The sequence below is a fragment of the Vipera ursinii genome (genome assembly GCF_947247035.1).
Source record: "Vipera ursinii genome assembly, chromosome: 11".
NCBI classification, from domain to species: domain Eukaryota; kingdom Metazoa; phylum Chordata; class Lepidosauria; order Squamata; family Viperidae; genus Vipera; species Vipera ursinii.
In genome coordinates, this window is record NC_139524.1 from 1,969,455 (window position 1) to 2,091,350 (window position 121,896).

General features: G+C 42.0%; 2 protein-coding genes across 7 annotated transcripts; one reads left to right on the top strand and one right to left on the bottom strand.

Annotated features, from left to right (window-relative positions):
• Nucleotides 1–21,731: 21,731 nt before the first annotated feature.
• On the top strand, nt 21,732–110,200 carry PIAS1 (protein inhibitor of activated STAT 1; the record flags this gene model as incomplete). 5 transcript variants are annotated; one of them, XM_083371530.1, is made up of 15 exons in its annotated part: nt 21,824–21,854; nt 44,507–44,534; nt 65,030–65,474; nt 76,909–76,993; nt 83,129–83,176; nt 85,545–85,635; nt 86,505–86,639; nt 100,868–100,973; nt 101,772–101,845; nt 102,600–102,760; nt 102,931–103,061; nt 103,192–103,366; nt 104,368–104,510; nt 105,511–105,548; nt 106,143–110,200. In XM_083371530.1, 13 exons carry the CDS (start codon nt 65,033–65,035, stop codon nt 106,437–106,439), a joined length of 1,926 nt encoding a protein of 641 aa, XP_083227656.1. In that variant the 3' UTR covers nt 106,440–110,200. The 5 variants fall into 5 exon arrangements, with proteins under 5 accessions (XP_083227654.1, XP_083227656.1, XP_083227655.1 ...); XM_083371528.1 differs by lacking the exon at nt 44,507–44,534 and having other exon boundaries at nt 21,732–21,854; XM_083371529.1 differs by lacking the exons at nt 21,824–21,854; nt 44,507–44,534 and adding an exon at nt 30,550–30,654.
• Nucleotides 110,201–110,561: 361 nt separating this feature from the next.
• Nucleotides 110,562–121,139, bottom strand: CALML4 (calmodulin like 4; the record flags this gene model as incomplete). 2 transcript variants are annotated; one of them, XM_083371534.1, is made up of 3 exons in its annotated part: nt 110,562–110,953; nt 113,223–113,411; nt 121,073–121,139. In XM_083371534.1, the coding sequence occupies 3 exons, from the start codon at nt 121,137–121,139 to the stop codon at nt 110,856–110,858; spliced, it is 354 nt and encodes a 117-aa protein (XP_083227660.1). In that variant the 3' UTR covers nt 110,562–110,855. The 2 variants fall into 2 exon arrangements, with proteins under 2 accessions (XP_083227660.1, XP_083227661.1); XM_083371535.1 differs by lacking the exon at nt 121,073–121,139 and adding an exon at nt 118,213–118,307.
• Between the last annotated feature and the right edge of the window lie 757 nt (nt 121,140–121,896).

Here is a 121,896-nt window from a genome sequence, read left to right on the forward strand (position 1 = left end):
TAGCAGCTGCTCCCGCCGCGACCCTGCGCAAGCCCCGCGTCTACTTGACGGCCGGTCCGGCCCTGCCTGACTCTCCGGACTCCCCCCTGCGCCGGCTGGTTCCGCGCGGGGCCCCCGAAACGCGCCCGGGGGGTGGGGGTGGCTCAGGGGCGTCCCCGTCGCGGGGGGCGCTCGCCCGCCTGCCGCCCCGGCTTCCAGCTGGGCCGCCTCCCCCGGGCAGCCCTTCCCATGGCCATCTCGGGGCTCCCGTCGAACGCCGCTCTGGAGGGGGGCGGGGGCCTCGGCTGTGGCCGCCCGAGAGGAGGGCCCGTCGCCGGCCGCTGCGGTTGCCCGCCGGTTTCCCCCAGTTGGGGAGCAGAAGCCTCTGGCGCGCTGCAGAGTGGCCGGCCCGGTCTGGGCTCATCAGCCCGTCCGCTCCTGTCATCGCTGCAGCCGGGGTGCCCGTCGGGTCCTGGGTCGCTCACTTCTCCTGCCCTGAACCTCTGCCTCGGTTGCTCCACCGACTGACTGCCGCCCCGGGGCAAACGTTGCCCTACTTGCCCCGATCCCTCGGCGGCCCTCAGCTCCCGCCACGCCAGCCCTCCTTGCCGTTCGGGTGGAGGGCGACGCGGCCGGAAGTCAGCTTCCTCCTCCCTCCGTTTCTCCATCTCAGGCCGGTTGAACGCGGTCAGTCCCCCCGTCCATTCCGAGGTCGACTCCTTCCGTCCGACCCGTCCCTCGGGTCGAGCTGCGGGACGAGGAGTCGCGGTCCTCCCCGTCGCTCCGGCAGCCCCCCCCCCCGGCAGCATTGCCACAGACCGACTCCCCCCCCCAGCGGATCCCTCTTTCCCTGGGGTTCCGCTGGCTGATCCCGAACGTGATCCAGAAATGTTCTCCCGCGCCTTTACCCCCTCTCCAGTAATTGTCGGAGAAGGGCAGGGCTCGGGACCCCTTTTTACGTTGTTAGTTTAAAGAGGTTCAAATCCAGACGTTTAAGAGCTTATCGCTCAAAGATCTCAGACTGGATATTAGAATTGAACCGGTTGAAGTTGAAAACGTGGTCTCTATCCATGTCATTTATCAAGCATTCATCAAGCATTTGTGCCATTGTGAAATTTCCGGTGTCAATCGACATCTAGTATGTATCTTAATCTCATTCCAAGAAACAATTATAGACCATTTCATTTTAACTTTAGACCTCCAGTGGGTGTTTCAGCAGCCCGCTGTGCTGATTCCTCTCAATTCTTTTCAAGTTGGGCATTCTATTGATTTCTTAAGGGTGCCTATCTGAACGCCAAGACTTAATGGAATTATATGAAACATAGATGCACTGACTGCAGAACATCCCTCCCACACCAGGCTTCTCTTGTGGGTGATCATGGCTCTGTAGGACACTGATGTGGGCGTTTGCATCAGAACTGAACTAATTTACTGTTGCCTTCAGTGCCTAGCAGGTTGGTGACATTATGGGATGGTCTTGAGTTAGGGGGTTAAAATGCAACAACTATTTGATACCCAACGTTCTACTGAAGGCATTTATTAATCTTTTAGCATTACAGATGCTCCTTTTCCATGGATTTTACTCAGAATAATAATTCTATTTTAATTATTTGTGCTTACTACCTGGATGCTTTGTGTGCCTGAATACATTTCTATCGAGAATTCAACCCCAATTAACCTGCTTGACTGGTTTTGGTGGTTCATATTTTTTTTAAAAAAAATTAAGCAAAAGTGAAAGATTTATAAAATCTGAAGGGAATCCAAAGTCCTGAGAATGGGAAAAGTTAAAACTGCTACTTGTGTTACATTGTTTTATTTCATCCTTTGCCTTTCCTATCATAGATACATGGGTGTGCTATCCACTCTTTAGTTATTCCTCTTTTCTTCAGGAGCTCTATATACAGCCTGTGAAGTTATCTTGGCTATTCCATGTAATCCCATTTGAGTTTTTAATTCCAAATTGCAATCCCTGGCCAGGTAAGGCCAAACCTTGGTGAACAATTCAGACCCTGACTAGAATCTTCACTTATCACTAAAGCAGGGACATCCATGAGAAGGGTGTTTTTTTAAAAAAATCAAGATGGTGGCCTTGGCCATACAATTAGAGCCCCAACACATTTTTATGTGATTTGTAATGCATGTAGAAAAGGGAAGTAGGTTTAATCTCAAATTTTGGCCATCTTGAATTTTCGGACCCATCCTGCTGATGCTCTTACAACATAGTGTGAAACTGCTTCTCTCTGCTCCTTGATAAGGCAGCTTCTAAATCTACTATTCACTGTTTGCTACTTTGTCTTGCATTTACTTAAACAAACATCCACATGGACTCACCTCTTCTCAGAGTCCTGTGGCTGTTCCAATCTATCATGTAAAAGGTAGAGTTTCCATTTAAACAGCAGAAGCTGATTAGAGCAAAACTGATTAGACAAGCAAAATGCCACTGTAAACATCTATTTTAAGCCTTCGTTATTTTAGTTACTAATATCACAGAGTATCTGGGTATAAGCCAGACATTCTCCTCTTAGTCACAGAACACACATTCACCATATAATGACCCAGAGACTTTGTGCTGCCACCACGTGGCTGTTTTGGGGAAATTACAATGTGGGCAGCCAGACCCCTCCTACCCTATGATGCATTTCATCTTCCCTCCCCTTTTCTGGGATGGACTTCCTCCTTCTTGGTTCCTGGAGGCTCTCTTCCTCCATAACTGGGAGACACACATGTGCTTCTTCATAACTGGCAGACACACGTGCAGACGCTGTGAGTAATTACTGTCCTCTGACCTTGGAATACTATACAATATCTCCTAACTCACCTTACCTGCTGTATTCTACTCTGCATGCAAATAAAGGTATTTCTGGATGATCAAGGTATTTCATGAGTTCTGCTATCTGAAAAGTACTGTTAATAGTGATGGCATCTGATTATACAGACCACAGGGGTCTTAACAAGGGGATCAATCACAATACAACAGTTTGATTCAGAATAGTCAGAAGACGTAATTTGAATTCCTTCTGTCTGCAATTCGTATATCTGCATGTTATCAGTAAGCAAGCAGTCAAAGGCGTTTCGAAATAGTGCATGCCTGCAATAAATAGATGATTAATTCACCATTCTCCAGCTGATTCTGCAAGAGGCAGAGCCGTGCCTTTAGGATTGTGTTTCTGTGAATTGTTCTCTTCCTGTCTTCCTGTGGAGAACAGCCAAAAAGGCCTGTTAAAATCTTACTGTTTCTTTGCCAGCGTCTTAAAGTGACTTGCAGAGACTTTGAAATGCAAATGAATTCTGCTAAGATGTACTTTGAATGCTACAATATTCCTAATTGCAAAGAGAGACTGTTTGTTTGTAATCTTTGAGTCTGTGAAATCAATACAGGATCAAAGTTCCCTGTCTGTCTTCTCCAAAGCTGCCTTTTGCAGGCCCAATTTGTGTTCAGAGCTGAATTTTTGCTCAAACGGAAAAATTTGCCAGTTTGCTGGGCTCCCTTTGTTCAGCAGACTGCTGAAAGCAGCCATAAAAGAGACATAAAACAATTAACTGCCTTGGTAACCAAGCCCCTGGTTTACTGATGAGCGAAAGAGGCCCCTACCCTTGGAATGCAAGGCTAATACAGCAGCTTGCAAGCTTGGATATATATATATATATATATAAAACAAGTGATTTAGCTAACAATCCTAAAATATGTTTTGAATCTCCAGAAAAGAGATTATTCAGCAAGCCTAGTTACCAAGCAACTGAAGGCAATCCTGCCCAGTCCTGCTATCTCTAACAAAGGAACAAGGAGCAAATTAAGCTTCGTTAACGGCACAGTTTACAGCCTACGGTTGACACTCTTAATATGGACAAGCAGTTCCTTAAGAGTTCCAGACCGGCTTACAAATTTGTGGTCCTAAGAAGAAACAATTTGGCTGACCTTGTGTCCAAGTGAAGGCTAGGGACAATAACAGGCTTATATTTGCTCATGCAGAACAGCACACTCCCCAGTGGCTGATCTGCAAATAACAGGCTTGCTTCCAAACAGTGACCCCTAGGGGTCAAGGCATAAACTTCGTTGAAGTACAGCACCCCGGTGTCTCCAAGCACATGTACAGTGCCCCCTAGTGGTCAAAGGGTGAACTTCCATCAAGTCTCTAACCATGCAGAAGGTGCCCCCTAGTGGTCAAAGAGTGAACTTCCCTGAAGTCTCTAACCATGCAGAAGGTGCCTCCTAGTGGACAAAGGGTGAATTTCCCTCAAGACTCTAACCACGCAGAAGGTGCCCCCTAGTGGTCAAAGAGTGAACTTCCCTGAAGTCTCTAACCACGCAGAAGGTGCCTCCTAGTGGACCAAAGGGTGAATTTCCCTCAAGACTCTAACCACGCAGAAGGTGCCCCCTAGTGGTCAAAGAGTGAACTTCCCTCAAGTCTCTAACCATGCAGAAGGCGCCCCCTAGTGGTCAAAGGGTGAACTTCCCTGAAGTCTCTAACCATGCAGAAGACGTCCCCTGGTGGCCAAAGAGCAAAGTTCACCGAATTAGTTAAAAATACCTAGGAAGTTTTCTGTACCTATCCTAGCCATGGCGGAGTGTCCCACTGATTCAGAAGAGCTGGTTCGACCAGACAACCCTGATTTGTACAAAGATCCTGCTGTAAAACCTAAACATACAATAAAACCAACCCAGAAACTCAGAGAAAATTATGAGGCAACTAGAGATGAATTTTCCAGTAATCTGTCAGAACTATGGAACAGAACTGAATACTGCATGTCAGTTTTGCTGAGCTTTAAGGATAATTCTGTTGAATTAAGAGGCTCAATAGGTCATCTATCTGCAGCATATGAAAGTTACCAGCAGCTGTCTGCAAAATACGTAGGCTTTTTGAATGACTCTAATGTAGATGATTCCTCAGCAGAACTAACCAAGATTGAAGAACTGAACCAACAAAGAGATCTCCTAGTGCAAGATGCAAAGAATAAGGCAGAAATCTGTATTGCTGAACTGCAGGAGACCAGATCACATAGATCCACATCAACTAGTCACAGTACGATCTGCTAGATCCTCTCGCTCCAGGGCTTCAACCATACATGACAAGCTAGTAGAGGCCTGTGTGCTTGCAGAAGAAAAGGACGTGCTTGTTTCCTTTGCCAGAAGGGAAGCTGAAATAGAAGCCCAGAGCAAAGCCCGCCAAGCAGAGGAGGAAGCCCAGAGCAAAGCCCGCCAAGCAGAGGAGGAAGCCCAGAGCAAAGCCCGCCAAGCAGAGGAGGAAGCCCAGAGCAAAGCTCGCCAAGCAGAGGTGGTAGCTCAAATGAAAATTCTGCAAATAGAAAACGAACGAGCAGCTGCCCAAGCAAAGCTGAAGGTCTATGAACAGGCGATGCAGGAAGGCACCGATCCAGATTGTTCCTTCCCAACAGAAGTGGAAGATCCGATGGAACACACCAGTCAATATGTGTTAAGGCATAATGTTTGCAACAATGCAGAGCCATCTTCTGCACTTCCTACGAACAACACTGTCCTGACTCACCACACAGTGACCCCAGAACTGCAAAAGTCTGCACCTCCTCCACTCTACAATGCAGGTGCGTCAACTGTGCTTCCTATGAACAGCACAGAAGCCCCACGCCTGCAATGGCCTACCCCTCCTCCACGCCACAACGCAGGTATGTCAACTGTGGTTCCTACGAACAGCACAAAGACCCCAAGCCTGCAAAGGTCTACACCTCTGCAACGCCACAATACAGGTGCGCCAACGCTTCAAACTGCATCACCTCTTACCAATGACAACGTAACTTCCAGCAATAATCAACAGTTGACTCAACAGCCAGCACAAGCTTTAGGGACTACACCACAGCTGAATGCTCTTGCAACATCATTCTATCCTAGTACACCTCACCCTTATTCACCAGAGAACCTTCACACCCAAGGGGTCCCACAAGTTTCTTTGCCATCAAGGAGTGAGGGGTCAGACCGTTCTGACCATGCCAATTACATGATTCGCCGAGAGCTTCTCAACTCTAGCCTCTCAAAGTTTAATGACCATCCAGAGACCTACAGATCCTGGAAAGCAACCTTCAAAGCTGTTATTGCTGATCTCAACTTCAACACCAGAGAGGAACTTGATCTACTCATAAAGTGGCTGGGCCCTGAATCCGAAGATCGTGTTCAAGGACTGAGAACAGTACATGTTCACTCCCCAGACGCAGGTCTTGCTGCTGCGTGGGCAAGACTTGAACAAACCTAAGGAAGCCCAGAAGCATTAGAGAATGCCTTATTCGAAAGACTACAAAACTTTCCGAAGATAGGCAACAAAGACAATTACAAGCTTCAAAGACTAAGTGATCTCCTCATGGAAATAGAATTGGCAAAAACAGACCCACATCTAACTGGTCTGACCTTCCTGGATTCCTCCTACGGTGTCAATCCAGTGATGTCCAAACTGCCATACGGCCTGGACACGGCACAGCTCAGATTACAAACTATGCCATAATGTTTCCTTTCCCCCATTCTCATATTTTTGCAGGTTCATCAGCCACCACGCCTGGACGAGAAATGACCCCAGCTTCAACTACCCTGAATCCAGTGTGTCTGCTCCATCATCATCATCAAGGTTCATCGGCAGACAAACCTGGACAAGACATGATCCCACCTTCAACCACCCTCAATCCAGTGTGCCTGCTTCATCATCATCATCAAGGTATGATAACACCACAGTTAAACACAGAAACTTACGTGGAGCTGTGTTTACAAAAAGATGGACATCTCACCTCCTGTACCATCCCCTACTCAACGGAGTGGTTCAGCTGGTGGAGATGAACATCCTAATCGCTAATGTCCTATTCACAAAAAACCTCACCCTCTTAGAAAATGTCGTGAGCTTAGAGCTAAGACTATACAAGAGTGGAAAGAGGTTCTCCAAAAACTTAGAATATGCTACAGGTGCTGTGCTTCACATGACCATCGTGCTAAAGATTGTAAAGCCTCTGTCAAGTGCACAGAATGCAATAGCGACAAGCACGTTACAGCTATGCATCCTGCTCCACTTCCATGCAAGCCACAACAACCACCTGCATCTAACCCTGCCTCAAACCATGGCGGGGAGCAACAAAGTCATGCTTCAGTTACAAATGTGTCATCTTTATGCACCGAAGTGTGTGGGAAAGATTTCACTCACAAATGTTGTGCCAAGATATGTCTAGTCAAGATATATCCAGAGGGTCAGCCTGAAAAAGCTGCCAGGATGTACGCCATAATAGATGAGCAGAGCAACAGATCCCTGGTCAAACCCAAATTCTTTGATATCTTTGGCACAGAAGGACATGCAACACCATATACGCTCAACACCTGTTTTGGTCGTGTGGAGACCTCTGGCAGAACCTCCCCAAACCTTGAGAATGGTCAAATATACACATTCTTATGTTTCTGCAAGGCATAATGCCATATGAAACTCCAGTGCAGTAAAAACTGAAATAGAAAAAGGCAGCACTAATTATATGGCAGTAATTAGCTGAAAATTATATTTTGCAATTGTGGATGCTACTAATTTTGAACTTTGTTTGGATTCCCTCCCTGAATCAGTTGCCATTGATCACTGTTCACCATCTCAGCTGATAGAAGTCTGTCATTATGTTTGTACTCATCTCATCTGCTCCACACCCCATCCATTCTCTCACAAAATAAACAACAGGAACTAGTTATGAATTCACACTTGATTCTGACTAATTTTTATGTTATGGAAAAAGAAAGCTTAGCCATACTGAAAGGAAGCCTTAATTATATGGTTCAATTAATTGCTTTCACCAACCCCCCTTCAGCAGTTTTCTGATCTTGTGATGTTTTGCTGTTCTGTTGGCATTTCAAAGGAAGCATGAACCAAGAATATTTGGGTTTAATAAGTTCATGTTCGTAATCATTTCCTGACACAATAATTGTGAAATTCTCCTTCCAGAATGGCAAAACATACCTCCATCCAGACTGAGTGGGTGGGAAACATACGAAAATGCAGTTATCTTTAAACTTATCGAGTGACAGAAAGTTAATTGCCAAATGATTATTCTTAATTATTCTGATGTTTGAAGGTTTGGATGCAGTGAACAGTCAATCAAGCCCAACTTCAGGATGGATGCAGTTATGTTAGAAGAGCACTGCCACATTCTTCTGACCTCAGCATCCTGTCTCCCACAATGGCTAATCAAATTGAACATATAGAGGAGAAACATAATAGGTCTCTATGACCGTTGCCTCTTGCTGGCTTGCCTTTCCATTCTCCCTGGTCCAGCTGGCTCCCTTCTTCTTGGTCACATTCAAACAGAATGATGTACATAAAAAGGTGCAGGGCTTTGCACATCTGGTTGCATCTGCTATCTTAACTTTTTTGACTCCCTCCCTTGCGAACAACCTGCCATTGTGGCCTCTTCACAGACATTCAGACACTTGCATTATGGCTCATGCAACAACAAACCACCTGCAGTGGCTATCTCCTTCCCCAGCATGCTTAAACTAATATGAGATGCATGACATTCTTGCATCCTTGGAGCACCATTATAATTTACATAGAGGGAGGAGCCCTTACCCTTCTCTCCAGCAGTATGTAATAGTCCAGATGGAGACATTTTCTTTCATGAAAAGGTCATTAAGGTCAAAGGAAGCTATCCTTCTGGATGGAATAACAACTTCAGGAGGGAAGAGGGATTTACTTTCAAGTATATATAGGATGAAAACTGTACTTACTTCTAATGTTATTACTGGAGAAATATAAATTGTCAACCAATCAGGTTAAATTCCTGTTTTACAGCTAATACATTGAATTGTTTTGAAGAAAATGTGTAAATATTTTTCCCCATTTCTTAAGGGATAGAGGTTCATATTATCTTAATAACTTTGCTAAACAGGGATGACGAAGAGAGGCTACAAATGTTAGCATATGTTGATTGATTAGTGTATTGTAACCTAATAAAACAAAGAAGTTTATGGTCAGTGACTAGTTGTTGAATTTGTTAATAAACCTTTGGAGATGTTTTGCTTGCATGGATTGCAATTGAAAAGTGACTAGCTTGTTCTTTAGAATTCAGACTGCTAACCTGAATTCGTTTCTTAAGCTGCCTTGCATTTTTTTTTGCTATTAAATCTCAGTGCTTTTCTTTTGTTTTTAGGCAGATGAACCTTCTTGCTAGCTTACATTTCTAGTCTTTGGAGGGAAGGTTTCAGTTAAATTGTTCCTTTTTTCACTTGTCATCTCCTAGCTTAAGCTGTCAAGATGAAAAGCTACACAAGAAGATTTAACACATATAATACCAGTGACAATTAAATGCATCACAGTAATTAGTATTTACTATACAAATGACATTCATATTCCAAGCTTTAATTAACAAAGAAAAAAACTGTAAGAAAACATATTTACTCATCACTATTATTTCCCAACACTTATTGGCCACAACACTTATTAAGAGGTGAAAGCAACTGCTGATCTATCCCCTAAGATTGTGCCAGTCACAGGACAGCTACTTTGAACTGAAAATTGCAAGACTACAATACAATCCTACATATTGCAAAAAGTGGTAAACATGTTTTCTTAAACACCTCAGCTAATTCAATGGGTTCCAGTCCTGGTAAGTAGGTAATTTGAGGTCTTAGGCTTTTAAAGAACCAGATCCTGAGATTATGAAGTATATAAATATTAGAGTGGCTAATAACTGCAGATAGGGTTAGAATTATTTCTGATAAGAATGACAGACATTTTAAAAACAAACTTTAAAAGTAGAATTATTTTTTAATACCAATATCTATTACAAATATTTACAGTCTGCCTTTTACTGTATATACATTACCTACATTATATATTTTATATGCAGACCAAGACCAACACAATTCCTCTTCACTCAGTTATTCCAGGCAAGCCAAAAAGCTGGACACACCTGATGTAGACTAAACAATTCTTTTGAAAACATATCTGATACTTTTATTTACAAACTTCCTTCAAGCAAGGTGGTGGTGGTGGTGCTAATGGACTTATGGTGTAAGTTTTTCCTTCTCTGTTCATGGACCCTTTTCTATTAGGCGCTTAGTGATGGCTACCAATACTGTATATTCTCTAATAACCCTCTCTAGAGACATACAGGTAATAATAATAATGAAGTTGGAAGGGACCTTGGAGGTCATTTAGTCCAACCCCCTGCTCAGGCAGGAAACCCTATGCCATTTCAGACAAATGTCTGTCCAGTCTCTTCTTAAAAATTTACAGTGTTGGAGCATTTACAGCTTCTGGAGGCAGGTTGTTCCACTGATTGTTGCTTCTCTTTGGTTAGTTTCTATCTGTTGCTTCTTGTCCTGCCTTCAGGCGCTTTGGAGAATAGCTTGACTCCCTCTTCTTTGTGGCAACCTCTGAGATATTGGAACACTGCTATCATGTCACCCCTAGTCCTTCTCTTCATTAAACTAGACATTCCCACTTCCAGCAACTGTTCCTTATGTTTTAGCCTCCAGTCCCCTAATCATCTTTGTTGCTCTTCTCTGCACTCTTTCAACATCTTTTTTACATCATGGTGACCAAAACTGGATGCAGTATTCCAAGTGTGGCCTTACCAAGGCATTGTAAAGTGGTAATACTTCACGTGATCTTGATTCTATTCCTCTGTTAATGCAGCCTAGCACTGTGTTGGCTTTTTTGGCAGTTGCAGCATACTGCTGGCTCATATTTAAATGATTGTCCACTAGGAGTCCAAGATCCCTCTCACAGTCACTACTATTGAGCAAGGTACCATCTATACTATACCTGTGCATTTGGTTTTTCTTGCCTAAATGTAGAACCTTACTTTTTTCACCATTGAATTTCATTTTGTTGGATAGCGTCCAGTGTTCAAGTCTGTCCAGATCCTCCTGTATCTTAAGACTGTCTTCTGGGAGTTAATAGAAGCAGATAAACAAGGAAGATATGTTATAATAGATTTGCTGATAGAAGGCAAAAAAACGCTTTTGGTTGGACTATACGCTCCTAATCAACAACAAGCAGATTTTTATAGTTTATTACACAGCAAGATCACTCAGTTGGATTATAAATCTTTTATTTTTATGGGAGACTGGAATGGTGTCTTGGATGTACAAATGGACAAGAGTAGCTCTTTTAGGAGTACTCCAAGTCATGCTAGATTGCCTAAATCTTTTTTTGAGATGAAGGATGATTTGGAGTTGCGAGACATCTGGAGGGAAAGAAATTTACAAGAAAAGGATTATACCTTTTTTTCTGATAGACATCAATCTTTTTCCAGGATTGACTTTATATTAATTACTAACGACTTCTTTTCTAGAATTAAGAAGACAAAGATTTGTCCAAGAACTATGTCTGACCATAGTCCAGTTTGGTTAGAGATCGATAAGGATAACAGAGATAGGCGCTCTTGGCGTCTAAATGAGAACCTGTTTAGAAATCTGGAAAATGTGGAAGAATGCAAAAAGCAGATGAAGAGTTTTTTTGAAACTAATATGAATAAGGGTACTTCTATGGATATGGTTTGGGATGCTAGTAAGGCTTATATGAGAGGGGTGTTAATATATATGAACAATAAATACAGACGTAATTTGGAACTTAGGAGGAAAGAATTAGAGAATGAAATTAAGGAAAAAGAAAAGGCCCTAACTTTGAATCCATCGGATGCGAAGATCAAAGAGGTTATTAATCTATTAAAGGGACAGTTTGATAAGTTGATGGCTGATCAGGTGGCAACTAACTTACAGTTTGCTAGACATAATACTTTTTGTAATGCCAATAAGCCAGGTAGATGGTTAGCTTATATGTTAAGGAAGAAGCAGAGGGCTTCTAATATAGATAAAATAGAACATAAGGGTAAGGTTGTGTATCAACAGAACCTTATTAAGGAAGTTTTTGTTGATTTTTATTCTAAATTATATGCTAGAGATAAGATTAATGAAGTAAATATTGATGCATATTTGAGGGATGCTAATATTCCGGTTCTTACACAAGAGCAAAAGGAAGAGATGAATCAACTGATAACTGAGGAAGAAATTCTTTTGGCAATTAAACAATTGAAAGTGGGCAAAGCGCCAGGCACGGATGGATTGACTGCGGTGTATTATAAAAATTTACAGTCGGAGATGATAAAGCCTCTAAGGGAATTGTTTCAGATAATTCAAAAGGGAGGAGGGGTGCCTCCGTCTTGGAAAACTGCTTTTATTTTTTTGATCCCGAAGGAAGATCAGGATGTCACTCAAGCAAGAAATTATAGGCCAATATCACTTTTGAATACGGACTACAAGATATTTGCTAAGGTCTTAGCTAATAGACTAATGAGGGTACTGCAACAGATATTCATGGTGACCAAACTGGGTTTATTAGTGGTAGACAAATGAAAAATAACGTGAGGCATATAGTTGATTTGTTGGAATTTTTGGAAAGGAACAACCAGATCCCTGCAGCGCTGATCTTTCTGGCCGCTGAAAAAGCCTTTGACCAACTGGATTGGCAATTCTTGATGAAAGTATTAGATAAAATGAACTTTGGAGATAAATTTTTACAGCCAATTAGGGCATTATATCAAAAGCAAACAGCCCGTATAATTGTAAATAATAGTTTGACTGAAGTATGTAATATTGAAAAGGGCACAAGGCAAGGGTGTCCGTTATCACCTCTATTATTTGTTTTAACATTGGAGATATTACTGATTAAAATACGGAATTCGGAAAAAATTAAGGGAATTCAAATAAGAGATCAGGATTATAGATTGAGGGCGTTTGCAGATGATCTGGTTGTTATGGTGACCCAGCCAGAAAACTCTGTTGTGGATCTGATGGAGATAATAATGCAATATGGGAAAGTTTCTGGATTTAAGGTTAATGTACAAAAAACTAAAATATTGGCTAAAAACATGACAGTATTACAAAAGGCTGTCTTAGAAGGGTTAACTGGATTTGAAATTGTTAAAAGGGTTAAATATTTGGGGGTTTATTTGTCACCCTCAAATGCAAAGTTATATAAAAATAATTATGAAAAGTTATGGGGTAAAGTTCAAAAAGAATTGGACAGTTGGAAAAAGTTACAATTGTCATTACTGGGAAGAATCGCAGCAGTGAAAATGAATGTTTTGCCGAAATTTCTGTTTTTATTTCAAATGTACCCATTCTTAAAAAGGATTCAAACTTGGAGGAATGGCAAAAGGGTGTCAATAAATTTGTATGGGCAGGGAAAAGGCCACGAGTTAAATTTAAGATTATGCAGGATACGTGTGAAAGAGGTGGTCTTAAAATGCCCAACTTTAAATTATATTATGAAGCTGCTGCGTTGTCAGCGATAAGTGATTGGATTAATTTAACACAAGGGAGATTATTAAATCTTGAAGGCCACGACTTGTTATTTGGTTGGCATGCATATTTGTTGTATGATAAGAAGGTAGATAATGTTTTAAAGGTGCATATTTTAAGACATGCTTTGTTGCGAGTTTGGAAAAAGTATAGACATAAGTTAAAATACAAGATACCTTTATGGGCAATACCGAAACACGCAATAGAAAACATAAATGTTGGGTTTAAACATGATGTGACTACATATAAGGAAATCTTAAGCTTAGAGAGGAATGTATGGTGTTTAAAGCCGTATAACTTTTTAAGAGAAGAGAAGATTGTCCAAACCTGGTTTCAATATGGGCAACTACAGGCCAGGTGGAAAGAAGATCAGAAAATTGGTTTTTCAATAACTGATGAAAATCTGGTAAAGCAAATTAGAAATCAGGGTCCAGCACATATCAAATGGATATATCTTGCATTGATAGAAACTGACTCAGAAACAGAACTTGTTAAAGATTGTATGATAAAATGGGCTCAGAATATTCAAGAAGTTATTACAATGGATACTTGGGAAAAGATCTGGGTGAGAAACGTAAAATTTACGCAAGCTCAAAATTTAAGAGAGAACTTTTATAAAATGTTTTATAGGTGGCATTTAGATCCTAAAAACCTTGCAAGTATGTATCCAAATTACCAGCCTAAATGTTGGAGGTGTGGTGGCGAAGATGCAACGTACTTTCACATATGGTGACCAGTAAAAAGGTTAAAGCATTTTGGATTAAAATCTGGTGGAATATGCAGAAGATATTTAAGAAAAGGATAAAGTTTTGTCCGCAATTGTTTTTACTGGGTATAATTACTGATACTACTGATACTACTGTTGTGGACACTAAGTTGATGTTGAACTTAATTACGGCAGCAAGACTTTTAGTAGGTCAATATTGGAAGAAGGAGGAATTGCCGACTATAGAAGAATGGACTTTAAAAGATCTCGGCGTATTTGAAAGACCACTCGCAACAACGTTATATTATGGAGTGGAAAAAATGGATTGATTATATCCAGAATAAATATGGGACTAAAACGTTTCACTTAGCATTTGAATAAGTATTGATGTGATATTTGTATTGCTTGTAGTCACTTTATAAGAGCTAAAGTGCGATAGACTTAATAGTTCATTGATGTTAGCATATGGTTGTTTATTATTGTTTTTACTTTTATACCTTGTATTCAGCTCTGGGAAGTTGGGGAAGGGGAGGGGGAAGGGGAGGAGGGGAGGGTTGGGTGGGGCTGGGAAGGGGGTGGGTGGGGAGGGGTTGCTAAAGATAAAATGTATTGAAAAACTTTTCAATAACAAAAAAAAGACTGTCTTCTGGAGTGTTGGCTATTCCTGCCAGCTTGGTGTCATCTGCAAATTTTATGAGTTAATTTAATTTAATTTAATATTTGCATTTGTATACCGCCCTTTCCCTGAGGACTCAGGGCGGTTTACAGGGAATTAAAATCGAAACATACAAAAGTTAAAACCAATTAAAAAAGCATTAAATTCACCCTGTAGATTAAAACCCCAGTTAAAATTTTCTCCTCAGCCTGGGCCCGAGAGCTCAAAGAGCCAGGTCTTCAGGCCCCGGCGGAATGATCGGAGGTCAGGAGCAGTCCTCAGCTCTACCGGCAGCTGGTTCCAGAGGGCAGGCGCTCCCACCGAGAAGGCCCTATCCCTGGGTGTCACCCGCCGGCAATCTCTCACCGGCGGAACCCTGAGCAGACCCTCCCTGTGGGAGCGCACTGGGCGAAGGGCATTTGATGCCGGCAGCAGGTGTTCCCTCAAATAACCCGGACCCAGGCCATGTAGGGCTTTATAGGTGATAACCAGCACCTTGAATTTCACCCGGAGGGCAACCGGAAGCCAATGCAGCTCGCGGAGTAGAGGTGTTACATGGGAGTATCGGGAAACCCCCATTACAACTCGCGCGGCCGCATTCTGCACCAGTTGAAGCCTCCGAGTGGTCTTCAAGGGCAGCCCCATGTAGAGAGCGTTGCAGTAGTCCAGACGGGAGGTCACAAGCGCATGAGTGACTGTGCGTAGGGCGTCTCGGTCCAGATAGGGGCGCAACTGGCGCACCAGGCGAACCTGTGCAAAAGCCCCCCTGGTCACGGCTCCTATGTGATCTTCAAAATTGAGCCGTGAATCCAGGAGGACGCCCAAGTTGCGAGCCCTATCAACGGGGGGTAACACCTCACCCCCCATCGTTAGAGGTGGAATAACTTGGTTAACCCGAGACGCCGATATGCACAGCCACTCAGTCTTGGCGGGATTGAGACGAAGCCTGTTTCTCCCCATCCAGACCTGAACCGCCTCCAGGCACCGGGACATCACGGAGAGGGCATCACTGGGTTGGTTCGGGGTGGAAAGAAAAAGTTGGGTATCATCAGCGTACTGGTGATACCCCACCCCAAAACCACGAATGATCTCGCCCAGCGGCTTCATGTAGATGTTGAACAGGAGGGGCGAGAGAACCGACCCCTGAGGGACTCCACAAATGAGAGACCTCGGGGCGGATCTCTGCCCTCCTGTCAACACCGACTGCGAGCGGCCCCGGAGGTAGGAGGAGAACCACCGTAAAACGGTGCCTCCCACTCCCAGCCCCCTGAGACGCCGCAGCAGGATACCATGGTCGATGGTATCGAAAGCCGCTGAGAGATCTAATAGGACCAGGACAGAGGAGCAACCCCTGTCCCTAGCCCTCCAGAGATCATTCACCAGCGCGACCAATGCCGTCTCCGTGCTGTGTCCAGGCCTGAAGCCCGATTGGTACGGGTCCAGATAATCAGTTTCCTCCAGGAACAGAGGGAGCTGATGCGCCACCACACTCTCAACAACCTTCGCCAGGAAGCGAAGGTTGGAGACTGGACGATAGTTGTTTAAAACAGCCGGGTCCAAAGCAGGCTTCTTGAGGAGGGGTCTCACCACCGCCTCCTTCAAGGCGGCAGGGAAGACACCCTCCTTCAAAGAAGCAGTTATTACTGCATGGAACCAGCCTCGTGTTCCCTCCCGAGCCGCATAAGCTAGCCAGGAGGGGCACGGATCCAACAAACAGGTGGTGGAGCTCAGTCTCCCCATGATCCTGTCCACATCATCAGGGGAAACAGGGTCGAACTCAGTCCAGATAACGTGCTCAAGACCGCCTGATTCCTCCACATCAGACTCTGCCCAGTCAGAGTCCAAGCCGGTCCGGATCCGAGCGATTTTGTCCGTCAGATGATGACTAAACTCCTCGGCTCGTCCCTGCAAGGGATCCTCCCTCACCTCCTGGTTAAGGAGGGAGCGAGTCACCCTAAACAGGGCGGCCGGGCGATTATCTGCGGACGCGATAAGGGCGGCAAAGTAGTTAGACTTCGCCGTCCTTATCGCCGCAAGATAAGACCTTATGAAGGTTCTTAACTGCAATCGGTCGGGTTCGGATCGGCTGGATCTCCAACCGCTCTCTAGACCTCGTCTCCGACGCTTCATCTCCCGGAGCTCCACAGAGAACCATGGAGCCCAACGGGATCTGCGCCGAGTCAGAGGTCGCATGGGTACAACACAGTCGAGTGCCCTGGTGGCAGCCGTTTCCCAGGCCTCCACCAGAGCATCGACTGGGCTGTGGGTAAGGGTGATAGGTATCGGCCCAAGCGCCCTCTGGAACCGGTCCGGGTCCATTAGGCGCCTGGGGCGGAACCACCTGGTCGGTTCCGCCGCCCAGCGGCGGGGGATGGCATGACGGAAAACCAGCCTCAGGAGGTAATGATCTGACCATGACAGAGGGGTGATGGACGGAGAACCCCCTCCCAGATCATCCAACCATTGTCCAGACAGGAACACCAGGTCGAGAGTATGATCCCCCTCGTGAGTAGGGCCCTCAATAACCTGGGTCAGGCCCATGGCTGTCATGGAAGCCATGAACTCCCGAGCTAACTCCGACGACCCCCCCAGTGATGGCAGGTTGAAGTCACCCAGGACTATAAGCCTGGGGAACTCCACCGCCAACCCTGAGAGGGTGTCGAGCAGCTCAGGCAGGGCTGTTGCCACACAGCTGGGCGCCAGGTATGTGAGCAACAAGCCCAGCTGAACCCGAGGACCACATCTCAAGAGGAGGGATTCACTCCCGGCCATCTGGACAATGGTGGCCTCCCGAGGACACAAAGTCTCCCGAATAACCACTGCCACCCCACCACCCCTGCCCTGAGCCCGTGGCTGGTGCAGCACCCGGAAACCTGGCGGGCATAACTCGGTGAGAGGCACCCCTCCCTCCGAACCCAACCAAGTTTCCGTGATGCACGCTAGATCCGCACATTCCTCCTCGATCAGGTCACGGATGAGGGGAGCTTTGTTAACTACGGATCTAGCGTTAAAATAGACCAACCTGAGCTCAGGGGCCTGATCACCCTCATCCCCGGGTAGGAGGGTGCTAACCGGAGGGTCGGAGCGCGCCACCGCTCGGAGATAGCGGGGGCGCGATCCCAGATGTTGATATGGCCCTCCGCGCAAACACCTGCTGCCATACCCTATCGCCGTGGGGATTCGATGCCCCACCCCCACATTCCCAGCGCCAGCAGCCACCTCCCCCGACCCCGTCCCGTCGGGACCTCTAACAGGTCCAGACTGAGTGCCGGTTATAGATTCCTTCCCCACCCTCCCCCTCCCTAACCTCTTAAAATAACCGGCTAAGAATCTTATCAGGGGCCTCTTAGCGCGTCTTAACTCGAGGCCCCTGTCCAAGCCCAACCACCATCTATCCCCCCATCTATCCCCTCATCCAAATCGTTGATGAAGATGCTGAAGAGCACTGGGCCCAGAACAGAGCCCCGGGGCACCCCACTACACTTCCCTCTATGTAGATGCAGTTCCATTGAGGACCACATGCTGAGTATGGTCAGTTCTTGACTTATCACAAAATTTCCATTATTATTTTTTTTATTGAAAAGTTTTAAAAATGCATTTTTGAATACAAAAAAGAAAAAAAACCCTCCTCCCCCCCTCTCCCCAACCCCACCCTCCCCTCCCCTCCCCCTCCTCGACTTCCCAGAGCTGAATACAGGGTATAAGAATACAAACAAACATAATCTAAAATATGCTAACAACAATAAAACATTAAAGTCTATCGCACTTTAACTCTCCGTCAGAATAATAATAAAATAACTACTAACTAGTTATACATCATATAGCTCCACTACTTATTCAAATGCTAAATGAAACTTTTTAGTCCCATATTTATTCTGGATATAATCAATCCATCTCCTCCATTCCACAATATATCTCTGTTGCGATTGTTCTTTCAAATACGCTGAGATCTTCGCAATTTCTGCCAAGTTAGAAACTTTTAAAGTCCACTCTTCTATAGTCGGCAGTTCCTCCTTCTTCCAATATTGCGCTACTAAAAGTCTCGCTGCCGACAACATTTCCATTATTAAGTAAGACAACTGTTAAGTGCGTTTTGCCCCACTTTATGACCTTTTTTGCCACAGTTGTCAAATGTCTCACAGTTAAGTTGACCTTGCTTGTCAGGTCTCAAAAGATGACCACATGATCCTGGGACACTACACTCATCATGCTAGTTGCTAAGCTCTGAATTTTGATCACATGATTATAGGAATGCTACAATGGTCATAAGTGTGAAAAACAGCCATCAAGTCACTTTTTTCAGTGCCATTGTAAATTTGGTCACTAAACAAATGGTTGTTAAGTCGACGATAACTCATAGAGGTTTTCTAGATATATCCAGCAAATTAAATTTCCTGAAACTATAGGACAGTAACATTGTCAATCATAGTTTAACAACAAAAATATATTGTAACTGAATTTATGCAATTCTTTTTGATAGATTTATAAATTATTTTTTGTATAATCTATCAATGCTTGGAGCAGTATTCCCCAAACAATTATGTATTTTACACAAAAACTGTAGAAAATTGATAACCCAAATGACCTCTGCCCACAGCAGACATTAGAATCATCTACTCTCGGCATTCTTCTTGCCTTATCTTTTGTGTTGATTTAAATAATTCTGTCTGTTGAATTGCAACTAAAAATCAGCAACTCTCATTAGAACCCAACTTGATTTGAAATTAATGAAACTAAAACTAAACTAAAAATTCTTAGGTAGTTATATAACATGAATGTTACAGGACAATATTATACAGCTCCTGGTCTATCGTGGCTGGGATCACATTACAAATCATATTTTGCTGTTAAAATATGTTAAAAAAGCTCACTTGGCTTCATACAGTGTGCTAGGCCAAAACCAAGCCATATTATGATTTTGAGCAATGTGTTAATTTGGCCATCTAATCATGTAAAAGTAGCTGTTACATGACTTTTAGGTCATTGAAAAGCATGAAGCCAGGGTGTCACACTGCCAGCTGGTATTCAGTTGGAGAGTGAATAAATGAGATACCATCAAATTGGGTCTGACTCGATGACAAATGTTCAAAACCGGACATGAATTTAGTAATAACATGTAAATTTTGTAGGAACATTCTAATAATCCCTTTGATCCCACCATCCACCTTACCTGTTGTTATTTTCTATCAATTTGTTCAATATGCAAAGGACAATAATCTTTTCTAGTTGAGGATAAAAAAACCCACAGGGGCAAAATAAAGTTAAGATGGCAGCCTGGCAAATCATGCTTGTAAAAAAGAGGTGGGACTTTGGTTATCTGGGCACAGCTGCCTTGACATTTTTGCTCCTATCCATCAACACCTGTTTCAATACATCATCTGGTTGCAATGTATATTCAAATTATTCAAATTTATTTTCTGGCAGACTAGTTTTTCTTGCAGATTACAAATCCTTTTCTTGCTGTGGTCCTCATTTATATTTTACCACAGTGCAATTGGGCTCTAACAATATCATTCCCTTTTTGGCACCCTGATGTTCCTGTCATCTCATTCCCAGCCAAGTAATGAAACAGCCTGAAATTATCAGGTGAAGCTGCCCCACGTGCCCCGCGCCCACTTACCTTACTGGTAGGACCACCACAACCAGGCCTCCCACACCCCGACACCCGTCGTGCTGCTGCTTGACTTCTGCAGCCACTTGCGGCCGGACGTCATGTGGCGCATTGTGACATTGCTGCTGCTCGTGGCAGGACACCACATGGTGCTGCTAGCTTCTGCTGCTAGCGGTAAGAGGCCGCACAGTGCTTCAGGCCGCTTCTGCTGCTCGTGCAGTACTTTGGGCCGTTTTTGCTGCTCCTGCTGCGAGCAGCGGACACGGCCCAGAGCCATATGGCCTCCTGCTGTGAGCAGCGGCAACGGCACAATGCGCCACATGGCATCCTGCTGTCTCTTTTGGAGGCAAAAAAAATAAAAAATAAGACTGGGTCTTCTTTTTGGGGAAACACGTAGTAGCTCTTGGCCAACCCTGTTTGAGGGTCAGAGATTAGGTAGAATTGTGAAAGATCCCTAGGGAATCTTGAGGCTGTCTCAAACCCCCTCTCTCAAAAGCACCCTAGTTCCACTTTCCTGATGTCATCTAGCTGTTTAATACTTAGGGCTTCAAGAGGTTATCTTCCAGGAAGTGGCCTTCCTCCTGATTTATGACAAAAGTAGGGCCTCCTTATGCTTCTTAAAAGGGTAAAAATTATTTGTTTAAATGTGATTTCTTGGTCCCGCAGTGTATAAGGGCGTGATCAGAAGTTTCATCCCCTTTCCCCACAGTTGGAGAAAGATCACTTTAGCAAGAGATTTTTTTAAAAATCAAACTTTATTTTTTTAAAAAAGTCAAGGAATAAGAAGCACGATTTGCAATGTTCTTGGCAGCCGGTAGCAGTTCGGTTGGTGAACAAGGAGAGGGTCTCCACATCCATTTCAGATTTCGGGTCACAAGAAGTTAATTAAGACTCACAGCTGCAATTACACAGAAATCCTATTTGTGTGGAGAAATGACAACACTAAACGATAAGACTGAATTCAAATTTGGCACAGCTTTGGACTAAAATAACTACCTGAGGGATGCCGAAGGAAAATCCTCTGCTCCTTTACCTCTTGGCAACAGGGCCGTCGGGGAGAGGTTTTCCCAGCCCAGCCCGACCTTTTTCTTGCTCCTGCCGACTCTTTCTCCCGTAGGAGGGGAGGCCTGGCGCTTGCCACTCTCGGGCGGGGGTGGGTGGGACGGTCCTCCGGGTACCCCTGCAGGTATTCAGACGATGCCCTGGACCCAAGCGAGGCTGCCCAGGTTCTCCAGACTGCTCGCGGCATCCCTCTGCGGCCATTGGCTGAGCTGCCGTGACGTCACGGAACGCGATACAACCTGCCATCCTCTCAAGAGAACGGCCCCGCGGGAAGCACCGCGCCGCGAAAGACCATCGTCCCCGAAAAAGGCAGGTGAGCCTCGCCCCGCCAGGCTGTGGACCCCCCCCCAGCAGCCGCGCCTCCCGCCGCGCCCCCGAGGAGGAAGCTCCCCGCCCGCCAGCGGCGTCCCGCCCTGAAGGGACGGACAAAATGGCTGCCGCGCGCGCGCCGCGGATTCAAACGCCGGGCGCGGGGCGGGGAGGGCGATCTCCCGGCGGGGTTCACTGCGCTTGCGCCCCGCGATTCAAGATGGCGGACAGTGCGGAACTAAAGGTAAAGGCGCAGTTGGGAGCCCCCCGCCTCCCTCCGCGGCCGCTCTCCGCCCCCGCCCCGGGCCGTTTCGGGGAGCAGCGGGGCCCGCGGCGGCGGGGCGGCGGGGTCGGCCCTAGCGCGGAGGAAGGACTGAGGAGGGCGCCCTCCCCGCGGCTGCCATCGCCGTGCCTCCCCCGGTCGCCTTCGTCCCGCGGCGGGGCTCCCCTTTCCTTCCCCGCGGAGGGCCGGGCTGGTCTCCTCCGGGCAGGACGGGACCGTCGCCCCGCGGAGAGCGCAGCGAGCCCGGGACCTCTCTCCCACCCGGGCTCCCCCTGCTCTTGGGGCCCCGGAGCCCCGCTTGGCGGGCCCAGCTTCTGCCGCAGGTGCGGGGGTCTCCCGCCCCCCCCCCCCGACGAAGGCGCCCCAGCCGCTCGGCCCGGGAAAGCGGCCCCTGCAGGGAAAGTCTCTCCGGCTCTCTCGGGCCCGGGACGGCTTGGCGGAAGGAGCGGAGGGGCAGAGCCCCCCCGCCTTAGTCGCGCCTTCTGTCAGGCGGCTTTCCGTTCCTTTGGTGAGACGGCCGGGGGGGAAAGGTTTTCTATTCCTTCTCCCTCGGAAGATGCGTGTGCGCGAGAGCCCAGCCAGGGTCGTGTGAAGGGGCGCCATCGGTCGCAAAGCGGAAGGGCAGGCCGTGCGCGGGAGTTGGGGCCGGGGCCGCGGCTCGGAGTTGCAGAAAGTAAGCGCGGAGACTGCGGGGCTTCCTCGGCTTCTCCCCCTCCCAACTCGCGCGCCTCTCCGCTCGTTTGCAGAGCTGACGCGCTTCCCCGCCCCGAACGTGCGAGCTCTCTGAGCTCCCTGGAAGGAAACTCGGCTTCCTCCTCCTCCTCCTCCTCCAAGTGGCGAGTCCCCTTGGCTCTTTGCTGCTGCTGCTGCTGCTTCAGGGCCCAAGGGATGCACAGCTGGAGGAGGGAGGGGGAACTCGGGAGAGAAATATCTCTGAGCGCTTAGCAGCATCCCAAAAAGTTTTTTTTAAAAAACAGTAATATCCCTTTTGTCAAAAGATTGTTTTGATGTAGCATAAGATTCTTAGCGTTTCAATTTCCTTTCCGGATTGCTTTGAAGGAATTTGTTGTAATATTAATTTCCTTAATTGTATGTTTGGTATGATAAAGGTGCCTAATACTTTCATTTATTTCAAGGCGAGTTTCCATGAAATATAGCAAATGCCTGAAGTGCAGGGTAAATGCTTAATTTAAAAAGTCTTTAGTGCAGATGAAAGGCTTTTCTTGTACAGAGTTTCAGTGTTTACAAACCACAAGAGAAGTCAAATTTGTACATCGGCATAATGTGTTAAAAACCTATTGTGCTTGTTGAGACTTTTTGAGATTTTTTTTGATGTAACGGCCAGAGAGCCTGTAGGTATCTAGGTCTTTTTTCATTTGGACTCTTCAACTGTGCTTTGATCCTTAAGGAGTTTGTATAGATAGAAAGTGATGGATGTTCTCTTTGAATTGATCCTTTTCATCACCTCCCCATTCCTTTTGTGCTTGAAGAGAGGAGTGGAATTTTGCTGGTCTGGAAATAAGATTTTAAAGAAACCTGCAAGTGTTGTTGCAGGCAGTTGTAAAGCATAAAAACATTTATCTGTTTTCATTCACGCTTTGAGCTGCTTCGTTAATTTTGGTGCAGCAGATACAGGAAAGTGTTGGTAAATGGCTCTGATTGGGTGAGATGATGGGCTTACTGGGGAGTAGTTTTAAAACCTGACTGTTTTAGATGGCAAAACATTCCTCCTTTTCTCTCTCCAAGGCCCTGTGGAGAAAGCACGTTTATATGTGAGGGATGTACATTTTTTTCCTTCTGTAAGCATGAGGAAATTACTCAAAATAATAACATAAAAACACTTTTTAAGACATGAAATTTTCCCTGCTGCCCCTGTATCTTTCTTTTCCCTGGCTCATTTGCCAACTTTAGATATTCTGTTCTCTCTCTAGCATCTGTCTCTGATGTTGATTTTTATTGCTTTCTTTAGTATTAACATAAATTTTAATAAATTTATGAGATTGTTTTTTTAAATGTAATGCAAACTCTCAAGGCAGTTTAAAGAATATTAAATATTAAAATATTGTATACATTTAAAACTGAAGAATACAAGTAAACAAAAACAATTGAAAAGATTTAGAATCTGACCCACCTCATAGAGATGTTGTAAGGAAAATAAAGCCGCCTGTGTGTGTGTGTGGGGAATATGTTCATTGTCTTGAATTATTTGTAAAAATAATAAAGGAGGGATACAAATAAAAAAATATCTAGCAAATGTAGAACAGAAGACATATTTTTACTGTTTGAGTGGAACTAAGCAACTACAGGGAGTCCTTGACTTACAGAAACAATTGAGCCCAAAATTTCCATTGCGAAAAAGATGAATTTTGCCTCATTTTTCAACCTTTCTTGCTATAATTATTAAGTAAATTACTGCAGTTATTAAGTTAGTAACATGGTTGTTAAGTGAATTTGGCTTCCCCGTTGACTTGTCAGGAGGTTGCAAAAGATGATCACATGACCCCGGGACACTGCAACTGTCGTGGTGGTGGTGGTGTTATCCATTCAAATCTTGGTGATTCTGTGGGTTGTAATACATGCCTTCATGCATAGTGTCATAATGCCAGCGCCAAGCGGCTGAACTTTGATCACATGACCATGAGGATGTTGGAACAGTTGTAAGCATGAAAAAGTAACTTTTTTCAGTGCCGTTGTAACTTCGGTCAGTAAACAAATGGTTGTAAATTGAGTACTGTCTATACTTCCCTCCATTTTGCTGTCTCCAAATAAAGCAATTGTATCCAATATTGTGAAAATGGTGAGTGATGTAAAAGTAAATTTGGAATTTCCTTTCACTTTCTAAATAGATTTGGAAGATCTGTGGGTGATGTAAACAAAGGAAAAAGTCTAGTCTGATGGTGACCTTCTGTGGGTAAAAAGTTCCAGAGCCTAATCCTCTGTTCCTATCAGACTTGACTTTCTTTGGGGTAGGAAAAGAAGCTAGTTGTCTTACAAAGATCATAAAATATTTTATTACAAATCTTTTATATGCACATGTTTATGCTTATGTTAGATTTACATTTATACAAACAATAAAGAATATAACATATTTTTTTTACAATTGAGAACCACTTTGGTGTAATATTCAAAATACTGGTCTAGAAACCAGAAGACGGGAGATTTAGGCCTTCTTTAGGCATGAAAACTGTGCAACTTTGGGCCTGTCATACTTTCTCAACCCAACCACCCTCACTAGATTGTTGTGGGGAAAATAGGCAGGGATATTAGGTATGTCACTGCCTTGAATTGACCAAAACATATTTTAAAAAGGTAGGATAAAAATCTAATAATAATAATCTTGTATGGGAAGGTTATTCAGATATTCTAGATCCAAGTTTTCTAAGTAAATAAGAGTTTTCTAAGTAAATAAGTAAGAGTTTTAAAGGAAACTCTTCCAAGGCTTGTTACTGGAGCATCAAAGAACAAGTTGGTAGCCATTATTGTACTGTAGGCATTCCTGTGAAATTGCACACTGTTTTCAGTTTTAACTTTCTGCTGGAGGGATAAAACTGATCAGGCTTAACAGGATGAACAAATGGAAAAAAATTCCCTTCCCCTTTTTTAATTTGAAAAGGTAATTTAAATTCAAGATGAGCTACCTTTGTTTATATTTGGGATTGTTTTTAAATGGACAATCAAGCATGTTTCCAATTGGCAGGGAAAATATCTGTTGCATGGTTAAAAGTTTTTAAAAACTTCCTATACATCCTTGCATATTGTGTACAGTTTGAATTAATATTACAGTTCAGAGATAGCACTTCTTAAATGCTAAAATTACAGATAGGGTCTGAGAAATCCTTTTTGAAAGGGTAAAGGGTAAACATTGTCTTAAGGAATGGCAAGGCCTGCAAATAGTTGCATGTACCAATGGGCAAAATCAAATCTAGATTGCATCAAATATTAGTATAGTTTCCATATAAAACAATAGCTGCATTCTGTTCTAGTCTGCACTGGACAAATGCTATCTCAAGTAATGTACAGTGTATGCTGTAAGTGTGGATGCTCAGAGAATTGGATTCTTACAGTGAGGGAAAAAATATTTGATCCCCTGCTGATTTTGTGCATTTGCCCACCGACAAAGAAATGAGCAGTCTATAATTTTAATGGTAGGTTTATTTTAACAGTGAGAAAGAAAATAACAAAAAAATCCAGAAAAATGCATTTCAAAAAAGTTATAAATTGATTTGCATTTTAATGAGTGAAATAAGTATTTGATCCCCTATCAATCAGCAATATTTCTGGCTCCCTCTTTTATACAGGTAATGAGCTGAGATTAGGAGCACCCTCTTAAAGGGAATGCTCCTAATCTCAGCTTGTTACCTGTATAAAGGACACCTGTCCGCAGAAGCAATCAGATCCCAAACTCATCAGCATGGCGAAGACCAAAGAGCTGTCCAAGGACGTCAGGGACAGGATTGTAGACCTACACAAGATTGGAATGTGCTACAAGACTATCCCCAAGCAGCTTGGTAAGGTGACAACGGTGGGATTATTCACAAATGGAAGAAACACAAAATAACTGTTGATCTCCTTGGGTCTGGGGCTCCATGCAAGATCTCACCTTGTGGAGTTTCAGTGATCATAGGAACGGCGAGGAATCAACCCAGAACTACAAGGGAGGATCTTGTCAATGATCTCAAGGCAGCTGGGACCATAGTCACCAAGAAAACAATTGTTAACACACTACGCCGTGAAGGACTGAAATCCTGCAGTGCCCGCAAGGTCCCCCTGCTCAAGAAAGCACATGTAGGGACTTCCGGTGGCGACGCGACGTCGAAAGACAGCCGTTTTCGGGCTGCCTGCTCCGCAGCTGTGTTTTTCCATCGTAAACAGCGTCTATCAGCTGTTTAGATGGATTTGAAGCCACCTCCTCGGGAGAAGAGGAGGGGGTGAGGCCCCAGGTAGGGGTTGAGCTCTCTGGGGCCGCCTGAGCTGAGAGCTAGGGCGGCTGAAAGATGAGCCCCCCCCGAAGCCTGGGTTGCTCCGAGCTGCGCAGCGCCTCTGCTCTGGGATTCTTGGAGCAGAGCCAGGCGTTAGCAAGCACCCCTGCCAAAAGGAAATACTTTTGATTATCAAGATGCAGGCAGAGCGGTACAGGAGGTCAAGGTGAAGTGGACTCTTTATCTTTACTCTCTAGCTCAATGGATTTTATAGCTTTAAAGTGAAAGTGCGTAATAAGTGAAAGTGGGGGAAAATGGCGGCTAAAACTTCTAAAGCTCTTCGGAATGCGGGGTCTTCCCTGGTGCAAGAGACCTCACTGCAAGCTTTGCTTCCTCCTGCATCTCCTCCGGTATTGACGCTTAAGGATTTACAAGACGCTCTTGGAAAGCACGCACAACTGATGTCTGATATGATGGATGAAAAGTTGAAAAAGCTGGAGGAGAAATTGGAGGAGAAAATGGAGGAGAAAATGGAGAAATTGGAGAAGAAGATGGAAGAGAAGCTGAGAGCAATGAGGGTGGACATCTTGTCTAAGGTTGTATCCGTAGCTGAATGTGTGCTACAGCTGGATATAAAAGTGGAGGATCTCAGTCAAAAGAACTCTATATTAGAAGCAAAGGTATTAGAAAATGAAAATATAAGGGATAAAATGGATGAAGAATTGAGCCTTGTTCAGTATAATCAGATGCAGAATGCTATTAGAATTAGGGGTTTAAAGGAGAATGGTAAAGAAGATTTAAAGCAGCTGATTTCTGAGGCTCTGGAAGGGGTACTGGGCCAGTCAGCATCTGAAATTGAGGGAAATATGGACAAAGTTTTTCGTGTAAATTCATGGATTGCAAGACAGAGGAAGTTACCCAGAGATGTGGTGGTCTATTTTACAAAGAGAGTAATTAGAGATGAAGTCATTCAAGCTGCTTATGATACTAATTTGGTAGTGGCTGAGCAAGAAGTTTTGGTTTTAAAAGAGATTCCTCCGAAGATCCTAAGGAGAAGGAAAGATTTTGCATTTCTAGTACAGGAACTTAAGAAACGTGATATTAAGTTCAGATGGGAGATTCCAGTTGGGTTGGTGACAACGTACGAAGGTAAAAGACATCGTTTGGTTACTGTGGCTCAGGCACGTGATTTTTATAGTAATGTGTTAAAAGCAACCCCCCTATCATTTTTGGAAGTTGCAAAAGGACACGGTGTGGGAAAGTTTCAAGATGTTGTAGACAGACAGACAGAGGACAATGGTGGTGGAGGGGATCAAGCTACAGTCTCATCGGTTGCTGCAGGAGGCCAGAAGATGACACGTGCCGCCCTAAGAAGAGCGAGACGAGAGCAAGAGCAAGACCAGCGGAAAGTTATGGAATCTTCAAAGTGTGCTTACAATGAAGATGTAGGAGGAGAGCGGTCTAAAGAAGTTTTGGGGGTCATGACAGAGGTGCTCCAAAAGTTTTGGGGCGTTAAGATTGTTGATTAAATTTTTAGATTAGAATGTCAATGGAGTAAAATTATTATAGAGGAGAAAGAAAGTTTTTTTTTCTTTTTTTTAAAATATTTTATACAATTTAAGATTGATGTTATTTGCTTGCTAGAAAAGTATATTAGGGTTACGGACTTAAAGTATGTGTTGAACTAAGAGTGGGTATGTAAGCACCTAATTAATAACAAGTTGTTTTAGAGATTGCTTAAAATTTTTTTTTTTTATATATACTCTTTTTATTTGAACTTTTATTTGAACTTAAGGATGATTTGGAACTGTGAGACATTTGGCGTGATACACGCAAGAACTATTTTAGATTATAGTTTAGTTTGGTTGGAGATTATTAAGATTAACAGAGATAAGCGCTTTTGGTGCGTAACTGAGAATTTGTTTGGAAATTAGAGAAAGGTGGGAGAAAGCAAATAGCAGGTGAAAGTTTTTTTTTCTTTTCCCTTTTTTTTGAAATTAATATGAATAAGGACTGGGATTAAGAAAATTTATTTTGAGTAAAGATCTTTTTTTGTTTTCCTCTTTTTCTTCTCTACTTTATTTGTAATATTAATATTGTTTGTATTCATTTTATATGAGCTAGAGAGAGATAGAATTTATAGTTTATTGTTGATAATATAGGGGTGTTTATGTTTGTTTTTTGATTTTATGCCCTGTATTTAGCTCTGGGAAGTCGGGGGGGGGGGGGGGGGAGGAGGGAGTGGGGGAGAGGGATAGGGGTGGGGGAGGGGGGGATTAAAGTCAAAATGTATTGTAAAACTTTTTAAATTAAAAAAAAAAAAGAAAGCACATGTACAGTCCCGTCTGAAGTTTGCCAGTGAACATTTGAATGATTCAGAGAACTGGGTGAAAGTGTTGCGGTCAGCTGAGACCAAAATTGAGCTCTTTGGCATCAACTCAAATGGAGGAAGAGGAGGAATGCTGTCTATGACCCCAACACCACCATCCCCACCGTCAAACATGGATGTTGAAACATTGTGCTTTGGGGGGTGTTTTTCTGCTAAGGGGACAGGACAACTTCACCGCATCAAAGGGACAATCGATGGGGCCATGTACCATCAAATCTTGGGTGAGAACCTCCTTCCCTCAGTCAGGGCATTGAAAATGGGTCATGGATGGGTATTCCAGCATGGCAATGACCCAAAACACACAGCCAAGGCAAAAAAGGAGAGGCTGAAGAAGAAGCACATTAAGGTCCTGGAGTGGCCTAGCCAGTCTCCAGACCTTAATCCCATAGAAAATCTGTGGAGGGAGCTGAAGGTTCGAGCTGCCAAACGTCAGCCTTGAAACCTTAATGACTTGGAGAGGATCTGCAAAGAGGAGTGGGACAAAATCCCTCCTGAGACCTGTGCAAACCTGGTGGCCAACTCTAAGAAACGTCTGACCTCTGATTGGCAACAAGGGTTTTGCCCCCAAGTACTAAGCCATGTTTTGCAAAGGGGTCAAATACTTATTTCACTCATTAAAATGCAAATTTATAACTTTTTTGAAATGCATTTTTCTGGATTTTTATTTGTTATTCTGTCTCTCACTGTTAAACCTACCATTAAAATTATCGACTGATCACTTCTTTGTCACTGGGCAAACGTACAAAATCAGCAGGGGATCAAATATTTTTTCCCCTCACTGTACAAGAAGAGCTTGTGGAAATTGGATATATTTAGTTTTGTGATAAAAAATCCTAATGCAATCATAATCACCCTCTTCAAATATTTTAAGGGTTGTCACACAAAGAAAGCAAAGACCTATTCTCTGTAATTTGGGACAAGATATACTGTATTAGATTTAAATTACCAGAAGGAAGTTTTTAGTTGAGGGTAAGAAAAACGTCCTGTTATAAGAGCAGATTGAGAAAGAGGTTTAGGAAGGTGTGGTGCTGCTCTTTCCTGGATAGAACATAGAATAACAGAATTGAAAGGGACCTTGGAGGTCTTCTAGTCCAGCCCCCCTGCTCAAGCAGGAGACCCTATAGTACCATTCTAGACAAGGGGCTGCCCCTTGTCTAGAATGGTCTAGATGGAGCACCAAAGATGGAGCACCCACAACTTCTGGAGGGAAGCCATTCCGTTGATTGATTGCCATTAGGAAATTTTTGGATGCACATTTGTTAGGCTGTAATTTGCGTTTCTGCACTAAGCAGGCATTTGGACTCAATGGCTCCTTCTGATTCTGACCCCATAATGTTACTGTGATTGCAGCTGCATGCAGTTCCCAAAGGAAGTAAACTGGAATGAACAGTTGCATTTTTTCATTTCCTGCGACTTTCCATGACTGATGGAAACTAGCCTTGCTGTCTGTAAGGTACACAATATCCCACTTTAGGCTTTGCAAGGAGTATAAATTACAGCTCTTTATCCTTTTCACATAAATTCAACACAAGCATTAAAATAAAACAACTGACTTTTTAGAGCAGGGTGTCAAACTGCCGGCCCGTGGGCTGGAGGCGTCATCCGGAAGCTGTGCCCACCCCATTGCCAGCAATGGCAAAACCGTCCTGAGACTTTGTGCGACGTCACATGATGTTGCAACTTTGACATGTCTGTTTTAGAGTGCTTTCCGTGCTTCCCCATTTGGTACCCAAGTATCAGATTTATTTTGGGAAGTATCCAGTCAAAGGTGCAATGAATTCCCACTTAAATCAATAAGACTTGGGTCATGACTAAGTTCTCCAGATAATGTGATCTAGATTCAACCTGCTATATTTCATGCGCACTCTAAATGCCACTAATTATAGGAATATTTCTGTTTTGCTATATGTTGTCTTAGTGAATAACAGCTTTCAGTTACTATGCTTTCTCCAGATTGTTTTTAAATTTTGTAAAGATTGGCACTGTGGTTTAGATGGAAAAGAAAAATAACCTATTTGTATCTTTTGTTGTTTTTATAAACTGAGGAAACTGCTTTATTTGCTCAGTTTGAGTTTTTAAAAAATATGGGAATTCTGTACTCTTTGATGTGCTTTTTTAAAAGTTCTCTTATTTTGCTAAAGTATTAAAGCAGTTATTAGATGGTATGTGTAAGTAGCTCTGGTACTTTGTGTTTTTGTTGTTAATGATTATTTTATAGCTGGAAAACAAATCCAAATCTTTGTGATATCAGATTTCCAGTACTGGAGTTTATAAAGATGTTACCAGACCCCATAAAGATTTTTATAGAGAAAAAGAATAATACCAATTTTAATTGGTTTGCAAACCTCATAATATATTTGGGATGGGTGTCACTTGGCATCAGTGATGATTGTATGGTGGTGATCCTTATTATTTTTAATCGCAGGTATTTATATATATATTTGGTTATCTTTGGTGTGTTGCCACTTAGATTCACTTTTATGGAAAAGGCATATAACTACTTGAAAATAAATAGCTGAAGTAGCACTTTGAACTGATATATAATATGACCTGCTATATAGGAGAAACAAAAATAAAACTTTATAAAGATTTGGCATATAAATCAAATAAATTCCAGCCATTGGTCAGCTGTTATGGCAACTCAGTTTCCAAACATACAATGGGCATCAGGATGCTTATCCTTTAAAGAAACAACTTTCCACTCCTCCAAAGAAAACCAAGTAGCTGATTATATGAAGAAGAGAAACTGCAAAGAAGATGAAAGAAAAACAATTTGAGAGATAATTTGAGGTAGAGCACTTTAGAATATCAGATAACTGAGAGTTTAATTTAAGGGAGTGTTTTTACATTAATGGTAAATATTTATAACAACAGAAAAGTATTTAAATATATTAAATTCACACTAATTTAATTTTGGCATTATCTTTTTAATGTCCAAACCTGATATGTCAAGTTTGAGGCCATTACAGATTTAATTATGAAAAAAGGCCATTCTAGAAGCAGGTGGCAAGAAGTGAGAAGTTGAAAGTTACAAGCCACATGAAACTTGTCAATGCAGTGTGGAAGGGAATTCACATTATTAGGCTATTCCAAAATGTTATAAGAGTACATGTTAATTTTCCATTTCAAGCCATTAATTCTGAAATTTAAAATAAAATGACACAGAGATGGCTAGAAATGAAAAATAAGGGAGACAACTTGGTGGCAAAACTGCAGTTATTGGAACTGACTTTTTCCTAGAGATACTGATTTTCAGTAAAAATAAATCATTTGTTCCACCAGTAAACCTAGATGAACAGAATGGAGGAGCAGAACTGCAGTTTGAGATTAATAGAAACCTGGTAGGGGTGAACAAGTTTAAATTCTCAAGGGCCAAATTAGTAGAATCTTAAGGTTCTGAAGATTCCAACCATCAACTGTTATGTACAGGTAGTCCTTGACTTACAGGTGAAACTCAAAAAATTAGAATATCGTGCAAAAGTTCATTTATTTCAGTAATGCAACTTAAAAAAGGAAACTAATATATGAGATAGACTCATTACATGCAAAGCAAGATAGTTCAAGCCGTGATTTGTCATAATTGTGATGATTATGGCGTACAGCTCATGAAAACCCCAAATCCACAATCTCAGAATATTAGAATATTACATGCAATCAATAAAACAAGGAGTGTACATAGAACAATATCGGACCTCTGAAAAGTATAAGCATGTACTCAGTACTTGGTTTGGGCCTCTTTTGCAGCAATTACTGCCTCAATACGGCGTGGCATGGAAGCTACCAGCCTGTGGCACTGCTGAGGTGTTATGGAAGACCAGGATGCTTCAATAGTGGCCTTCAGCTCTTCTGCATTGTTCGGTCTCATGTGTCTCATCTTTCTCTTGGCAATGCCCCATAGATTCTCTATGGAGTTCAGGTCAGGTGAGTTTGCTGGCCAATCAAGCACAGTAATCCCACGGTCATTGAACCAGGTTTTGGTGCTTTTGGCAGTGTGGGCAGGTGCCAAGTCCTGCTGGAAAATGAAGTCAGCATCCCCATAAAGCTCGTCTGGGGAAGGAAGCATGAAGTGCTCCAAAATCTCCTGGTAGACGGCTGCGTTGAACCTGGACTTAATGAAGGTCAGTGGACCAACACCAGCAGATGACATGGCTCCCCAAATCAACACAGACTGGAAACTTCACACTGGACTTCAAGCATCTTGTAGTGTGTGCCTCTCCATTCTTCCTCCAGACTCTGGGTCCTTGGTTTCCAAATGAGATGCAAAAGTTGCTCTCATCAGAAAAGAGGACTTTGGACCACTGAGCAACAGACCAGGTCTGTTTTTCTTTAGCCCAGGTAAGACGCTTCTGACGTTGTTTGTTGTTCAGGAGCGGCTTGACAAGAGGAATACGACATTTGAAGCCCATGTCTGTGTGTGGTGGCTCTTGATGCACTGACTCCAGCCTCAGTCCACTCCTTGTGAAAGTCTCCAACACTTGAATGGCCTTTTCCTGACAATCCTCTCCAGGCTGCGGTCATCCCTGCTGCTTGTGCACCTTTTTCTTCCACACTTTTCCCTTCCACATAACTTTCTATTAATGTGCTTTGATACAGCACTTTGGGAACATCCAACTTCTTTTGCAATTACCTTTTGAGGCTTTCCCTCCTTACGGAGGGTGTCAATGATGGTTTTCTGCACAACTGTCAGGTCAGCAGTCTTCCCCATGATTGTGATTCCTACTGAACCAGACAGAGATAATTTAAAGGATCAGGAACCCTTTGCAGGTGTTATGGCTTAATTAGCTGATTAGAGTGGGACACTTTGTGCCTAGAATATTGCACCTTTTCACAATATTCTAATTTTCTGAGATTGTGGATTTGGGGTTTTCATAAGCTGTACGCCATAATCATCACAATTATGACAAATCACGGCTTGAACTATCTTGCTTTGCATGTAATGAGTCTATCTCATATATTAGTTTCCCCTTTTAAGCTGCATTACTGAAATAAATGAACTTGTGCACGATATTCTAATTTTTCGAGTTTCACCTGTAGTTCTTTTAGTGACCATTCAAAGTTACAGTGGCAACGAAAAAGTGACTTACAATCTTTTTTCAGACTTGCAACCATTGCAGCATCCCCTGTGGTCACGTGAACAAAATTCAAATACTTGTCAAGTGGTTCATATTTATGATGGCTGCAGCGCCCTGGGGGGGGAGTTCATGTGAACCCCTTTTGCAATCTTCTGACAAAGTCAGTGGGGGAGCCACTTAATAGCCATGCTACTAACTTAACAACTGCAGTGATTCACTTAAGAACTGTGGCAAGAAAGTTTGTAAAATGGGACAAAACTCATCAAATGTCTCACTTAGCAATAGAAATTTGGGGCTCAGTTGTGGTCGTAAGTTGAGGACTGCCTGTATTATTCTGGAGAAATCCAGGAAGACTGAGAAGTGACAAATTATTGAAGGAGAGCAAACATCCTTACAGTATCTTCAGAAAGATAACAATCTCAGTTAGTCTGATATTGATACCCTGGCAAGATTCTAGGATAGGTTTGTGGAAACTATTCAGTAGTTACCAGCGTTCAGTTCTGATTTGTCAAGAACAAATTTTATTTATTTATTTATTTATTAATGGGATTTATATCCCGCCCTATCTCCCAAGGGACTCAGGGCGGCTAACAACATCAAAACTTAAAGGTCTCTGTACAGTAAATTAAAAAATAAAATTTGAAATAAATTAAAATAAATTAAAGAATAAAGTTAGAATTGTAAATATAATTAAAATCCCTGTCAGTCTAGGTCAGCCAGGTGGAAAAGGAGTGTTTTGAGGCCGCGGCGAAAGGACTGGAGATCTTGGGCCATCCGAAGCTCAAATACTACCTGAGTAATCTTTCTCTTGAATTATTTACTGAATTGATGGTGGAAGTGCTGCAAAAATAATGTACCCTGACTTCCGCAAAGGATCAGAGAAGTCCCCCATGACCTGCTGATTAGCACGCTTGCTGAGGGCAGAAAAACAGCATGATAATCAAATGGGTGTATAGCTGGCTCAAAGTCGCCAATTCCTCATCAGACGGGAAAAAGACATCCAGTGGGGAGCCACAAGGTTGGTGCCGGGGCCCTTGCTCTTCCACATTTCCATTAATGACGTCTGCTTAGCACAAATGTAGACGATAACACAATTGGCTGGGTACTAGTCCCCCAAGACAGGGCTGGCAAACTTTCTTCTCTAGGGCCAGATCCTGCCCTTCCTCTAGCTCTGTCAGCACAGCGGGCAGGTCTGCCGGCCAAGGCGTGTGGTGCTGAGCCCCCAGCAAGGAGGCTCTTGTTCAGCCGCCCCTGCTCAGGATAGTCTGGCCTCAGTCGAGGCCTGGTCTGGCATTCTGCCGCCTGCCCCTCTGCTCGTGGTCCATGAACAGACAGGCAGCGGGCCAGAAATAAGGTTCAACAATGATCTTGGTAGTTTAGACAAATGAGCTGAATTTTTTTTAAAAAGGTTCTTTACAGTTCTCTATTTAGGAAACAGAAATCAGTTGGTCAGGAATTATAATATATTCACTCCACATTTAGTAGTACTTCAGTTTATTTTATTTATTAAATTTATTTGCTGCCCATCTCACCATGGGGCTGCTGAGGGTGGCCATTTAGTGACCATTCACAAATAAGAAAATAATAAGCAGCAATAACGATCATTTTCCGACACACATATATACAACCCAATTTCATGTGCCTGACAATAACACATAGTGAGTGCAGTGAGAGTAATGCTAGTGTGGCTGTACAAGATATCTAAAAGAAGCAGCAGCAACCAGCGATCTTTACGGTGTCTCTTTTTCTCTCTCTGTCATGTGTTCATTTAGTGACCATTTCACTGAACAGCCTGATTGTTGGAATGGAACTTGGTCACTGAACAAGAAGTGGATGTAATAGATTTCAAGCAGAACATGAGCTGGCAGTGTGGTGTTAGGTGGCATCCAGAGAAGTGTAATTTTCAAACCGGGAGAGGCAGTTGTGACACTCTTTGGATCTTGGGTCAGATCCCTCCTCCATGTTGCTCAGAGAAGAGCAGTGAGGAGGAGCAGGGACTGAGAGCCCTGTGGGAATCGCCTGCCGATGACAACGGCCCGCCACAACGGCTCTCGTCAGTCAGCACGGTCACATCACGTTGCTCGCTTACAGCTGCATTGCTTAGTCCCAGAGCTGGTCTCAGTTACTGATTACAGTACTTAAAAATCCTAAAATAAAACTGAAGGAGGATGGGTGCTGTATAGTGAAGTTGGAAAGTAATCTTGATGAGGCCCTTGCCCTGAAATATCTTTTGTGTCTTGAAGTGAATATTGTACACGGTTGCGAGGTTGGAAGGATTAGGTACCATGCAAAATTAAATAGAGGTAAAGGTTGGGCAGCAAAATGAGAGGGTGGGTGTATTAAAATGGCTGTAATTCCTCAATGGTTAATGACACCCTTTTGTCAACCCCCCTGAATTAAAGCTGAAAGACTTCATTTTGCTCGTGTCTTGAGCGTTCCATTTCAAATTCAGTGGCAGTTGTACAGAGGCCAAATGCCAAAAATCATTGCCCCAAAATATACAGACCTGAGACTGTATAAGAGGTTAAGACAGATAAGCGAAACTGCTGATTTCAATAGGGAGTTAAAGATAGAATGCTGGGCAGAGAGAGTTGGACTTACAAGCAGCAGGGACATTACACTAAGCTTGGTTTCTGCAAGAGGGCTGGTTCTCCTTGAAAGCCTTGCGGCCTTCAGTCTGTCAACCTGTAAAAGCTGATAAAAGAGCAACTTCCTTATCAGAAAAGCTTTTGCATACACTTCTCTAGTTTAGAAAAAACTCTCCCAAATCAGTAGCGATGGCAAGGTTTCTCTTTCTGTATTGTCTCATATTGATTTTTGTCACTGAGAACATATATCCTGATAAATTATGGTGCCTTTCATTTATATTCTCTGGGATAATATCTAACAGTATTTATGGTTTTGATTCAAATTTTATTCCCACAATTTTCTGAATTCTGTCATATTTCTAGGGTCTCTACTGTAAAATTGCTTTTTATTTTTACAATCATTTTACAATAATTTTACAATTGTTTGCAAGCACAAGGTAGTCCTTGACTTAAGACCATAATTGAGCTCAAAATTTCTGTTGCTAAGCAAGACAGTCAATGGCACTTTTTTTAGTAACTGAACGGTCATTAAATGAATGGTTGAAGTCTACCTGTAGTCATGGTACAATTCTTCCTTCACTAAGCAATTCTTGTTTTGTTTTTGTCCGTTTCTTTAATCCAGATGTATCATATTGGCATATATAATCAGACCTTTTTTAAGCAGACCCTGGCATAGCGCTAGGAAGCACTAGGAAGAAGAATCAGATCTTTCTTACAGTAATTGTCTTTGAATAAAAAGTATTTCACAGTGATGCTAGTGGCGAAATGTGGGATTTATCCTTGCTTTTAAGGGATTTAAGATGGCCAGTTTGGTCTAGTGGTTAAGGCACCAGGCTAGAAAGCAAGAGACTGCGATTTCAAGTCCTGCCTTAGCCAGGAAAGCCAGGTGGGTGACCTTGGGCCAGTCACTCTTTCAGTCCATACACCCCCCCTCCCCCGATTGTTGCTTAGCAAATTCCTTGTTTAATAATATAATGGACAGTATATTAATAAAATTAGCTTTGTTATTGATCTTAATTTTTAATCCTATGGAGACAGTGTTGATGTAAGGACAGAAACCAAAGGCAGCCTTGGGAAAGGGGCTGTAAAAAGTGGCTTCCCTGTCTCTGACATGGCAACTTATTTAAGTTTAACAAAATATTTCTGCAATAAGGCTTGGAACTCTAGGACAACAGAAAGAAGCGGCTGTATAGTATTCAGAGTCTCATTGGACAGTGATCCTTCCTCAGAAACATTTGCAAGCAGCATAAAATGTAATATGTATAGCAGAATACCCTGAATATTTCAAATTACAAAATTATGAAAAATATATTGAAAGCTATAGAAAAATCAAGCAGTACTGTAAATGTGCAGACTTGGAGAACCTCACAAAGGGTATAAAAAGGACATTTCACAAATTGTCAAGAACTGTCAAAAGCAAAAGCTTGAAAATATGTCAAAATATGGAAAATTATGCAACATTTTAAAGGTCAGGGTAAAAAGATCACAGAGATCTTTACTTAGGAATGCAAAATAAACCCTATAAAATCATGTGAAAAAGTACACCCTGCTGAAATTTTTGTCTTTTTCACTATTTCAGCATACAGGAGAGACATTTAATAATAATAATAATAATAATATTATTATTATTATTATTATTAATAATAATAATAATAATAATAATAATAATAATAATAATAATAATAATAGTTTAATTTCTATACCGCCCTTCTTCCGAAGGACTCAGGGCGGTGTACAGGGCAATAAATGCAATAAAAAATACAATGTACAAAAGTTAAGATAGAATTAAATATTAAGCCCAATTACAATAAAATTAATTAAAATTAATATTAAAATTCCCAAACCCATCAGACCAGGCCAGCTGATTCAAATAAATAAGTTTTTAGATCACGGCGGAAGGAGCGAAGGTCAAGAGCCGTCCGGAGCTCAACCGGTAAACGGTTCCAAAGGTCTGGCGCGCCCACAGAGAACGCCCTCCCCCTGGGGGTCGTCAGTCGACACTCTCTGACCGACGGCACCCTGAGGAGGCCCTCTCTGTGGGAGCGCACTAACAACACTAACATAATAAATATCATATCCCTTTACTTTTTGTACTCCATTGCATAATTTAAAGAAATACCAATTTTGCACGTAGAAAAACTAAGTTCATCCCTACATTTATCACTTCCACAAATACCTAACATTTGAATCAGGTGTATTGTGCCAGAGCAGGTGCAGATGATTAGAACATTATTACAGATGATCTTGGAGAAACCTGTTTTACTGAAACCTTGAACATTTCATTTCATTTGCTTTTTCTTGTTGAAGTGCGCGATATCACCATGCCTAGCTGAAAAGGGCTCTCTGAGATCTTCAGAAAGAACATTGTAGATGTCTGTGAATCTAGAACGGGCTAGGGATTTTAAAAAATTGCCAAATCATTGGTCATCAGTCATTCCACTGTTCTGAAGATCTACAAGTGAAGAAGATTTCAAACAATTGCCAACTTGCCCAGCCAGGCCATCTGAGTAAGTTCACCCTGAGAGCAGAATGCAAGATGCCGAAAGAATTCTCCAAGAATCCCAGAATTTCATCCCATAACTCTCACCACCATTAATGTCAATCTGATTACCATTTGAAATAAGCTGCCCAAATTAGATCTACATGGGAGGTGTGCCAGGAGGAAACCTTTGCTTTCCAGAAAGAACATGAGACCAAGAGTAAAGTTTGCTGATAAACACCTACACGAGGATCAGGATGTTTGGAACAATCTGCTCTGGACAGACGAGGTGAAGGTAGTTATTTTGCCATAGTACCAGGAGGGCTGCTAGGCAAAAGCCAAAGGCAGCAGTTCACAGCAGAAGAACCTCATAGCAGCTGCAAAGTATGTTACGTAGAAGAACGTAGAACGTTACGGTGTGGGACTGCTTTGCTACATCAGGGTCTGCACAGCTCATTGTTCAGAAATCCACTATAAATTCTCCATCCAGGGGGGCTTGAGGATAAAGGGACAGCATCAATCAAGCAAGAATAGCTGGAAAAAAGGAGGATTCTGGAATAGCCCACTCAAAGCCCAGCTCTAACTCCCATTGAGATGCTGCAGAGTGATTTGAAATGGGCTGTGCTGCAAGAAGAAACACCATAAACCTCACAGAGAGGGAAAAATTCTGCATGAATTTGATGTCACTGTTAGACTATTATAAAAAATGGCTATTTGAGATTGCTTCTGCCAAAGAGGGCAATGCCAAGCAGTAAAGCCAAGCATGTACTTACTTTTTCCACAGAAGGAAATGGCATACGGTATCTGTTAATTTTTTGTTGAATAAATGATTGCAAAGTCATTTTTGTTCAATTACATTATCTTTATATATTTTCTGAATAAAATATGTTTCTACATATACCATCTGGATATGTTTTGTGAAAGGAGCAGCATATAATATAACAAAGAACTTGCAAGGGATGTACTAACTTTTTAATATGACTACATAGAAACCAAATGGCGATAGTTTTTTATTTGGCAATTATATAATTATATATTGGTGAGAATACAAGGCAATACATGATATGTACTTTTTAAAAAATAAATACCTGGTCATTACATCTGCTTTTAATTCAGAAGCTTTCAGATTAATGTAGCACCAGAAGTTATCCATTTGATATTATAATTGATTTTCCAGGCAACTTGGTAAAATATATTAATAAAGCTTGGGATTTAAATGGAAGATATTTTGCTGAATAAAAATTAGCAGGTCTATTTTTAAAAATAACATCAGTGATATGTAGATAAATGATATTGTTTATTTGGACTTGAGCAACATCCCTCCCCCAAAAGTCTCTGTGTAAACTGACTGGTGGAAGAATAGAGGCAGGTGTACACATAGTTCTTGCTGTGGATGGAAGGAATTGAAGAGTGGGGTTGTGAAAGAGTTCGTATTGTATCCTATGACCTCCAGGGAGGAAGCGGAGAGGTTAATAGATTCATAGAAAATCAGATATGAGTTATGAAAACTAAGTAGGTTATGAAGAGCTGTAAAAAGGGTTTCTGAATAGATTTAATGGCAGAAAAATAGCAGACAAGAAATTTTGTATGCTAGAACAAAGAATCCTGCCATAGCGTAAATGTGTGTGTGGCTGCTATGGACAATATAAATTTTCTGTTGAACATCATTAGAATAAAAATGCAAGCAAAATTGCTAGTTTATTAAGTATTAATAGAAAAGTATGGCACTGTAAGCCTCCTTTTCCCAGATTGCTGAGCACCTTTCAGTGTCGGACAGCTTGCGAGACGTGTAGACACAGCGTTGCAACTCCCCTTTGGCATTCCTTTGAAATAGGACTGCTACTACTGCTGCATCACTGGCATCAGCCTGTATCACAAACGGTTTCTCTGGGCCAGGGTGCTTCAAGACCAGCTCCACAGCGAACAGGGACTTCAACTTTTCAAACATGGCTGTGGGTGGCTTTTGGTTTCATTCCCCCCCACCCATTTTTAGCAGATTGGTGATCGGTAGGGCTATCTGCGCAAAAGTGGGGATGAACTGGTAGTAAAAGTTTGCAAAACCCAGGAAATACTGCAGTTGCCTCCTGGTTCGAGGGGGCTCCCACTCCAGTATTGCCTTCACCTTGCTAGGCTCCATGTCCACTCCCTCATTGGAGATCCGGTATCCCAGCGAGTCTTGTGAAATTCACACTCAGAAAGCTTCATGTAAAGTTGGGCCTCCTGCAGTTTTCTGAGTAAGGCTCAGACGTTTGTCTGGGGTCTCGGTGTATATTAATATATCATCCAAGTGCACCAAGATTCTCTTGTACAGATGCTCATGCAGGACCTCATCTATCAGTTGCATGACCAGAGCAAGGGCCCCTTGCAGCCTGAAGGACATTACTCAGAACTGATAGCAGCCTAGGGGGGGCATTAAAGGCCATTTTTCACTCGTCCCCCTCCTTAATCCTCACTTGGTAGTACGCCTCCTGCAGATCCAGCTTCGTGAAAATTTTTCCCTTTGCTAAATAGCCTAGCATGTCCATCATAAGGGGGAGAGGGTATATGTTCTCCACACATATGTCGTTCAGGACTCTCTAATTGATGCATAGTCTAAGGCAGGGGTCTTCAAACTTGGCCCTTTTATGACTTGTGGACTTCAACTCCCAGAATTCCTCAGCCAGTGTGCCTGGCTGAGGAATTTTGAGAGTTGAAGTCCACAAGTCATGAAAGAGCCAAGTTTGAAGACCCCAGATCTAAGGGATCCATCCTTCTTTTCTTTGAATAGCACCGGGGCTGCCATCCTCAATTATGCTGGCTGGATGAACCCTCTCACTAGGTTCTTATCTGTAAATGCTCGGAGTGGGTCCATCTCTGTGGGGGTGGGGGTGGTCAAAGAGTTCAATTTTGGCTTGGGCAGTTGGGCTCCTGGTATGCTCTCTTATCGTACAGTCGCTGGGTCAGTGAGGTGGGAGCACATCTGATTCCTTTTCGCTAAAGACCTCAGCTGGGTCACAATACTCTGCTGGAATCAGTGGCTCTAATCCACTGTGTCCTCTTAGTGAATTTGCGATTTCTGCTTTCACTTTTCTAGCCACAGGCCCAGAGGTGGTCTTTTGAACTTTCCCTGGCTCTTGCCTACTAATGGCTCTCCTCTGCATCTGCCACCTTTCTCTATCCCAGCTCACAGAGGGTTTCCACTTTTTCTACCATGCTAGTCCTAGGACCATGGGCTCAGTCATCCTGGGGACTACGATAAATCTAGCAGTCTGTACAGGAGTCCCTGCTTAGAGCCAAACTGGCAAGTCAGGAAGGCGGCTGGCTAGGCCACCTGGACGTACTCCACCACTGGCCATTTCCCCTGCTTAAGGGTTCAAAAGCGGGACTCGGCTTGCTGGGCCACCATCTAGATACAACAGAAGCAGTTCTAGGATTTTTTTCCCCCGCGAAAGCCCCAAAGGTAAAACCCCTTTTCCCCTGCCAGGCCACCCGCAGTTCACCAATTGGGTTCACTTCTTTTGTTTTGGGGAAAGACTGTGCTGCACAAACATTTCATAACTTGACCTTGGTATCTACCATCTGGCCAGCAACAGAAGACACCCTTGCATTCCGGAACTTCCCTCCCTCCTTAGGAATTTGCCCACCCCTTGCTGTTTGGCAAAATGTGAGCGAGAGCAGGTGCAACTATGGAGTTGAGTCAGGTTTGACACATGCACTCCCAGAATAACATCTTTTTATCTCTTAAATACTTAAAAAAAATCCAATTTTTCTTCTTAGGAAATGGAAGCTAATGAATAGGTCCATTTTTTTAGTACCCAACAACTGTGGACAGTAGAGAACTGACTTGAAATTGCTAAACACATCCTTTGGGCTTGTATATGTTTGGATACAAAGAAAATGCTATTCATAAGCTCCATCACTTGTGGCAGTGGTTCTCAACCTGTGGTCATTGGATCCCTGGGGGGAACTACAATGTTGTCACAGAAATGTTATGATTTAAATCTTGAGTTAAGTCTTGTGGGTCCGTGCCCATGATCCGGGCTACAAAAATATTTAAAGGGGGTCTATGGTGAATAAAAGGTTGAGAAACACTGACCTATGGTAATTATTAAAGGCTGGAGCAACAGTGCTGAAACTACAGTTTCCAGAGTCCATTGAAATTGGGTGTCCAATATAGTTTAATGAATAAATAATAAATAATTGACAGACCAATAGATGCAATGATTTGCTTCCTAACTAATGGCACTATTCCCTCTGTCAATGACTGGGGAGACAGAACTTGAATATTTAAGTAACAAAAACAAAACTAATCTGAATATCCTTTTTCTTTTGGTGTTTTGTCTTGATTCCTGTGCATTATTTTAATTCTCTGCAAAGGCACTCCACAGTGTATTTGTCAGGCCTTTGTCTAACACTAATGTATTTTTCTGCAATTTCTCGTCCTTAAACTAGACTAACAAATAGAGTTAAACAGCTCCCATCTGCCTGGCTAAATTTGATCGGGATAGTAAAGATTGAAAATGCTAGCAGAATTGACTAGCACTAAACTGAAGACTGTTATATTCCACAACCTTGTTTAATATCAAAGATAACCATAAAATTCAGACAGTAAATAAATCTTCACTTGCAAATCAATATAGGCATTCATCATTACATTTCAGGGGCACAGGGAGAGTATTCTTGACATAGCCCCACTGAAATGAAAAGCAGTAGTGCTGGAATTCATCTATTCCATTAATTTTAAATGAAGCTTAAAACCAACTTGAATTGTTGCAAAAAGACTGGTTTGCTCCCGAGGCAAGCGGAAAAATTTATCTTGGATAGTGAATTTGGTAACACCAAATATGCATAATATAATAGCCTATTAACCCCAGCATCCCTCAAGGATGGCACCAGCCTAGACACTGGCACCACAGAACCTTGGCTGATATAAATTAAGGCATTGCTCTGTTTGTTTTTGATCTAATATGATGTGAGAATGCATTTCCTACACATTAGCAATATGCCTAAACCAAGCCCAGTCGCTTCTTCAGTAACTTGCCTGGATGTCTCGCCTTGCCGTTCATTGTATGAAAGGAGAGGAGGGACTAATAAGCACCGGGTACTCTTAATATAGCTTCCCCCCCTCTCTTTCCGACCCCTGAATTTTGAATTACATCATCGAGGAAAGTTGTCTTTGTTTTTCAGGTGAAAGAGAAAGAAGCTGCTAGAAGAGGTAGGATGGAACAATTTGATTTATTTTTAGCTTAGCACCCTCAACAGCTGTTTTGAAACAAACGTTTTGTAGGTATTGTAGGCTTGATTTTGATATCTGAAACCTGTCTAGGTTGCCTTGTTACAAGAATGGGCTATGTTGTTAGGAAAGCTCAGGAAGGTTTTATTTGCTATGGACAGTATTTGTAAATCATCATATCCTGCATAGAATTTCAGGGTCCTAAGAGTTCATTTGTTCTTCCCATTTGGTGAATGGAATGTGTCACTTCTTAATCTTCAGTGTTAGAACTCTGCATGTTGGTATTTTGCATCTTGTGTTCTTAAAATGTTGTTTTCGGAATCCATCCAGCATCTTCTGTATACAAGCTAGAGGGAAAATAACTACATCCTTCTATGATACAACCAACCAAAGCACTCATTAGACTGATCCATTTTGTTCTAGTTTTATAATTTGGAGTACATCTCAAAACTTAATTGGATGTGGGAAGATAGTAGGCTTTGTAGCACTGAAGAAATAATTTGGAAAGACTGCTTTGGAACACATGGGGGTACAAGTATCATCACTCTTTTCCTTGTGATTTCTAGGAAAAGATCCAAAACTTTAAATAGTAGTGAACAGGTGCCCTGAATGCTCTGAAGCATCTTCCTGGAATTAATTTTCTATAGAAAATCCTGCAGAAGATACTTTTGGAAGAACAACATATTCCTTACCTGGGCCTTTTATATTTTTGCTTGTCTGAAAGGAACAGTCTTATTTTTTCTTCAGCTAACTGTCCCTAAAGAAAATTGATTTTCTTTACCATCCCCATACCAACTTTCAGATTCTTGGCATTTCAAAATCATAAGGCAAAGAAAGATTAACATTTGCCTGGCATGAATTCAGATGTCCATGAATGCTTTGCTTTACAACTTTTCAAGATTTTATAGTCTGTTTGTAATAACATTTACTTACTAATTGATTGATTTAAGGCTGCCCAACTCCAGAGTGATTCTGGGTGCATTACACCACAAAAGAAACAAGAATAGACAAAACAAATCATGATTATCAACACTAACCAAACTCTACATATTGTTCAAAATATATCACCAGTGACTAATTCACAGCTAGGAGAAGGCCACATTTTTAAGCACTTGTGGAACACTATTAAGATAGGAGCTAAACAGATTTCTGAGCCTTGGTGGAGCAGTGGGCTAATGCCTCCTTAAGTAACACCAGCTGCCTGCAATTAGTGCAGGTTCGCATCCCACCAGGCTCAAGGTTGACTCAGCCTTCCATCCTTCCGAGGTAGGTAAAATGAGGACCCAGATTGTTGGGGGCAATTAAGCTGACTTTGTAATAATGCCGCTTGGGGTGTGTGTGTGTGTGAAAGCCCTAATAAGCAGGCATATACATAGAATGAAGGCTACTGCTAAGCTTGTAAGCCGCCCTGAGTCTTCGGAGAAGGGCGGGATATAAATGGAATTAAAAAATTAAAAAAATATTGTGACAGAGAAGGTACATTTCCTGGGTCCCAATAGATGGCATTGTTTAATAGATGGGACCTGCAATTCATCACCTTTGTCTAATCTTACAGATAAACAGAATCCAGGAAGCTAATTTGTCAAATAATTAGGCCCTGTGCCATAGATTATAATGAGCACTTTCAATTGCATCTGGAAGCTCACCAGGTACCAGCCCAGCTCATAGAGCAGTGGTGACAGATGGGCATTCGGAGGCATGTCCATTACTCCACATTCTGCTGTAGCTTCCAAAAGGTCTTTAAACAGCAGTCCCATATAGAACCATTGCATTGACCCAACTGGGCAGTGAATAAGTCATGAGGGACCAACTGAAGGGATAAGTTGTTTTTTCCAATTCTTGTGATTTTCCCCCCACTAGGATTAAATAATGTTTCCTTGTTTTGTTAAGTTCCATCTTTAAGTCTCTATTCTCAATTCTATATCCATTTATCTGTTTTATCTGCTGCTCCTCTATTGTTATTTTCTGGGAAATTTTTTGTTGTAGAGTTAACTTAGAAATAGATTGATTTATATTTTCAAAGTTATTTTGGATTTCTTTGTGGTTTAAAGTCATTGTTGTTTGAATTAGTTGCAGTATACTATATATATCTCCTCCTGTGAAGTATTTATGTTTTCTTAATATGTCCTTTCTACATGTGTCTGATCCATGATGGCCAAGAATTTGAGTTTTTCTCTTTCTTTCTTTTCTCTGAAAATAGCTTTAGAGTCCCAATTAAATAGATATTTGTAACCCAAATATCTGTTCAAAAAAGTTTTTTTCCTGAAATTTATAATTCTCTCTTCGTCTACAGCCCAGATTATTATCTTTTTTTTTGTCACAGCCGTTCTTTGTTGTTAAAAATTTGAAGGTCACAAATACAGATTAGCTTTTTTAATGGTTCATACCATAATGCTTTACTTATTCTTGCTCTCTTACCTCCATTACAATACACCTCCAGGAATCTCTGTATTTCCTTTAATTCTTGATCCGAAAACTTAATTGGGATCATCCAAAACAAAAAATTAATTTTTGGTAAAACTTTCATTTTTATTGCTGCAATTCTTCCAAACCATAATAATTTTACTTTTCCATATTTATCCATTTTATCTTTTATATCTTTCTTTAACTCCTCAAAATTTATCTTCTTTAATTCTTGAATATTTTTTGGGATGCCAATACCTAAGTATTTGATACTATCTACTATTTTTTAACATATTTTACTTTCAATACATCCATTTCTTCTTTACTATGGTTATATAACATCATTTCTGATTTTTCCCAGTTTATTTGCAATCCACTATTGTTCCCAAATTCATTCACTGAGAATATACCCTCTCTATAGTAGCTATGGGATTTTGAAATGTTAGTAATGTATCATCTGCAAAAGAATTTATTTTAGTTTTCTTATGTACACCAATTCCTTCAATCAATGAATCTTTCCTGATTGCATTTGCCAAAACCTCTATCAATAATGCAAATAGATCTGGGGATAAGGGGCAACCCTGTCTCATTCCCCGGCTTAAGGTTATTGTCTTTGTAACACAGAGGTGTCAAACTCAATTTCATTGAGGGCCGCATCAGCATTGCGGTTGCCCTCCAGGGGCCGGGTGGGCATGGCCTACTGGGTGGGCGTGGCTAGAGTGTGTATGGCCTACTGGGTGGGCGTGGCCAGCTCTACCTCGTTTGCATCAAGGGTGCCTATGGGGGCCTGGGCAGGAGTGGGACAGATCTGAGGGTCTCTGGCAGAAGGAGGGTCTCTGGGCCAGGGCCAAGGCAGTGGGGGCCGTTCCCTCACTGTTTCCAGGATGGCTTCGTGGGCCACATGAAACCACTTTACGGGTCGGATCCGGCCCCCGGGCCTTGTGTTTGACATGTCTGCTGTAACACCATCATTTATGACTATTCTTGCCTTAGTCTCTGAGTATAGTTGATTTATCACCTTTTTAATTTTTTCCCCAAAGCCTAACTTCTCTATTAATATCTTCAATGTAGGCCATTCCACACAATCAAAGGCCTTAAAAATGTCTAATGCTAATAAAAGAGCCTTTAATTTTTGATTCTATATGTAATAGCCTAAATTTAATACCCTTCTTACTACATCTGACATTTGTTGGCCTCTTATAAATCCACACTGATCATTTTTAATATAATTCTCTATAAATGTATTCAATCTATTTGTCAGTATTGCTGTAAAAATCTTAGCATCCTGATTAATAAGGGATATTGGTCTATATGATCCAGGGTTTGTAAGATCTTTATTAGGTTTCACTATCAATACTATCATAGATTGCTTCCAGGAACTTGGAATAATTTCCCCTTCCATTATTTTATTAAACATTAACCTCATCTTCGGCACCAATAATCCTTTAAAATTTTTATAATATCCTGCACCTAGTCCATCTAATAACCCTGGTGCTTTACCTATTTTCAATTTATTTCCTTTCCCTTATATAACTTTTCAAAAAACTTCTGAAATATCAACAATTTTTCTCTGATCGTGTTACATCTTTCTCCCTTTTCATTCTTTATTACTCCAATCAGACTTTTTGCCTTTTTAACTTTTGTGGCTGTAACCAACATTCTAGAATTTTTATTACTACCGGTATTTTCATAAAATTCCCTATTTAAATAAATTAGATTTCTTTCAACCTGTTCTAACTCAATATTTTGCGACTCTTCTTTTAGCTGATAATTCTAACATAATCCTATTCACTCTACTTTATATATTTACTCTCTAGTTCTTTAATTTCCTCCTCCAACCTTTTTATGTGTTTCTCTTTTTGTTTTTTATATTATAAGAATATTTTGTCCCTGAACCTCTTACCACTGCTTTCATTGCATCCCATATTACACCTATATTACTACCTCCTTCATAAAAGATATATATTCATATATCTTTTAATTCTCTTTCCATTTTCTCTAAAATCTCTTTATTTTTAAAAATCTTTGAATCCATTCTCCATCTACTTGCCTGTTTATAATCACAATCTATTTCCATAGTTACCATTACATGATCTGATATTTTGATTATTTTTATCTATGCTTTCATTATTTTAGATAATATTTCCGATGTTACAAATATATAATCTATTCCTGTAAATTTTTTATGTCTACTAGAAAAATATGTATTACTCTTTTGATTGCTATGTAATTCTCTCCAAAGATCTTTTAATCTATTTCTATTAATAAATTTTCTTAAATCTGTATTATTATACTTTATTTCTGTTTTTGATGGATTAGATTTATCAATTCCTGTATCCATAACCATATTATAATCACCTGCCATTATCACATAACCTTTTTTCTTCTATTTCTTTATATACCCTATTATAAAACTCTCTTTGTTTTGTATTAGGTGCACACAAATTTGCTAAAGTGACCTCTTGTCCATAAATCAAGCCTTGAATTATAAAAACTCTTCCCATATCATCCCTTTTATGGCTTTTATTTTAAATTCACATTTTTTAGCTACCATGACTGCTACCCCTCTTACTTTTGATGTACCAAATGTCTTTTCATATATATCAGCCCAATACAACCTAAGTTCATTCACCCCTTCTTTCTTTTGATGTGTTTCTTGTAAAGATGCAATATCTTATTTTCTCTTTGTTAATTGATTTTTCAATTCTTGCTCATTTATATTTCCCCCCCAAGCCATATACATTCCATGTAGCTACCTTCAACGATTTCCCCATCTATTCCTTATATTACATATTCCCTTTGGTCTTCATATGTGCTCTAACATAAATCTTACAAAACTAAAACTACAAAGTAAGCATATTGTCCCAAAATATAAATAACCTCTTACCCACCCATATACATATATATTGTCCCCCTTCCCTTCTTCAGGAGATCTTCCACCTCTCTACCACTTCGGGCCTCCAGGGGGGGAAGAGGAGCCATCCGTGCATGGACTTTGGTTGCCCACTCCACCTCCCTTAATTTCTACACCCAAACATATATTATAAAATTACAAATACTTATATTCTATCTCTACAACAAACTTGTAACTCTTGTTGCTTCATCCAGCTTCCCTTTCTCCTGTAGATCTTCTTTATTGATGATTTCATACTCCCTTAATTTCTCCATCGCTGCCTCCTTTGTTTCAACTCTGTAAAATCTTCCACCGTAAGAAAATCTAAAAAACCCGGATATCCCCAGCTGTAGTTAATGTTATTTTTCTTCAATATTTGACAAACTTGATGTATCTCTCTCCTCCATTGTAAAGTCTCATTACATAAATCTGGAAAAACCTGTATCTGATGCCCCCCAAACATTATAGATGATGTTTTGCAATTTGCACATCAATTGCTCTTTTTTTGCGTATGACCAGAGTCGCACCACAATATCTCTTGGCAATTTTCTTCCCAACCTTTTTGGGCCGACTTTTATGTATTGCATCAATATCATATCTTGTAAAGGGGATATCTGGGAGGATCGAGGTAGCCCAATCCAGTACTGCTTGAATAAATTTTGCTTCATTTTTTTCACTTTTCTCCGGATATCCACATATACGTAAATTTGATTGGCACTGGCGATCACATATCTCAATCAAATTCTTTTTCACCTGATGCATCATAGTTGTCTGACTTTTTAACACCTTATCATGTTCTCCCATCTGAGTCTTCACTTCTGTAATATTTCGTGTCATATCCTGATTTTGTTTCGCCAGATCTGTTATTCTTACATCCATATTATCGATTTTATCTTTTATTTGCTTCAAATCCTCCTTTATATTTGTCTTCATTTCTTTTACATTTATCTTCATTTCTGTTAACTCTTGTAAGAGAATACCAAATTTATCTGGTTGAGTCAGTGACTTCTCAGGTGATTTTTTTCCTCACATCCACTCAAATCAGACGTGAATCTAAAGGTCTAAGCCTGCTTTGGGTCTTTGCCAAACACTTTCTGCACTTTGGCTGCGTTTTGACATCCAACCACCAAAAAGAGCTCTTAACCTTCTAAGAATTTTTACACAGTCTACAGTCCATACACTTCATTTCCTCCCTTATCTTGTCCTTATCAACTTATCTCCATGAAAGCAACATGATGGAAATAAAAAAATCCAAAGGCAGCAACTATTTTTATTACACATGCCTTATCAAGGCTCTGTCTTAAAAGTGTTTAATATTTTCACTTTCTCCAGATCAAAACACTTCGACTGAAAGGAGGGAGTGAAAGGAGGGAGTAACGGGCTTTCACACTGTACACTTATAAATCAGCTGTTATCTTTTCAGCTGTACTCCTTTAAACTCTCTCCAAATTCTTTCTCCTATCAGCCTTCAATGATAGGGCTCCTCCTCTCCCCATCACCCTTCAAAAGCCTCTCAAGTCTCTTAGTCAAACATCCAAATTCAAAGCTTCTCTGGGAAAAAGTCCAAAACTGAATTAAATACAATCCAAGCTTAAGGAGGAAAGCAAGGGAAGTAACTCACTTTTCATAATCTCTTAAATTTTCATAGTCCTTAATTGGGTGTTATATTTCTTAATCAATTCTCTGCGATGGTCCAGAGGCAGAAATTCAGTGTCTGTCGTCTATCCAAGTTAGCTCCTCCCCCCAGTGTTTATACAAATAATAATAACAGTATATAACATCTTTTCTAACCGGCTTATATTTCAGTTGTATTTGCAGTTAAGGTCTTCTTATTGAATCAATGTAGATCCTGTTTTTCAAGCTCTTATTTAAATTTAGTTTCCCATCAGTATTCAAAATATTCTTGTCAGTTATGATTTTCTCAAAATTAGTTGCATTTAAGTGTCCAGAGAGTTTACTGACATAAGCCATCCCAATATTTTTACATTTCCCATATCATAAAAAGTGCTATTCTAATTATAAATCATATCCCTCTTAGTATAAAATCTATTTATATCCAAAAGTTATCTATTCTTTTAACCGTATTCAAACAAATGTTTGGTCATGTAATACCCCATCTGATAGGTCAAATCATCTGTTCTCTAGCCGCCTTACTTTGCCAAGCCACTTTCCAAGTCTCTGTATTCAAATCACCAAGGAATTCTTTCTGTATTTTTATGTATGTTGTTTGGAATGGGGGAAACAATTTAGATGGAGTATTTTTGAGGGGGAATTTCGCCCATTTGTATTCATTAAACCACTCCCACTTTCCTTCTCCCCCAGCTTCTCTTTTCATTTTTTTGTCTTCCAAATTCTAGTGATTCTCCTAACAATTTTATAATCCATTTTATCAGATCTTCTTTCCTGTCCTCGGGTGTATTTTGAAGTCCTGAAAGATAAGGTGCATTTTCTATTTCCGGTATTATAACAAAATCTTGTAGATTTTTCTTTGCCTATGCCAGACTGTAATTCTCTTCATTTATAGCCTCCAACTTTTGGTCATTTTCCTCTGGTTTATGTTCTGTTTTCTGACTTGTTTGTTCATTCTTTGTCCTCATTTACTGAGAGTTTTTTAATTGTAAGCTTAGATTAAGGATTTGCTCATTTATGTTGTTTAGATTGTTTTTATTCTCATCATGTTTTGTTCTTGTGTCTTCTTTATGTGAAAGAATTGTCTTTTGAATTGATTGCAGCATAGCATGCATTTCCTCCTGGAAGGTGTTTGCCTTGTCTTGTCACTCCTGTAGATCCCTGATATACTGGGCTGGGGGCTTCAGATGAGAATATTGGATGTGGTTTTCTACCACTTTTGGTTAGATATGCAGTATCCATTTTATCTCCCTCCTCCAGATATTCTATCAAAAATACCATAATCCCTGAGGATTAGCCTTAACTAATACAACTAGTCTTATGGTCCATACAGCAAAGTCTTATATAGTTCTTATAGTCTTTATGTATAGCCTTTATAATCCAATGTGTTCCCAGTTGTTAATCCACCACTAAAAGCAATGTTTTATAACAATTCTTCTACTCGGGGGTACAACAATTATCAGTCAGCCAAAGTTTGCAGTTCAAAATGTTCAACCACCTAAAAGCAGTCCAAGAGCCTCCCCACTACAAAAGTAGCCAAAAGTCAAGGTTTTTCTTTCTCTGCAAATAGTTCTTAAGCTTAAAAATCAAAGCTCAATAGATGTTAATAATCCAATAATTGTAGTTCTCACTCTGTGGTAGATAGCCCAATGTATTTTCCTCTGTTCCCAGCTATTCTCTATTAAACTAAGAGTGACGGGTTCAAAGGAACAAGTTGTTATCTGTTTCTGAGGATCTTGCCAGTTTCTCAGTCAAGACAGTTGTAATGCTATACTCTGATCTACCACTACATATCATAAGATATTCATTTTCCGATTTTTAAAACAAAAAAATATTTTCTTGTAGTTTTATCCCAATACTCTTTCAAAGAGAAAATCTTAACAATTTCCTCAGTTTTGTTTGTGCAAACTATAGCTTTATATTAGTTCTACTTCAATATATTTCTGTCCCCATAAAAATTAAAATGCCACTTCCATCTATGGAAGGGTGGGGCTGTAATCCCCTTCTCACTTTTGGAGATTTTTTGCTTCTTGGGGGCCTTTTCCAGGCAATCCAGTTGTAAAATAGAAGAGAAAAGATTGATATTCTCTCCCAGTTCCAAAAACATTGTTCACTATCAGTTCTAGTTGGTGCTTTTTTGCTTCAATTGTCTGTAGCTTGGGCTAGTTGCGGAAGTGCAGCTAGCCTTTCTCCTGCCGGTTTGAAGGGCTTTCCCCAGATTGATGGGGGTCCCCTCCTTCATTGCCTCTCTGGGGCGACTTTATACCCATTTAGGGTCTCCTGGCAGGGCGAAACCAGCTGTGGGGTGCGGAGTCCCGCAATCCCTCAGCTGCGTCACTACGATGCAAACTGGAAGTCTGTATACCTTTGTTCTTAAGGCTTGGTCTTGTGCAACCAGGATTAGCGCTTCTGTCTATTTCTTCAATTTTCCTGCTCTTAGCCTTTGCCAAGTCTTGTTATTATCTGCTTTGCCTGCTATTCTTTTTTTAATGTACTAGACATATAAATACTTTGCATTGCCAGTCTACTTTTTATTCTTCATTTGGTCTTTCTTATACTCTATGCCAGTTTGGTTTCTCCAAGACTCAGTAAGCCTTCCTGGCATTCTAGCTTCAGTGTATTTTCTTAAGTGTCCTTCAGATATTCTTCCAGAGGACTTTTTTTTCTTCCAACTGGTATACTTGCAACATTCCAAACCCACCTATTTTTCTTGGTAAATAGAGTCTGTCAGCATCGCTGTGTGGATGAAGGGCATAATTGTCATTGGCACCGTTTTACGGTGGTTCTCCTCCTACCTCCAGGGCCGCTCGCAGTCGGTGTTGACGGGAGGGCAGAGATCCGCCCCGAGGTCTCTCATTTGTGGAGTCCCTCAGGGGTCGGTTCTCTCGCCCCTCCTGTTCAACATCTACATGAAGCCGCTGGGCGAGATCATTCGTGGTTTTGGGGTGGGGTATCACCAGTACGCTGATGATACCCAACTTTTTCTTTCCACCCCGAACCAACCCAGTGATGCCCTCTCCGTGATGTCCCGGTGCCTGGAGGCGGTTCAGGTCTGGATGGGGAGAAACAGGCTTCGTCTCAATCCCGCCAAGACTGAGTGGCTGTGCATATCGGCGTCTCGGGTTAACCAAGTTATCCCACCTCTAACGATGGGGGGTGAGGTGTTACCCCCCGTTGATAGGGCTCGCAACTTGGGCGTCCTCCTGGATTCACGGCTCAATTTTGAAGATCACATAGGAGCCGTGACCAGGGGGGCTTTTGCACAGGTTCGCCTGGTGCGCCAGTTGCGTCCCTATCTGGACCGAGACGCCCTACGCACAGTCACTCATGCGCTTGTGACCTCCCGTTTGGACTACTGCAACGCTCTCTACATGGGGCTGCCCTTGAAGACCACTCGGAGGCTTCAACTGGTGCAGAATGCGGCCGCGCGAGTTGTAATGGGGGTTTCCCGATACTCCCATGTAACACCTCTACTCCGCGAGCTGCATTGGCTTCCGGTTGCCCTCCGGGTGAAATTCAAGGTGCTGGTTATCACCTATAAAGCCCTACATGGCCTGGGTCCGGGTTATTTGAGGGAACACCTGCTGCCGGCATCAAACGCCCTTCGCCCAGTGCGCTCCCACAGGGAGGGTCTGCTCAGGGTTCCGCCGGTGAGAGATTGCCGGCGGGTGACACCCAGGGATAGGGCCTTCTCGGTGGGAGCGCCTGCCCTCTGGAACCAGCTGCCGGTAGAGCTGAGGACTGCTCCCGACCTCCGATCATTCCGCCGGGGCCTGAAGACCTGGCTCTTTGAGCTCTCGGGCCCAGGCTGAGGAGAAAATTTTAACTGGGGTTTTAATCTACAGGGTGAATTTAATGCTTTTTTAATTGGTTTTAACTTTTGTATGTTTCGATTTTAATTCCCTGTAAACCGCCCTGAGTCCTCAGGGAAAGGGCGGTATACAAATGCAAATATTAAATTAAATTAAATTAAATTTTCCTTTCTTCCTATCCATCCTTTTTAGTTTTGCTTGAGTCCAGTCCACTATTCCAGCTATGTACCTAATAACTAGAATTGTCCAGATGTTAATTGCCTTGATGGTATTTCTTCCACTGGAATGTAAGATCTTTTTTATTCCAAGATCATTTACTAATGATATATTCACTTCTACCCTTTTTCGACTTCCGGGTGCCAGATGTTGTCAGCTTGAAAGATGCCCAGCTATTTGTAGTGATTGTCTTCATCCAGACTCTTGATGTTATTTCCATAGGATAGCTTGATTCCTTCAGTTTTCACTATTTTTCGCCTATTGATGGTGAGGGTAGAATTTGTCCAGCCCAAATTCCATTGCAATATCTTGGCTGTATACATGGTCATGTTGAGCAGTGATTCTATTTCAGATGGTTTTTCTCGATATAACAGAATAACAGAGTTGGAAGGGACTTGGAGATCTTTTAATCCAATCCCTTACGTGGGACCCTATATAGCTATGCCCAGAACTGCACTTTTTCTTTCTTTTTTTGTCAGGTGTTGGCTGGTTTGTTGCAATCTTTTCCATTCATAGTTTGGTAGAAACATTTCTGATTTGACTGAAATTGGAGATTCTGCCTAAGTGCAATTTGAGCTGATATCTGCTGATCTTGGCTACAGCTGTTATTCACTGCCTTATTTCCAGCATCCTTCTACTCAGACTGAATTAGCCCAATTGTTTCCCAGAAGAGGATAACAATTTAAACACAGAAAATACTATTATATAGTTCGGCATGTGATTAATCATGAAGTTAGTTGAAGCAAAACACCTACAGGAAAAATTCTACCCAAAAGCACAGCACTGTAATCAATCACAAACTGGAGGCCAGAACAAATAAACATGCGTTTTCCCAAAATGATGGAGTCGCGGAAGAACTTCCAGGGAGCAAACACAGGGAAGCCCTGGCCTCCACTACCTGCCATCTCAGCAGTCTCGCAGAATTTGTAGGCAAAATCTCAAATGCTCTCTTAAAAGCTGTAGTGGACTTTCCACCATCTCAAAGATTAGGCTGCTTATATAGTAACCTAGTCTGCAAAATAAATGACTTTTGAGGCTGCTGCAGGAAATAAAGAGAGCTAAAGACAAGCAAAGAAGAGGCTGATTTTTCTAGCAGAAGCTTAGCTTAGCTTCTGCCTTCAGTTCAAATGGATTGAGATGCCCATCTCTCCTTTAGCAGCTTTTTCACGCTTATGTGTGGAATCCCAGAGTGACCATAAAAACTTTCATGTAAAAATATTTTTAAAAGAATGCCATTGGCACAGTTGACCATGGAATATGGCTCAGGTAGCAACTGGACTCTTCAGTGGGGAAGCCAGGTTCACTTGACAATCGTGTTACTAATTTACCAAATACAGGGATTCCCTTAACAAATGGGGCAAGAAAAGTTGTGAAGTGGGGCAAAACTCACTTAACAAATTTCTCACTTAGCAACATACATTTGGGGCTCAGTTGTGGTCGTAAGTTGAGGACTATCTATACATACACTTACCACGCTTTTAATGGGAAACTTGTGCCTGTTTCACTAATCTCTGCACTGTTCTATCCCCTCCTGTCCCTCTGCTTGTCTCAAAGAAGCCTCTCCTCTTCTCGGTCCCCTTCTCGTTCCCTGTTGTCTTTTTTTCCTTTCCCTTTACCTCCAAAACCTCCTTTTATATCCTCTCCTCTCCCCCCCCCCACTTTTCGGTGCAGCTCCAGCTGATTCCTCTCCCCCAGGCTGTGCTTTGCTGACGGAAGCACCGATCGGCTGGAGCCCTGCACCGATCTTGGGTGCTCAGCGGGGCCCTGGGAACACCACAGTGCCAGCTGACTCTCCCACAGGCCTGTGCGGTGCTGCTACCGCTTCAGCTCATCTCCCTGCTACACTTTTACACTCTTTTTTTACAGTGCTTTTCAGCCTGTTGCACGCGTAGCACCTGCCAGGTGCCAAAGTACCCCTAGTGGTATGCGGAGCACAGGTTGAAAAGCACTGCTGCACAGTAACAGAAGCAATGGGATTGGTTCTACTTTTTCTTTGTTGCACAGGCAGGGATTATGAGCCATAGGGAGATACAATCTCTGCACTGCAAAATGCGGACAGGAGGGCATCACAGTGAGCATTACTAAAGGTCAGTTGGTAATTTGAATGAGTCAGTGAATAAAGGTAGGGAGCTATGCCTCTCTAATTAATTGTTTATGCAAAAGCTGGATGGACACTGCTCAAATTAGATTGCAACCCATTTTCAAGTAATTGTTGAGCAATCAACAATTTTCCTGAGTCCAATTTTGATGTGGTCTGGGAAATGCCTCATGAGAGTAGCTTTTGCTTAAGGGAGGTTTTCCAAGCAGACTGACAAGTATCACTTAAAACAGTGTAGCAACCCAGTTGGGTGATTGATGAGTTTAAGTCAATAATTAAAAATTAGTAGCCAAGCTTTTGTTTTCCTTATAATCAACCCTAAGAGCCACATTTGAGATGCATTTGGAAGTACGAAACAAAGAACTAGGAAGTGATTCCCAAAAACTAAAGAATTTATTCCCCTGGACTAAAACTAGGGTATATAGATCAAGACAGGTGGCTGCCAGAAATAGTTGTAGAAAGAGTAGGTGTAGTCCAAGATGTAGTTCAAGACTTTGCTTGGAAAAGTTTAATGTTATGAGTAGATACCTATTACTTTGAGTAATGATACTGTAGAATTGCTGTGGTAATTCTTTAAGCTTCCTAATCAGCATGACTGCCCCTTCCAGCATTGGCTTGGAAAATAATTCCAAAATACTTGAAACATTGGTTTTATTTTTTTCCTGAGTTTCCACATCTCTAAAAAGGATAGGTTTTTCTTCTTAGAGTGGCATTAGAATTAGCTTTGTATAGCCCTTAGCTATTAAGGAAGTAAGCATTATGTACATTTTAAATAAATAAATGAGAGGCCTAAATGAAGCAGATTGAACCAGTTTGGCTTAGTGGTTAAGGGCACCAGGCAAAAAATTGAGAGACTGAGTTCTAGTTCTGCTTTAGGCACACAGGCAGCTGAGTGGCCTTGGGCCAGTCATTTTCAGCCTGAGGAAGGAGGCTGTGGCATGTCTGAAAACTTGCCAAGAAAACTGCAGGAATTAATCCAGGCAGTCACCAGGAGTTAACACAGAGTTGAAGGCAGAAAAATAAAAATAAAAAATGAAGCAGATGGAAGTCATCAGATACTTTGCCATCCATCTCCAGATATCAGAAATGCTGGTGAATAACTTGGCTTTATCTGCCAAGAGGGTGAAAATTGTCTGGAGCAGACAAAGACAGCAGAAGAAGTGAGGTGATTCTGCAGCTGAATAAGGCAATTAGTCCCACACAGAATTGCCTATTGCAGCTAAACAGGACGTGCTTACTGGATAATGTTTACATTAGAAGGTGTCAACTGCGTGCAACAAGTAATATTGGAACTAGCTGAAAGGGTTAATATAATCGACAGTTTGAATAGTCTGCCTCCTTTCTTGCTTCCCTCCAATTTGTTTGCCTCAGTATACAAAACATTTCTTTATGACTCATTGAATAAAATGAGGCTCCTCAAAAATAACAGCTCTGCTGACGGTGGAAATTCCTATTCATAACCACTGATATCATGATAGGCGGGACATGATTGCAAAAATGCCTAGAGTTAAATCTCAGATAGGACTGAAAATGCTGGAGCCTAGAATTGTTCAGTGCTTCAAATTCAATGACGAAAAAGTACTTTGGAGCATATAATTGTAAACATGTCTGGCTACTTAAAGCAGGCATTTCTTTTTCTGAATTCTCATGAGAAAAAGACATCTTTGGTTTCAGGAAAACATTTGTATTCTTATATTGTACAACCATCCTGGATTTATTATCCAAGTTCATTTGCATATCTTTTTGAAAAACTGAATTATGTCTGCCTTGAATTCCAGGCTAATGTACATCAGTTCTTAGGTAGGAAAAATTAGACATACGGGTACAAGGTAAGTGATGCCTCGCTCAGCAGGAGTACTTGTAAGAAGGACTTGGGTATCTAGGGGAACCTATACCAAGATTAAGGGACGCGGTGGCTCAGTGGGTTAGGACGCTGAACTTGTCGATCGGAAAGTCGGCAGTTTGGCGGGTCGAATCCCGAGTGCCGCGTAGCAGAGTGAGCGCCTGTTACTTGTCCCAGCTTCTGCCCACCTAGCAGTTCGAAAGCATGTAAAAATGCAAGTAGAAAAATAGGGACCACTACGGTGGGAAGGTAACAGCGTTCCGTGCGCCTTTGGCGTCTAGTCATGCCGGCCACATGACCACGGAGATGTCCTCGGACAAGCGCTGGCTCTTCGGCTATGAAACGGAGATGAGCACCGGCCCCTAGAGTCGGAAACGACTAGCACGCATGTGCGGGGGAACCTTTACCTTTACCTTTACTATACCAAGATTAAGCCAGCAGTTGCAGTTGTCAAATCATGGGCTGTATCAACAGAGGTTTAATGTTGAGCTTACAAAAAAGGATAGTTTTGCTCTGTGCTGCACCGGTCAGATTTCATGTGGAATATGGTATCCAGTTTTGATTGGCACAATACAAGAAGGATGCTGATGAACAAGAAGGAGTCGGAGAAGAGCAGCAAAGAGGGTGAAGTCTTGGAAGCTACATCCTATGGAGAATAGAGCAGGCTAAGAACCCTGGTGGGGAGCTTTACAGAGAGATCAGAGCTCAAAATAAAGAGGAATTTTTGAATGAGAGAACTAGTCAGCAAGGTTTTAACCTGCCTTCTAGATCCATGGGGGCTGCATCTGGATGGTTGCAAGGAAAGCAACATGTCTGGAGTGATCTAAGGATTCCTGCCCTGGGCAGGGGTTTGGCCAGATTGATCTTCATAGCCACTGCCAGCCCTTATGATTTTATTATTCATACACTGTTTTCACTATAAATAATGAGGGAAATAGAAGAAGCTATAAATCATATGAATCTGTTATTCTGTATTTTATCTATGTGAAAAATATTAAGAATTTCCAGTGGTGATATTTAAGGATAGAAACTTGATAGAATTTGCAATTTTTGTCTTGGGTGGTTAATACTAAGGTTTTTTTTCCCCTTTCAGTTTGCAGTGTACGTTATCTTCAGTGCCTTTAAAAAGTCCATAGAGGCTTTTTCATTTCCTAAGGTGAATGTTGCATTTTTGAACAATAATTATCTTTAAAGTAATTCATAGTAATTCACTGCTAGGGATTGGAATTTGTGCTTTTGGGATTGTGTTTGAATTGTGGGTAGTTCTTTCAGCAGACTGCATTGGACACTGCATAGCTGGCATTAGGTTTGTCTGGCTCCAGCTCTCTGTTGACAATTTGTTGTAGAAGAGTTTGAGTTTTATTTTCTCCAGATTATGAATAGTCATATTGGTGTCCCCTCTTCCATTTTATTATATGTATGCACTGCCAGTTTAAACTGATCCACAGAACTTATTTATATAAACAGTCAACCTTTTAAAAGCATTGTCTTCCTTTTTTATGACCTGTAACCCCTTATTTCAGGGTAGAGTCGGGGAGGGGAACTAGATAGAGCTGAGCATTTACTGTCTGGATGCCCTCCCTGATGCTGCCTGGAGTTTGCAGCAGATATTCTTTCTTTGCACCCTATGAGAGAAATATCCGCCGTTACCTAGGATTGAACTCTCGAGTGGGAAGCGAGCGTCTTCACCCTTAGGCCACTATGGCTGCTCTTTGAAAAGCATTTCCTGAGGTGTCCAGTAAAAGTGAAAGAAAATGTCTCTCTTTCATATGGCTAATACGTGGTTCTTCCATTATTGTGTTCTACAGTTCTTTTAAATAGCTAAGATTTGCTTAAGCAGTGCATTTTACTTGTTTCTTAAAACGGTGGTATGGACTATATCCACAAACATTTCACTACTGACAATACAAGTAGTTCTCAATTTAAAATCACAGTTGAGTCCAAAGTCTCAGCCACTGAGCGAAGCAGTCGTTAGGTGAGATACGACATGATGCCCATGGGACAGCTTTGCCAATCTTGGCACTCCCAGTTGCAGTCCTTGAACACTCCTGTGGGTCAAAAGGCACACGGAGCCCCAGGTAAAGAGCGCAGGCTACCAGGGCGGAGAGGGAGACCTGGGGGGCTCCACTCAGGAGGTGGTCTGCGCCAGGCTTCCCCCTCCCCTCCCCTCCCCCCCACCCCAGCTCCTAACACTTTTTACCTTACCACACCTCTCTCTCCTCTTGGGTTTAGACTCCTTCTCTAAGGGCTTATAGAGAAGCTGCCCGATGGAGGCTCTCGGCTGCCCTCCATTTGCAGACGGGGGTCCCTTGGGCCGGGTGCAGGATGTCAGCACTCCTTTGTGTGTACGAGGGGCTTCCTTTGGCAGGTGCAGAAACAGAGCTCAAATAATCAGGATCTGAGCTCTGTTTTTCCACCCCAACAAAGGAGTTCAGCCCCCCTCCCCCCCCCCAAAAAAGCAGGCAGCTATTTCATCCAGCTTTCCAGGACGAGAGGCTTGCCATTTGCAGCTTTCCTGCTGGCTTTCTGATTTACTTTTGGGGGGAGCTGCTGGAGAAGATTGCAAATGGCAATCCCATAATAACAGGGCGCTTAGCAAGAAGTTGCAAGTTGGAACAGGTTGCCAGGCATCCAGATTGTGAACATGTGACAGGGAGGGCAGGACATTTTATGACAGCCAGAATGCTTTATGGCAAGGGAGTCAAACTGCTGGCCTGCATGCATCATGCCGAAACCGCGCCCACCCCATTGCCGGCAATGGAGAAAAAGTTGCAATACGTCACGACACATCATGTGACGTGAGTTTGACACCCCTGCTTTATGGGCTATTAAGCACCCTTTTGGAGGCCATTGTAATGGTCGTTAAATGGCAGGTCATAAGTTGAAGATTGTCTGCAATGCAAGTTTTAAAGATCATAAAGCATCTAGGCCAAATTGTGAAAACAACAGATACTTTAATGGAATATACTGCCATATCTCCATTTTAACATTAAGTAATAACGTTTAAAACCATGATTGTCAACAGATGAGTTTAAGTATAATAACCCCACTTATCAGCGATTCCCCCTTCCCCAAAGTTTACCTGCTATTTTCAGTCAGAGATTGTCCCAAGGTGTCAGTTTGTCAAGGGCTGAACTCATTTATTTATTTATTTATTTTTATTTTAATCCCATTTATATCCCGCCCTTCTCTGAAGACTCAGGGTGGCTTACAATCTAAGAAGCACAAATCAATGTGCTTAGCATGGTTTTAAACGAACTCATGTATGCTTTGCAGCCTTCTGTGCAGATACTACAGCAGAACTTAAGAGTATCTGCGGGAGACCTCAATTGTGACATCCGGGGAGTTGCATAATAATTTTCTAATTACTGTCCGTGGTGGTTTTTTTTTCCTTTACCATTTGTATTCTGCAGAGAAGTTGAAGTCAGAAGTGATTTCACTTAGTGATAAAGCTGAAAATCAGAAAAGTTAAACTCTTTCATAACATGCTAACTGTAATTGGAGGAAGGAAATCTAGAGATATGCCTTCCCAGAGGAAATTTCGTAATATTTTACTAATCTGCCTAAAATAATTTAAAAACTTTTTAAAGTAATGACACTTTGAAGTAAATCAAGGTGTCATTACCTCAATAGCTGTTACTATTTTTTTTGAAAACTTAAAAACATGAAATAAAATAGTAAGAAAAAAGTAAAAAGAAACTTTCATAAATTAGCCCTATGAAAAATGGCTGCATCTGTGAGGCCAAGCAGATGAAATGCTCCTAACTCTTTTGATTTCTGAGCCGTGGCAGTGACTCTTCAGGCAAGAGCGCACCAGCATCGCTCAGCACTCACCTCTGCTGTGGCTGACTCTGCTTCCGATGGGATGCATAGGTAGGATGCAGCATGCCATCTTAAGAGAAAATTAAAGTGACATTGTAAATTATTTAATGACATTTGTTGTTGTTAGTTGTGAAGTCGTTTCCGACCCATCGCGACCCCATGGACAATGTTCCTCCAGGCCTTCCTGTCCTCTACCATCTTCTGGAGTCCATTTAGGCTCACGCCTCCTGCTTCCGTGACTCCATCCAGCCACCTCATTCTCTGTCGTCCCCTTCTTCTCTTGCCCTCAATCTTTCCCAGCAATAGGCTCTCCTCCAGTGAGTTCTTCCTTCTCATTAGGTGGCCAAATGACATATGATATGGTAAACAATAAAATTGCAGTAGATAATTTCCTTTCCTTTCCTGGGTTTCCCCTTTTTGTGTGTGTGACTTTCAAGTGAATTGGCCCTCTGCACTGGTCCCTGTAGTTTTCCTGGCAAGGTTTTTCAGAAGTGGCTTGCCATTGCGTGCTTCCTAGGGCTGAGATAGAGGGACTGGCCCAAGGTCACTCAGCTGGCTTCCTGCCTAAGGCAGGATTAAAACTCACAGTTTCTCAGTTTCAAGCCTGATGCCTTAAATGTTATACCAATCACTTTCACATTTCTATCTTACTGCTAAGACTATCTTTTTACCTTCTAGTATCATTTAACAACAGGTAATCCTCAATTTATGACTGTAATTGAGCCCAGAATTTTGGTCTTAAGTTGTGACGGGGTTACCATATGACTGCACCCAATTTTACAACTTTTTTGTGGCAGTTGTAAAACAAATGCCACGGGGGGGGGCTAAGCGAACTCATCATTCACTTTGGGGCAATGTTTGGTGGAAGCCGGAAGTAAACACCGGTTTCCAGCAGAAACATCATAAATTGTGGTTACATGACTATAGGGCTCTGCAAAGAGCCATACATTCAGCATAGTTGCTGAGGACCCAGAGTGTGGTCATGTGAGTAAAGAGCGGCAGGGTAGACATCAGAACTTCAAATTCGGCTCGTAAGTCTCTTTTTCAGGTTTGTTGTAATTTCAGGCGCTTCCTAAGCAACCAGTTATAAGACCTGCTGGAAAAGACAAGAAAGCAATTAAGACAGTCAGATACAGGTAATATGATTGTCTTAATTGGTTTCTTCTCTTTTCCAGTAGGTCTTCTATTGACTTTCACAGAGGATATCCTAAGAGGATATTAAATGTTTTCTTATTCTGCTGTATGTACTTTGGAAATGATGTGATTTGGGATGTATTGCCAGATTGTTAGACTCTTACTTCATATATTTTTGTTCCAGACTGAATAACACAACTGCTTGTTTGTGTAAGAGAAGTATCAGGGTTTTGCTTAATTTTATTCTATATTTTCCCCCTCACATGCAGTATTATAATCAGTGGTTGACAGTTTTTGGCAGAGTTACAGCCATGCCACTCACTTGATGTTGAAAGGATCCCGCTCTGTCAAACGCTGCCCATAATAACGTGTACTATTTCCGGAATGTATTGTGAAATCAAGAGAAAACATGCTCCTTAATCAAGTTACGAACTCACGACTGGGAAGGATTTTTCCCCCAGTGCAGTATAATAAGATGGTAATGATGGTGACGAGGAGGAGGAGGAACGTATGTTCCGTGAAGCAAAGTTATGCTTTGCTTGATTCTCTCTCTGTGCTTAACTCTCTCATGTTCACGGACAGCTCTGATTGAATAACCGTTGTCTTGCCTTTTTGTTTGTCTTCAAGCAAATGGTGATGAGCCTCCGAGTCTCTGAGCTGCAGGTGCTTTTGGGTTACGCAGGAAGAAACAAGCACGGCCGCAAACACGAACTCCTTACTAAAGCACTTCATCTGCTCAAGGCTGGCTGTAGCCCTGCGGTCCAAATGAAAATCAAAGAACTTTACAGGAGGCGGTTCCCGCAAAAAATAATATCCTCTGCAGACTTGTCCATCCCAAGTGTCCACTCAACGTCCATGTCATCCCCTTTGCCATCCTCTACCATTCCACAACTTGCTTTTGATGGCCACCCGGCAACCTCACCATTACTTCCCGTTTCTCTTCTGGGACCTAAACATGAACTGGACCTGCCCCATCTGACCTCAGCACTCCACCCAGTCCATCCGGACATAAAGCTTCAGAAGTTGCCATTTTATGACTTGTTGGATGAACTGATAAAACCAACGAGTCTAGGTAAGGGAATAATATTGTCACTTTTATAAACGCAATCATTATATGTATGAGGATGTAAGTAATACATTTAAGGATCTCATATCTTTGACAACTACCCAACTTACAGATTGAAAACCTGTTACCTCCAATTTGGATGGAATAATTTCTTGACTTTTAAAGATGGACTGGGCTGTGGGTGTGATATTTCACAGTTATTCAAAGAAATTTAGGTAGAGCAAACATGGTATAAATACAAACGAATATTGCCAGAATATGTAATTGTAAGTTTCAAATTATTCTTCAGTAGAAAACAATTTGACTAGAGATTATTTTATTAAATAAGTTATTGGACCATCATTGTAGAATGCTTCTTAGTAATGTTCTCACTAATGAAAAAAAGTTTTAACCTACAAATTTTAAAATTTAGTTTGATATTCCAGACATTTTTAGTCATATGTTAACAATGTGGCACTTTTGCTTTGCTAACTCAAACAATCAAAATGACAAAATTTTGAAAGACTTTGAATGTTTGAAATCTAATTTATTTTGCACTTGGTGTAAACTATGGGAATTACCAGTTCATCAGAATGCTTTATTAACCATTTTGTTACACACACAAAATTTGGGCTAACTTACAGTTTCCATAAATCTTTTGAGTTCGAAAAGGAAGGAATGCCTGCTTATGGACTTCTAATTTTTAAGACCATTTTCCTTAACGTGTTTTCTCTTAATTTTGAACTAATATGTAAAGATGCTGAAATAAAAGATACATTTCTATTACTTTTCCCTAAACGCATTAGACTAATATTTGCTGGAAACTATAGGAATTGTAGTCCAGTGTGTCCAGAACCATAAAACTGAGAAAGGCTGATGAATACTTTATTTGTCGATTATGGTAGTCAGTGAGTAGGCCAGTGATGGCAAACCTTTTAGAGACTGAGTGCCCAAACTGCAACCCAAAATCCATTTATGTATCATTGGGTGCCGGGTGGGTGTGGCCCGTTGGGTGGGCGTGGCTGGTAACGGCAGTTCAAAAAATCAATTCTAACTTTGCAAGAATTTTTTTCCCCCGTGAGAAGTTGAAATTGATTGATTGAACCTTTTTTTTTTTTTTTGCACATGGTGTCAGAGGCCTAAAGCAAAAAGATTTTATAAAACTCAGCTGAAGGCCTAGGACTGGGGCGATGGTGTGCGTGCCCACAGACAGGGCTCTGCGTGCCACCTGTGGTTCGCCACCACGGGAGTAGGCATATGATATACATCACAAAAACACTAGGTAGACAATGCAAGAAATAAAATAGACCACAAATAATCAAACTAGAGAATGTGAGGAATGCAGAAGCTGACTAAAATATATTACTGGCCAGAGCCTAAAATCAAATAAAATTATTGATGGTATAGCCATAAAATAAAATGAAATGTCACTTACAGTTGAGAGAACTTTTAAGTATATGTATTTAGCTATAAACATAAAAAGAGATGTTTGATCATTAAAAAGGTTGCAAAATGAGACAATTGGCAATCTAGAAGATGCTAAATGTTTTATAGATGATCCAGTGTGCCAAATTGGAGCCAAGGGCAGAATCTCTTAGCTGCAGAACCAAATGTAGCTATCGAGTAACATTTCAGGAGTCTAACAGAAGAAATAAGGTATATAGTATAAACTTTGGGAGAGGTGAGATTAGGGTGGGACATTTTTATTGTTGTTGTTATTTATGTTCCATGTTTTTAAATGTCTGATATGAAGGGGTCCAACTAACTTATCCGTCATCCTGTGCCTTTCTGGGTATCTCAGGAGGATGACATGGATGTGGAGCTTTTCAAATCCTGAAGCAATCTGTTCCTCCTTTCAATCCATTATCTAGCTACGGAAACTCCAAACAATGTCTCAAATCATTAACTGATTTCATTTATATGTCTGTAATATTTGGCTCTCTGACTATTTCCTTTTCAATTAGGAAGAGGAGATAAATTGAGCTTTTCAATCCCTAATGAATTCTGGTCAGAAGCACAGAGTAAGGTAATAATATAATATTGCGAACTCCAAATAATTCCTGCCCAAGAGAACTTTCCAAAGTCCTAACGCAGCCTTTAATGGCTTTCTTGAACAAGATTATTTACCAGCACTACTTCAGATAAACAGCGCAGCTCTGCAGCACAAATTCACACTTGAAATGATGTTCCTTAAATGTTTTTCAAAATTAACATTCCTTGGGGTAGGTTAAAATGCAGTGGTGCCATATATAATTGTTCAAGGTAATTGTTAAATCTTGTTAATGTACTAGGTTGGCTCAGAAGCATCTGTTGAAGTCTCTTTTGTGTTTGGAGTATGCTCACGTTTTTTTAAATGTATGTTCAGACTCTAAAGGGCTGATGCAGATTCCTGTTGTGATTCTTTCTGTTTGGATTACAGCCAGCCCTGCTGAGTCTCTGGCTTTTTTCTTTTCTCTCCCAGGGCCTTAATAAGACATTTGGGTTTTCACCCTTACATCTTGCTCTCGTTTTGAGGGCTTATTGAAGAGAACCAGAAGTGGCTGTCCGTCCCTTGAGAAATAGATGTCCTCTTGCTGTTGCTCTTAAGATACAGATGTTCTTTTGTCGATGGAAATAAATTCATGCGCAGGAATTCTTCTCTGAAACTATACAGTAGCATTTATTAATGATTTGAGGATTTTATTTTAAATGTGTTCTTAAGATCAGCAAAATAATTTTGTCTGTCTTTTAAGATCACAAGGAAAACATGTTTCTGGCTATAATTTTGAATAAATTGTTAGCTTTAGAGATGAAACGTTCAGTGGGAACACACTTTTTTAAATTTTAAATATCGAGCTGATTCTTCTTTTGATGCCTTTCAATATTAAAACAAGAGAATGCCTTATTAATTAAAAAATGGACCATTTCATCCTTTAGTATTGTAAGATGACATGGGATTAATTCCCTGCTAATCCTGGATTAGGATTTTATCTATAATAATTTCCAGCATCAAATTGTTCTCTGGTGCCCCCTTGAGCCAGCCTGTGTGAGTGCTAATACTGTAAAAGGCTGTACATCTGTTAACATAATAGAAGGCTTTGTATTTTGTCCAGGGAGCAACGAAGAGATTTGGGCCTCCTGATTTGGCGTCCTGAGATATAAGGGCTGGGTGAGTTTCTTTCACTTTAGTGGAAGTATAACTGATTGAAACTTCCAGCATCCCTGTTTAACACATGCTTGCACTTCTTCTACTCCTAGAATTCAAATGGAGGTTGTCCGGTTTAAATCATATAGCAAAATATATATATATTATTTTGCAGCAATCCTGTTATCATTCCAATAATTCCTAGGTTGATCTGTCCTATTGCTGCCTGCTTCTGTGAAATCCTGTTCAGTACCTGTATAGAAAATAATTCCTTTTTCCAGCCAAAACAATCTAAAGTACATTCCTCTTTTTCTAACAGATGTTATCAAAGAAGCTATCGTGACACTCGTTTAAATTGGCCAAACATTAGAGTACTGTCTTGGTTTAATCCTGCAAGGATCCAGAAAGTTACAGAAGCCAAGTGTTGACCTTGATGCACATTTGCAGGCAAAATGCCGCACCAAGTCCAAGCTTAGTTTGTTTTCTTACACATGCTTTAGTCTGCCATAGTTTGCAGAGGCCCGGTTGGATTGTTTGTTTCCAACAGATAGTGTGCAGCCCCTTTATTAGGGTTCCAGTTTCCAGGTAATCCATACTTGCCACATCTAGATGTAATATCTTTAACTACTGAACAGTGCTGCTTAAGTCATATAGTCCTCAGAAAAAATGGGAGTGAAATCATAGAATAACATGGGAAGGGAGTGTAGTCCAATCCCCTCCTTTACAATTAAAGATCAGTTAATCTCAGTTTAGAAATACAGAATGAAGCAAAATATTTTAACATTGGACTCATTAAAGTTTATTTTTGAACAATAGACCCAGACGTTAATTTTAATCTATGGTGCTTAACAGAAGTTGTGGAAGAGACTTGAAAGTGGGTTTAAAAATGATAGGCTACAAGAATGACATGAAAAAGGTGTCACACTGGACATGCAAAAGAAACTAGCTAATATCTTAACAATTAAAAAGGATATGTCAATAACAAATCTGGATAATTTTCCTATATTGGATTTACAAAAGAGGCTTGTTAAAGCTCTGAAGAATTTTGTGAAAAGGGACAAAGAAAAAATGAAAAGAAACCAAGCTCTAAGGTATTATTTGAAGGGAGTAATGATCAAAACGAAGTAATATAAAGTTGGTGTCAGAACCCATATCCTAACGGACCCTTCCTTTGTTACCAACCCAAACCTGATTCTCTTCTCTTCCTGGGTCCTGCCATACTCCTGGAGGGGAGGGGGGGAAATGCTTGCAGGTGATTGCCTTGACTTCCTCTATCGCTACAATGTAACACTTTGCTGTTTCTGCATATTTCTTCTGTGAACTATCTCTCCCCTTGTTGTCAGCTAGTAAGGGGGGGTGGGGGGAGAAGAAAGGAATGTACCTCCGGCAACTGGTTTATCTCCGCGTTTGCAAGGGAAGGTGCGAAAAGCCATCAAAACATCTCTGCAGCACTGAGACGGCCTGATGTTATCTCCTCTTTCCCACAACGGACTTAACAGCTGGGGATTGGCCCATTTGAACTGACCAGATGAACTATGGGGTGGGCTTTCCTTGGGACACTTTTAACCCTCAGACCCTGTCTATTATGCCTGCTATCAACTTCTCATAATAAATGCTTCTTTTGGAAGAAACTGCTTCCACGAGTTTTGCTTTCTTAGGATGAGTTATTGAAGTGGGCCCTGACATTAGAGAGGATCTGCAGTAATAGTCAGCCCAGAAGGAAGGCTCTTACTAGGGGACTTCGCAACAAAGCAGGGAAGGAAAAGAGTCCACCACGAAGGGGGATCCCTCCTGCTGGCCGGACCCCTGCAAGCTATCCAGTTCTGAGTTCTCCAGCTCATCGGAAGAAGAGGTAGTGGAAGTGCATTGCCACAAACCTTGGTGGTCGATGGGTGTCGGGAAAAAGGACGACTGGGAGAAGAATGTGAGAAAGGTGAGATGAGGTAGCCACCAGCCAGATTGGAAGGAAGAGATGGAAAGGTCCCTCCATCTCAGGGAGGATGAGAAAGATTGTTCGGGGTATTCGAGCTGGTTGCTGGAACCAGCGATCGGCATGATGAAAATAGCCCTGGATTCCCTGAAGGAGGAAAAACCCGAACCCCCTATGCAGGCACCATCCGCATGGGTTGCAGGAAGAAAGACACCGAAGGGGAGTCCAAAGCTGAGGCCCCAGGTCCATCCAGCAGAACCACTGAACCTGCTGCAGTCGCCGCTGCTGTTGCCACCCCTCGCCGCATGGAAGCCTCAGACCAAGAAGGCAGACGGCACAAGTGAAAGAAAAGGCAACGCTTCATCTAAAAGTTCCATCCGTTAGACGTAAAATTCATGGGGGAGCCATGATGCCTGTGATTCTTCCTAACCCAGGTACTGAATTACATGGAGGAGTACAGCCAAGACATCCCCACTGACCAGGCCAAAATCCGCATTGTGCAAGCCGCCCTGGATGGCATTGCAGTGGACTAGGTCATGGACCTTTACGACGCTGACGCACCAGAGCTACTGAATTTCAACCAGTTCTTCTCCCTCAGATAGTAGTTCGAGGACACATTAGCTGACCAGAAAGCCCACAAACAAAGACTGTGAAGCAAGGCAGACGACCGGTGGCAGACTACACTCAAGAGTTCCGAACCCTGGCTAGTAAGTTGAACTGGCCAGAGGATATCCTACTTAGCCACTTCAAAGATGGGTTAAACTATGACCTGTACAATGCCTGCCTTCCCTGAGGAGATCCACTTCGGCAGATGCATTATCCAGAATGCCTCAGTACAATAGCACCCGACCCAGTGTAAACTGCTAAAAAAGTTCCACATTGAATATTCGAACAAGCCTGACTAACGTATATGCATTTGTCTCTATCTTTCCACAAGATCTCTCTTTTTTTAAGGGAGGCAGGATGTCAGAACCCATATTCTAACAGACCCTTTCTTTGTTACTAACCCAAACCTTATTCTCTTCTCTTCCTGGGTTCTGCCAAACTCCTGGAGGGGAGGGGGAGAATGTTTGCGGGTTATTGACTTGATTTCCTCTATCGCTACAATGTAACACTTTGCTTTTCTGCATATTTCTTCTGTAAACTATCTCTCCCCTTGTTGTCAGCTAGTAAGCAGGGGGGGGGGAGAAGAAAGGAATGTATCTCCGGCAACTGGCTTATGTCTGCGTTCGTAAGGGAGGGTGCAAAAAGCCATCAAAACATGTCTGCAGCACTGAGACAGCCTGATGTTATCTCCTCTTTCCCACAATGGACTTAACACCTGGGGATTGGCCCATTTGAACTGACTGGATGAATTATGGGGTGGGGTTTGCTTGGGACACTTGTAACCTATTGATCTGAGCGGGAAACCCTCAGATCCTGTCTATTATGCCTGCTATCAACTTCTCCTAATAAAAGCTCCTTTTGGAAGAAACTGCTTCCACGAGTTCTACTTTCTTAGGATGAGGTATTGAAGTGGGCCCTACTTCAATAAAGTTGGTTTATTTTGTGACTGCGAAATGGGCAGCATAATATATAAATATTTTATCAAGGTTAAAAAAGATGTTGTCTCTGGAATCCCTTAATAAACTTTTGCTGGCATCGGGACTGAAATGAAGAGGCCTTAAATATTTGTTTAAAGATAAAAGTGGAAATGGGAAGAAGACATCATTTGTAGTATTTTAAGAGAAGATGTTAAGTTACTAAAATAGTTTACACTTGTAATTAGGGGAAAGTCATTTCTTTATATATTTCTTTACTACTGTATGTTCTTTCTTTTCTATTTTTTTAATGTACCTTTTATGATTCTGTGAAACTTTATGCACCAAGTGCAAATTTTTGCATTTGAGAAACCAAAGTAACTATACAAATGTTATTCATACATGTGCGTATACACACACGCGCGCGCGCACACACACACACACATGCACACACACGTACACAGACATGCACACAGTCTTCAAGTCTATGTGACACCAAAAACCAGGTCGGCTGGATTAATGAATGCTCAAATAATTTTGTGAAGCTTAAAAGGCGATGTTAGATTAGAAAAATAAATAGACACATGCTCTTGAGTCAAGTTTGGTTACCCCATCTCAACTCTTGTCTCCAAGATTGAAAACACTTTGCGTCCTGTTTTTGTAGTTGAATATGTTTTGGAATGAAAAATCTAGATTCAAATCAGAAAAAACAACATTGCACACATAGAAGTTATAAGAAAACTTACCAGTGACGGTCTGAAATACAATTGTAGGACGGAAATGGATTGTTGATGCTGCACTTATATAAGCCTCCTAGTTAGGGGGGGGGCAGGGGGAAGCTTATCTATATTTCATTCTACAACCTCCCCCACTCCCCAGTTCTCCCCCCCCCCCCCCGTTTTTCCTCACCCAGCCAGCTGCTGGGAATGAGATCCCCTTTCTCAGAAGTCTGAATTACTGCAGGTTCTGGAGAACTGGTGGAAATACCTTAAGAGGACCTCAGCTCTGAATGCTGCTGGGATGTGCCTTAGGGTAAATGGAAGGGAATGCTTCTGACAGGATTCAGTCCTGCTCTGAGTAAACATACTGTTTTTCTAAGAAAGCCAATTCATGCTTTGAGATCCACTAAAATCCGTGACCTCTTCTTTGAAATGCAAGGAGTGTTTAATTTTAATAACTATAAACATTTTAATTTTAATCCCATTTATATCCCGCCCTTCTCCGAAGACTCAGGGCGGCTTACAATCTAAAGCACAAATCAATGTGCTTAGCAATAGCCTTCATTCTGTGTATATGCCTGCTTATTAGGGCTTTCGGGGGGCCCCAAGCAGCATTATTACAAAGTCAGCTTATTGCCCCCAACAATCTGGCAAACATCTGCTTTAATTTAATGTATTAGCAGGCAAATTGTAGCTTTCCTTAACCTATGTAGCAATTTATTAGGAACATTAAGAAATAAACATTTCCAAAGGTTCTGTGGTGGGATTTCCAGAAATGTAAAAATTTAGTTGAAAGGACTTGCTGCTTGCTCCCCTATTGAATATGGAGCTCCAGAGTAACAGTAGGTGACTTATTTGCATGAGGTCTCTTTACTGCTCAATTTTAGTTCTAAAATTCAAATTAGACTTAAGCTTGTAGTTTACACTCTCGCAGAGGGTTTTCACTTTCTTTTGTTTTGAGATTACTTATTTTATGGAATTGCATAGGGTTTTTTTCTATCTTTCCCCCATTTTTTCTGCTACTTCTCACCTGGCTCACTCTAAGGGGAACCAGCCAGAAAGGAACTTAAAATAGAGAGATTTACTTGGCCATACAAATTATTTTTGAAATTGTCTTTAATGCTGTGAGATTTTGCTGATTAACCATGTGTTTTCCAAGTATTCCTAAATTCTGCATCCATTTTGCAGAAGCAAGTCCTGTGTCCTTGGGTGAGAAGGACATTGAGTGGCAAAAAAGCTTGTGAAACTACTGTAGTTTGGGGAAATTAAGAAACTTCCATATGTCTGCCCTTTTCCATGACTGTGCCCAACTATTGTGGCAGGAAAACTGCATTACAATCAGACTAAAATCTAAATAGAAAATCATTGCCTTCCTAGACCAGGGGTAGGGAATCTTGGCTCTTTTATGACTTGTGGACTTCAATACCCAGAATTCCTGAACCAGCCATGCTGACTCAGGAATTCTGGGAGTTGAAGTCCACAAGTCATAAAAGTCAAAGTTCCCTACCTCTGTCCTAGACTATCATGTAGGTATGAGGACAAATAGAAATTAACAGATTTGATTTATGTTTGTAGAAGTAAAAGTTAACAGAGTGCTCTCCTTGTTAGGTATTATAAATCTGATAAAGCTAGCAAGTGTTATTGACTATTAGTGATCATAATTTATCAGTGCTGGTGGTATGCCACAAACTGTATATTTAGTTAATAGAGTGCAGCAAAGATGGAGATCAAGCACTGAAAATTATGATAAGATATAGTAGGGCTTTCTTGAATTAATATACCTCTTATGTTAATAAGTGTCCCATAATGTAACTGTATAAAGTAAAAATGCTTCCTCATTTTATTGTACCGTGAAATATTCCAGCAAATAGCAACTTTGCAATACAATTTGTCCTGAGTTATTGCAATAAGCTCTTAATTATTTAGCAATGGCCAATTTGCAAGGAAAGATTGAAAGTGCTCTCGGTGAATAAATAGAATTGAGGGCCACTGGAATTGAGTTGGAGAGCTTGCTTGGGATAGAACATTGCATGTTCATCTAGGACTATGTGAAAACATTTCTGAATGGTTAACTGGATTTTTTTTTCCAATTCAGAAAGTATGGTAATATGTTACCGGAGGAGCATTTCAGTGATATATTTAGCCTCTGGCTTTTTTTTGGGGGGGGGAGGAGATGACGGGTCATTAAATGCTTGTTTTAACTGAAGATAATGGAACTGTTAATATAATATCTGTAAATTACTGTAAGAGGATTCTTGGATTGTTTCCTCTCAAAGTTTATATTATATTCAGATTTCAAACATTGCTCTGTGTAGTTTTAATTGCATCTCTTAATCATAAACTGCTCTAATCGTAACTATGTTTTATAAAAAATATCCACAAGCCTCTCATAAATACATCTCTAATATTTAGGGCATTATATTTGTGTTTATCGGAAGAGTCTGTTTTAAGGCCTCTAAAAGCAGAGCCCACAGCAGGCATGTTCAATCCGCGGGCCTGGAAGCTAGTAGTGCGGCCCCATAAGATCCCCCCAAATAAAGGAAGTTAATCATATACATTAACTGTATTATATGTTTTATTGTGGTCCAAGACAGTTCCTCTTCCTTCAGTGTGGTCCAGGCATGCCAAAAGGTTGGACACACCTGGCCTCTGGGGATCATGTTGGGCCACCAACACGAGAGCAGTTAGATTTTTCAGACTGGTCCTCAGACAGAGGTGCAGGTTTTCAGTCATATGTACCTTACAGCAGGGGTGTCAAACTCAATTTCACTGAGGGCCGCATCAGCATTGCGGTTGCCCTCAGGGGGCCAGGTGGGTGTGGCCAGGGTGGGCGTGGCCTACTGGGTGGGCATGGCTAGAGCGCGTATGGCCTACTGGGTGGGCGTGGCCAGCTCTACATCGTTCGCATCAAGAATGCCTATGGGGGCCTGGGCAGGAGTGGGACAGATCTGAGGGTCTCTGGCAGAAGGAGGGTCTCTGGGCCAGGGCCAAGGCAGTGGGGGCCGTTCCCTCACTGTTTCCAGGATGGCTTCGCGGGCCACATGAAACCACTTCATGGGCCGCATCCGGCCCCCGGGCCTTGTGTTTGACATGTCTGCCTTACAGGATAATTATGGGCAGACATTCTTTCTCTCTATATGTTATATATTTTACTTGTCTCCCAACAATTCAGCATGCTTATAAAGGTAGAAGCCTCCCAAATAATCTGCAGTATTAAACAATATGTCCCCCGCCCCAAAGGATTTCTCATGCATTTTTCAAACAGGAATGGTTTTGGTACAGTGTCAGAGTCCTGGCTAGCTTCATTTTTTGATCTATAATAATTTTTAGTGATACATTTGTCTTACTTTCCTTTTCCTTTTCCTGTTTTTGTTTTTGATTCTTTCGAATAATGCAGCTTGTTAACCTAGCTTGGCTGAAATTCTGCCGTCTCACAAGCTGAATGGTGGGCTTAGATGATGAGTTTTGCAAATCTTAGAAGAAACCTCTTTCTATCCATCTCCTTCATTGAAGCTAGCAGAGCAAAAGAAAGTAAATGCTGAGCTCCTCTTTATTGCATTTCAATTAAAATATCCTCTTATTGGTTAGTAGAACATAATCCCCTTTGGCTCTGCCAATTCTTCCTTGTTTTGTTCTACAAGCGTTTGTTTTATGTTATGAGACGAGATAATTTGTATTTAATGACTCACACTTAATCAAATGACTTGAGACTTCAGGATGTAAATCAGATCTTTGTGAATGAGTTTCTGCACTCTTAGTCATGCAGGGAATGTATATAGTGCACTGTAATAACAAGCCACACAAGTTGAAGCTTAATGCTTAAAATATGGATTCTCCCTCACGATTCCTCCAAGCTGTTTTGTCAATCAGAACATTACTGTCTTTTTTAATGGCTCAGTGTGTCAGGTTATATTTTCTTTTTTAAAGTAATTTTTGAAATCAATGCCAGTTCTTTTCCAAGGTAAGTATATATCGTGTGAGAAGTATCAACCCCTAGAACAGGGTTTCCCAGCCCAGTCTTAAAGCTGTCAAGGTTGGAAACACTGCCCTAGGAGATAAGCCAAGGTTGGGTTGATGCTAAATTTCCTAAAATGATGGCAGAATTGTCTATATAAAGAAAAATAACCTTTTTTCATGTTCACTTAATCTCCTCTTGACTTCTCTTTAGCATCAGATAATAGCCAGCGATTTCGGGAAACCTGCTTTGCATTTGCCCTGACTCCACAGCAAGTGCAGCAGATCAGCAGTTCCATGTAAGTGTCATCACACCCTTTGAGTGCAATGCTTCTGATTTCCAAAGTGTGATAAACTTTTTAAGAGGGGTGTTTATAATGGTGGAGCAGGACTTTTTTCTAGGTTTTAGCATTCCTAATGAGGATGAGGGGTCTTGGGGTACGATAGAATTGCCGTGTAAAGCTTTAATATTCAAGGAGTGGTTTTTGGAATGAGCAAAGGAATAGAGATTTGGAGATTGAGTTAGATGGGAGGAATTTTAAATAGAATATGCATAGGCATCATTCTGATATGACAGAATGAAAATTAATTAATTTGAAGAGTCTAGTTCTGAATTGTTGGAAATTTGAAGTTAATAGGAGGCTTTTCTGAGGATGTGTTCCTGAACATAAGCTGAAGAATACTGAGAAATTATTGTAGAATATCCCATTTGAAAAGGAAGCCATTCATAGTAGAGTTATTTTGGGCGCAGAGAATGGGCTTAGCGCAACTGCTTATAAATGGGAATAGACTAGGCATTAAGGTCCATTGAAAGTAAAAAGAAATACATGTCAGAATAAGAGTTGGAAGAGACCTTAGAGGTCTTCAAGTCCAACCCCCTGCTCAAGCAGGAAACTCCATACCATTTCAGGCAAATGGCTGTCCAGTCTCCTCTTAAAAACTTCCAGTGTTGAACCATTCACCACCTCTGGAGGCAGATTGTTCCACTGGTTAATTGTTCTAACTGTCAGGAAATTTCTCCTTAGTTCCAGGTTGCTTCTCTCTTTGGTTAGTTTCCATCTGTTGCTTCTTGTCCTGCTTTCAGGTGCTTTGGAGAAGAGCTTGACCCCCCCTCTTCTCTGACAGCCCCTCAAATATTGGGACACTGCTATCACGTCACCCTGGTCCTTTTATTTATTTATTTTTAAAATATGTTTTATTGATTTTTAACATACACCTTAATATTTGGTAAACACCGTGTTGTCTGGGTTAGTGTTTAAAAAACAATAACAATTTCTATAATTCTATAATCCATATAATAGCTTTACTTGATTTCCTCTTCCGATAATTGCCAACCTTAAATTAAATAAATGACAAATATAGACATTTTTCTCATGTTTCTGCAAATAATAAGCACATTAATACAATGTTTCTTTATATTGATCATCTTGATTGCCCGTCATAAATCCTGTTTGCAAAATTCTTATTTAAATTTGTTTTCCCCACAATATTCAAAGCATTCTTACTGGTTAAGATTTTGTCAAAATTAGTTACATTTAATTATTTAAGTCTTTTTTCTCATACAAGCCATTTTTGCATTTCTCATATCTTAAAGAAAAATAAGAAAAAAAAGACAAAACAGAGAAAACATTTCTTATTTATATAAACCATCCCAACATTTTTATATTTCTCACGTCAAAAAAACCAAACACAAAAGAAAAAAAGGCATATTACGTTACTTGAGGGGTTCATCCCTCTTAAGCTAATCTTCATTTATATTCAAAATCTCTATTTCTTTAACCATATTCCAACAGATTTTTAATTCTCAAATATTCCCTTGGTAATTCCCATCATCTAATTTTTTAATTCTCACTTTAGCATTTTTTTTGCCCAACATCTTTCCTGTTCAATATGCTTCACTGAATCAAAGAATCTTCCCATAATCTTATAAATATTGTTGCAGATACAAAATACAAAACAGGTAAGATGTTTTTATAGGAAGGTTTTGCCCCTTTGTATTCACTGAAAATCTCTCTCTCTCTCTTTCTTTCTTTCTTTCTTTCTTTCTTTCTTTCTTTCTTTCTTTCTTTCTTTCTTTCTTTCTTTCTTCTCTCAAATTCTCGAAATTCTCCTGGCAAAATCCATTTTGCCAAATCTTTTTTCTTGTCCTCGAACTCATTTTGTAATCTTAAAATGTATTCTTAAAATCTTAACATTTTCCATGTCCAATATCCATGTCTGTAAATTTTTTTCCATCTGGGTTAAGTCATTCTTCCTTGTGTTGTTAAATTCCATCTTAAAACCTCTCTCCTCAGTCTCATTCAGTTGTCTGCTCACTATTTTCTGAGAAATGTTATGTTGTAAGATTAAATTTGAAATGTCTTTATGTTTTCAAAGTTATTTCTAATTTCCTTGTGGTTTGAGATTATTGTTGTTTGGAGTAGTTGCATCATAGCATAGATCTCCTTCTGGAAAGTATTTGTTTTTTCTTGGTATATTCTTTCTGCAGATCTCTGTTCCATGATAGCCAAAAATCAGGGTTTCCCTTTCTCTGCAGATAGCTTTAGAGTCACAGTTGTGATTTGTAATCCAGAGAGGTCAATTCTTTTTTTTTTAGAGTTTATAATTCTCACTTTGTAGATAGCCCAAAATGTTTTCTTTTTCTTTTCTTTTTTCTTTTTTTGTCACAACTGTTCTCTGTTATTAAGACATTGAAAGGCACCCAAATCAAATTTATCTTTTCCTCGGCTTTGCCAGTCCCTGTAATAGAGCAATTGCTATTGTATATTTTCATCCACCACTAGATGTCAGCACCAGTTCTTTTCAGTAATTATTTACTTCTATTTTCATGATATGAAAGGAAAATCTTAACAGATTCCACCGATTTCAAACTTGTATTCCTTTCATTTCAGTATATTTCTGTTCCCCCTGAAAACTTTAATTCGCCGCTTCCATCTGCAGGAGGGTGGGGCAAAGGTCCCCCTCCTTCTCACTTTCAGAGGCTTTTTGCTTCTTGGTTTTTTTTTCCCTTCAGGAAATCAATTTTCAAATAGAAGAGAGAAAATCACAGTTCTTACCCAGTTCCAAACATGTTGTTTACAGTTAGCTTAAAGTAGTACTTTTTGACTTTGGTTGCTTGTAGCTTGGGCTAGACTCAGAAGTTAAGCTAGCCTTTTAGAGTAAGATTGTATGATGTAATACCCTGTATTTGGCTCTGGGAAGTTGGGGGGGGGGTTGTTGGGATGGGAGGGATGGGGTAGATGGGGTATATGTTTTAAAAATGTATTTTAAAACTTTTCAATAAAAAAAGAAGTTAAGTTAGCCTTTCTCCTGCTGGTTTCTGGAGGGCTTTTCCCAAATCAATCAGATTGACTGCTGTCTCCGCAATTGGTGGGACTTCTCCCCCCACTTCTGTGTTGCCTTTACGGGGCAACTTCAGGCAGAAATTGGCCATAGGGTGTGGAGCCTCGCGATCCCTTGTCTGCTGTGCTACTGCGCAAAACCGGAAGTCTCTTGTCCTTTTAATTAAACTAGACATGCCCAGTTTCAGCAACTGTTCTTTATAGGTTTTAGCCTCCAGCCTCCTGATCATCTTTGTTGCTCTTCTCTGCACTCTTTCCAAAGTCTCAACATCTAGCATTGTATATAATGTCATTTCTATCTAAACTATACCTTGAAGAGAGAAAAGCAAAAAAAAAAGGTCACTGCATTAACCAACGTTGGCTCTGTAGCACACTGCTACACACCAAATAGCTCTTTACTCTTGCATATCCCACCTATCAGATGAATGTTCTTTACTCTTAAATTAATCCTTTCTTGTTGTGAAAATCAAATGTAGGGTTTTTGTTTTTAAAGATTGCTACAGGAATGGCTTCATTACCTTCAAAGTCTCGTAGCAACTTATACATTCACCTGGTGTCAGCCCTTCAGTTAGACTTGGCTTCGTGGCTGGCCTCCCTAACTAAAAATATATTCAATCTCAGTAGAGAATAGTGATTTTATAGCTTTCTTTCTGCTGGACTAACTGATTGGTCTACCATAATAGAGGAACAAGTTCTAGTGTGTAGATTTGCAAGTTCTGTCTTTGATCCTGTTTGGGTCCACTTAGTTCAGAGTTGCTGCATGTCAAAAGTTTAAACTTCGAAACAGCACCAAGTAGTTCCATGAGGGACATTACTCTTACCTTGCAGCTTCTTTTCATTTCTCAGCATCATGAGCTGGCGGCTTTGGGTCATCTCCCCTCACCTCTGACCTTTAGTCCCCTTCTGTTTGGTAAGTGACTGGGTACCTTAACTGCGGATCATGCTCACCAGCCACCTGTGACTTCTGTAGCCTCAGCCTTAACATTGTCTATAAGGCTGGTTTGAAACTGGAGAAGATTATTGTGGAAACTGGTGGTTCCTGGGTTCAGATCCTGATTCTCTACTCCAGCTGACTTTACTGTCTTTACTATCATCAGAGGAAACTCTAGTTTCATCTTTCCCCTGGGTGTGGGGTCCAGGCTTCGTCCTTTGTGCTTGTCGTATGCCCTGATCTCTTCTACAGTCCAGCTTCTTACATTTTGCTTTGAGAATGTACCGTAAGCTTTAGGATCAGCCTTGGTCACCTGAAGATTTATGGATGTCCACTCTCAGAATTGCCCAGCCAGCATATTGGATCTGTTTTAGGTCAAAGCATATCAGTGCGTTTTATACTGTGTTTTCTGTTGAACCACAGTTTATAAGGAGCGACTTTTTAAAAAAAGTGTGGTTAGTCTGTTTTGAATGTCATTAGCTGTTGAAATAGATTCTCTCCACCACTTTGATTGGGCTTGAATCAATTAGCATAGTTCAAGCACACGCCCAACAATTGACAATTCTTTCTTATTTATAATCCATTTTTTATAAAGGGGATATATTTCTTATCAGTAATCCCATTGTTCTTTAAATAATCATAAATCTGGTCTTTATAAATTTCAGTCCATTGACTTTTTTTCAGATTTATTTCTTGAGATAAGCAACAAAATATCAGAATTGGTTGATCTCTTCCCCTAGTGCCTTATCAGATAGAAATCAGATAGAAAAAATGCTACAGCATCCTTTGACCAAGACATCACAGATCTCAGGTTTTCTCCACTTGACTCAGTGATCACTGTAGATTTTCTTAGCCGCTTATGCTGTGCTTCATTTTCTATGCTGTTTACATTTTGTGCATGCCATTTTTCAGGATATTTCATTATAAACACATAGAGCAGCCCTGATTGGCCAACTGGCCACTGCAGTTTTGAATTGTCTGGTTAGTTTTTTGCTTTGTTTCTGTCTGGTTTGTTTGTATTTCAGTGGTTTAGTTTCTGTGCCAGAATTCAATGCAGTTTCTCCATTTACATTGTTTTATGAACTTAAAAAAAAAAGCTCAGCTGGTTTTTCAGAAAATTTTCAGGTCTTTGGGGATGCACTCTGAAAAGTCTAGGTTCGAACTTTGATCCTTCAACAATGAATCTCCAATCTTGCCTGTTACTGAACAACCTCCATCCACAAATCCTACTCCGTATCCCTTTGGAGCTGTGTAAGTAACACTTAGTAAATTGGAATCCAAATTTGGAGGGTACAGTACATTCTTAACAAGCAGAGCCGTTGCTTCTTTTATGATCGCCTTTGCAAACTTCCCTGCCTCCGCAATCTGCCCTCTGCAGCTTCTGTCAAGACAACAAAGAAATCTTTATTTTTAAACTTTGGAACAGTTGCTTCTCTATCCAAGTAAACTGAATTCTGCTTGCCAGCATCCTTGATGGCTCTATCCGTAAGATTTCTCTGGAACATCCCCTTCTTCTTCTGAGCATGGAATCATTTCCCACTCTCTGGGCTCCACCACCATTTTCTCAAGCCTTTTCCTGTACTGCCCATTTCTCATTCCAGAGAGGGAGGGAGAATTCTTGGTTGGTTCTGTCACCATTTGCATCTCCAAGCCACTGTAGAGTTTTTGATTCTTGTTAGATAAAACAACAACCAGACAAAAAAGTCTTTGCTGTCTGAGTGGCATTTTTACACTTTGTTTGCCGTTCCAGTAGTTCACAAGTCTAGGCCACTTACGCCACAAGTGCAATCAAAGCCTAACTCATCCCAAGTGTGGTCATGCTCTTCTATGTAGGCTGTTTGCAAGGCAATGTACTGTTGCCCACACACAGCTACTAACTGGGAGGCACATGAGTACCCTGAGGCATGTTCAGAGTATGTGCATTTTCATAATTTAAAATGATGCCAGAACCTTATAAATGCTATTTGTCAGTGTATTCTGTTCAGAAAGGGGGAAGGGCTTGAAAGAGGAGGATGGAACCTGGATCTGGTGAATGTGCCTTTTGCAGTGCATCTCAACATACTTTGGTATTAGCATATTCTGTTTCAAGCTTTACGTGTTTAAATTATGTAATGCATTATTTTAACGAACTGTATTTAATCAGTGTTTAATGTCTTCGTTAGGGATATTTCTGGAACCAAATGTGATTTTACTGTGCAGGTCCAGTTAAGGTAATTGTTTTTCCTATAATCCAATTGCAATGTGCTGTTTCCCTTCTCCTTCACATTCTGTGCCAAACATTGGGTCTGTTGGCTTAAATTATGCCAACTGATAGTGACTGTGCATAAAAATGTTCCCTTACTTAATGTTATTCTGTTTCCCTTATCTTTTTCTCTTCTGCCCTCTAGTATAAGCCAATCATCCCACATCTTAGCCTATCCAGTGGTTCAGGATTGTCTAATCATCTTCTGTCTATATATCGTGCCTAATCTAGCTGGGGATATATAGTCCAGTCGGTCTAATGGACACCAAAGTTCCTTCACCGGTTGCTTTCACTTAGCTCTAGCAGAGAAACTGGGTTTTTCTCTGGCTTGTTCCTCCATAGGCCGTCTCTCCCTTCAAGAAGAGAATGTAGGAGCAATTGACAGCGCTTGATGCAGTTCAATGGCTATTTTTAAAGTAGCACTTAGTTCTAGTGAGGGTTTTTTATTTCATACTTAATACTTTGCCTAGCAATTTTGATGTTTAAATCCAAGCTGAAGTTTCAAGCTCAGCACGAAAGAAAATTGCTAAGTGAAGATCTAAGCATAACCCACCTTTTTTGCCTTGAGTTGATATAAGTTCGCTTATTTGTTGGGTTATAATTAAGTACAGTATTCTGTGTTTGATCGACTCATTTAGTGACTGTTCACAGTTACAGCAATGATGAAAACCTTTGCCGGTCTGTAAAGCAAAGGAAAGTTCAAATAAGGTCATAATGGTTACGGTTTTACTTAACGACCACTTCATTTAACAACCAAATTGCCAGTCTGAAGTGTGGTTGCTAAATGAGAAAGCGATACTTGTTACCCCATCGCTATTTCGTAACCACTTGTTCTCCTAAGCAGTATTTGTGAGAAGCTAGAAGTTGGCTGCTCCATGAATTCTGCAGGCAGAATTATGTCCCTTGAGACCTGGCTCTTGTTTTGCCAACATCTTGGGTCGGCACCATCTCAGACCCTCGAGGAGATCTAGCTCAGGCTGTGTTGCAGATTAAGCATTGACAAGGAACACCTGATTTGTAAGTAGGTTGGAGCTATACTCTAAGCTGGAGAATCTTACTTAAGGATGAACCAATGTAGCAGCAAAAATCCCCAAAGAGTGGGAAATATACTTGGTGGTTCCCTTTTCTATAAAATTTGGCAGGCTTGTTCTGGAGAAAATATAAGTAGTAAAAGTATTAAGATCTACATATTCTACACATTCTGTACTTTCCTTTTCAAAAGTATTGTTTTTTATACTTCTGCCTTACCTTTTATTTAAGAAATCCAAGATGGCAGCCATCAACAACCTAATAAGATACCTAAGCCAAGATTCTCCTGCCTTTTGGTCACTAGGTGTATTTGGAATTGTGAAAGCATGTTGTATATGTCAGTGTTTCTCAACCTTGTCAAGCAGAAGTTGTCTAGACTTCAACTCCCAGAATTCCCCAACCAGCATATGCTGGCTGGGGAATTCTGGGAGTTGAAGTCCAGACATCTGGTATGTGTTATAGCTACCTTGGCAGTGTTGGTCATATCCTCAATCGCTTTCCTGTTTTTATGTGCAGTCACAAAGCAAAAGGTAAAATGGAGCATGGAACCTAGAGATGTTTAAAACTATCTTGTGGACTTGAGTTCTAATTAAAAGGAGGTAATTGGCTTAAGGTTGCCACTCTAATGTTATATCTGCAAGAGGATATAATATGCCACCCTCCAGTCTTGGTATGATAGTATAATACAGGTAGTCCTTGATTTACAACAGTTCATTTAGTGACTATTCCAAGCTACAACGGCACTGAAAAAAGAGAGTTATGACCATTTTTCACACCTACGACCGTTCACATGGTCACATGAGCAAAATTCAGATGCTTGGCAACTAACTCATATTTATGACGGTCCTGGGGTCACGCGATCCCGCATTTATGACTTTCTGACAAGCAAAGTTAATGGGGAAACCAGATTCACTTAACAACCATGTTACTAACATAACAACTGCAGTGATTCACTTAACAAAGGTCATAAAAATGGGGCAAAACTCACAAATGTTTCACTTAACAACAGAAAGTTCAGGCTCAGTTGTCATAAATTGAGAACTACCTGTACAGTGACTCACAGGAGATTAGATTCCACGTTAAAGATAGGTCTCTTAAATACTGAAAACCTTCCACACAATATTAGTTAATGACATTCATTATATGTATACCTATACCTCTATGTATATCTATAATTACAGGATTGTTGTTGTGGGGGGGAATAGGGGGAGGAAAGAGTATTAGGTATATTCACCACCTTTAGTTATTTTTATGGGATAAAAATAAAATATACGATAACATATAACTGAACTTCGTCATATCTTTAGGTTTTGCTTATCTGAAACCAGTTGCCCACAAGAAGATCACTTCCCACCAAATCTTTGTGTGAAAATTAATGGAAAACCTTGTAGCCTTCCGGTAAGTGTCTCCCCAAATCTGACTACTATAGTCTTCTTTTTCATAAAATAATCCATGTGGGAGCTATCTAGATGGTTTGTGGTATAATAGATGGAAAGTCCTTATAGTCTTGATCTTTGCATTCAGTGGTGCATTTGTTGACATGCAGAAGTTACTTGAGTTATTCTGTCTCTTCTACTTACAGTTCTTTTGAGGCAAAGTCTCCCGAGAGTCAATTCAATTTCTGGTGATATTGCAAACATGACTAGTTAGCTTTTTTGTTAACAATATGGAAGTGGTTATTATTCCCTTATATGATTCTTTATTTTTACTTCCCAGTTTAGCCTACTGCCCTGGGGTGTCCTATTAATCTCTCATCCCATACACATTGGTCTCCTAGGAGTTGGTGCTCACCTCCTGGTGACTTCGTGGACATGTTCATTGAATCTTTTTTTGCAACTAAGTACCAATGAAACCTGATCTTGCTTAGCTTTTGAACTAGGCAAAATTGGTCAGGTCATCTGTTTCAAGCCCTCTGTGTATATTAAGTGGAATTTTAAAAAAAATTAAAAACATAAAAACTTGATTTTTCTCATATAACATATTCCATTCAGTAGTGCCCAAGAATTGACTTTCTTCTTCCGTATTGTCTTGGCTTTTTTGTAGTATGAAAAGAATTGCTGGTCTTTGACTAGTTATAGTTATCTGTGAATCAATGTATCTCTTAAGGGAAGTTAGGGGTGTATGGACCTCATCTTAATTCCCTACCAACAAAAGGGACATAATGAACTACTTCAAATATTGATGTGGGCTCAAGCAAGGTCACAAAAAGTGAGACGTTGCTTCCCATAGTCATTTTCCTAATGGTAACTTGAATTATGGTGTTTCAGGGCTATCTTCCTCCAACTAAAAACGGGGTTGAACCAAAGCGACCAAGCAGACCAATCAACATTACTTCACTGGTGCGACTATCCACAACCGTTCCAAACACAATTGTTGTCTCTTGGACTGCAGAAATAGGAAGAGTAAGTAATGTTTTTGATACAGAGCAAAATGATTGGGAAAAGGGATTGTTACATATAGCCAGTGAATCAAAGTAACTTTGTCTGAACTTAATGATTTCAAGAAGTATTTCTGGGGCCTTCTGTAGATTGGCCATGTCTTAGTATATCTAGTCAGGTTGAAAATAGCAGGACCAAGTCAACCTGCTGAGGCTTCTGGTGCAGATCTGGTCATTTTAAGAATACCTTTTTTCAGACTTTTTAGTGCAAGTGGAACCGATTACAAAGGGAGGAGGTGAGGTGCTATTTACTCTGTGTAGTCAAACAGAGGCTGGCCATGTCTTTGTTGGAGATGCTTAAGTCTGGATTTCAGCCCCTGGGGCAGGTAGATGGTTCTTTCCAACCCTGTGATTCAATGACATCCACGTTTGCTCCTCACAGCCAACCTAGCAATGTTTCTGGAATGTGTCAGATTCCTTTGTAAAGGTGAATCGGGCAGGGCTTGGATTTCCAGACATTGGCTTTTCAACCCGAGCAAAGGGATAAGCTTGGTGTTCTGCTTCCTCTGTTGTTTATCAGATTTCTGTAAAGCCACTTGAGGCAAATTGCTTCTTTAGAGTTATGCTGGCAGTATGCAATTTGATAATTTTATCTCTTGACCAAATTGGACTATTAAAGGGATGTGTGATACAGCTCTGTGTAAGCTAGATATTTTACAAATTGTGGCAGCTTAATAAACAATGTTCAATTTAGAAAAAAAAGGGGAAATGGAATGTATATCTGTATATACATGCATTTGTATATATGAATGTTTGTATGCAGACACAGACACCTAGTATTGGTACCCCTCTACTTTGCCCCCAGAGAATCACAGCTTGCTGTGAAATACGTTGAGCTGGAAATAAGTACCTGTTCCATCATTCTTTATTCCATAGTTAATAGAGTTGATACTTTGCTTTTGATATATGACTTGACATATAGTTGTAAATAATAAAATAGACAAAGATGGCACAGAGGTAATTATTGATACCTCTAACCCACTATTTCCCTTCTGAGTCCCTTCTGAGAAAATCAGGACTTTATATAGTTTTGAATAAGAGTTCTGTACCTCTCAACTGGCAATTTGTCTTGAACAAACTGCTCCAGGTATCTGAGTCTCAGCTCTTTCCACAGATGTTTTATGGGATTCAGATCATAGCTCATGGCTGGCAACTTCAGAACTATCCAGTGTTTGTTTTTCAGCCGTTCTTGGGTTTTCTGAGATATATGTTTTAGGTCATTATCCTGTTGCAGCACCTATGACTGAGTAGCTTTTAAGACTGGGCATTATATTTTTGTCCAGAATGCTTGATAATCTTCTGATTACATTGTGCCCTCTTCCCAAAGAGTTCTAATTCTGTTTCATCTGTCCAAAGAACATTTTTCTACAAGGATTACGGCTTGGCAACATGCAGGATTTTTTATTTTCTTTCAGAAGTGGGGTCTTCCTTGGTCTTATACCATTTTTATCTATCTTATCTATCTTATCTTATCTATCTGTCTGTCTATATCCGTCCATCCATCATCCATCTACCTACCTACCTACCTACCTACCTACCTACCTACCTACCATATTTGTATACAGTGGAGGCCACTTTTAGTCAGGCAGTGATAGATGGGGAAACTTTATATTGCTGAACAGGTACTCAAATTATCATAATAGAACAACTGGTATGATCACTTAGTGAACCTGTATTTGCTATGAGCCAGTTTTACTGAAAACTGGAAGTAAATGCTGGTGGGGTTTGTTTGTTTGTTTTGGTAAAACTACGAAGAACGGCTGAAGGACTTGGGTTTGGCTAGTCTAAAGAAAATAAGAAATAGGGGAGATATAATAGCAGTCTTCCAGTATCTGAGGGGCTGCCACAAAGAAGAAGAGGGGGTCAAATTATTCTCCAAAGCACCAGAGGGCAAGACAATAAACAATGGTTGGAAGCTGATCAAAGAGAGAAGCAACCTGGAATTAAGGAGAAACTTCCTGACAGTGAGGACAATTAACCAGTGGAACAGCTTTTGCCTCCCAACGTTGTGGGTGCTTCATCACTGGTAGTTTTTAAGGAGAGACTAGACAGTCACTTGTCTGAAATGGTATAGGTCCTCCTGCTTGAGTGTGGGGCTGGACTAGAAGACCTCCATGGTCTCTTCCAGCTTCTATCCTATCCTATCCTATCCTATCCTATCCTATCCTATCCTATCCTATCCTATCCTATCCTATCCTATCCTATCCAGTGGTCACATGACGGCAGGAGTCTGCAAACCTCCGTGAACACAGGCTGGTTGCTAAGCACCCAAAGGGCGCTCACATGTCTGCTGGGAGGCAATCATCAGAAATTTGAATTCAGGTCATAAGTGCCTGCCAAGTAGGTCCGTTGGAACTTCAAACGGTCCATAAGTGATTAGTCATAAATCAAAAACTACCTTATGGAGTTTAGCCAGGATATTTTTGAAGCCTTCCTTGGTTTTTTCTCCACTATTTAAATTACCCTTCTGTACAGTCTGGGCCAATTTTTCTATTGTAGCCAAGTGCAGGCAAGAAGGGCTACAGTCCCAGGGACCTTCATTTCCTTGATCATCTGAACAACCACAGTCACAGGAATGGCTCTTTCGGTTTGCAGCCTCTTTACCCTCCCCATCTTGGCTCTTGTTTTTCATCCTCCTTGGGCAACTCTGCTTTCCTTTCCCTTGTCCTCCTTCGCTGTGCTGTACATAATGATACAAAGAACGCCAAATCAGTACTTTTCTCCATTTAGAGAGTCCTAATGATTGATGTGGGATTGAAGACTCGTACACTACCAATTAAAATAATTACTCTTCTGGAATGATCACTAAAATCTAGTGATATTGTTTTAATTTCTAAGGAGTACCAGTACTTATGTCCATACTTATTTCATTTATTATCAAGAATACTTTAAGTCACCATCAAAAGCTAAGAGTCTGCTCCATGCGCTATGGATTAAGAATGGATGATGCCATTTCCTTGTGTCAGTTTCATCTTTTTTCACATCAAATTGGGAATCTTTGGGGAGAAGTGGAGGGATACCAATACTTGTGGCTGGCTATATATATAAGTTACTGGTGTTTACTGTAGAATAATGAAACTGGACTGAAATAGCATCAGAATCCAATCCAGGCATTTTTGAACAAAATTTTATCTTGAGATATTTGGCCTTAGGAAAACAAGGATTTTAGACTTCAGACTTTTTTTAAATGTAATCAAGTGAAACCAATTTTATGTACTTATTGTACATTAAAACCACAACTACATCCACATACCAAACAACAGAAAATACAAGAAATCTTCAAAAAATAGTTATATATATAAAAGTTTTTTATAATCACAAGTGCTTGATATTTTGTCTTGACTTCAGTACCTAGCTTGCTAATATATATTAAGTTCCTTTCTCTCTACCTCGATTTTATAGCCAATGATAAAAGCCATGTTCTAAAATAAACTGAGTCTTCTTTCTCTTTCATTTTCAATGTCAATCTATCCATTTTTGCACATTCTAAAATTTTTTTAATTAACACTTCCTCCGTTGGTAGATCTTCATTTTTCCAATATTGAGCAAATACAATTCTTGCTGCATTTAAATGTAAAATTAAATATATACACTCTTTCTCATAATTTCCTACAATTATGCCTAACAAAAATAATTCTGGCTTTTTTTGTCATTTTCTCTAACCATGTATGTATTCTTAACAACAATCTTCTGGCCTTAGAACATGTCCACCAAAAATGGTAATAAGTGCCTGGTTTTTGTTTACATTTCCAACAATTGCTTGATATATTTTTAAACATTTTTGGTAACCTCGCGGATGTTAGATGCCATCTATAGAACATTTTGTATAAATTTTCTTTGTACACTACCGCTTTTGTTATTTTAGAATTTCTTTCCCAAAGGCTTTGCCATTTTTCTACTTAGGATGCTGAGCTTGTTGATCAGAAGGTCGGCAGTTTGGCGGGTCGAATCCCGAGTGCCGCATAACAGAGTGAGCACCTGTTACTTGTCCCAGCTTCTGCCAACCTAGCAGTTCGAAAGCACGTAAAAATGCAAGTAGAAAAATAGGGACCACTGTGGTGGGAAGGTAACAGCGTTCCGTGAGCCTTTGGCGTCTAGTCATGCCGGCCACATGACCACGGAGAAGTCCTCGGACAAGCGCTGGCTCTTCGGCTTTGAAACGGAGATGAGCACCGGCCCCTAGAGTCGGAAACGACTAGCACGCATGTGCGGGGGAACCTTTACCTTTATATTATGTCCAAAATTCTTTGCCCATATTATCATTGTTTCTTTAACTTGTTCCTCTTCCATCTTTAAACTGAGCATATATTTATAAGGTTTCTTAATCAATTTTTCAGCTGATGTCAGTAATATTCAGCTGATGTCAGTAATTCTATCTGTTCTTTATAAAATCCAGATATTTTAACATCTTTTCCATATCTCATTTGGATTTGCAGATATGGCCACCATGATAGGTCAGAATCCATTTATATCACATTTCATAATTGTATAGGTAGAACAACGTGCTATTTCTGGGGATTCTGCCATCTCTCCGAGGGGGGGGAGAGGATGGTTACTAAAGCGATTTTCAAACAACAGGGGATGTTTTAACTGGGGGAAGGAGGGGGACAGACAGGTCTGGATTGCATCTTCATTTACAACTGAAAAGGAAAGCAATAACCATAAAACCAAGGAGAGTTCCCTTTCCCATGGAAGGACCTGACACCTAGCAACTGATGAGAGCCTGACCAAATGGATGAAGAGAGGGGCTGAAATGGGAATGCTTTATATAGGATTGAAATGTAACTTTTGTCAGATTCCGTCTTGTATTCCCACAATCGATTCCATCCTAGTAAACATTTTCCTTTTGGACTAAACTTGCATCCAAGAGTTCTTATTTCCTAAGATGTGGATTGAGGTGGGTCCTGACAGTAGACGGAATCTGCTTTAAGAGTCAACCTTTGTCAACCAATTGAATTTGCGCATGCCCATGATGGCGGAGGTGCTGGGCTGAGCTCCGTGGAGCGTCTCCAGTTTTGGCGTCCTTACCGGTCCTTTGGGGTTCCTCCGAGCCCGCGGAGATGTTTTTCCTCTTTGTCGTGGCTCGGAGAGTTGATTGAACCGAGAGAGAAGGAGAGTCGGCATGCAGTTGGAGTTGCAGCCCTCCATTTTCCAACTAAGCTTCGGTGTCTTCATCTCGGAGGCCCTGGTGGAGCTGGGAGGAGCCGCGGCTTGGAGGGCTCCGAATGGTAGATCCTCGGGGCCGATAGAGCCGCGGCCTAGAGTGGCCTCCGATTTTCCTGTTTGCTTAGTAATGGAGGTTGACTCGGCCTCAGAATAGAACGGTGGAGTGATCGACTGCGAGCGGAATGGGGAGCGTTTTGCTGGCTCGTGGCCCCTGCGCGGTCTGTGGAGGTCTGTTTGAAGTCACTCTTGTCTGCTCTCGACCGGGGAGGCCTGCGGCTGGCGTGGGACTGCCTGACTTCTGGTGCTGTGTGTGGCTGGCTGGGCGACGGGCTTTTTGCCTCCGGCTTTCAGCCCCCTGCATCAGGGTCCATCGATCTGCTATCCTGCGTCTCCTGCTCTCCCCGCTTTGCGTTTCCCACCTTGAGATGAACTCTGCTCTCCAACTTAACTATGGTTACCCTCAGGTTAATCCTGATAACTGCTGTTCTTCTTTTTCTCTCTCTATGGTCCCCACTGAAGCAAGAAGGTCTTGGACGAGCCTCTGAGAGAGGGCGGCTCGTATATGTTATCATCTGTACCAACCAATTACCATCTGCTGCCTCCCTAGAGGTGAGAGATCTAGGGAGGTATGCCTTCTTGAGTTGGCAATTGTCCATCCCATCGTAGATCTGGGCCCTTCGTGAGAGGGAGGTGCCTGTTCTATCCTGGAGTCATCTGACTGGTACCCAGCTCAGTGGCAGGGAGCTGGTGAATTGGACACTTTTGACTTTTCAGCTTTCCAACTTTTGACTGATGGACTGCCTGACTGGACTCCCCCGGACTAATGGTTTTATCTTACTCCAGCACAGCCTTATTGGCGCTCAGGGGTGCCCCCCTCTCCTAGGTGCGACCCGCCTGTTTTTCCATCGTGCCTCTTGATGACGGACCCAATTATTGGGACCTCGAGAGATGGCTGGGCAGGGACAGGAGCCTCTCTCCCAAATTTAATAAGAGGCCCCTGGTGTGTTTTTTAGCTAAATGTTTTGAGGGGTTAGGGAGGGGGGTGGGCTTATCGGCTCGGTTGGAAACTAGGGGGGTTCCACCAACCGTTTCTCAGACCAGGTCAGGGACTGATCGCGCCGTGGTAGGGGCTGGGCTGGGGGCTTACGGGGCCCCGGGGCGGGGTGTGGGATTATTTATTCCCACGGCGGTTGGGAATGGCCACAGGTGTAGGAACAGAGGGCCACATCAATACCCGAGGGTGCGTCCCCGCTGTCTTCAAGCGGTGATGCGCTCCGACCCTCTGATTTCAGCACGTGGTACCGGGAGCGAGGATGAGCAGCCACCTGAGCTCAGGCTTGTGTATTTCAATGCCAGGTCCGTAATGAATAAAGCACCTCTCATTCGCGATCTGATTGAGGAGGAGCATGCGGACCTGGCTTGCATTACGGAGACCTGGTTGGGCCCAGAGGGCGGGGTCCCCCTGGTTGATCTTAGCCCATCAGGTTTCCGGGTGCTGCACCAGCCTAGGGCTCAGGGTAGGGGCGGTGGAGTGGCAGTTGTTGTGAGGGAGACCTTATGTCCGCGGGAGGCCACCATAGTCCAGATAGCCGGGTGTGAGTCCCTCCTCCTGAGATGTGGTCCCAGAGCTCAGTTGGGCTTGCTGCTGGTGTATATTTCACCTAGACACGTGGCAGCAGCCCTGCCTGAGCTTCTTGATATCCTCTCAGAGTTGGTGGTTGAGTTCCCCAAACTTATAGTTTTGGGTGACTTCAACCTACCATCCCTGGGGGGATCATCTGAGTTAGCTCGGGAGTTCATGGCTTCCATGACGGCCATGGACCTGAAGCTGGTTATTCTGGGCCCAACTCACGGGAGGGGGGGTCACACGCTCGATCTGTTTTTTCTATCCGGACGGTGGTTAGATGATCTTGGGGGGGGTTCCCCAATTAATTCACCCCTGTCATGGACCGATCATCATCTCCTGTGGATGGTCTTCCGTTTTGCCACTCCCTGTCATGGGGTTGCTGAGCCAACAAGATGGTTCCGCCCTAGGCGCCTTATGGACCCTGAGCGGTTCCAAACGGCGCTTGGGCCCCCACCTGCCTCCTTTGCTCACAGCTCGGTCGATGCCCTAGTGGAAGCCTGGGAAAGGGCAGCCACAGGGGCACTCGACCAAGTTGTACCCATGCGGCCCTTGACCCGACGCAGATCCCAAAAGGCCCCATGGTTCTCCATGGAGCTCCGCGAGATGAAGCGTCGGAGACGGGGCCTAGAGAGCTGTTGGAGGTCCAGCCGATCTGAATCCGACCGGTTACGACTAAGGTCGTTTACGAGAACTTATCTCGCAGCATTGAGGGTGGCTAGGTCTAACCACTTTGCCACCCTCATTGCGTCCGCAGATAATCGCCCGGCCACCCTGTTTAGGGTGACTCGCTCTCTCCTTAATCAGGAGGTGAGGGAGGAACACTTGCAGGGTCGAGCCGAGGAGTTTAGTCGATTTCTGTCGGACAAAATCGCTCGGATCCAGACCGGTTTGGACTCCGACTGGGCAGAGTCTGACGAAGAGGATACGGGCGGTCTTGTCGATTTAATCTGGGAAGAGTTCGATCCTGTGACCCCTGAAGAAGTGGACAAGATCATGGGGAAGCTGAGCTCCACCACGTGTTTGTTGGACCCGTGCCCCTCCTGGCTGACTTATTCAGCCCAGGATGGGACACGAGGCTGGCTCCAGGCAGTGATTACTGCTTCTTTGAGTCAGGGTAGTTTTCCCACCGCCTTGAAGGAGGCGGTGGTGAGACCCCTCCTCAAGAAGCCTGCCTTGGACCCAGCAATTTTAAACAACTATCGTCCGGTCTCCAACCTTCGCTTTTTGGCGAAGGTTGTTGAGAGCGTGGTGGCGCATCAGCTCCCTTTGTTCTTGGAGGAAGCTGACTACCTAGACCCGTACCAATCGGGTTTCAGGCCCGGGTACAGCACGGAGACGGCATTGGTCGCGCTGGTGAATGATCTCTGGCGGGCTCGGGACAGGGGTTGTTCCTCTGTCCTAGTCCTTTTAGACCTCAGCGGCTTTTGATACCATCGACCATGGTATCCTGCTGCGACGTCTCAGAGGGTTAGGAGTGGGAGGCACAGTTCTCCAGTGGTTCTCCTCTTACCTCCTGGGATGTTCGCAGTCGGTGTTAGCAGGGGGGCAGGGATCGACCCTGAGACCTCTCATTTGTGGAGTTCCTCAGGGATCGGTTCTCTCGCCTCTCCTGTTCAACATCTATATGAAGCCGCTGGGTGAGATCATTCGTGGTTTTGGAGTTGGGTATCACCAATATGCTGATGATACCCAGCTTTTTATTTCGACCCCAAACCACCCCAGTGATGCCCTCGACGTGATGTCCCGTTGCCTGGAGGCGGTCCGGGTCTGGATGGGGAGGAACAGGCTTCGACTCAACCCTGACAAGACTGAGTGGCTGTTCGTGCCGGCATCCCGGGATATTCCGATTATTCCATCATTGGCCATGGGGGGTGAGCTATTACCCCCCGTAGATAGGGCCCGCAACTTGGGGGTCCTTCTAGACTCACAGCTCTCTTTGGAAGAGCATATTGGAGCTGTGACTAGGGGGACCTTTGCCCAGGTTCGCCTGGTGCGCCAGTTGCGGCCCTATCTAGACCGGGATGCCTTGCGCACAGTCACTCATGCGCTCGTGACCTCTCGTCTAGACTACTGTAATGCTCTCTACATGGGGCTGCCCTTGAGGTCCACCCAGAGACTCCAGCTGGTGCAGAATGCAGCCGCGCGAGTCGTCTTGGGAGTTTCCCGATACTCCCATGTTACACCTCTGCTACGCGAGCTGCATTGGCTACCGGTTGCTCTCCGGGTGAGGTTCAAGGTGTTAGTTATGACGTACAAAGCCCTTCATGGCATGGGTCCGGATTACCTACGGCAACACCTGCAACAGGCGTCAACTTCCCTCCGTCCAGTGCGCTCCCACAGAGAGGGCCTCCTCAGGGTGCCGCCGATCAAAGAATGCCGATTGGTGGCCCCCAGGGGGAAAGCGTTCTCTGTGGGCGCACCAGACCTCTGGAACCGCTTACCGGTTGAGCTCCGGACGGCCCCCGACCTTCGCTCCTTCTGGCGCGATCTTAAAACATTCTTTTTCGAACAAGCTGGCCTGGTCTGACGGGATGGGGTTGGGTTTTTAAAACTAGTTTTTAACTTAATATGTATTGATTTTATGGGCATGATGTTTAATGGTTTTTTAATGGTTTTTTAATTTTTGTATTTGATTTTTATTGTGTATTGCCCTGTTCACCGCCCTGAGTCCTTCGGGAGAAGGGCGGTATAGAAATCAAATTATTAAATTAAATTAAATTAAACCTGGAAGGGAAAACCTTACCGGGGGACTTTGCAACAAATGCAATGTCTGGCGACGAAGCAAGAGAGGAGGGAAGCCCCATGGAGGGGGAGTCTTCCCCCCAAATGGAATCCCAGAGACGATGGGAAGCTGAAGCAGCATATTCCCCTGGGGAAGAAGCGGTGGAGCAGTACGACCGAAAACCCCGGTGGTCGATGGGCGTTGGAAGGAAAAGTGAGTGGGAAAAGGCTTCGGGAGCAACGACCCTGAGGCGTAGTAACCACCAACCGGAATGGAGGCAAGAGATGGAGAGTTCCCTGCACGCCAGCGAGGAGGAGCGGATCCTGGAAAAGGCCATTGATCTGATGAAAGCAACCCTGAGCTCACTGAGGGAGGAGAGAGCTGAGAATCGCAACCGAGGCAGCGCCTGGGGACGTAACTGGAAAGGTAACGGAGGGGATCCAACACCTGAAACCCCGGGGCCGTCCAATGGAACAGGAATTGCTGCCTCAGCAGTACCCCCCCCCCCAGAACCACAGATGGGGACCAGGATGAGGAGCGATACCGGCCATTTCCATTTTTCATTTTTTATTTCCAGTCCTTTAATTTCCATATCTTGCCTAATATTTCTATTTAATACCTCCAATGTTAGTATAAATAGCAATAGAGATAGTGGACATCCTTGTCTTGTGCCGTTTTTAATATTGAAATTTTCTGTGAAAACTCCATTTACAATTACTTTAGCTGTTTGTCTATAATAAATTGTTTTGATTATATTTATAAAGTTTTTTCCAAAGTCCATTTCATCTAGTTGTTGAAACATAAATTGCTAGTTTACGTTGTCAAAAGCCTTCTGTGCGTCTAGAAATATTAACGCCATCTGTTTCCCTGGGTGAAGTTCATAGTATTCCAAAATGTCTAAAATCATTCTTAGGTTATTTTTTATTTGTTTTTTAGGTAGGAAACCATTTTGATATGTATGTATAAATTCAGTCAAAAATTTATTTAGTCTTTCTGCTCTTATTGAAACAAAAACTTTGTAGTCCACGTTTAATAAAGATGTTGATCTATGTATAATTCTTTATTTGCGTCAGGTCTGAGTCTTCTTTGGTATTAAAGTGATATTAGCTTCTGTCATGTATTTGGTATTTTAGCCTCTAAAAGTACTTCATTATATAGTTCTTCCATTATTGAACTTAAAGTATCTTGTAGAGATTTATAAAACTCTATGGGTAGTCCGTCTGGGCTTGACTTTTAATAGCCTCTGTCATCTCCATCATTGATATTTTTTCATTTAAAATATTTTGTATATTCTCTGGAATTTTTCGTAAATCTGCTTTTTTAATATAGTGCTTTATATTTTCTTTTTTTTATTGAAAAGTTTTAACATACATTTTATCTTTAACAATCCCCCCTCCCCCTCCCCTACCCATCCCTCCCTACCCCTCCCCCCCGACTTCCCAGAGCTAAGTACAAGGTATAAAAACAAAAAAACATCATGAACATCCATATGCTAACAACAATAAACTCTAAAATCTATCGCTCTCTAGCTCATATAAGATAACTACAAGCACTGTTAATATTAAATATAAAAAATAAAGAAAAAAAAGAAAGGAAGACTTATTCAAATGCTACATGAAACTTTTTAGTCCCATATTTGTTCTGGATATATTCAATCCATTTTCTCCACTCCATAATATAACGTTCTTGCGAGTGATCTTTCAAATAAGCCGAGATCTTTGCCATCTCCGCCAGGTCAGAAACCTTTAAAGTCCATTCTTCTATAGTCGGCAGTTCCTCCTTCTTCCAATATTGACCTATTAAGAGTCTTGCTGCTGTAATTAGGTTCAACATCAACTTAGTGTCCACAACCGTAACATCTGTAATTATACCCAACAAAAAAAGTTGCGGACAAAACTTTATCCTTTGCTTGAAAATCTTCTGCATATTCCACCAAATTTTTATCCAAAAAGCCTTAACCTTCTTACATGTCCACCATATGTGAAAATATGTTGCATCTTCGTCACTGCACCTCCAGCATTTGGGCTGATAATTCGGATACATACTTGCAAGCTTTTTAGGATCTAAATGCCATCTATAAAACATTTTATAAAAGTTCTCTCTTAAATTTTGAGCTTGTGTAAATTTTACGTTCCTCACCCAGATCTTTTCCCACGTGTCCATTGTGATAACTTCTTGGATGTTTTGGGCCCATTTTATCATACAATCTTTAACAAGTTCTGTTTCTGAGTCAATCTCTATCAATGCAAGATATATCCGTTTGATATGTGCTGGACCCTGATTTCTAATTTGCTTTATCAGATTTTCATCAGTCATTGAGAAACCAGTTTTCTGATCTTCTTTCCACCTGGCCCGTAGCTGAATATATTGAAACCAAGTTTGAACAATCTTCTCATCTCGCAAGAGGCTGTATGGTTTCAGACACCAGACATTTCTTTCCAAGCTTAAAATCTCCTTATACGTAGTCACATCATGTTTAAAACCAACAGTGCTTTATATTTTCTTGTGGAGTTTCCTCTGTATGGTAAAGTGTTGTAAAAGTCTTAAATTATTGTTTTAACTGTGTCATTTCAAAACTAAATCTCCTTTTGAGTCTTGTAGTTTATCACTTTTTTTCTCTCTTTCTTTTTTCAATTTATATGCTAGCCACCTCCCCGGTTTATTAGCATTTTCAAAAAAATTCTGTTTGGCCCTTTTAATTTGTTGCACCATTTTTCCAGCCTCTGCTAAATTTATTTTATGTTTTATTAGTTCCATTTGCTTTTTAAGTATTTTCTTTTGTGGGTCTATTTGTAGTTCTGATTCTGTTGTTTTTTCTTTCTTCTGTTTCGCCATGCAGGTTATAGAGAACCCTCTGAAGTGCCCAGACACTCCGAAGGGGCTCTTCTTCTTCTTCTTTATTTATTTTTTAAAAAGAATTCCATTTCCTTTGTTTCCATTTGTATAAATTCTTTCTCTTTTAGTAAAGATTTATTGATAGACCATCTTAATTTTTTCTCAGTTCCTCTCCAAGTCATCGTTATTGGATTGTGATCCGCCTATATATTAGGTTCTTTCTATCTTGATCTCTTTTATGATCGTGCTTAGTTCAGGACATATCCACAACATATCAGTTCTGGACCATGATTTGTGTTTATTTGAATAAAAGGATTTTAGTCTTCAGACTAATTTGGCTTTTAATTTACCGTATATACTTGAGTATAAGCCGAATTTTTCAGCCCACTTTTTGGGCTGAAAAATTCCACTTCGGCTTATACTCCAGTCAACAAAAAAAAACTTACCGAGGACTTGTGCGCGGCCGAGGCTTTGGTGCTTCCGGGATTGCGCGCACCTCTCCCAAGCAGCCGCCGTCCGGAGACCTGCCGAAGTTTGGGGAGGTTTGGGGAGGTGCGCGCGCACCTCCCCAAACCTCCCCAAACGTCGGCAGGTCTCCGGATCTCCGTGCCTTGCCTGCCTGCTTCTTTCCGCTGCGGAAAGAAGCAAGCAGGCAGGTCACGGAGATCCGGAGACCTGCTGACGTTTGGGGAGGTTTGGGCACCTCCCCAAACCTCCCCAAATGTCGGCAGGTCTCCGGATCTCCGTGCCTTGCCTGCCTGCTTCTTTCCGCAGCGGAAAGAAGCAGGCAGGCAAGGCACGGAGATCCCGAGACCTGCCGACGTTTGGGGAGGTTTGGGGAGGAGATCCGGAGACCTGCTGACGTTTGGGGAGGTTTGGGCACCTCCCCAAACCTCCCCAAACGTCGGCAGGTCTCCGGATCTCCGTGCCTTGCCTGCCTGCTTCTTTCCGCTGCGGAACGAAGCAGCCTGAACGAAGCAGGCTGCTTCTTTCCACTGCGGAAAGAAGCAGCCTTCTTTCCGCAGCGGAAAGAAGCAGCCTGCCTGCTTCTTTCCGCTGCGGAACGAAGCAGCCTGAACGAAGCAGGCTGCTTCTTTCCGCTGCGGAACAAAGCAGCCTGCCTGCTTCTTTCCGCTGCGGAACGAAGCAGCCGGCGGCGGAGGCTTGCAGAACGGCGGATCGGCTTATACTCAAGTCACCAACTTTTTCCAGTTTTGGGGGGTGAAATTGGGGGTCTCGGCTTATACTCGAGTCGGCTTATACTCAAGTATATACGTAATCAAGTCAAACCAATTTTTACGTGCATATTGTACATTAAAACCACAAACTACATCCACGTACCAAACAAACAACAGAAAATACGAGCAGTCTTCAAAAAATAGTTTTATAATCCTTCTGAGCAACCCCTGATGGCTGTAACATATACGTAGTGACTTCCAAAGTGTTTTGATTGTGTAGGTTGATAAGATATACAAAACATAAAATCTATCGGCCAGATTTTGGCATTTGTTAGAGAAGAAAATGTGTAACGAATATCTTCTAGTTACGGTTTCAGTTACTTTGGAGCCGCATCGCTCTATCCTTCCTGGATATGGTAATTTCATATATTTTCCTGGGAAACCGCTGGATGGTGCACAGTGATCTGTTAAATGACCACGTCCTACAGCCTAACCCTCTATATTTGTTCTAGGTGGAAATAATAAAAATAACTTATTATTTACCATATCTTCCAAAAGCCAGTGAGAATTTTGCTTCTAATTCCAAACTTCATGGGAATTTGGAAATAATAAAATGCATTCCTGATAGGTAGACCAACGAGTTCTTTCTCGTGTTTTCCCTGCAGTCTTACTCGATGGCTGTCTACCTTGTCAAACAGCTGTCCTCGTCTGTATTACTACAGAGGTTACGAATAAAAGGCATCCGGAACCCCGACCACTCCAGGGCACTAAGTACGTCTACTAGATGCAAGCTCCCGGTCTCCAATAATTGGAAGAGAAAGACACTGCAATGACGGTCCCCCTTATTCTTCTTTCATTGTTTTAAAATGTTTAAGTGTCTTAATATGTTTTTGAATTGTAAGTTGCCCAGAGTCATTGACTGAGATGGGCAGCTATAGAAATTGAATGAATGAATGAAGAAATGCAGGCCGAGCAGTTCCTTAAAGTCAGCATTGGTGACCTTCCACAGCTGTAAATTGGGCCAGCGCAGGTGGTACCCCTTCCTGCTGACGGCCGGGCAGGCAGAGGTTCCGTTTTCTGGGGCAGCCAGGTCTGTTTTCTCAGGTGAGCAAGGAGACCTTGCAAAAGAAACCTTCCTGAACTGTGGCGGCTACCTGGCCTGGCCTGCTTTTCTCTTGTCCTCAAGAGGGCTGAGTTCCACTCACTCTTGGTTCAACATCCTGTGCAGCAGAGGTCCCCAACTTTTTGGGCACCAGGACCGGTTCCGTGGAGAGAGCTTTTCCACGGACCGGAAGGTGCATTGTTTTGTGTGCTGCCTTGCATCCCCCGGATGGGGCTTTACTTGTTTGTGCGGACCATTTGCTAGCATTCTGCAGCCCGGTACTGGTCCACGGACCAGGGGTTGGGGACCCCTGCCGTGGAGGATTTTACTGTCAGTTCTTCAACTGATTCGCTCAAAACCCGTTCTGACTTGAACTCAGGAAATGCACCAACTGGCTCCTTGGCTCCATTTGGCTGTTAGGCACCTTCTGATGGACGTTTCATTTTTGTTTTCTTCCTTCTTGACAGTCAAAGAGAAGCTGACAGCAGATCCTGACAGTGAAATAGCAACAACCAGCTTAAGAGTTTCTCTTCTATGCCCAGTAAGTGTGTTTCTTTCTACAATTCTTTCCTCATTGTATTAAGTACAGGTAGTCCTCAACTTATGACCACAATTGAGCCCAAAATTTCTGTTGTTGAGTGAGACATTTATGAAGTGAGTTTTGCCCCTTTTATGACCTTTCTTGCCACAGTTGGTAAGTGAATCACTGCAGTTGATAAGTTAGTCACCCGGTTATTAAGTGAATCTGGCTTCCCCTATGGACTTTGATTGTCAGAAGGTCGCAATAGGAGATCACCTGACACACACACACACACACACACACACACACACACACACACACACACACACACAGGACAGTGCAACCATCAGAAATATGAACCAGTTGCCAAGCATCTGAGTTTGGATCACATGATCATGGGAATGCTTCAAAGGTCGTAACTGTGAAAAATGGTTGTAAGTCACATTTTCAATGTTGTTGTAACTTTGAACAGTCACTAAATGAACTGTTGTAAGCCGAGGACTCCCTGCATCTACTATACAATGTCACTCTGAATGTTAACTCACATGTCTGGCAATAACGCCTCACTGGGAAGATGAGGGTCATTCTCTCTGGGAGAAGTTGAATGAATTCATTCATGCATACATTCAAGGCAGAGTTTGCCTTCAACTCTCCTGTTCATCTCTTTGCTTTCCTAGAGGGTTTTATTTGGCCAAAGAGCACTCTTCTTTTGTTAAGCCAAATTTTCTTTGTATTTCAGACTTAATTATTCAATTCCTTTTTTCTCTTTTAAAAGCTTGGCAAAATGCGACTAGCAATACCTTGCAGGTCTCTGACTTGCTCACACCTTCAGTGTTTTGATGCCACCTTGTACATTCAGATGAATGAAAAGAAGCCGACTTGGGTGTGTCCTGTCTGTGACAAAAAAGCACCCTATGAACATCTAATAATTGATGGGTGAGTACCTTTCAGAAGCCAGGAATAGTTGGGAATCATCTGTTCTAGAGTCCTTCAAGCTGTACTTTGATGCTGCCTTTCCATATTAGGTCTCAGAGGTTGAACATTGCTTATTAGATATGCCTTCCTGTGTATTCAGGATGATCTTTAAGGAAGCTTCTGTTTTATAGGTTGTTTATGGAAATCCTGAAATATTGCACAGACTGTGATGAAATTCAGTTCAAGGAAGATGGGTCATGGGCTCCTATGAGATCAAAAAAAGAGGCCCAAGAGGTGACCACATCTTTTAATGGTGTAGAAGGTGAGCTTCACAGTAACTTGTCTGCTTTTTAAAACATTTTTCCTCTTTGTTGCTTTGTGTAGTTCATGATTGTGCATTATGTGACATATGGCTTCAACTTACTGTGATTTCAACATTTGATTGTTCCTAGGCTGCTTAAGTTCTTCTGTGGATCACCAGGTGTCTTCTCATCAGCCAAATAAAAATAAGAAGGTTGAAGTAATCGACTTAACCATTGACAGTTCATCAGATGAAGAGGAAGAGGAACCCCCTGTCAAGAGGAGATGTCCCTCACTGTCTCCTGTGTCACCCATTAACAGCAAGAGGTGAGGTAGTGACCAAAGGTAGAGGAAGACAGGTAGTTCGTGGCTGCCAAAAGGTACTTGTGACCCAGTTCTGAAGTTACAGCAGCCAGTCCCTTCCCCCGCTGTCACATAAGCACATTTTGGGTACTGAGCAACTAGCCCACATTTACAGTTGTTTGCAGTGTCCCCTAGCCACGTGATCACAATTTACAACGTTATTTGCCCAAACCTGGCGTTTAGTTCAATTTTTCAGCAAAACCACCCGATAGCAAATAATGGGTTCACTTAGTGACCAAGAAGGATACTTTATGACCACAGTGGGTGCATGTAACTGCCACAAAAAAGTCATAAAATTGTGTCCAGTTGTTTACAACCATCAGGACTTACAACCGTAATGGATAGATTCCATAACACTGTAAGTCGATTATTACCTGTACTGCAATTTGCGGTTCCAGGTAGGATGTGCAGATGAAGTTCTCGCTTTCATTTTGGGATCCTCATCAAATCATGTCCACTGAAGCATGGTCTTGGGGTGACAAAATAGGGTTTCTTTCACATTCTGTGAAAATGGCCGATAAACTTTAGCTTTCATGAAAAGGTGGCATATCTGCAGACCACACTGGCAGCCTTTCACTGCCCCATATTCTGAGGAAAAATGTATGACCCAATCAGGTTCATGTCCTGTCAAGACTCTGCTGTAGAAATTATACAGGGAATTCCACTTGCCCTTCCCCATGGGGAGAGGTAGACCCACAGCTGGTGGTCTTTGGAGATACAGAGGAGAAATGGATGGGTGAAACCTGTGTCAAAATGCTGATAGGTAGCAGCACAAGGCTTAATAAAAAGCCACGGAAGAGAAGTAAAGAATCACGTAGCTTGTTTCATGACAGAGGAAGCACTTGCTCCTTTGGCAAGAGGAAAATGCCAACGTCTAGTTCTGAATCTCATTGGCTGTTGGTGTGGAGGATTGTGGGAGGAACCCGCAGCTGTCTTGTAACTGACTTCCAGGTTTTCTTTTCTAGCCTTCTAGGTCTGCCCCACCAGGTCTCCCCTGTTTCAAGGACTCCCAGCCTTCCAGCGGTCGACCCAAGCTACATCAACACCTCGCTTCTGCAGGATTACAGGCATCCCTTCCATATGGCTCCCATGCCTTACGACCTCCAAGGTAGACGGCTGGAGATGGAAGCTGGGATTTTCTGGGAAATGACAGGATCTTGCCTTTGGGCCCCTTTGTGTTGAGTAAATGTTGAAGCTGGACTACGTGTTAGCTAAATTCTGTCATTCCCCCCCCCAACGCATTCTGTTAGTTTGCTTTGATGTTTTATAAAAGCCCCGGGTCTACAGTCTGAGGGATGGATGAGGCAAGCGGGGTCTGCTGTGATCATTTCCAGATCAGCCTATTCAGAATAAGCATCTACCTGAAAGTATCCTGCAGTGACTTGGTTGGTTTTTGGAGCAGAAACAACCAAGACTCTTTTGGAGACAAACACACACTTATTGAACTGGGCTTTTTGTCATGTGGACGGAGGAGAGTTGCAAGAAAAGAGAAATATTTTATTTTGTTTATTTATTACTGCAATTTATATGCTACTGGATGGGTAGTCTAAATATTTGGGGTCACATTGTGTGCAAGAAGGGGGCACCCTGACCAGCCCTTCTCGTCCAGATCATCCAAAACTGCCCCATCCAAGGTGGGCGACAGCTGACGCATGAAATATCACTCGGCAAAGGGCCTGGAAAAAGTGAACTGTGACCGTTTTTCACACTTACGGCCGTTGCAGCATCCCCACAGTCACGTGATCAAAATCTGGGTGCCTGGCAACCGGCTCACATTTATGACGCCTGGTATCCTGGAGTCGTGTAATCATTTTTGTGACTTTCTGACAAGCAAAGTCAGTGGGGAAGCCGGAATTACTTAACAACCTTGTGACTAACACCACCTTGTGACTGCAGTGATTCGCTTAACAACTGTGGCAAGAAAGATTGTAAAATGGGGTAAAACTCACTTAATAATTGTCCTGCTTAACAACAGACACTTTGGGATCAATTGTGGCCATACGTCGAGGATCTACTTGCATTTGGTTCAGCCTCAGATGTTGCCATTTTCTCTGCTAAACTCTGTTTCTTTGAAGAAAGTGAAAATATCTTCATTTTGTTCCCCACAGGTCTGGACTTCTTTTCTTTCTTACCAGGAGACAATCAGGTACGTTGTGTGTTAATTTATTTGCAGTATTCATATATTTCCAGGATCTCCAAATGATCCCAGCATTTTAGAGTGTAGAAGTACACTTAAAACAATACATAATATAATATCCCTAATTATCCAACTAACCTAGTCATCTTTATGGTTAAAGGTACAGGTAAAAGTTACCTGTAGCTACTGAGGGAATTTGATGTGACTGACAAATTCTCCTTTGCAAGGCAATAAATATCTTGGTGTACTAAAATGCCCTAATTTGATGACACAGGTTGCGTAAAATTGTGCCAATGAACTTCCGAAAGGAGAGCTGTTCTGCCTTCCCGTTCTCTTCCCTCTTGCCATCAAATGAGTTTCCAAGGGGCCTCTGCCTTCATTCAGAGGCTGTGACTGATATTCCCAGAGCATCAGCCTTCCTCTCTGGCTTCCGAACATCGAAAGATGCTCTTTTTTTGCCCCTGGTGCCCTGACTCCAGATCTGAGATTTAGCAGGGCCTTTCCGTGGCCTCTTTCCAATGATCCGTCTTTGGGGTGAGAGTAGAAAGTGCCTGGGTGTCCTTGATCCTCCCTGGTTTCAACAGCCTTCTGTCTCCTTCCCAGCATTACAGCACTTCCATTTTGGCAGCTGCGGCCGCCGCCGTCTCCACTTCTGATGATCAAGAACTCTTGCACTCCCGGTTTTTCCCGTACACTTCGTCGCAGATGTTCCTGGACCAGCTGAACACAGGAGGGAGCGCCACTCTCCCCGCCACGAATGGCAGCAACAGCGGCAGCAACAGCAGCCTCGTGTCCTCCACCAGCATTCGGGAGGCCCACGGTCACCCCGTGGCCAGCAGAAGTAACACAGACCCCACATCTCTCTTCGGCGTCATCCCAGACATTATTTCTTTGGACTGAGCTTGGTTGAGGTGTCTCTGGACTCGTGGGTGAAGAGATTTGCAATTTTGTTTTACCTTATTTTTGTTTAGAAATGCAGATAAGATTTTCCTTTTTTGTAGGGAAAAAAAAGACGTGTACAGAGAACAAAACTATATTTTCAGTTGTACTTTTGTATATAAACCTAAGGTAATTTGAGTGGCGAAAAACAAACAAAAAAATTACAAAAGCTCCCAACATCATTGCTTGGGATTTGGAAGACTTTCCCCCTCCCTATTTGTTTTGTGCGCTGGTGGGCTTGTTTTGAAGCTTTGACTCTGAACCACATAATTTTTTGTTTGTTCACAGCAGGGCTAATGGGGAAAATGGTGCACTTGAAACCTTGAACAGTATAGAGGACTTCTGGTTCTTGAGGAAACAGACGGCATCCACCCTAATTGGAGAGAATTTCTCCTTCCTTAGGATAGGCTGCATTGGCAAAGTTTCTCTGCACAAATGCTTTGAATCAGATTCAGTGTTTGCAATTGAATCGGACCTTCCTGCTTTTCTGCTCTGTTTATCCTGAAGTGGGACGGAGGCACTTTCAGTTACCGAAATTCCATAGCATTTCCTTGTGTGAGCTGGAGGTAGGTTTTTGGAAAGTGGCTGTTTATTCTGATGTGGACCCATATTTCTTCTCTGGATTGTTTTTATTAGCTAGCTCTGCCTTGGTTTGATCATAATTCAGATTTCATGGTTCTGCTCTTTGCTAACTCTTTGCCAGTAAGGAGCTATTCCACTCCGTTGCATGAGACCAAATGTCTTCTTAAAATCTTAAAGGCACACTTTGTTGAGATAGTTCCTTGGCATTACTGTGGCAATTAAAAGGTTGTGTCTGGAGTGTTAAAGACAAAGAAAGTGGTGGAATTCTTAGAATGTGTTTACTAAATAGACCCAACCCATCAACATTTAAGTGGAATAATGTAATTTCAATGCGTTTATTGTGCAACTGACAATGTCAACAGCCATTGTATGCAGCAAGGTCCAATCCTAGAAAAAATTGGGGGGGGGCCTTGGGAAAATGTGCCCCATTGAGTTGAGTAGGATTTAGTAAAACTAATATTTGAATAAATAATCTCTAGGATTGGGCTAAAGAGTGGCCCATTAAAATGTGACTAAAAGTCGTACCTTTTGTATTTCAGCTTAGTGGAAAATAACAATCTATAAGATTATTATCCCTCTCCTTCAAAACATATTAAATGACTTCAGCATTTTTTATCTGTTAAGTTCTTCTGAAGGAAGACGTGGGCCCTGCCCTGTTAGCATTTGTAAATCGCACACTGAGGGATGAATGTTTAGTTAGAAAACATTTTTTCAAATTGGCTGATTTTTGAAAAAGCATTTTTCCCTAATTATATAACAAAACATGGAAATTGGAAGATTTTAAAAGGAAAATGACGGGGAAGTCAAGTGAAATTTACTGCATGCCAAAATCTGTGTTGAGGTTGAGATTTTATAGCTCCTCTTTAAAACCAAGGTTTAAAAACGCTGGAAGCAAATTGGTGAAACAAGCCTTTTTATTCGCCTTAATCAGAAGGCACCTTCGCTGGTTCTTTGTCTGCAAATGACAGCATTTTTTCCAAACTCTTATTTTCAAGACTGTCTTTCAGTGAAACTTAAATCAGTGACAAGCTACCAATTTTTAATCTTAAATGTTTTTTTATATAGACCTCAGAAATGTTATATTGGATTTTCTGAAATACATCCCATTTGCCATTTGAATTTTAGGAATGTTTGTTTATATGTATATGTGTGTGTATATATGTATTTATAGATATGTGCGTGTGAGAGCGAGGGTATGTGTTCTGTTCCATGCATGTATTCTATTAATGTTTGGCCAATACCTTTCCTTGCTAGTTTCTAATTTATTAAATGGCAGTAAAAGTTACAAGAAACAAGTAGAAAACAGTAATATTTTCTAAATTCACTATAGCTTGGGGCATTAAAATTAATACTGGCTTAAGGATTATACCTTAACGTTTAAAATGTATCCTCTCTGTGTCCCAAGGGAAGATTGGCAATAGCCAGACGTCTGGCTGCAGAACAGGACTGGCACCATTCTCTTGAAAGTCTGTGGCTTTCGATTTGACATTTTTTCATAGTCCAAATAATTGTTTTAATTAAATACTTTACATATATGTTAGAATAACACACCATAGCACATTGTAAGATGTGCGCTTTCCAGGTTGTTAAGCTAAGGAGTGCGGGCACAGTGTGTGTAAAAATGAGTTGAAGTCACGCTCTGTTTATTTGTGATGGAGAATCAGCACATGTACAGTAAATGCATCAGGCAAGTAGCCGTGTGAAATTTGTTTGCACTGACCGTGACTCGTACGTACTGTGTGTGATCTGCGTGTATATCATGCCCCTTCTGCATCTAGCTTAAGAAGCTGAATTTATGCACTGCTTTGAGTGCGTTGGTGGAGAGGATGTTGAGCTTTTTCTTGGGGTGACGAAGGTACATTCTGGACTTGAGGTCTGTCAGAAGAACTTTAATTCTAGTCTAATGAAGCATTCCGCGTTGCTGGAAACAGAACTTCCTCCACGTTAAATTAACTTGATAATTATGGAACGAAAGGTACCTCCTGCTGGTACTCCAGTTTTTCAACGAACCAAATAAAAACCATCTCTGTAAAGGGGTGGGAGAAGTTGCACCTGAAAGCAGCACTGGACATTTTGAATGTGAGATAGTAAATACCATCCCAAACGGAAGCCGGAGGGAGTGAATGCCACTCGTCTTCTCCTATAAATCTTAAGAAAACTGGGCAGTTAATTAAGGCAGAACATGCATCAGACTTTGGGAGTTACTGCATATTTTGATTACAGGGTTCTCTTCTGTAGCAAGATGTCCTTGCCAAGCTAATTTTTGACAATTGTAGAATTTTTCAGGGAAGCAAAGGGGTCTGTTTTGCTTAATTTAACAATATAAGATATATTCTATGGATTTCATTTTTGTATGTTGGCTTTTGTGGGGGAGGAGGCTCACTTTTTTCCTACAGAGAGAGAGTGGATGTGTGTGTGCTTATTACTTGTACATCTGGTTTGAACTTTGTGTGCATTGTGCTTGTGTGTGTGTGTACACACAGATGCAAGATTCTTCTATAATAAGAGTGATTTTCAATCACTTCTGTGGGCATTAACTAGATGCATCATTTTCCTTGTTAAAAACCTGAATGCAAAACCAAAATTGCAACCAAAACTCGCAGTATTTTAATGGCATTCGCATATTTCTTTTTTTCCCTTCTGAAGCATAACCAAAGTGTCAACCTGGCCGATTCTTACTAGTAATTCTGCTGTACTTTGGCTAAGCTTTCCCATTATATTAAACATTTCATAGCTTTTTCATAATTTAAAATTATGGTCTCTTATTTTACTTTTCTTCGGTAAGAGCTTTGATTTCTATTGAACTAAAACTGCCAGAGGCCCCCAGTGTGTACTGCTGTTAATTGTTCTGATTAACAAAAGGGAAGAACCTATGTATATAAAGTGAAAAACAAAAAAGCGATTCCATATACTCAGATCTGTGATTCATTGCCTTAAACTTTCTCCTACGTTTCCATACAGCATGCCAAACAAGTTTTAAAAAGTGGCTTTTAAAAATGTATAGTAGACCAATGTCAGTTTGTATAAAAGTACCAAGTGAAAATATTTATTACATGCATTGGAAGAGAAATGGTTTACCCTATTGAATGTTACTTGTTTATGTAAAACATCTTTAGATGTAATAAAAACATTATTATGTTCTCTCTTGTGGAATAACCTGTTGTGTATGCACAATATAGACTGGGTTTGCAAGAGACAAATTCTTGGCAAATATGTAATGAAAAAGTCTATTCAAAAAACCAGTGGACCTTGAAAGAACCTTCGTTGTAGTTTGCTACTTCTGCCGGGAGGCACAGGCTGCCTCTGAAACCGGGAGCTGCCCAGGCGGAGCCCGTGCAACACTCCGGGAGTCTCTGGCTACGTCGCTGTGGCCGTGGGATGGCTGCACAGCTCCTTGTTGCAAGATTGTTCTTAGAACCTCCTGAGAACCTCTGGTGCTAGTGGCTGTTCTGATGCTTTCATCGCACGGGTTTGGTGACCACAACACAGCTGAGTCGTCCTGATCCCTTGCAATGTGCTACCTCAGAATCATGCTCTATACACTGCATGATACTGAGTAATCTTTCCAGCTCGTAGGCACCTTCTTTTTGACTACTTAAAAAAATAAGTGTAGTAGATTTTATACAGAAAGAGCCAACATCTCTGTTTTTCTTTAATTGCTTAACATATTTCTTTTTGTTTTTCACAAAGCATTTATTTTTTAAGAGAAAAAGGCAGGCAGACCCCAGGTTCCAAGAAGAATTGATAAAGGCTGCATGTAGCATGGTTGCCTTCAGCCAAATATCTTTTTGTAATTCAGTAATCATCAACTGGAAGTGTGATTGACTGAATTAAGTCTTCATATCTCACCAGTCCGTTGTGTCCCACTTTGGCGTTCTTCAAAAGGGCATCCACTGTAAGCAATAGCAGATTAATTGAACCACTTCAGTTTTCAGCTACCCAGACTATTTATTTCAGAACTTTAATTAGAATGTCAAATGGTGGATGGGTGGGAGGGAGGTGAAATTACGGTAATGCAACAGCTAAAGGAAACAATTGACAGAACAGGTGGTTCCCACATCACAAAGCACATGATGTAGGAACCTGGTTTGAACCAGGTTGAGGTCTGGAATACGACTAACTCCTAAGTACAGTATAGACCAGGGTCCCCAAGCCCTGGTCCATGGATCAGTACCAGGCTGCAGCATGCCAGCAACTGGGCCGCACAAAGAAGCAAATCCCCACTCGCGAGATGCAGGCAGCACACAAAACCAGGCACCCTCTGGTCCGTGGAAAAACCTCTCCATGGCACCAGTCCCCGATGCCCAAAAGGTTGGTGACCTCTGGTATAGATCAGTAGCAATAAAACTTAGACCCATATACCGCTTTACAGCACTTTCCAGCCCTCTCTAAGCGATCTACAGTCAGCCTATTCTCCCCCCCCCCGCCCCCAAACAACCTGGGTCCTTGTTTTACCACGTTGGAAGGATGGAAGGCTGAGGCAATCTTGAGCCGGTCAGGATCGAACTCCTGGTTGCTCCCAGCCACAAAATACGTTTTTATCCATGTTTCCTAGTCTATTAAACCACAAAATCACTAGCACTGCTTATTTCACACATCTCCCCTGCGTATCTGGCTGTTGATGGAGCTGCCTTTGGCTTAGGTCTCTTGATGTCTCTTAGCGCAGAATCTGAAACCCCAAAGCCCTTCAACAATTCCATGGAACTGAAGTGTTTATTATGTGGCAGAAAAAAATAAAAAATAGAGAAAATAATCATAAAATGTGTCTTGATTGATTCATTTTGAATTTTTAAAAAATCACTTATTAGTTTTTATCTGGAGTGCTTATTTTTTGGAATCTCTCCCCCCCCTTGCTGTTGAGGGTCCTAAAGGACAATGAAGATGTTCAGGTTCTTCTTCCCCTGAGACTAGAGATGCTTGGTTTTTAATGAACTCTACCAGTTCACAGAATCCTGGACCAATTTAACCCATCTATCATACTGAATGGAAACACTATGGAGTGGGAGGAAACCTGTGGGGAAAAAATGGCTTTACCATTATGGTATGCTGAACTGTAATAGTTATACTGTTACTCTAGGACAGGGGTCGGCAACCTCGGCTCTTTTATGACTCGTGGACTTCAACTCCCAGAATTCCTGAGCCAGCATAGCTGGCTCAGGAATTCTGGGAGTTGAAGTCCACGAGTCATAAAAGAGCCGAGGTTGCCGACTCCTGCTCTAGGAGATACAATATTCCCAACACAACTGGATGACAAATTCCCAGCAGCTGGGAAGATAGTTCCACACGTGTTCTCTTTCTGGCTGCTGCCTTTCCCCCACGGGAGTCTGGTACATCTGCGGGGCATTTTACAACCCCTGGGTCACATTCAGCCCTTTGGCTGTCCCTGTCCAGTCTGCGTGAGGGCAATCAGAAACCAGAAATCAAATGTAAACAAGTATATATACCAGGCATACAATGCAAGTGCATTGCTTTTTTATTTTGAAGGTGACCGCTATTTTCTTTTTAATTTATGTGTGTGCGCACGCCCGTGCATGCCTTCACAGCCCTGTTGGTTCCGCCCTTGACAAGAGTCCCAGTTTCTGATGTGGCTCCTTGGGAAAAGTAATCACCCAGCCCTGATCTAAGGGAGATCAGATTGAGGAAGACTCAGGCACACAAACTAACATAGTTAGGAGGCAACGATTTGTAACAGCCATTGATTGCTCCCTCTTCCCTTGCTCTTCCTGTACCTCTTCCTGTGCAGTGGTAACTTGGTACTTGACTGCTTGAAAACTCATCGACTTTGGTTCTGGATTCATTCTGACATGGAAATGTTGTCCCAGTACTCGGCCTTTGTACTCAGCGTGCTGCTCTAGGAAGAGGGGAACGGCTGTGGGGAGCGAACAGGAAGTCAGCCATGCTGGGAAGGCCGCTGCAAAAGGAGGGGGTCAGCCACAGAGGGCAGACAGAAAGGCTATCCTGGCAGGCTCGCTCATATAAAAAAGGGGACAGACAGAATGTTCTTCCCATCTGAAACGAAGGGTCGCCTGGTAAGTCACCTAGTTTGTTTAGGATTCGTCGCATCTCCCAGAATGAATGAACTCCAAATACCGAGGTACCACTTTGACTGGGAAAGGCCCTCTTCCAAGGGCCAAGGCACAGAGATCTTTGCAGGAGACTCACCTTCTTCTTTGGACAGCTTTTCTCCAAGGTTCATCAGCTTAGCTTGCAATTCAGCCACTGAGATGAATCCGGTCCTTTGCTGGTCCACCATTAACATGGCCAGGAGGATTTCATTCCTTGGATCTTCCTGCTGCATTTGCCTATACATGATGGTCAGGAAAGTTGAAAACTCCAGTTCTTCATTCACATCTGTAAGTGAGAAGGAGGCCAGCACTGTATAAGAAGATACTAGTAACGCCCATCACTCAGCCTGTCTCGTCATGTAAATCAGAGTAGCCTGCTTGTCATCCTAAAGCTGGTATGGAACCTAGAACCAAATGTCAGTGCCTTTGGAGTAAGGAAATGCACAAATACAGTTTAAAATAGTCTTCATACAATAAGGAATACAACAGAAAGTTTCTGATCTCCCCAAACTCTGCCAAGAGGGAAAAACCCTAGCCCTGCCTGCCTGCCCACGAGAAAAGTAGCTCTAGCTTTACAGAGATTCTACGGAGATTCCCAGTCATCCAGGTCATGGTTGTCCCAAAGGTGTTTTTTCAACAAGCAACTGGATTTCCTTGTTTTTTCCTTGAAAAAATTCCATTTCTCATCTAAGAAGCTTCTTCAGTTTTTCAGAAGGTTGAAGAAGATTCTTGGATGAGAAGCTAGAAGTCTTCAAAATAAAATAAAGAGAGCGCAGTTGGCTTTTGGAAAAGCACCTTTGGAATAGCTTTACAGACCTTGCTCCACCCCCACCCCAAAGGGTCAAGTACAGGCCCAGGTATAAAAAGGTGGCCCGTTTCTGCTCCAGGTGGACGTCCTAGTTTGCCAGAATGACTTTTTTAAAAAGAAGGTTTAAAGATAAATAGTTTGAGGCTTTGAAAGTTTCCTCAAACTGTTCTGATCATCTTTTCTCCTGCATCATCACTCCATGATTAGAAAAGGATAATTCATATCCTTGAAAATGAACTGTATTTCAAAAGCTTACCATGTTCCCAGCTTAGAAAATTACCTTAGAAGGGTAAAAATGCTACAAGGCAAGAATGGAAGATTACTTTCAAAAGGATTTATTTTCTTTAGAAAGATAACAAACCACGCACTACTAGAAGACATATATAGCTCCAGCCTGAACGGTGCATTCTTGGTATTCTCTGAGCTGGATTGTAGAACAGCAGTCCCCAACCCCGGTCCATGGTGGCCTGTTGGGAACCAGGCTGCACAAGCGAGCAAGTGAAACTTCATCTGCGCATGCACAGGATCTAGGTCACGTGTGCAAAACCGTTCCTCCTTCCCCAGTCTATGGAAGACATTTTTATTCCCCAAACCGGTCCCTGGAGCCACAAAGGTTGGGGACCGCTGCTATAGGACATTCTTGCAGATGTTTTGTTACCAATGCATCCACTGATGTTACTTGGACAAATTATGAAATTTGCTGCAGAAAAAGAACCCAACTCAGAGAATCCTGAGAACCAAACAAATAAATGGATATGAAGAGCAGGATGTGTGACAAAGCAAATGTTGTAAAGACTGCACAAGGTTGTTGTTGTTGTTAGTTGCGGAGTCGTGTCCGACCCATCGCGACCCTATGGACAACGTTCCTCCAGGCCTTCCTGTCCTCTACCATCTTCTGGAGTCCATTTAAGCTCACGCCTACTGCTTCAGTGACTCCATCCAGCCACCTCATTCTCTGTCGTCCCCTTCTTCTATTGCCCTCAATCTTTCCCAGCATTAGGCTCTTCTCCAGTGAGTCCTTCCTTCTCATTAGGTGGCCAAAGTATTTGAGTTTTAGCTTCAGGATCTGGCCTTCTAAAGAGCAGTCAGGGTTGATCTCCTCTAGGACTGACCGGTTTGATCGCCTTGCAGTCCAAGGGACTCGCAGGAGTCTTCTCCAGCACCATAGTTCAAAGGCCTCAATTCTTTGGCGCTCAGCCTTTCTTATGGTCCAACTTTCACTGCCATACATTGCAACTGGGAAGACCATAGCCTTGACTATACGCACCTTTGTTGACAGGGTGATGTCTCTGCTTTTTAGTGTGCTGTCTAGATTTGCCATGGCTTTCCTCCCAAGGAGCAAGCGTCTTTTAATTTCTTGGCTACAGTCCCCATTTGCAGTGATCTTGGAGCCCAGGAAAATAAAATCTGTCACTACCTCCATTTCTTCTCCATCTATTTGCCAGGAATTGAGAGGGCCAGATGCCATGATCTTGGTTTTCTTAATTTTCAACCCAAGTTTTGCACTCTCCTTCTTCACTCACAACAAGAGGCTCTTTAGTTCCTCTTCACTTTCTGCCATTAGAGTGGTATCATCTGCATATCTTAGGTTGTTGATGTTTCTTCCGGCAATCTTAATTCCAACTTTTGATTCATCTAGCCCTGCCTTTCTCATGATGTGCTCTGCATATAAGTTAAATAGGCAAGGCGACAGTATACAGCCTTGCTGGACTCCTTTCCCAATTTTGAACCAATCAGTGGTTCCATGTCCAGTTCTCACTGTTGCTTCTTGGCCCGCATATAGGTTTCTACATGAAACCGCTGGGTGAGATCATTCGTGGCTTTGGAGTTGGGTATCATCAGTACGCTGATGATACCCAGCTTTTTCTTTCGACCCCAAACCACCCCAGTGATGCCCTCAACGTGATGTCCCGTTGCCTGGAGGCGGTTCGGGTCTGGATGGGGAGGAACAGACTTCAACTCAACCCCGACAAGACTGAGTGGCTTTGCATACCTTCATCCCGGGTCTATTCGGATATTCCATCTCTTTCTATGGGGGGTGAATTATTACCCCCCGTAGATAGGGCTCGCAACTTGGGAGTCCTCCTAGATTCACGGCTCACCTTGGAAGATCACATAGTGGCTGTGACTAGGGGGGCTTTCGCCCAGGTTCGCCTGGTGCGCCAGTTGCGGCCCTATCTAAGCCGGGATGATTTATGCACGGTCACTCACGCGCTCATGACCTCTCGTCTAGACTACTGCAACGCTCTCTACATGGGGCTTCCCTTGAGGACCACCCGGAGGCTCCAACTGGTACAGAATGCAGCCGCGAGAGTTGTGTTGGGAGTCTCCCGATACTCCCATGTCACACCTCTGCTCCGCGAGCTGCATTGGTTGCCAGTTGTCTTCCGGGTGAGATTCAAGGTACTAGTAATGGTGTTTAAAGCCCTACATGGCAGGGGTCCGGAGTACTTAGGGAACACCTGCTGCCGGCATCAACCTCCCTCCGCCCTGTGCGTTCCCACAGAGAGGGCCTCCTCAGGGTGCCACCGGTCAGAGAATGTAGATTGGTGGCCCCCAGGGGGAGATCTTTCTCTGTGGGCGCCCCGGAACTATGGAACCAGCTACCAGTTGAGCTCCGGACGGCGCCCGATCTTCGCTCCTTTCGCCGCGATCTAAAAACATACTTGTTCGAACAAGCCGGCCTGGCCTGAGGGGGGATTGGTGGGGTTTTTTACTGTCATTTTATTGGGGTTTTTATTATGTATTAACTGTTTTTAATGGGCATGTATTTAATTACTTTTTAACTTTTGTAATTCTGTATTTTTATTCTTGCCCTGTACACCGCCCTGAGTCCTTCGGGAGAAGGGCGGTATAGAAATATTAATAAATTAAATTAAATTAAATTTCTCAAGAGACAAATAAGATGGTCTGGTACACCCATCTCTTTAAGGACTTTCCACAGTTTGTTATGATCCACACAATCAAAGGCTTTAGCATAGTCAATGAAGCAGAAGTAGATGTTTTTCTGGAACTCTCTAGAGTTATAGTACTGCAAATCTGGCCACAGAAATATTATTTCAAATCTGCTGAACTGTATAGAATATTCTGAACAGAGCTGAGTTGGGAAAGCTTAAAATAAAGAGAAAGGTTTCCCCTGTCCAGTCATGCCCAATTCTAGGGGCTGCTGCTCATCTCCATGTCTTAGCTGAGGAAGCTGGTGTCCAAAGACACCTCCTTGGTCAAGTGGCCAGCATGACTGCATGCCGAGGCTCACAGGACATTGTTACCTTCCCACCGAAGGTAGTAAAATGGGTACTATTTATCTACTCACATTTGCGTGCTTTCAAACTGATAGGTGGGCAGGACCTGGAGCGAGGAACGGGAGCTCACGCTGCCTCACAAAACTCAGGTCTGGAGCCCAGGTGGTCAATTTTCCAGCTGATAAGCTCAGCATCTTTACCCTCTGAGCTATCATGTCCCCTTAGGCAAGCTTTATGAAGCTAGAATTTGCAGGGTTTTTTAAAAAAAATTGGAATGTGAAGTTGAAATTTTCCACCTCTATCCTGCCTTTTTGGAGGCGGAGAATTTTAAATTGTCCCACTTTAGTGTTAGAAAGGATGGCATTGTTCCAATTAGACCCTGTGCACAATCTGGGGATCCTTCTTGACTCACGACTTCTGCTCAAGGAGCAGGTTGCAGCCAAGACTAGGAAGGCCACTGCACTTTTGTATTGTGTCCCAGTTGCACCTGTTACTTGACTGGCGGTTTTTACTCTCAGCCACTCCCAAAAGGACTACTGTAATGCACACTGTAAACTGCCTCGGCTGCCCTTGAGGAGCATGCAAAATACAGGGCTGCAGGCAGCTATGTATGCCCTAGAATGGCGCATGACTCCTCTGATCCATGAGTGCACAGGCTGCCAGTTTGTTTCCAGGCTCAGTTCAAGGGGCTGGTTTTGATTTTTAAAGGCCTACTTGGCATGGAGCTATTTCAGGGAGCACACCTCCCCGTCCCATCAACTGGGATACAAACTCTGCAGGGAGTGGGAGATCAAACACGTTCCTAGCTGACAACTTTGTCATACAAAAGGTAGAGAAGGGAACTAGGGGGACAGCTATACTGGACCTACTTCTTACTAATGGGATGAAATAGTTGAGGAAGAGAAGATAGAAACTTGGGGGGGAGGGGAGTGACCACAACATACTTGAATTCACCATAAAGCAACTAAACCAAGCCAGACTAGTGTTTTAAGAGAACTGACACAAAGAAAAGGGAGTAAAGATATTCTCCAAAGCACCTGCATACTGCATCCAGTTTTGGTTACCATGATGTAAAAAAAATGCTGAGACTCTGGAAAGAGTGCAGAGAAGAGCAACAAAGATGGACTTCCGGTTTTGCGCCTGCAGCACATGGCCATGCAAAAGTAGACCTCCGCTCCCCACAGCTAGTTTCTTCATGCTTGGGGGACCCTAGATGGGTCCGAAGTTGCCCCGGAGAAGTGACCATGAGGGAGGGGTGCCCTGTTGATCATAAAGTGACGGCAATCGCTTTGTTTGATCTGGGGAAAGCCCTCTGAACCCGACAAGAGAAAGGCAAGCGTGAGATCAGCGTCTAGCCCAAGCTGCTTGCAGCCGAAGTCCCAGAGCATGAACGTAAACATCGGTGAACAGCATGCTTGGAATTGGTGAGAGTACTGATCTTTTTTCTTCTCTCTACTATCTAAATCCTTAAAAAGATCCCCTAAGCAAGAAAACCTCCAGAAGTGAAGGGAGGGAACTATATCCCCATTCCCTGACAAATGGAAGCAACGAATTAATATTAAAGGAGAGAAGAAATATATTGAAATTTGATTTAAAATACTCCAGTCTGGACAAATTTAGGAACTGAAAAACTGTCAAGATTATACCCTAATTTTTTTTTGATGGAATTATAAAAATATATAACAAAAATAACTTTTTGATTGAAAGAAAAAACTAAAAAAAGACATAACTGCTGACATCTAGTGGAGACTCAGAGAATAGAACACTAACAATAAGGACTCAGAAATTGGCAGAGAGCCTAGAAACAAAGAAAAAGTTGTTCCTTTGAATTTGAAATAAACTTGAAGACAGCTGGGAACAAAGGAAGAGCCAGCTATAAGATTAAAAAGTGTTTGAAAGAAAAAAAACCTGGACTGTTGCTTAAATCTAAGAACCATTTATGGAAAAGAAAAACCTTGGCTTTTTGGCTAATCTTTTAGAGGAGAAACTGTAGGAAGGATTTAAAGTGGCTTAACATATTGAAGTGTAATTTTGACTGACTGATAAATTAACTTTTGAATTAAAACATTGATGAAAGATTATGTGAAGGGGGGAGACAACATGGATATCACATACTTATTAAAAAATGACAGGATGCCACATTCAATATTTTCTCATGTATGTCTTCCACTTTGAGAGCGGGCAACTAAATTTCATTTTTGATGTGTGCCATTGTGCCCACAGTAAAAAAAACCAAAACAACAAAGCTTATCCTATCCTATCCTATCCTATCCTATCCTATCCTATCCTATCCTATCCTATCCTATCCTATCCTATCCTATCTTTTGAAGGACGTAGCCTGGAAGATCAAGGCCTCCAGAAGCAATACTTCAAGACAAGAGAAATACTTTCCAGGAGGAAATATATGTAATGTTAGGACAAATACAAATGACAATAGACTCAAACCACGAGGAAATCCGAAACAACAAGCATATTTCCAATCTAAATTTACAATTAAAAAACACCCAGGAAATAACAACAAAGGCACAAATGAGCCAGACAGCAGACTACAAATTAGAAGAGTGTGATCAAATTGATGAAACAACAAAGGAAAAGAATTACAATTTGACACAAACAGGAAAAAATCTTCAAGGTTCTGATACAACAAGAAAAATAGAATTATCAGGAGAACCATCAAAGTTTGGGAGACAGAAAGTATTTATCTTACTTACTTCATCTTTGGTATTCCCAGCAACATTTGTAAAAATACAGGAACTGCTGGGTAAGCGGATTACATCAACTTGGAAAATTACTCGGCAAAAGAAGAAGACTGGAGACAGATACCAGATGGACGTGAATAAACATTTGTTTGAATATGGGTAAAAGAACAGAGAATGTTGAACACAAAGGGGGCCTTATAACAAGAAGGATAAGAGATTTAAGTAATATAATATGTTTTATAATATATGAAATGTTAACATATGTGAAATATAAACTGATTAAAAAGGATGTTATATCTAGATATTATAAGATAGATAAAAAGTATAGTATTTTTACAATGCCTGATACAAAATATTGGGAGGATGTACCTAAATGGAAAAATTTGGACAGTTAGATGACTAATATGAAGAAATTATGACTGATAAGAATTGGATTGAATATAAGGGAATTTAAGCAAACAAAAATCATAAAAATAGGATGTATGCTGAACTAACGAGATGATGGTGATATCTGAGGAGCTCCTACAGAGAGGAGTGGGTCAAACTATTTTCCAAAGCATGAAGGCAGGACAAGAAGCAAAGGAGGGTTCTTGTCTGGAGGCACTTAAGAAGAGACTGGACAACCAGCAGGTGGTTGGACTAGATGACATCCAAAGTCCTTCCAACTCTGTAATTCTGTGTTATTTCAGCCCCTTTATTAATGATCCTTAATGTAGACCTTTCTGTTTTCTCATCTGCTGAACTTTTAAGATGAATTAGTACATTTATAGCAGAACATTAGAACAGAATAGCATATATATCTGTAGAGAGCCCGAGGCAGTTCCTGCTTTGTCACTTACTGTCACACATAAATTTTAAAGGTAAAAGGAAATCAGCCTCTAGTATCAGCATCATAATAGAAAAATGTGCTCAGCTTGAATTATTATGCATTTTCCAGGTTCAATTAAGACTTGTGGGCTTCGATTCCCAGTATTCCCTGGCCAGCCATGCTTGCCATGTTTGGAGCCCCCTGCTTCGCACCATGGATATTCAGCTGCATCCCCTGGAGCCTTTCCAAATAGTGCCACTGGCACACTCTTTTTCTATGGTAGAAGAACACGTGACTGGGAATGTACATTTAATCTTAATTAAATATGCAAATTTGGCTCATCTCCAAATGTTGGGGGGGGCGGCAGAGGAAAGGCAGGGAGACACTTACCGATTTTGTGGAGCTGAAGGTGCCTGGCCACCTCTCCTAGAGTTGGGCTAGTGCCCAAACTGCGCATGACAACCACCAGATCGCTGGCCTTGATTTTGCCTTTCTGCCTTTTGTCATACAGAGAAAAACATTCCTTGAATTCTGTTCAGGAGAAAAAGAGAAGGTCCACCGGATGATTTCTGAGGCAAGGAATGCCCTGCTCTCCTTGGGCGAAGCTAAGCTGTGGCCTGAACTCTCCACAGTAGGGAGGATAAACCCTAAAGATTATTTTAATTCCTACTGAATTTAAAAGAAATTCATTATGGTGAGGTTATTATGACTATATCCTTAAAAGCCCAGATGTCTTCATCCTTGACTTTTGGTGGGCAGAGATGTGTCCACAAGGTTTTCTTGGCAGGGTTGACCATCCTCATCTTCTCTTATGTCTTCCTGACCTCTTAGTTTTAGCCTACAACTAGGAGCCTTCCTTCTAGCCTCCATCCAGGCGCAAACCAAGAGATGTCCTGCTTCGTTTTTGAACTCAAACAAGGTCACTCAGGGGCTGTTACTTGCTGAGACATTTATTTATTAAATTTGTATGCTGCCCATCTCACAGTTCAAGGCAAAGTCACACACATATTATTTAATTATTAGATCCTTTCTCCAGATAGGGTATATAACATTCTGTCCTCAGTTTTTCCCCACAACAAATCCCGTGAGCTTTGTTCATCTGAGAGTGCAGGTAGTTTCAACTTACAACAATAATGGAGCCAACCCATTACGGTCATAAGTTGTGATGGCCTTAAAGTGGGTCACTACACGGCTGACCTGATTTTATGAGCTTT